This window comes from Chiloscyllium punctatum, chromosome 12 (assembly GCF_047496795.1).
Source record: "Chiloscyllium punctatum isolate Juve2018m chromosome 12, sChiPun1.3, whole genome shotgun sequence".
Classification (NCBI taxonomy): Eukaryota; Metazoa; Chordata; class Chondrichthyes; order Orectolobiformes; family Hemiscylliidae; genus Chiloscyllium; species Chiloscyllium punctatum.
In genome coordinates, this window is record NC_092750.1 from 63,329,359 (window position 1) to 63,473,537 (window position 144,179).

Here is a 144,179-nt window from a genome sequence, read left to right on the forward strand (position 1 = left end):
AAAATGGGACATAAAATCATAGTGCTGGATATTAGAGAAATACACTGTGGGAAAAGATGTGGTACAAGATGCTAAACCATTGGGATTAGTGAAAGTAATAAAGAAAACCCCAAGAAAAATCAAGGAACTACAGGAGAGTGCACTGCCTAGGCAGGGGCTGGGTATGGATTAATGTCCAATCTCTATAAAGACTTCACTTTGGTGGGTAAAGTTACTCAGGTAGAACAGGGGAGCTGACAAAGAAGTAACAATTTTGAGAGATACGGGATCTAATAGTAAGAGATGAATGTTTGTGCGCACTTTCTGACCTGTTACCCGAGAGAGTGGTAATATGTGGAATAGATGGACAGAAATCTACCGCCCTGTGTAAGATCAGGTTGGCGAGTCAAATCAAGACTGGGGAAATAACAGTGGGAGAGATTGACAGAGTGTCAGTTCCAGGAATACAGTTATTTCTTGAGAACATTTTAGCAGGATCCAAGGTCCTTGAAAGTGGACTTACAGGTAGATAGATAGTGAAGAAGGCATTTAGTATGTTCTTCTTCTTTGGTCAGAGCTTTGAGTACAGGAGTTGGGATGTCATGTTGTGGCTGTACAGGACATTGGTTATGCTACTTTTGGAATATAGTGTACAATTCTGGTGCCCCTCCTATAGGAAGGATATTGTGAAACTTGAAAGGGTTCAGAAAAGATTTACAAGGATGTTGCCAGGGTTGAAGGATTTGAGTTAAAGGGACAGGCTGAATAGGCTTGAGCTGTTTTCTCTGGAGCATTGGAGGCTGAGGGATATAAACCTCATAGGAGTTTATAAAATCATGAGGGGCATGAATAGGGTAAACAGACAAAGTCTTTTCCTTGGGGTGGGGGAATCCAGAACTAGAGTGCATAGGTTGAGGGTGAGAGGAGAAAAATTTAAAAGGGACCTAAGGGGCAATTTTTTTCACGCAGAGGGTGGTGCGTGCATGGAATGAGCTGCCAGAGGAAGTGTGGAGGCTGGTACAACTACAACATTTAAGAGGCATTTGGATGGGTATATGAATAGGAAGGGTTGAGAGAGATATGGGCCAAGTGCTGGCAAATGGGAATAGATTAGCTAGAATATCTAGTCGGCATGGACGAGTTGGACCGAACAGTCTGTTTCTGTGCTATACACCTCTATGACTCTATCAATATAAGTCCCTTTGCAATAATGTTTAATAAAAGTTCCAGAAGTGAGCTGAAAATGATTGCCGTTAACTTCAGTAATGGAGGTGACCAAATACGCATTATGGAGCCCTAGAAAAGCTAAAGTCAATGAGAATAATGAAAGACAGGCAGAAATGAAATAAAGCCGAGTTTGCAATTCTTTTTATTTGATGTGACATGGATAAAATTATTGTAGGAAGTTTTGATTTTTATTGCAGGTTTTTGACCAAGGGAACACTGTTGGATTGTTGCGGGTGGATGGAAAGATGGGGAACCTCGGTTGGGAAGTAATAACCTACAGAAGGAAACAGAATTTTAACAGGTTCTTTCAGATGGCTCTCCCAAGCAAAGGGATCCAAGATATTTCCTCACTTCCTCTTCCTCCATCTCTGGAGGTGGCCCCTCACTACTTACTGACATTGATTGCACCTCATGAGGGTGATGCTGTGGAGGAGGTAATGAACCACAGCAAACTTACAGACAAGCTGTTGGAGTATCATGGGCATATCTTTGACTGAGGGTCAAAACGTGTTGCGCTGGAAAAGCACAACAGGTCAGGCAGCAACCACTGAGCAGGAAAATCAACATTTGAGGCATAAGGAATGAGTGTGTGGGGTGATGAAGGGAGCTGAAAGATAAATTGGAGGTGGGGTTGCAGGGGAAGGTTGATGGTGTTTAGTCAGAGCGGAAGGTGAAGCAAATAGGTTGGAAGGAAGATGGACAGGTAGTAGGACAGCTCAAGACGGCGGTGCTGAGTGGCAGGGTTGGATTTTGGATGAGGTGGGGGGAGGGCATAAGGAAACTGGTGAAATCTATGTTGATGCCGTGTGCTTGGAGGGTCCTAAGGTGGAATCCGGGCAAAGGAAGCATGTGAAAACCTATAATCTCCTCCAGTATTCTTTGGTGACAGCACAGCTTTCATTATCCACCAGTCACTCAAGAAGATTTTCCATCTTTCCATCCACCCGCAACAATCCAACAGTGTTCCCTTGGTCAAAAACCTGCAATAAAAATCAAGATGCTCAAGAAGAGGCATCAGCCATGGTTTGTGGGAGTATCCCTGGCCTCCAAGCATTCACTCTGTGGTTCTTATTGATAGCACAAAGATGGCAGGAAGAGCCTCTCAAGCGCTTCATGATGAAGGCATCATGGCTGCTACCAGAATAATGGGCACTGACTAATATCACAGTATTCACCAACATTGTAGTTCATGCAGTGGTTGCATGTCAATTACATGGTGAAATGGAACCCTTCGCAAGTTTTTGCACCTTTCCCTATTGACACAGGAGAACCCACAGAGCCACTTGACGTCAGTGATGGGAAAGCTGCTGGAGAAGGTAGTGACGGATAAAATCTACTTATATTTGCAAAAGAATGGGCTTATCAGTGAGAGGCAACATGGTTTTGTTTGGGGGAAGATCACGGCTTACAACTTAATAATGTTCTTTGAAGGAGTGACCAAGTTGATAGATGAAGGAAGGGCTGTAGATGTCATATACATGGACTTTATTAAGGTGTTTGATAAGGTTCCCCATGGTAAACTATTGGAGAAAGTGAAGTCACATGGTGAGCAGGATGTTCTAGCTAGGTGGATAAAGAACTGGTTGAGCAACAGGAGACAGAGTAGTAGTAGTTGAAGGGAGTCATTCAAAATGGAGAAAGGTGACCAGTGGTGTTCCACAGGGATCAGTGCTGCGGCCACCATTATTTGTGATATACATAATGATCTGGAAGAGGGCACTGTTGATATGATCAGCAAGTTTGCAGATGACACGAAGATTGGTGGAGTAACAGAAAGCATAGGGGACTGTCAAAGAATACAGGAGGATATAGATAGACTGGAGAGTTGGGCGGAAAAGTGGCAGATGGAGTTCAATCCAAGCAAATGTGAGGTGATGCATTTTGGGAAGTCTAATTCGAGAGTGAATTATACTGTAAACAGAAGAACCTTGAGAAAAGTTATGAGCAAAGAGATCTGGGAGTTCAGGTCCATTGTACTCTGAAGGTTGCTGCACAGGTGGATAGTGTGGTCAAGACGGCATACGGTATGCTTGCCTTCATCGCATAGGGTATTAAGTATAAAAGCTGGCAGGTCATGTTAAATTGTACAAGACATTGGTTTGGCTGCATTTAGAATACGGTGTACAGTTCTGGTCATCACATTACCAAAAGGACATGGACACTTTGGACAGGGTGCAGAGAAGGTTTACAAGAATGTTGGTATGGAAAGTACTAGCTATGAAGAGAGGTTAGTAGTTAGGATTGTTTTCATTAGAAAAAAAAAGGAGATTGAGGGGGTAACCCTGATTGAGGTCTATAAAATCACGGAGGGTATAGACAGAGTAGAAAGCTTTATCCCCAGGGTGAAGGATTCAATAATGAGAGGTCACACTTTCAAGGTGAGAGGTGAAATGTTTAAGGGGGATACACGCAGCAAGTACTTTACACAGAGGGTGGTAGGTGCCTGGAACACATTGCCAGCAGAGGTAGTAGAGGTACAGTCGATTCATTTAAGATGCGTCCAGACAGATGCAGGAGTAGTGGGGAGCAGAGGGATACAGATGCTTAGGAATTGAGCGACAGGTGTAGAGAGTGGATTTGGATCGACTCAGGCTTGGAGGGCTGAAGGGCCTGTTCCTGGGCTGTAAGTTTCTTTATTCTTTGTATTGCAATCATCTCTTTAGGTAAATTTCTGGCATTGGTTTTGGTTAAGATGGAGGAAGGAGAAGCAAGAACTGAAAATTCCTCATGGATAGTCCTTTCTGCAGAAGGCCTTCTTCACGGAGAACTTCTTCACTCTGCATAACTACTCTGTGCAAGTTGTGTCAAGTTAGTTTCTGGGATAAGCTGGTAGCTTGATGGCATTTCCTCAGATTCAGAAACACACTTCAGAGGCACCTGCAACTTACATCCTGAAAATTGGTCGAAACTTCTGCTAAACCTAGAGCTACCATAATAGCTCCAGTAGCTGAAACAGTCAACTGTTATCCAGATTAATTACAAATCAGGAATCTTGCATCCACATATTGGCAGTGATAAGGAGGAACTGTAAGGATTTCACAAACTGTATAGTGTTTGAAGGATCCATAAGGATCAAGTAATGATACATGTAACAACAACGGACTGTTTATTCATCTAAAGACAGGAGATCGTGGTGGATTTTAAGAAAGCTATGTTAAGGTATCCATTCAGGTTGAATTGGGACTTAGTTTGTGTTCAACACCTTCGCTTTTTATTTTAGATTAGATTAGATTACCTACAGTGTGGAAACAGGCCCTTCAGCCCAACAAGTCCATACCACCCCACCGAAGCGCAACCCACCCATACCCTTACATCTACCCCTTACCTAACACTATGGACAATTTAGCATGGCCAATTCACCTGACCTGCACATCTTTTGGACTGTGGGAGGAAACCGGAGCACCCGGAGGAAACCCACGCAGACACGGGGAGAACGTGCAAACTCCACACAGTCAGATTCAAAGTTAAATGGTATCATAAACTTTCAAAATTCTGTGCAGTATATGGATATATAGCTTAATGAGAAAATTTTAAATATGCAGGAAACTCTCCAGAGATGCTGTTTACAATTAATTCTGCAGTATTAGCTGTCACATAGATTTAAAAAACATATTTGAAGTGGTCTATATTAACATAACATACAGAAGGAATACACAATTGTTTTAAAGCATTGAAGCACAGTTATCTTGATCAAAATTTATTATAAAGATATATACGAGGAGAAAAGAAGGGCTCTGGATTGGAAGGTGACACCACTCTGGACAGAGTGCAGAGATTTACTAGAATGCTGCCAGGGCTGGAGAATTGTTGCTACAAGGAGAAACTGGAGAGCTTGGAGCTAGTGATCTCCAATCAAAGAAGGTTGACGGTTGGTATGACTAAGGGATACAAACAGGAGAAATCAGTTTCTCTTGGTAAAGAACAGAACTCAGGTTCAATCGAAGTGGCAGAAAGATTGGAAGTGACATGAGGAAAAACATTTTTATGCTGAGGGTGGTGGAGGCTCTAAACTATTTTGGTGAGTACCTGGATCTGCACCTTAAAGGGCTATAAGCTACAGATCTATGGGTCACGTGTAGGAAGATGGGATTGTAATGATCTCTCCGGTTCTATAGGATTGTGGTGTACTGGAGAACTCACTGTCAGTATGTGGCTTCATTACGATAAATAACTCGATTGCCCCATACAGATTGATCGAGGGAACAGAAAAATAAAACTGAAAAACACGTCAGCCAGTAGACCATAAAATAATACACAACATTGTCTTACCCCAATAAAAAAAAATTAAATTTTCAGATGAAATATTGGCACCAATAAAAGCTCGTCTAGATTACAGACAATACTTTGCAGGTATTTGTGAATTTTGATCACAAGATAACTACTGCAACACTCAACCCATGAAGTGGAAAGTTTATTGTTCAAAATGTATTTCAGGTAGTGCGAAGGTTGCTATTTATTGCCTCTCCCTAGTTGCCCTGGAGAAGTTCTCTTCTTGAATCACTGCTCCATATGGTGGAGGTACACCCATGGTGTAGTCCGGGAGCTTCATTTGAACCAAGCAACAGAAAAGGATTAGTGCCAAGTCAGAATGGCACATGGCTTGGAAATAACTGTTCACTTAGTGGTGTCCCCGTTTACCTATATCCCATAAAGTTCCATAGCCTAGATGTAAAGTGTGCGAAAGATTTGCTATGTTAATTACAAACAGTATCACGAGGGATACCAGTCAACATTAATGGAAAAATAATTCAAGAGAAGTTAGATAGATAGACTGGATAAATACAGCGTAGAACAGGCCCTTCGGCCCTCAATATCGCACCAACCTGTGAACTAATCTCAGCCCATCCCCCTACACTATCCCATCATCATCCATGTGCTTATCCAAGGATTGTTTAAATTTCCCTAAATCTGTTAACTACATTGGCAAGCAGGGCATTCCACGCCCTTACCACTCTGAATAAAGAGCCTGTCTCTGACATCTGTCTTAAAGCTATTACCCCATAATTTGTAGCTATGCCCCTCATACAAGCTGACGTTATCATCCTAGCAAAAAACTTTCACTGTTTATCCTATCTAATCTTCTGATCATCTTGTATGACTCTATCAAATCCCCCCTTAGCCGCCTTCTTTCCAATGAGAACAAACCCAAGTCCCTCTGCCTTTCCTCATAAGGCCTTCCCTCCAGACCAGGCAACATCCTGGTAAATCTCCTCTGCACCTTTTCCAATGCTTCCACACCCTTCCTGTAATGGGGCGACCAGAACTGTACACAATATTCCAAGTGCAGCCGCACTAGTGTTTTGTATAGTTGCAGCATGACATCACTACTCCGCAACACAATCCCTCTACCAATAAAACCCTAACATACCGTATGCCTTCCTAACAGCACTATCAACCTGGGTAGCAACTTTCAGGAATCTATGTACATGGACAAAGATCCCTCTGCACATCTGCACTACCAAGAATCTTTCCATTGACCCAGTATTCCACTTTCTTGTTATTCTTCCCAAAGTGAATCACCTCACATTTGTCTGCAGTGAACTCCATTTGCCCCCTCTCAACTCAATTCTGCAGTTTATCCAAGTCGCCCTGCAACATTCTTTCACAATGTCCACTCCTCCACTGACTTTAGTGCCATTTGGGCGAGATCACTCAACCAAATGGTAGCAAGTATAGTTGTTAAGTTTGAAAGATTGTGAGAAATTTAAAAGTGTAATACAAACAATTAAAGGTGGTGGGTTTTTGAATTAAGATCAAAAATGATTTTAGTATAATGATGCATAGAGATCTCAGATTCTTTTATTCTCACGATTAAGATTCTTAGCTTTTTACTTAAAATCACTCCATTACAGCTAAATAAAATGAAATGGTTAAAGTTGTCAGTTGAGCTGACAGTAAAAGTAGAGGTCCAATTCATGGCTGTTGAATACTTTGTCAAGGCTTTGTGAAATGGGCAAAAGTGAGGACTGATTATGCTGGAGATTAGAGTCTAGAGTGTGGTGCTGGAAAAGCACAGCAGGTCAGGAGCAGAGAAGCAGGAGAGTCAATGTTTCCGGCAAAAGCCCTTCTTCAGGAATCCTGATGAAAGGCTTTTGCCCAAAATGTCAACGATTCCTGATGAAAGGCTTTTGCCTGAAATGTAGACTCTCCTGCTCCTCGGATGCTACCTGACCTACTGTGCCTGTCCATCACCAATCACCACACTCTCAATAGGAAGCATTAGGGCAAGATAATTCTAAATGATGAACAAGTCATCACCTGATAGCAGGAACCACTTTTTTGGGGGGTAGTATACACCCTTGCTCACAGTAGCATATAAACATATCAAGAAGCCTCATAAGATACATAAACATACACTTGTACAAACTGGATGGATGTATCCAAATTTCAGAATTAGTTTGAAAGGATTGATGGAAGTTATACTTTCACCCAGAATAAAGCGGAGAACTTATATTATTGCTGTATGTAGATTGTTTACAAAGGCTGAAGTCTTCACCATACAGAATAAATAAGTTTGTAGAGCAGAGCATTTTCAAGTCAAACTTTCTTAAATTTGAAGATAATGGACAGAAGGATTTCAAAAATATGAAACTTCGATTTTAAGCAAGATTTTTTTGTGCACCGAATAGAAGACTGGGTCAGTAGTCCAGTTATGTTGGGCAGGGGTTAATTAATTAAGGAAGATTCTGAATTGGTTTAAATTTTGAATAGCCGCCAGGAACAAAAACAAAATCCAAGGCACCTCCTATAGCCTTTTTGCTTGCAAATGTACATAAATGGGTTGGAAATGGTACACAAGTGAAGCGTGACTTAATAGCAATGAAAACTTGGGGGAAAATGTAGCAAGAAAGAAAGACCTATCATGCACATCGTTATTCATTCTGAGGGCAAGGGCATTACTGGCTCGGCCAACATTTACTGCCCAGTACCAGCTGCCTTTAATTTGGTGGCAGGTTGTCGTCTTTAACCACAGTAGCCCAGTTGCTGCATGCATACCCACAATGTTGTTCGGGAGGGAATTCTGGGATTTTGATCTCTAAACAAAACAGCACTACATTTTCAAGTCAGGTTGACAAGTGACTAGGACGATAACTTGCAAGAAGTGTTGTCATTTATCACCTGCCCCCATCCTTCGAGATCAAAGTGGTCATTGGTTTGGAAGGTGTTGACGACCTCAATGAATTTCTACAGTGCTGCTGAGTGTCAGTGGTTAGAAGAGAAAGTGGTTACAGATCTAGTGTTAATCAGTGTCCTGGATCATGTCGAGTCTCGAGTGTCGTTGACGAGCACTAACCCAGGGAAGTCAGTCGGCGAGTCAGCAGGTGCAAATTCCCAGCCTCTGATCGGCCCTTGTATCGCCACATCTCATATTCACTAGCCCAATTCAGTTTCTAGCAATAATGAGAGACAATTGAATAGATTGCAGAAATAAGAGGAAGAGGGGAAAAAAAAAGAGATGAGAACAGAGTTTAAAATATCGTGTACCAAAAATCTGAGGTATTAACTTATATTTAAACAGGGAGGTATGACAGTTTGTAGGCACCATAAATACCAACATAAGCAGGAAAGGTCACAGAAATAAAGGATGATATTAGGGACATCTTTCCAGGAATGTGCCTTGTGAGCAAAGCATACTTCAATCCTCTGCCTTTACTCATCAGTTACACCAAACCAACTGGTTATGGAAGAAACCCTGTCATTTTTACCAAGTCTTATGAGTAGAGCTTAGTGGAGATAGAGTTATGCACTTTGGAACGGACATTTGCAAATACGAGCAGCAAATAAAAACAATGGCACTGCATTTATTTTATTGACATTTGTTTGGTCCTTTCACAATTTCAATACCACTGCTCATTTCTGGGAAAATAAAAATTTATACAATTTTCCTTTTATATAAGTGTATTGCACATTGATTTTGGTAAACTTTAATGGTTCAACATTATCCTGCATATTAAACATTCAGGTTTTAGGTAAATACTTTTATTCATAAGAAACAAAGTTTGACAATTAACCTTACCTTCGTTTTTTAAAACAAAGTCAGATCAAATGTGCTTATATCCTCTCTGCCGCTACACGCAGATTGGTCAATTATATAAAAAGGTGTGATATAAATAGAAAATGTTAAAACCTTCAACATTTGGCACCTTCATTGCACATTTAACCAAAGGAAGATCCCACTATGATAGCTCCTGTTGCCTGATCAGGTTCATTCTTTCTGCATCTACACAAAAAAATCAGACCACTCAAAATCTATAGGAAACTCGAAATTAAAGGTTGAATTGTAGGTAACCTCTGCACAAACAAAAGAAAACTTCAAATACTGTTGGGACAAAAAAAAAAGATACAGCCAAATACAGCAATACGCAGTTTCAGAAGGATACAGGCAATCCAATACCTTCCTTCTAATAAATGAATACACAAATCTGCTCAATTTCTAGGTCTCACAATTCATCAAGGAAACCATGAATAACTAGGATTTTTTTCCAGCTGGAAGTAGAGATATTTCAGATGTACAGTAGGAAAAACTGAAGGTCTTTAGATGAGACATGCACTACTGAGAAGCTATCATTTCTGAGCCATGATTTCACTATTTTTAGTTCAGTCTTATTTCACTTAAGATATTGCACAGAGCTGCCTTATTAGGAGATTAGATAGAGAGAAAGAGTTACTGAAATGCAACCCACTATTGCACAGCTGGAATTACAGTGGATTAAATGAAGCACGAGCAGCTCCTTAAACACTTGGTGTCAGAAAATACTGTCACAAAATGTCAATGCATAGCATCACCAAAATTCACTTTTGCTTATAAAATGATAAAGATGTGAAAGGTGCTATATAAAATTGTCTTTAAAAATTGTCATATTCCCTTTGACCAATCTCTGCACCACATCGCAACTTCATGCACAGTCATTTTGGAACTATGAAACTGTTCTTCACTTGAAATCTCAATTGCCAGCTTATGAAACATAGGCAGGCAGATTAGGGAATACAGAATCAGCTTCCCTCTTCCTTCATCTCTTCCCTTCTGCCTGGAAAATTAAGAGTCCAAGCCAGTAGTCTACGCAGAAGATCAAAGCTGAAAGTTCCACAACATTAAACCCATGCTGAAATTTTATATCAGAGAACAAAAATGCATGCACCAAGAAAAAGGGTGCCCTAACTGACATATACAAAATAGACTTAATCACTTACTTTCTGGTCTAAGTCCGGGAAGCAGTATTAAACACTGCTTCACACTTTGCTGAAAAGATTTAGATATTTCATCTTAATAGCCTAACTTGTTCATTGTCACCCAATGCCAGTTCATCAGATACAAAAACATAAAATGCAATTCAATAACTGCCCATCTGAAGATTCATTTATATTATATAATTCAGAAACAGATGCTCTGAAAACATTGATAGAATTCAGTGGTCATGCATGCACAAGATTATGAAGCTGAAATTGCTGAAGTCTCAACTGAAGGCAACCACATTAAGATGACACACTAGAACAATTATGCAGTACCAGGGAACGTAAGAATGCCGATTAGTGCCCCAAACAGAGCTGTACTAATATGGAGAAGGTACTGAACAAAGTTCAACACACATTGCTCCCTTTGTGTGGTTTTGGGACCATTAATACAATATCAGAGTGATTTTTACATTTACAGAAGTCAGGTCATAAGGAATCCTTCAAAAAAACGTAACAAAGTGTGGTTGATGAATAGATCTCAACCAAGGCACACTTGACCATAATAGTGTTGCAGTCCATAACAGCCAACCATATAATGGGCAAAGCATGTACAGTCAGTTCTGCTATAACCAATATTTCTGCAATGCTAATTGGCTTTAAAGTAATTAAAGAATTTAGATCGTTGTTTGCAGAATGTGATCTTTCCTTACATGTATTGGCTATAACACGATTCTGGCCACATTGGTTTACATGGTGTAGCTACTGTGCCGTTTTCCTATAATACGAGATCACACGAGAATAGAACTATTGGGGTATACCAACTGTACATCAGACAACTTGCATGTCAAGGCAGATTTAATGCTCAGACAAGATGCCATGATCTACTTTTGTTCAAAGTACAAGGCACATTAGGCAAATCTAGAGAAAATACTTTCACCCTGATATTTGGATCCCCTGCACCCAAGAGCGTGTGAACGATCTTCCATATGCCAGATTATCACCATTTCATGGTTTTCCCATGCAAGTGCAGCACTTACATTAGTATAACTATGCATTCTGAAACTTAGTTATTTCAAATCATTAAACATTTAAGGGGAAATTACACAAATATTCAAACTCATTTAATTACCTACTGTAAGCCATCTTGCATTTTATACTTTCTGGAAGAACCCTGTAGTCAAACAATTAATCGCACGCCTTCACAGAAGACACTATGCATCAAAAATTACATATTCAAACAAACAAAAAAACACTCCTGCATAAAAGCAGGAGTATAAAATGTATTATCACTATTAGAAATGACTTGTTTAGAAATCTTTTTGAAAAGTTGTAAAAATCTTAATAAATAAACGTCAATATATTTGTACACAAAATAAAAAGTTGCATAGTTGAAGATTAAGTCCCTGCCAATTCTTCGATGAGTTCTTTTGAGGTTGGTTTAAAGAAGTCCCACCATTTGGTCAATCTGCTGCATGTAAACTCCTTTTAAGGGAAGTGCATATCTCCTCTCACTGGGGACTCTGTTGCACTGTGGAAAGATTTTTAAAAGCAATAAATTATACTACAACAATAACCAAGGAAAGCATTCTCATGTAATACCAAGGTGGTGGTGGGAGAGGAGGAGAAGGAAACTTGCATGTTCACAACCACCATCCATTCCTGAGCTGGGGTACACTAATAAACCCCTGTTCACTAATCCATGCCAACATTCCTCACCTGGAACAGTAAAGTAACTCAGAACAGCAAATACGCCACAAATAATTCTGTGCCATATATTTTATACATTTTGTGCAATGCCATTTCTGATTAACTCAGAATCCAGACAAAAAAGGTTACATTTCACAAAATGGGTTAACTTCAGCCGCTCACTTTATTCTTCACTTTGCTGAAGTTAGCAACACTGAAACCAATGGATAAGATTCAGAACTGTGACCCATGACAATAATAAAACACCAAACCCCTTTGGGAACAGACAGAAATTTAGGTCTATGAAACAAAATGTCAAATCATGAACCAAACAGAAAAATAACACTGGCTATTTTAAGACCTATTCAAGATGTTTTATCACAGCACATTACCCGAGATCAGGTAGGTGACCATCACAATGTCAGTCTGAAAAATACTGTTCACTATATAGAAAAATGTTCATTTTAATTTGCAAATCGTGCGCAAACTCCAGGCTTTTATTTTACTTACATTAATGCTCGAGTTGGCAGGTTTGTGGTCCAGTACTCCAGAGTTATCCACAGTACTTTCTTCTTTAGAAGACACATCTGCCCAAGGCTTTTCTCTGAAAAGCTTGTCTACTGGCAAAATATGGCCCTCTGTTGTGAAAATATATTTGCTCCCAGATCTGTGCAATGGATTGTCTTCATCAAATAGCTGATTGTACAGTCAAAAGGAAAAACAGATTAAAAATTGGTTCCTACTACAAAACAATCACTAAAAGCAACTTGAACAGAATCTTATTTGGATTGCATGTCAGAAATGGCTGAATTAAAAATCTTGATTTATTACAATGAAGTCTAATATAGGTCAAATATAAGCTTGTGGAAAAAACTGCCTGATACCAGAAGGACCTCTTTTACCCATGGAGTGAGTACATATAGATTAAATTTCCAAGCTAAAATGTGCAGACATATGCGGTTATTAAGGGTTGGAGTAAACAGAGATGAAAACAGTTGGTTGAAGTTATTTGAATATTGGAGAAATGAACATTGATGGATCAAATTGTCAATTTTCATTATTGGCTTCTTATGGTAAGACTGATTTTTTTTAATGTATACTTGAAAGTTCATAACGTAGTGATGCAACTTGGAACAGAGAGACATACAATCAAAGTTTGCAAATGAAAAGTGCCCTGGAATGTTTTAGGTTAAAGGTGCCACCAAAATTAAATATCTGCTTTGGGTTTCATTTATTCACATTTAAATGCCACACATATGTTTTCATACCCTCTGATTCCTTTCGCCCCAAGCTTCAAATTTAGCTCAGAGCACGAAAACTATCTAGGTTATTAGTGTAGTTCTGAACTCGAGGCACTACATGCAAAAATGTTTCCATCCTCACATTGAGGGGTCACCCTTCTAGCCTTCTGACACATAGCCCTTCAGCTAAGTTAGCACGATTTAACATGAGAAAGTTTGAACAGAGGTATCGAAAAAGCAGTGGACGGTGGCATAATTTGTCTCTCAATCCCAACTGACATACTTCAACAGAGGTGGGGGAATGGTTGTAGAGCTCAGTAAACTACCTGGTGTGGCTCTTAGAAGGAAAGACAGTAGATTGGGAGCCCACGTATCAGCAAAGATTCTAATGCTGTTTATCCACTTCATAAACTTCAGAATTATGAAATTTTGTAGCACATTGGAAGACACTTCGCTGGTCTATTCTTAGAGTTAAACGTCACTAATTAGTCCCTGCCCTTTTCTGATAACCTTGCGATCATTTTCCATTTATTCATCTGATCCCCTTTTGAATCAGATGCCAGATCACAACTCGAACTATTTCTTCAAAAGGTGGAAGCAGAGTACTTAATATTTTTAAGACACAGCTCGATGGATGCTTGATCAGAAAGAGGGTAGGTGAAAACATGGAAAAATCAGATGAGTCATGTCCATATTGAATGGCAGACCAGGCTGGAGTGGCCTATTCCTGCTCTTTATTTGTACGTTCATATTAAAAAGACATTGTCAGGTAAATAAAATATTGACTTTGGTACACTTGCCAACTACCTTCAAGATGGTTCTAATTATCAGCTGCTAAAACTGTTGCTTACTTACTTAACCAAAATGCAATTTTTGAGAACCTGTTACTTCCAAGACTTTCACTTTATCTAGTCTCTCTACCCTTCTTTTTATTCTATTAATTCATCCTCTTCACTCTCTCCAGTTGACATTCTTTGCAAGTATGATACCCAGAATTAAACTTAAGCCATCAGCAGGAGCCTCGCTAATGATTTAATATAAATTCTTGCTCGAAGATTCTTTCATTCTCTTAATAAAGAGAAGGACCCTGCATTTCAAAACAAAACTGAGCTTGTCCTTCCACTTTCAAAAGTTGTCACTGTTCCTGCACCTCTTAAAACTTGACCATTTAGGTAATATTGCCTACAATCCTTGCTACTACAATGAATTACTCTACACAGTATTAAACTACATCTCCCATCTGTTATTTATAATTAAAAAATTCAAAATACAGCTGAACACCTTGTACCCTATTCCAGTTAATTCCCCCATCCATGACCGGGGTTTATCTTAAGACCCCACCTGGCCCTGGTTCCCGAAATACAGTGCAAATTAGCAAGCAATGAACATAAAGAGGGAGAACATGCAAACCACCAAAGCTCAAATAATTTCCTTTTCTCCTTCAGGATGTACCTTTTGAGTCCTAGGTAAATCATTATTCAGCACAGTTATACATTAAGATGCATCCTGAAAAATCATACTGATATTAACAACTTGATAAATGATAAATTTCCCTCAAATATTTGAGTAACATACCAAATATAAATATTTACAGGTTTCACTGAGAAAGAAGCTCTCCATTCGATCCTCCTTTGACTTGTCTATCACATGGTGAAGTGTGGCATAACCACATCTGTTTGCAAAGAAAACAAACAATTATAACTGCAGCAACAGAGCTTTGCATGAGTTTTTACCAAGACAACAAGGTTTCTCATTAAAGTCAGTCTTTTGGGGAGACAATCATATTGGTTATAACTTCTGATAATTTCTTGTATTGAAACTAATTTTTTTTTAAAATATTGACTATCTTTAGTAACAACTAAGCTTTGGCCAGGAGTAAACAGGGGACTGAAGATGCCCCTGCAGTTTCTATGCTCTTAACATATTGAATAGGTACTTAAAATTAGATGCCTGCCAACACCCAGATGACCCTGGCCCCATGGCAAGCGTAAAGGCCTACCTAAAAGGGAGTTGACAGGAAATAGCTTATCTTCAAAGTAAGCAAAGTTACCAAGCATGTACCTGCATCAATAATCATTTTGACAGATGTCAAGATAGAAATTCTCCCTGGTACTTAAAAGAGAGTTATATTTTTCCATATATAATTATAGCTACTCATGAATGACTATGCAGCACCTTTAGTTTTTATATTTAGATTAGATTAGATTACTTACAATGTGGAAACAGGCCCTTCGGCCCAACAAGTCCACACCAATCCGCCGAAGCGCAACCCACCCACACCCATTCCCCTATATTTACCCCTTCGCCTAACACTATGGGCAATTTAACATGGTCAATTCACCTGACCTGCACATCTTTGTACTGTGGGAGGAAACCGGAGCATCCAGAGGAAACCCAGGTAGACACTGAGAGAATGTGCAAACTCCACACAGACAGTCACCCGAGGCAGGAATTGAACCCGGGTCTCTGGCGCTGTGAGGCAGCAGTGTTAACCTGTCTACATGCACTGTGAAGGGCAGTTTCTGGCCGACAGTGGTTGACTTGGTGCAAGCTGGGAATTAAATATGGCACTAGCAGAGGGAGTTAGTACTTTGGATGTTGGTGAGGCCTGAAGTGCTTTTGCCTGAAACATCGATTTTCCTGCTCCTCGGATGCTGCCTGACCTGCTGTGCTTTTCCAGCACCACTGTAACCTTGATTCTAATCTCCAGCATTTGCAGTACCCACTTTCACCTGTACAACAATACCAGCAGGGTGCCATAGAGGTATGGTGCATAGACAATGAGATTAGCTGTGAAGAATTGTATGAAAACACTCACTAAAGCTCTTGGGGAGAAACTCTTCATGAAACTCACCAAAACTGTGTAGGTTTTTGATAAAATTCAATCCTGTATTCCTTGAGACATAAAACAGACTGCCAACTCATAGCTGTTGTGTTTTTAGCTTCTTCATACAAATGAACCAATCACACACAGGATTGGTGAACTATAAGTAGATTTCTATCTATGTGAAGGCTACAACTCTCGTGCCTACATTTCAATGGAGAGCTCAACTAACAGGTCTATTCTTGGGATTCAACACACAACTAACACCTACAGCAACACAGCCAAATGGTCACATGCTTTTTTATATCTGGTTCTGTGATGAAAAGTAAGTATTTGCATATTCTCTTGAAGTGATATCACAAGTTATCACCCATATGACATGAAATCAAAATGACCCCCATGAACTCTTTGGCAGTGGTCACCAGACTACAGTCATAAGCACTGGTTAACTGTCTCATCTTTGGCCTACAAACCAAATAGAGGATTGGCTGAAATCAGGAAACAGTACAGACTGGTTGATGATGGAACGTAGAACCATCCTGAATGTACTTTTAGACTCAAACCAACTGGGATGACAAGGGGACACTTACATCTGATTCAGAAATATCTTTCTGGTAATACCTCCATCATGGATTTCACAACCTCTATATCTGAACAAATTCCCTTTAGTGGAGTTTCTAAGTTCATATGCACACAAAATAAAGTATGATGTTTGTTTTATTTAACCAACTGAAAATAATTCAACTTACCACTTAGCCCCAAATTCAAACTTAATTACAGTAAAAATCTGTATTAAAAAGTTAATTGGATTGAAAGTGAAAAATTGTAGAAGGCTCAGGTGACTGGGAAGGAGAGTGTACAGCTATAAAAATGTTAAAAGACAGGAAGCATGCGAAAGGACCGAAAGATGTGTTACACTCAAGGTCAGCACAAAGTTCATGCCTTCTCAACCTCGCTTGAGTGGTGATGATCCTCAGATAAAACTCACTAGCAGCTGTCTCTCTCTAATGAGAGCGCAGTCTATGGGTCCTCTGTGACTATGCTGGCTTTATCTTATATAAAACTAGGCAAAGGGATGAGCCAGGAATTTATAGGCTGGTTAATCTTACCACATTAGTGGATAGCACCATAATGATAAGAGTGAGTCTCTGGTTCTCGTAGTTCGAGGCTTGTCATTCGACAGATTTGACACAAGGAACCTATTAATAACTTTGTGTGACCCATTCCTTGAGCCAAAGGACATCTACTGATAGATGCTGCTCAGTAAGGTTGCTCCATTTGGGGTGCCAAGATGGAAGATGAGCAGCAGGTGTTTTACTGTATTATTATTTTGTTGAAATGTTTCATTGAACTTTAATGATCCAATACTGCAGTACCCAAAAGTCATTTAATCAAGGCATGATAATGTTACTACATCAAACTTCCTAACGCTCAATAAGTGTGACATTTGGTTAGTACTTCAAATTTACTGGGAGATCGGTAGTATCCAGTGATTTAAAAACCTGGTAAACATATATTGTTGATATACAACACAAAAATAAGGGTGAAATTCACAGAGACAGGAGAGGTACAGAGAGAGCTTCACAGGAGGGAACTACACAGGGTTAGGAGAGATGCAGGAGAACCTCACAGATAGAAAGCAAAGTCAATTTTGGTGCAATGGCAGCAATATATGACCACTTACCCATTATAGCCACTGCCTCAATATGACCATTGCCCCAGTACAACCAGAACCCCAGATCAAAGTTTACATTACCATACATCAGGAGCATTTCCGAACTGACAGCCAGATTACTGCGACCACTAGGACTCATAACAGCACACAAACCAACAGCCACTCTCAGACAACAACTCACCAGAACGAAGGACCCGATACCCAACATGAGCAAAACCAAAGTAGTGTACAAAATCCCATGCAAGGACTGCACAAAACACTACATAGGACAAACAGGAAGACAGCTAACGATCCGTATCCATGAACACTAACTAGCCATGAAACGACACAACCAGCTATCCTTAGTAGCTACACACACAGATGACAAGCAACATGAATTCGACTGGGACAACATTACCATTATAGGGCAAGCCAAACAGAGAACAGCCAGGGAATTCCTAGAGGCATGGCACTCATCCACAGATTCTAGCAACAAACACATCGGCCTGGACCCAATATACCGGCCACTACAGCGGACAGCTGAAACTGACAACCGGAAGCGGCAGAGACAGGCCACTATAAATACCGGAGGAAACTGCACAGAAGCGCTTCACAGGAGGCTCCCAAGCACTGAGGAAGTCACCTAAACAGGGGACGAAACGTTTGCAAGACAAATTCCCAGCTCGGCGAACAGAACCACAACAGAACCCCAGTCTCACAAAATAGTATTTATGTTATTGCTTTATGTCTTAGCAGAAAAGTGACATCACAGGTTTTCAACAGTGGTAACACATATACAATTTCTGGTCCATTAAAGGCAACAGGATCTCATTGAGGGCCAAGTTGAATGCCATCTGAAAACAACACCTTTTTCAGGGTCAACTCTGCAGTTATAGTTAATCTAAATGGCCCCCAAATGAAGGTCACAGCTATTTCTTTTTCTCAGCACTTGTTTGTAATGTGTGCTGAACAACTGGGTGGGATTCTCAAAATATTACTCACAGTTAGGGAGAACCTTCCAGCCCAGCAAGCAAAGCTAACATGTGAATGATAGCAAAATTAAGCTAACTACCTGGGATATCAACTCTAGACAGGCATACAATGCTCTTCTCCCCAACTCAATTTGTGCCCAAGTACAAAATTTACTTGCAACACCTACATACACTTATAATAGGGCAATTCAAACAAAAATCAAACAAATTGAAAAATGCTCCTAAACAGCGCCATCACAATGCAGATCAGCATTTGTTTTCTGATTCTTTAAGTGAAAAATAGAGACATTTTGGAAATATAGCCATTGGTTTAGACGTGCTGCAAATTACATAAAACAAATAGATCCAAAGTAGCAACTTTGTTAAGGGAACAACAGTGAGGTATATCAAGTTGAAACATGAAGGTGCAACCATGATTTATATCATTCAAGATAATGAATCAATTCTTATATTGCCATTATGTGGCCTAATCCTTGTTAGCTGTTGGATGGAATTTGCATGCCCTCAACTTCATTAACTGCCAATAACTTGACAGCTCACTCTTTTTTTTTTAAAAGTTAACTGGGAGGGAGGCCAAAACTAACCTGGACAAGCAAAGACACAGCTGTGTATAGGATCATGACTAGTTAACATTATGCAGGGAACAACCACCAGGCAGGATGCATGATCTCACTGTGTAACAACCAGGAAAGGAAGGCTGAAACACATTCTCCTCTTTGCAACCTCCTCTGAAGGGTGTAAAAGTTATGCGCCTTTTAGCACAAGGCCATAAGCATCTCGAATGAAAACGTACTCTATTGCAACAAGCTAAATACAAGGTTCCCTGAATTGAAAGAAAGAACAATATTCTCTGACCTCAAAACAAAACCAATGTCAAGCATATATACACAAAGACACAAAGTTAGAAGGGTATAGGGTACAGTACAAAAGGAAGATTAAAGATTTAGTTTCTAGTCCTTTGTGTGCCCTTGACCTGTATGGTTTCAATGTCAGAATTACTTTATTCTCAGAAGTGGCAATTATTTCAGTTGACCTTTGAGGTCTCTGTTTTTGTATTTATACTTCATCACTTCTGCCAATGGATACTTTTCTTTTGTGGCTATATGAGCACTTCCTCCAGCTGATTCTAGTTACAAATCCATCTCCTCAGCTCTGCCAAACGTAGTTGCCTGAAATACAGGTAGTTTATGTACATCAATATTGGGTTCCTTGTTTCCAAGCTTGATAATGGCACACTAGCATTCATTGCCAATAAGCAAAGCAGGTGGAAATCAAAATAGGAGAGGAGGGTTTCTTCATGGCTGACAGAGTTCCAGTTTTAACACCTTTTAATAAAATGTTAGTTTCAATTCAGATTATTTTTATTAAACCAGGGTGGTGAGCTGATTGTTGCAGCTGTTTTAAGAGTAAGTGTTTTCTTTTTAGTCTCTGAACAACCCAGATGTTCAAATCAGATGATAGAATTCAAAAATCAATAGTCCATATTGTAGCACCATCTTGAAAATTGTCCAAATGGCTTTAATCCTTTTAACTATTAACATGCATAACTGCATTGTGTTAGAGACAAAAAAAACCTGCAGGTTCTGTCATCCAAAGTAGACAAGCAGGACACTGGTAGAACACAGTGAACCAGGCAGCAGGAGGTAGAGAAGTCGACGTTTCGGAATGTAACAGTCAGACTGGAGGATGGTCATAATCGTTTGAGTAGGTGGCAACATTGTTTGACACAGGCCACTATCGTGCACTGAAACTAAAGTGAGGACACGGAGTTTGTGTGCACAACACAACAAGAACATAAATGAAACAGCACTTACAGAACAAACTATGGGAGATCTTGGCCAAGATCTGCCGTGCTGCGCTGCTATCTAGAGACTAGGATGCAAAATGCCAACCTTAATTCTATTAATGTTTGCTTGAATGCTGCGTATGGTTGATTCTGTTGAAGTCCAAAAAGCTTTTCCATGCAATTGGCATTGCTGGGTTAAATCAATCTGATAGACTTGAGGTAGAGCATCTCTGACATAAGGTGCCCACAGAAACGCCACTTTTTTCCTTCCAGTTTTCCATATTTTGAATAGCTGCCATTTTTCCACTCTGCACAATCATACAGCCAAGCAAACTCCCCCTTCCCCCAAGGCCAACTGCTTCAAAGAATCCAGCAAGAAATACAATGGTAAGTTACTTTGTCAATTTCAGTAAGCCTTTTTACCCCTGACTTAAAGATTCTAGATACAAAATTCATCAGTTTTAAAAAGAAAGCCTATATCCAAAGACGCCAGTACGCAGAACTTTGTAAATGGAATCAGAGCAACTCTGGACTTTTAATTTTTATGAAGAACCAATGCGGCCATGTCACATGGACAGAGAAAGAAAAAATCAGACTTATTCCAGTTCTGACCTGACTTTGGTGTATTTCTCCAAACTCTGGAGAATATCCATTCCCACATGCAAGTAGAAAGGGTTTTTTGTTGCCTGATATTAAACAAAAAAAAAGGAAGTGGTTAGTAATTGAGAACATCAGGTTAAACAATTAATGCTGATACTCCACATAAAATCGTCTGAATGTTTAAATACAGCGTTTATAGAATAGTTTAAGAAATAACACACATTTCATGAAGAGTGCTCTGTGCCTAATTTACAATCCTTTGGTAAAACAATAATGGACACTACAATTGACTAAATTCAGTACCCTCAAGCTCAGTCATAAATATGTAGAATAGTCACAGTATGAGTTGAAGTGTTGGGAGGACAAGGAAGAACCTAAGAAATTTGTAGCTGCCTGTACTTGGCTTCAAAACAGGGGAAAAATAAACTAATTTCTCCTACATACAGGTACATGGAACCAGTTTAATTAAACTCAGCTGAAAGGTAGCCATAAACAGACATCTGTGAGAACAAAGGGATGAAGTCTATCATAATCTTTAGTTGAACCTGAACCATGAGATAGATACCGTCCTCCACAGGGATGCAATTAGGCTCCTCTGCACTACAAATCTATCCCATGCAGAACATTCCATGTCTGACTGTACAGAACTGTAGAAACCATATCCTGTAAGGGATCCAGTCACGACTTCTTATGACTGACCAAAAGCCCAATTTCTAGGGTCCAGCCTGGAAGTTCAGACTAACCATTCATCCAGACACATCTACACATTAAAATCCTGTAACATAGGTATGCAGCCATTACTGAAAGACTCTCTGCTAAGACACCGGAAGCCTGGAAAAGTCAGCACTGAAGAACTGTTATTTATTGTCCCACAAAATATGTCTGTTAAGTTTAACTACTAAAAACCATTGGTCCCATTAACATCCAGCCATGGGTGTTACTATCTGTCAATCTATGCCACAGTCTAAAGAAAATGTTTCCCCTAGCACCTTCCAAAATAGAGGTAAATATGGAGGCATGCAACAGAGTTAAACAAAGGATTCACAATCAACTCACATGTCCATTATAAATTGCCTAGCTGAGAGACTGGAGTTACACTCCATTAAAGAACGCTTGCTCTGTAAGGCAGGGAGTGGAAATTCCAAACCAAAAAACACACAACTGACCCTAAACACTGTGCTGCGTAGGGGTACATGCTGAAATTGCCATGTTGGTTTTAAATGACCTTATTGTGTTCACCACCTGAGCAAAAGTGAGATAACAATATAGAATTTCGGAAGAAATCAAACATGTCAATGGAACCTAAAGATTCAGGTTAAATGCCATAGAGAAACATTTAATGCCAGTCAAATGAGTCAGAAAGGGATTTATAGCCATGACAGAAGAGCTGGATCCTTGAGTGAACCAACAGTGCAAACCCATGGAGGAAATGTTCAGCTTAGTGTGTTCAGTCTGTCTTGTTCAAAATTCTTGCACCTAATAAATCCTCAACTAAAAGAACAATCTGTGAGAGTTGTAAATGTTGTGCCACTACTTTCACCCATCCAGAAGTAGCACAGGATAAAATCTGCCGTAATAAAAGGAAGGTTTGAAAAATAGCCTGCAAGTTCAGCACTTCACCTGATCAGGTGTGGCAGAGTATACCCTATATTGTGTCAACTTTAGTGAAATATAACCCTGTAACAATTACCCAAACCCAAGGCTCCAGTGAAGCCAAAGGGACGTTAACTGGAATTGCTTATACTGATAATTTAAGCGGGCTGGAAGAGAGTTGTTTTGAATGGATAAGATCAGAGATACACTAAGTGGAGGTACTGTTCACAAATATATTTCTCATGTCATACCTGATAAAGCAGGTAAGTGGATTCAACTAATTCAGGCCTCAGTGGATAAAACATCACATCAGGTGCTTGGAGTTGCCAGTTATACCGCTCTGGAAGAGCTCCAAAGCGTTTCCATATCGCATAGTAAAAGGCATGAAGACAAATGGCATCTTCTATATCACCTGTTAAAACCTGAAGCAAATAAATACTTGTTCACACTCTAGAAACATCGCCACACTTTGGAAGCCTATTAAATAACCTAGAAAAATCACTATTTTAAAATCAATGAATATACCTGAAGACCAGGGAAAAATGCCTGGAGTGAATCAATCCAGGTGTTCATGAGTTGGCCATTAAACATATTCACATTAACGTACAGCGGAGGATCTCCCTCTCCCTCATTACAAGCTTCGCGCCTACATGTTAAGAAATAATACAAATTTACAATTAGACTTTAGTAGCAAATCCCAACTGACAATAAACCTTCAAGCTGGAAGAGTACATTGGCTCCACCACCCCAAATACAAGGATGAGTAGTCCATCAGTATATTCATTGTGGCAGCATCTCAATTCATCACAACTGCAAATCTCCAATACTGTACCAAACCATGTTGTAAATGATTACAGGTTTGTTTAAAAAAGTTTAGACAACAATTCTCATGGACTGTTACCAAGCTGTGGAGTATTCTGATTTGGAGACCCAAATGTATTTGTACCAACATAGCGTGGTGAGTAAGACAGATAATGAAATTGAAGAAGTGCCAGAATTTCAGGCATAATCTATCAATCCATTCCAATGACCCTCTATTTGACAACCGTCATTCCCTAAAATACATTTAACTATCTGTCCTGGAAGAGTGAAGTCCCATGCACTCAAGATTCAACATTCAACATTCAAGAACAGATAGTCTTCAGACCAAATATGCTCAGGTATTTCTGACTCCCTGCCACGATAAGGTATTTAGTACAACGTTGATTGCAGTACAACTCGGAAAAACATGACAACGGGAAATGGTTTTCCATGTCAAAATCCAATAAACTTTATATCAAGTCTATTTAGCAAACAACGTTTTCGAGTTTGCAAAAGGTGCATAAGCTTTTTATTTTATAAAGTGGTCACATTGCTGAGGAAATTACAGATGGACATCTTGATTACAAAAAGCAGATTAATTGCTGTTGCCTTGGAAAAACGTTGGAGTGCATGCACTTCTGCAGCTTTAAAAATTACTGCTCTCTCATAGCAGGAAACATATTTTGCAAACATTAAACCACAACCGTTGTCTGGAAACGTAACCAACGATCCCCATTACCCTTTGAAACCACAGACAGTTTAATTCAAATCAGCAAGCTGAGCTTTGTATTTGACAATGTAGAACCTTTGTCAAAGGCACTGAAAACATAACGACCCTCTTAATAGAATCTGCTTTAGGCTGTTAACACTTGCTCAATTTCCCCATAATATTAAGTTATGAAAATTTAAAAAAAGTTGGCCTTGAATTAAACAAACAGCCTAACCCTCCCACTCCAGGTAGCAGTAGTTTCAGTCATTCAAGCTTTTCAAAATTTTTTCAGTGTAGGATTAAGCAAAATCCATAGGTTAAAGATGACTTTGAGCTACAAGAGTTTGTCGTACACGTTAACATTAACAGTTGAAGGATGGGGCTCTCAATTAAAAGTTTAAGTTAATTTCCATAACCAATTTTCCTCCTTTAATCCTTATATTTCAAATAAGGTTCAACGCTTCAAAAACATTGAACAAAAATGACAGAAATGACTGCTTGCTGAATTTTCAGTGAATTTACAACTGCAGGAACATCGAATACGGTGCCATTGAAATAAATATTAAAATAGTTGAAGAAAGGCTAGCAGTTTCTGGCGCTGAAGAGAGTACTTATCCAAGAGCTTAAAATTCACAGTACAAGGATATCATACCCTCTTCTCAGATGATTCTGAATGCTTTCATAAGCAGCATTAAACATCTCCAGATCTTCACTTTCTCCAAACACTATGTAGGATTTCAGAAGATACTCATAAAAAGAGTCCATTCCTGCTCCTAATCCACTTTGTTTTCCAACCCATTGTCCAGTCTGAATGTTTACCACATTCCCTGTGGTTAAAGAAAAAAAAAGAGACAATTCTCAATGTCTCAGAGCTCAAACAGTTCAAACTCTTCAATTAAAATCTCAGTAAAATTTTAATTCTAAATATTGAGTAGAGATGTAGCAATTTGACAATTAGATCTGGTAAAGTAACAAACTCTAAACAGGAGGAAATATGTCCAAACTGCAGAAATCCTACTGGCTGCTAACAAAAAGGTCCCAAACAAATAGTTAAAGTCAGTCATTAGAAATGGAACACCTGCCTATATTTCAACATTGATATAAATTCATGACACGATGGAAACTGAAATACTCCCACAAGAGTCTGTGATACCCGCACAACTAGATTTCAAAGCGCACTAAAGCCGCAGACTCCTCAGAAGTAGAAAGTGTGTTTTAATATATTCCTTGCTATTTTTAAAATAATCACCACACTATTGTTTATGGATGAAGAGTTAGCTTTGCTATCCATCAAGGACTTTTAAAAAAAATTAATAAAAGTAGTATCCACTTGCTCTAATTGGGTCTCTATTCAACTGTCACAGATGAGGGACAGAGGTGAACCCATTCATAACAGAACTCCATTGAGTTTTGACCATTTCTGTAGAAAAACTTATCAAGTTCCAAATATCAAGTAGGGAAACCGTGGTCCACAAAAAAAACCAACCAGCTGTGAATAGTCTCGATGCGCTGCCTCATTGCGTCAACACAAACTATTGATAAAGAACATATAACAATCCCAAAGTTAAGTAAAAATGGTTACACTGACTGTAAGCTGTGATGGAAAGAGAAATCCAATGGCCTTGACGTTACACTTTGTTGGGACTTAACACTATAGTAATACCAGGGGAATCAATTTAGCTCAGCTGGCTGTATTGTTGGTTTACAGAGCAATGTGATGCCAACAGCATGGGTTCAATTCCCATTACCAGTTTGAGGTTACGATGAAGGACTCTCCTGCTCAACCTCTTCCCTTGCCTGAAGTCTGGAGGCCCTCAGATTAAATCACCACCAGTTGCCTCATCCTCTAATGAAGACAACAGCCCCTATGGCCTGGTAAAACTACGAAAATAATACTGCTTGGTATTGTGTAAGTGTGAGAGATCGACCAGCTGGGTTGAACGGGAGCAAGGTTTGGTTCAGATGGACAAGTATAATATAGCTGATGAGGGAAATTCTGATCAGAACAGATAGAGGGGTTTGGGAGGGGCTCATGGTTATCAATAGGGAGTAGAACTTCACGAAATAAAACAAGCCCCATTTAAGAGAGAAACAGAGGCTTATTCCCCATATGCATCAACTAAATTAAATTTAGCAGCCCTCAAATTTGCCATGCAAATCAAAAACTTGAGCTTGTGCCTAAGATCAAATATGAGAAACACTTCAGCCAAAGCAGCTCAAACCTTTTGAGCTGGGATGCATTAAAGGAGAAGGAAATTTACCTGGATTATTTGTACCAAGAGGCAGTCACACCTCTTAGGGTTGAGTAATCTGACTTGATCAGTGGTCAAGGAGAAAAATGAGACTCTGTGACAGGCAGGTAAATGGACCTAGAAAAGAGGGCAGAGCCTCAGTATTCATAATTGCCCCAAATGGTTTGAGGTTCTTGCTGCCTGTCTACTTGAGAACAATGTCCTCAGGGTGGATGTACTAACAGACCATGCCATCATGGCACAAGCCATTCAAGAGATGGAAGGTCAATGGAAGAAAACAGTGCTAGTGTAGGACAGTGTACTGAAGGAGATAACAAAATTCGGAGCAGCTAAACATAGCAAATCCAGGTGGTGGTGTTGCTTGTCTGGTGCTAGGGCTGGAGAGGAGAATCCAGTAGTCCTGATTAGTGTGGGTACCAACATCAACATAAACAAGAAGTTTCTGCAAGGTCAGTAAGAGGAGCCGAAAACCATACTAAGGAGGAGAATCTCAAATGTCAATCTGTGACACAACCTAAGCCACATGCAAATTTGTATGAAGCAAATCAGATTAGAGTTTTAATTGCATGGCTTGAAGATTTGTGCGCGAGAAGTAGGATCCAGTTCATGGGACATGGACATCAGTCTTGAAGAAAATGGGACTTATATGTGACAGAAGTGGGTACTGCAGATGCTGGAGATTAGAGTGATGCTGGAAAAGCACAGCAGATCAGGCAGCAGCTGAGGAGCAGGAAAAAAAATTGATGTTTTGGGCAAAAGCCCTTCATCAGGAATATACTGTCCTTGTTAACTGCACAGCTGGAAGGTAGAGAGGATGGAAATCTAAATAGAGGGGGCAAGGGACCAAATTTGGGATGATATGGTAAATAAAGTTGAGTTTAGATCAAAAAGATACTAAAAAGTAAAATGATATACAGGCAATGACAGGAAGAGATAAAGTACTTAATCAGAGTCAAATAACTGGAGACTAGAATTTATAACTATAGTGTCTGTATCTGAACACATACAGCATTGAAAATAAAGAGAAAACTGAGAAGGTGGATAAACAGGAAGTACGTTCGGGCTAGATGATGACATGGATTGCGACCTGAAGCTTGAGGAACGTGAGATATTTCAAATGATAGGGAGCTAATAAAAATGTGGAGAGGTGACTTTGTTAATGATGTTATTAGACAGGAATGACTAAGCTCAGGAAATCAAATGTAGAAACAGCTTGATAAAAGCAAGGAGTAACTTGTTAGTGTGGTGCACAGGTCTCGTAATATTAACTACATAGTAAGGTTCTGCACAAAGGAAGAAATGAGAGCTTATCAGAAAGGCATGGGAAATTTAAGACTACATACCCACTGGAAATACACAATAAAAGTGGGCAAGGTAGCCTGGATAACAAATTCATAGAAAGCTTTCAGCATATTTCCATCAAACGTGGTAGTCTGAAGCTGAACAGAAAACAGGCCAAACTAGATCTGTTTGTTCAAGAAAACAGGATTAATTACCTCATAACAAAAGGACATCATCCCAAGTAGCAGTGATCATATTACAACTGAATTTTACAGAAGGGAGGGGAGAGACCTGATATTTACAGAATAGGAAAATTACAAGTGCAAGAAAGCTGAATTTAAAAAACAAGGTTAAAAGATAGGTCAACAGTGATGCAGTTGCAAACACTTAAGGGGATATTTCAGAAGACACAGAACAAATACATTCCAACAAAAAACAAAACAAAATATGTAAGGAATGGACTCACCATCCATGGTTAACTGAAAAATAAAGGTTAAAGGTTTCAACTTAAAAGAAAAAGCACAATTTTATCAAGACAAGGGCAGAGGGCAGGTTCGATGATTACTCAGAATATTTTTAAAAATTACCAAACCTTCAGTATGATACTTTTTTGAACAATTAGAATCCCCAGAGTGTGGAAAAAGGCCCTTTGACCCAACAGTTCCACAATGACCCTCTGAAGAGTAACCCACACAGATCTATTCCCCTACCCTATATTTACTCCAGACTAATGCACCTAAACTACACATTCCTGGATACTCTGGGCAATTTCCCTAACCTGCACACCTTTGGACTGTGGAAGTAAGCCGGAGCACCCGGAGGAAACCCACGCAGACATGGGGAGCATGTGCAAACTCCACACGGACAGGTGCCAGAGGCTGGAATCGAACCCGGGTCCCCGGTGCTGTGAGGCTAACTACTGAGCCACTGTGCCGCCCATAAAGTGAGGAGGGAAATGTTAGAATAAAAGAGAAAGTCAGGAGTTAGTAAACGCCTCTAGAAATATTAAGAAAAGCTTTAAAAGAAGTGTTGGTCCTATAGAAAGCAAGTTCGATAGGAATTGAATAGGAATTTTGCATTCTTCATGAGAGGACACAAGTGACATCCCAAAATCAATGAAAATGAACAGTAAACAGAAGAAAGAAAACCAAAAGGAGTGATACTGAGTAAATTTTATTTTTAGGCAGCCAAATGTCTGGATCCTGATGGTCTTCACTCTAGGTGTTAAAAATGAAATTAGATCATTTTAAGTGGCTTGGCATTTGTTTCACTGCCCAAAATTCCTCTTCTTTCCAATGGACAAGATGGCGGCAAATATAACTCCTTCAAAGAGAGAGTCAGAAAGCAAGAAACTTCAGGCCAGTTAGTTTAACATCTGTACTAGGGAAAATGTTAGAAGCCCTGATTAAAGTAGCCGTAGCAGTGCAATTGGAGAGTTTAAGGTTTTATGAAATGATAAACGTTTGGTCATTCTATTGGAGTTCTTTGAGAAGATATCCTGTTGATATGGGCTAAAGGCAGGTATATGGAGTTAAACCAAACATCAGCCACAATGGCACCGAATGGCGGAACAGGCTCAAGGAGCTAAATGGCCTACTGCTCAGAGGATAAAAAGGAAACATTGGATGTATTGTAGTTAGATACCAGATACGTTGCCACAAAAGACATTGCAGAAAATCAAAGCTTAGTGTAGAGGGCAGCATACTGGTAGAGGCAGAAAGACTGGTTGACTAACAGGAAGTAGAAGGTAGACAAAAATGGATCTTTTTCAGGTTGGTAAGGTATAAGGGGGTGGTGCACTACAGAGATCAGTGCTATTACCCCAACTGTTCACAATTTATACGAGTGACTTCAATGAAGGGTCAACAGTTATGGTTCTAAATTTGCGGATGACAACAGTACAGAGGTTTGGACAGTTGGCCACAAAAATACACAGATAAGTTACTCAGTGAGCAAAGATCTGGCAAATGTGGTAAAAATGTCAAATTGTTCAATTTAGTTGGAAGAATAAAAAAAAGTTACCAAAATGTCAAGAAATTGCAGTGATCTCATGCCATTTGTATGCTCATGCAGCATGAGCTGAAACAAAGCCAATCCCACAATTAAGAATTCAGTTACTTCCACAATCTGAACACAAACGTGGAATAAAGTATTTCTGAACACTTTATTGTACATTATAGCCTATTTCACATCACAAGCTAGAAGTTGAGTTTTATAAGTATTCTTATTGTTAACAGGTCAAAATGTTCAATTTTGGACACTTTACTTCACATTTTTACACCAAGAACTTTAACATTAAAATTAAGATTTTGTAAAGTTCGACAAACAATTCAGAAACACAGATAACTACATTTAAGTACCTAGAAGTCCAGTCTCATCACTTCTGAGTTTCCAAAGGGCTCTTACAGCTTGGCGAGCTACCCACTCAAACGTAGAATCCCCAATGAGACGGCTCAGGATTCCAAACTCCACAAGCAGAGAGCCAGCTCCAGCAGTACAGGTTTCATTAAGGCAAGTAGAAGGCACCCCTTTCTTTAGATTTACCTGCAAGGTTTTGTTTTAAACAACGGGATTTCTTTAGTTAATTACTTTCTGCTGTGCCACACTGCAAAATAAACTCAAAATCAGCAGGGGAATTAAGCTGTCATAATATATTCCAAGACAGTTTGGCTGAGTTCGAATACCCTTTCCTCCAACATACCATGCGCTACTTAAATAAGCAATTGCATCTGTGACAACCTCTCGATATCTTCTGCCCATACCACAATCTCACACCATTGTAAAAGTGCAATTACTAGTGTACTGCAAATACTAAACATTTTTCAATACAAGAGCAATGTTAATTTACTTTTAGAAGATAATGCAACTTTAGCATGTATCTAAAGAGCTGAAAATCAATGAATGATTAGGTGTAGCATTAACAGTTGAAATCCTACATAGCGATATTTAACTCAAGATATAATACAGGTTGTTCCTTCCTAATCCAGCACTTGAAGTACCACCAATTTTCCCTGCAGTAGGTTTGCATTGATCTTTTATTCCTTTTTGTTACATTTTTTCTAGTTTGGATACCCAAAGTCTTGCTTTTAGCGTTTCATTAGAAAATCATTAATTCATTTGGCATAGGATTGTTACAAGTTAAGGTGCAGCCCTGACTTTTAAAACTGTGCATGCAATAAATTTACTTAGATATAAAATGACCTTCCATGGTCTGGCAAAGGCTGCCAAATTAGAAGGGAACAGCCAGCATGAAAACAGAAATGACAGCAATGGGATAGAGATGACCCAGAAACCAGGATAATGTTTTCAGCCGAATTGTGGTAAAACATTGCTTGCCAATCCAGATTGGAGGATAATCACTTCCTCTATCCCAGGAATAATAAAAAAAAATTTAGCAGTTCATGCTGAGTACCAAATTGCGCGGTAAATCTTTGATGCCTTTAAGGAGTTGAAACTGCTGACAATTGAAGTGGACCTGGGCACTCTTAAGTCCCAAGATATGTGGATACAATTTTGGTAACATTCAGAAGTTAATGAGTGACTCTTTTTAAAAAAAAGAAAATTAACTGCAACTTAAGTTATCACACAGAAGTCGCCGTACAGCAGCGTTCACACAGCTAGTTTCTGATCACCATGTTTCACAATTATCACAGACCGAGGTTCAAATTAATAGCAAGCAAAGCTGGCCAGTGCAGAGTGAAGTTGCTGCAAGTAATAACGCTTTGGAAGCAGAAATTTTATTAACTGAATAGCAAAGTCAATGTAAAAGCAGCTACAAAAACACTGCTTGGATGTCTTCAGACAAATAACTGTGGGCTGGTATTCCAAAAATCTGGAAGTATTCAATGCCGGTCTGCTTTCATAGAATCCCTACAGTGTGGAAACAGGCCCTTCGGTCCAACAAGTCCACATCAACCCTCCAAAGAGTTTCCCACCCAGACCCATTCCCCTATTACTCTACATTTTCCCCTGACTTAATGTACCTAACCTGCACATCCTTCAACACTATGGACAATTTAGTATGGCCAATTCACCTAACCTGCGCATCTCTGGATGGTGGGAAGAAGCCAGAGCACCCGGAGGAAACTCACACAGACACTGGTTCATTTGTTCTTTCTCAAACACAGACCCCTCTGTGCATCAGCATGTCAAAGTCAAGTTGGTTGCTCCCTAACTTGCGCAAATGTAATTTATGAGATTTCCCAATTTTATCTCTGTTCAGGAAATCACATCTCTGCTCAATCATACCAATCATGGCACAAGTAACACTAAGTGTCATTTATGGATTTAAATAAAAAGGATGCACAAGTCCACAGGAAAATCAGTGTCATTCAAATTTTGTAACCAAATTTATCATGCTTAAAAGCAGGAAATTATCTAAATCGAATATTAAGATTATGCACTTGAAGTTGTTCTGGTTTCCTCAAACTTTACAAAATGACAATTTTATAGGCATGAGCGGGTATGAAAAATTCACCAGCTTACAACTCGAACACTACATGCCACATACCCTAGGATGAGGAATGCCAGTTTTGGTGTTTTCAAATGCTGGCAGCAATCTCACAGCTAGGTCACGAGCTAAGTGAAGCAATTCATCATCATAACCATCCGGGGTCATATTTCCAAAGGGTTGAGCAGGGTCCATTATTATCATATGTGCAGATAGCAAACTCCCCAAAATCCTACAGAAGAACAAGACAAGCTGTTAAAATACAATTAGGAATAGTTCTGTCAAGGGAACATTACCATTACTGAACACCTGCCTCCAAAACTAACATTGCAGGGGCTGCCATTGACCATTAGTGAACTCGACTAGCCATATTAATACCACAGTTACAACAGCAAATCAGAGACTAGAATTGCTGCAGTGAGTAACTCACTTCCTGACTGCCCAGAACCTGTCCATTATCTATAAAGACACAGTCAGGAGTGGTCAAATACTTGGCACTTGCCTGGATGAGTAAAATTCCAACATCCAAGATATTCAACATCATTCAGTACATAACCGCAATCTGATTGACACCCCATCTAATACCACCAACACTGACTCCCTCCAACACCGACACCCAATGACAAGAATGTGTACCACTAGCAAAACATACTGTAACACCACAGCACTGGTCCTTGGACACCATGTTCCAAACCTGCTTCGACTGCTTAGAAAGTCAAAGACATCAGGCATTCCAACCTGCAAGCTCTCAACCAAGCAACACACATGCAGCAAAGTCAACGATATAATGAGCTTGAGGGCTGACTGAGCGACCTCTGTTCCCACATTTTTTTTAAAAAGACTTTACAGACAAGCTTGACCCTGTCTTCACATAACACAATCACATAACACAAAAACTCCTAAGAGTTGATGCTGGACAAAAACAGAAAATAAAATATCAGGTACAAAAATTAAATCTGTGGTTTACCTGATAGTTGCCTCAAAGACTTGCACGGTTGAATCTTTATTAAAAGAGACTGTGGTAGTCACCAGCTTCACTGCTCTCTTAAACTCAGAAGCATTGCCCAAAATCTACAAAGCAAAGAAAAAGGAATTTTATTTTATATAAAAGAATACATCCTCATACTATTAGGTGTAAAATCAAAATATGTCGCAAAGTGCTTCCCTAATAAACCATCAGATAGGTGGTGCAAAATAATAGTGGAATAACAGCCAAGGATATCATGACTATTTAAGTGAGAAAAGCAAGTACAAACCTGAACAAACTGAACAAAAATCCTAACAAATGTACCCATATTCAGAGGGAGCTAGAGAACGGGGAGAGGGAAAGAGAAGTATTCACCTGGAGGAACCAAATATTGGACATGGTACAAGTCAAAGTCTGGCATCAAGGACATATGTTTACACTTACTTGTTTCTAACAGTGGAAGATAACAATCTTGGGCATACTGTCAAAAGGAAAACCAACCATAGCCAGGCAATCCAAGAACAGGCCTCTATTAATCTCCAGTGAGCAGGCAAACAATGACACCAAGGGGCCTTGCTCCAAATTTCCAAACTGTGTTTTTTGGATAATCCTGCAGACATTGCACTGGACATACACGCATACAAAGTGACTGAAACTTATTAATATTTCTTTGGGTAAAAATTAGATAGCTTGCAGCTTATTGTTTTACCTTAGAAAACAATGTTCAAAATCACCTTTATCACTCTTCTGTTTTTGACAATAATGGCCAATGAACCAATTTTAAACTGTTGCATCCATTGTGCACATTGACCTTTTCCACTTTCCTTAGTTCAACCCCAGCAGTCAAATTCACAACGTTATTAATTCAATCTACTCCAAGTCATAAAATCCATTTCAATCATCTAATTGCAGACCTATAGCGCATATACCAACAAAAGCTCAGTTTGTTAAGGGAAAAACCCAACTTGTCATAGTTCTGGGAATGTTCACCGAGCTGGGAAGTTGATTTGCAGACGTTTTGTCCGCTGTCTAGGTGACATCTTCAGTGCTTTGGAGTCTCCTGTGAAGCACTGCGAGACAGTGTTGGAATTTGATTGGTTCCATTTCTGTTGCTTTGCATTGCCGTGGCAGTTATATTGGGCCTACGTCAAGGTGCATGTTGATGGAATCTGTGGCTGAGTGCCATGCTTCCAGAAATTCCCTGATTGCCCTCTGTTTAGCTTGTCTTATGACCATTGTGTTGTCCCAGTCACATTTGTGGTCCTTGTCATCTGTGTGTGGGGCTACTGAGGACAGCTGGTCATGCGTTTAGTGGCTAGGTTAGATTTCAGATTAGATTACTTAGTGTGGAAACAGGCCCTTCGGCCCAACAAGTCCACACCGACCCGTCGAAGCGCAACCCACCCAGACCCCTTCACCTAACACTACGGGCAATTTAGCATGTCCAATTCACCTAACCAGCACATTTTTGGACTGTGGGAGGAAACCGAAGCAGGCACGGGGAGAATGTGCAAACTAAACACAGACAGACAGTCGCCTGAGGCAGGAATTGAACCCAGGTCTCTAACATGGAACCCTGCAAATTATGTTAGTCTTGCACATGATGGGTATAGAGTATTTTGACCTGGTGAGTTGTTGTCCGAGAGTGGCTGTCGGTATATGGGCTGTCATGAATCCAAGTGGTCGGAGATGTCTGGCTGTCAGTTCCGAGATTTTTTTTGTGTTAAGGTATCGGGGCTACTGAGTTAGATCATGGCATGTCCTCATCGCGTTGTCTGTCTGTTACCATGTCCTGAAACAAACTCGCTACCACAGCCACATTTGCTTCCTCAGTGCCTGCCTCCATAACCAACTCATCCCACACGGACTCCGGACCACCTTTAAACCTGCAGAGTTCGGACCCGAACAGGACAAACAGTACAGACTACAGATTCAAAAACACCAGCAACGGTTCTCCTTCGAGATCCTCCGCTCCACGCTTGCAGCAATGCACCGGCACCTAACCTCTCTACAGTCAGCCCTGCCTCAGCTGAGGGCCACACTCTCTCAGAATTGCAAAGGACCCACTCTGTACTACATCCTCAAGAGAATTCATACTCTCAACAAACAGTATTTCAATTCCATCTCAAACATCAAAAACTGTAAGTACAACAAACTTTTATCCACCCACCTCCATAACCAGCGCTCCTCAAACATTCCAGAAGACTCCCCCAGCCTCTGGAACTACCTAGACTCCATTAGCAATGCGGCTGGTACAGCTGCTACCCCCACGCTGATCTATGATGTCACTTCCGACCCATCATAGCCACTCCCACAGTCACTTTTGCCCCTCACAATTCCTCATACATCAAACGTGACATCATTTCCGCCCCTCACATCATCACTGATGTCACACGCTCAGTGACTTCCACCACCCCTACTGCCATGTCTGCTACCACTTCCGCTCCCACCGCCACTCACCTGCATTTTGCTGACACGCCCCCCCCCACAGATCCCACTGTCACCATTCCCGGCCCCCAGAGCCCTGAGGGGAGCACCACCCCTGCTCATGACTCCACCCCCATTCCCTCCACCATCACACCCACTCCAGTGACTGGCTCCGCCCCCACTCCCAGCTCTACTCCCACAGCAGATCCCAGCTCTGCTGAGTTTTCACCATCCCTCCAGACCTTCCCCTCGCTGAGGACAAACAATCAGTCCTCAGCAAAGGACTAATCTTGATCCCCCTCCGTCTACGCATCAATGAATTTAATACACGCCATGACGTTGAACATTTCTTCTGCTGCCTCAGCTTCTCCAGGAGGTTGATTATTGTCTCTCTGGCTAGAGTTTTGTCAACTGAAGTGAGCAATACTGTTATGTCAAATGAGATCATTGCCTTGCCCTTGTCTATGTTTATGCTCTTGATGTTATCTCTCAATTCTTTTGATGTTTATACGGACTGCAGATAAGATGCAGACTGCACTGCACATCCACTAATAAGATGTTTTAGTTTTTGGTGAAGTTCTTTTGCCAGTTTATGAGATGGCGTTCCCGGGAGTGCCACAACAGGTCTAAGTGGTATATCTGGCTTGTGTACTTTAGGTAATCTGTAAAATCTTGGAGTTGCTGCTTTCTGGTTTCATTGTAGGTCAATCCTGACTCATATCTCGGCCACTACAATGAACAACCGGAACTGGCAAATGCAAGCAGCAGGAACAGAACCAAATAAATTCCAGAACAGACAGTACAGCACCGCTTCACAGGGAGGCTCCAAAACACTGAAGATGTCACCCGGACAGGGGACCCAATGTCTGCAAATCGACTTCCCAGTTCGGCGATCATACCCAGAACACGGCAACCAGCACCCGAGCGACAAGTCTTTACACAAACCTTGAAAACCCAACTTGCTAACAATTCGTAATCAATGAAACAGGGTTTCCAGCTAATGTGGTTGACACCTTGAGTAATTCTATTTTCCCAAAAACATTATCCATTAAATTCTATAAAGTTGTGTTGAACAGCCATGTACATTACAAAACAACTATTTTCCAATATTACATTTAAAATAACAACATCCATTACATCAAACATACAGTCCAAGGGATTTTTCAATTTCCAGCCCACAGCCTACACCAGCTGAAGGGCCTAGACATTGGTCTCTCCTCTTTCCCTATGTGCAGTTCTCCCAAGCTTCGAATGCATCCCACAGCACATCATCTTAGACTTTGGAAAGTCCAGTATCGGGATATGGACAGCTGTTAACTGGAAGGCCAAAGTAAATCATTTAACAAGTTGATGAGTACTCCAACCGTCTTGGCAGTGCTACCCACTGGCCACGAATGAAATGAAATGTTTACTATAGAACCAAGTTCCTGCTAAGGGTGGACCTTTATGCCAAATCATTGCAGCCACAAATTTTGCATATTCAGCTGTGATAGAAACGTAGGCGTAATTACACAGGAGCACAAACGATCAGGCTTTCATCACTATGATTAGACCCTCTGATCTAGCTGACTTCAAAAGAGTCATACTGTATTTGTAACAACTCAGCTAGAAATTTCTGTTGACACCCAAGCTGACTGCAAAAACAAGATAGTAATTTTAATCAAGTCAAATAGGAAAGAAACTGCTCAGTCTAATCAGGAATTGTAAAGTGGCATTCAAACAAAAAGAAAAGTGTGGATAAGGTAGCCATCGTTTATCTCCAAACTGCCCCAGCACAACAACTAAATGACAATTTAAAATAATTACAATTAAGTATCGGTCTTCATCTACATTCCTGAACAAACTCGCATTTTTGTGCAACAGGAATTAACTTCAATGCTGCAAAATTCAAACAACACTGAAAATTCATTGTTTCGATCTAACAAGTCAAAAAGTACCCTCTAATACTGTCACATTTTTCTGTTGCAAGTATTAGTATTTGATTCATGTCAACATTTCAGAACTAGTGTTTAGTTCTGGAAAGATTATTTGGCAATGGAAAAATATTTAAACTATTTGGCTTTTATGAATATCACATGAACTAAAAGGTAGTTCAGGAAGTTACTCATGTTTGGAAAGTAGTATCAGAATAGAGATGGAGCTATAAAAACAGGTGAGATTACCATACTGAAGGCTTAGTGCCTGAGGAGCTTGTAGAAATGGTAGTCCAGAGGAGGTAGGAGCTAAATTAGTTTAAACTCTAAAGGTCCAGTTAAAGATGGCACAGGATTGGCTACATTATATGTTGAGCTTAGGAAGGCTCTCTGGCTTCAATTTGCCAAGGTGCGTGTTTGATACAAGAAATTAGGTGCAGTTTGGAGTTGAAAGAGTACTGAAGCACAAGTAGTTTCAGATAGCACAAGTGCTGTGGTAGCAAACCCCAAGTAGGGCTGAGGAAAATTCCCACAGAATGGTGGCTCTGTCCCAAAAAAGATTATCAATGTTAAGGAAGCCCTTAGACCATAGCGTTCAATACAGCTGGGAGTGACGTGTACGAAGCCCACAAGCAATGTTTGCTTGATCTAGTTGTGAAAGATTCGAACTTTTTGAAGTTCAGTATCAACTCTACAAAGTTAGCTGTCTGGTAAAAGAGGAAGTTTTGTTACGCTTTCTGGGGAATTCCATCTCGGAAGAGACTGAATGGGGATGATAAAAGCAGTCATTGAGGTAGGTGAACTCCAAGGACAGGTCTTCATAAGCGAACAATGGGAATTTATTGCAAATAAGACAGTTTTAATGGGTTTTTGAAGAACAGTCTTGATCTAGCATGAGTGCTATATGTCTTGTCTGAATCACCCATATAATCAAGTGAGTTTTCCACCATAGTTTCTTTATTAAACTCATTTTAATCCTGAATATTAGTGTCCTAAATCGTACATAGTGCGTGTAGTTCAGAAACACCTTAGTTAATTGATGTATGTAGTCATTTTTGCTAATAGTTGTTCCATTCTACATTTAAACAAAAATTTAACATTCAAAAATTAAAATTATTGCTTTTCCACACATTCCATTATTTTAAAAAATAACACTAAGTCAGCCCTGTCTTTGTCTCGTAGTCTTGAAATTTAGGATAACTGGGAACTCTGAACTACTCAAATCACAAAACCACAAATATTTGTACTATTAAACAATAAAATTCTGTGAATTAATCCTAAAGCTTTTTTTTAATTTGTGAAGAACTTTGAACAACCAGCATCTTGTTTAAATCAGGCATGCTAAACCAACATTTTTACTAGAAAGCCAAAAGAGCTTTATCAGAGGAAAAACATAATCCTTTTATTAATATTCCAGTTCCTAAAATCAATACTTCCAAGAATCCTTTAACTGCTCAAATCATTGCAAACTTCCTTCAAAAAATATAGGGCGCTGGGAAGTGCTAATCAATGTGAGAGGATGTTACAGATGTTAGAACTGCAGAGACAAACCTCAACAAGAACCTGTACTTTTACAACCTGAAGCTTCATTAATGTATATTTGTTCAAGGGATGGGGCCATCACTGGCTCAGCCAGCACTTATCGCTTATTCCTAATTAAGCAGTACATTGCTAAGATCTGAAGTCACATGTCAACCAGGCTTCAGATTTCTCTCTCTAAATGACATTTAACTTGATAAAGGATATATCATAGAATCCCTACAGTGCACACAAGCCATTCAGCCCACTAGATCCGCAACAACTTGGGAGTGCATCCCATCTACCCCACATTTGCCATAGTTAACCCACCAAGCTCAACACATCCCTGGATACTATGGGGCAATTTAGCACGGGTAATCCACCTAACCTGCATATCTTTGCACTGTGAGAAGTAAGCCACACAGACAAAGAGTGAACATGCACACTTCACAGACAGCCAAGTCTGAAAGTGAACCTGGGTCCTTGACATTGAGGTAGCCGTGCTAAACACTGACCTCCGTGACATCTTTTCTGGCCCCTTTTTCTCAACAGCCAGTTGGGAATGTCACAACCATGTTCTTGCCTGCAAGAATTAATTTTTTTTAAAATCAACTACTCATGTTCTTAACTGACCTTGATGTAATTTTGACAAGTAGAGATAGTTGATAAATTATCTATTTTCCCATTCTATACAAGCAAAGCTGGAGACACCCTGCTCTCAATTGTACATTCAATTTGAACGCTAAACTTTTCTATTGCCACAATATTAAACGTATTGCTTCATCAAGATCAGACTCCAATCAATGTTGATTACCCACTGCTGCATAAAAATAAGCACTGCACTCTACACCGTTTGCAGATGTCAAATGTAGTACAGCTAACATTGGAGAAGATTCACTCCACTCCACCTGTGCGACACTACCAACTAGAGAAGCTCCAGCTGAATTATCACTGCATGCGAAGTTTTATTCCACACTGATGCAGTGTTATCTTATTTTTCTCAACACATGCATAACGTATTGAAGTTGCTTTTATCATTAGATCTTTACAGAATCGACTCAGAGCTTGACATACTTCCAACTTCTGAATCAGACACTTGCCCAGGAGTGCTCGGTACTTTTTACTAATGTGTAAAACTTGAATTACTTCACAGCACACCGGAGAAACGCAGGGGCTGTTCTCTGAAAATAAGAAATTAGATTACATCATGCATCTAACCCAATTACTTAAAAACTCCATCTTGCTGGTGGCTCAATCACAACTCTCAACAGGCACCAGTCTGTTTCAAGACAGCAGCATCATGCTGACTTCTGACCAGTGTCAAGACAACAACCAAACACGGCTGCAGATGTAAAAGCAGCCACCATATGGAAAGAAATATCCATGGAATGCCATTCCTAAAAGTGTAACAGGGAACTTGAAGCAACACTTCTAATAGAGTCATAAAGTCATAGAGATGTACAGCATGGAAACAGACGCTGTGGTCCAACCCGTCCATGCCGACCAGATATCCCAACACAATCTAGTCCCACCTGCCACATCTGGCCCATCCCTCTCCAAACCCTTCCTATTCATATACCCATCCAAAACCTTTATAAATGTTGCAGTTGTACCAGCCTCCACCACTTCCTCTGGCAGCTCATTCCATGCATGTACCACCCTCTGCATGAAAACGCTGCCCCTTAGTCCCTTGTATATCTTTCCCCTCTCACCCTAAACCTATGCCCTCTAGTTCTGGACTCCCCAACCCCAGGGAAAAGACTTTGTCTATTTATCCTATCCATGCATCTCATGATTTTATAAACCTCTGTAAGGACACCCCTCAGCCCCTGAGGCTCCAGGGAAAACAGCCCCAGCCTGTTCATCCTCTCCCTATAGCTCAAATCCTCCAACCCTGGCAAATCTTTTCTGAACCCTTTCAAGTTTCACAACATCTTTCCGATAGGAAGGAGACCAGAATTGCACGCAACATTCGAACAGTGGCCTAACCAATGTCCTGGACAGCTGCAACGTGACCTCCCAACTCCTGCACTCAATTAAAGAAAACATACCAAACACCTTTTTCATTATCCTATCTACCTGTGACTCCACTTTCAAGGAGCTATGAACCTGCACTCCAAGGTCTCTTTGTTCAGCAACACTCCCTAGGTCCTTACCATTAAGTGTATCAGTCCTGCTAAGATTTGCTTTCCCAAAATGCAGCGCCTCACGTTTATCTGAATTAAACTCCATCTGCCACTTCTCTGGCCCATCTGATCAAGATCCTGTTGTAATCTGAGGTAACCTTCTTCGCTGTCCACTACACCTCCAATTTTGGTGTCATCTGCAAACATACTAACTGTACCTCTTATGCTCACCTTTGTCGAACGCCTTACTGAAGCCCATGTAGATCACATCCACCGCTCTGCCCTCATCAATCCTCTTTGTTACTTCTTCAAAAAACTCAATCAAGTTTGTGAGACATGACTTCCCACGCACAAAGCCATGTTAACTATCCCGAATCAGTCCTTGCCTTTCCAAATACATGTACATCTTGTCCCTCAGGATTCCTTCCAACAACTTGCACACCATTGATGTCAGGCTCACTGGTCTATAGTTCCCTGGCTCGTCCTTACTACCCTTCATAAAGAGTGACACCACGTTAGCCAACCTCCAATCTTCCGACACCTCACCTGTGACTATCGATGATACAAATATCTCACCAAGAGGCCCAGCAATCACTTCTCTAGCTTCCTAGTGTTCTCGGGTACACCTGATCAGGTCCTGGGGATTTGTCCGCCTTTATGCGTTTCATGACATTCAGCACTTCCTCCTCTGTAATATGGACATTTTGCAAGGTGTCACCATCTATTTCCCTACAATCTATATCTTCCATATTCTTTTCCAAAGTACGTACTGATGCAACATACTAGTTTAGGTTTCTGCGGCTCCACACAATAGCCTCCTTGCTGATCTTTGAGGGGTCCTACTCTCTCCCTAGTTATCCTTTTGTCCTTAATGTATTAGTCAAAACCCTTCGGATTCTCCTTAATTCTATTTGCCAAAGCCGTCTCATGTCCCCTTTTTGGCCTCCTGATTTCCCTCTTATGTATACTCAATCTATCCTGTCAATACCTTAGATATGCTTCCTCCTTTTTCTTAACCAAACCCTCAATTACTTTAGTCATCCAGCATTCCCTATACCTACCTTTCACCCTAACAGGAATGTACTTTCGCTGGATTCTCGTTATCTCATTTCTGAAGGCTTCCCATTTTCCAGCCGTCCCTTTACATGTGATCAGCTGCCTCCAATCAGCTTTTCAAAATTCTTGCCTAATACCATCAAAATTGACCTTTCTCCAATTTAGAACTTCAACTTTTAGATCTGGTCTATCCTTTTCCATCACTATTTTAAATCTAATAGAATTATGGTTGCTGGCCCCAAAGTGCTCCCCCACTGCCACCTCAGTCACCTGCCCTGCCTTATTTCCCAAGAGTAGGTCAAGTTTTGCACCTTCTCTAGTAGGTACATCCACATAATGAATTAGGAAGTTTTCTTGTACACACTTAAATTCCTCTCCATCTAAACCCTTAATACTATGTCAGTCCCAGTCTATGTTTGGAAAATTAAAATCCCCTACCATAACCACCCTATGATTTTTTACAGATCTCCTTACAAGCTTGTTTCTCAATTTCCCTCTGATTATTTGGGGGTCTATAATACAACCCCAATAAGGCAATCATCTCTTTCTTATTTCTCCGTTTCACCCAAACACCTTCCCTGGATATATTTGCAGGAATATCCTCCCTCAGCACAGCTGTAATCAAAAACACCACTCCCCTTCCTCTTTTGCCTCCCTTTCTATCCTTCCTGTAGCATTTGTATTCAGGAACATTAAGCTGTCAGTCCTGCCCATCCCTGAGCCATGTTGCGGTAATTGCTATGACATCCCAGTCCCATGTTCCTAACCATGTCCTGAGTTCATCTGCCTTCCCTGTTAGGCCCCTTGCATTGAAATAAATGCAGTTTAATTTATTAGTCCTACCTTGACCCTGCCTGCCCTGACTCTTTGACTCACTTCTGTTCTCAACTGTACCAGTCTCAGATTGATCTCTTTCCTCACTATTTCCCTGGGCTCCACAATAAACTCCTGCACTAGCTGCCTACCTCTCTTACCTTTCCTGGAGTTAACCCATCTATGTGACTGTATCTGTGACTTTCCCCTCTTCCTATAACTGCCATTCATCACATACTGCTGCTGTTGCAAATTCCTCATTGCTTCTGTCTCTCCAACCAATTCATTCAATCTGATAAGATTCGCAACCAACAGCATTTATTGCAGATATAATCCACAGTAACCCTTAAACTCTCTTTAAACTCCCACATCTGACAAGAAGTACATATCACTCTACTAAAAGCCATTTATGCTCCTTCACAATCTACAGACCCAGCAAATAACACTGTCTTATTCCTCTACAAAACACTGGCCAGGTTAAATTAATAGTTATGGCTTACATTTTAATTTGAATCAAGAAACATATCTCCAAATACATATAATCAAGAACCCACTCTACTCACTACTGCAGACTTTCTGTAGGTCACTTAAAAACAATACACTTCTCTGCTTCTGTGCTGTGATCTTCGCCCAAACAGTTCCTCCAAGATCAGCTGTGATTTTCACTGTTAATTTTCCCAGACGCACTATGTCCAGCGATACATGAATTCAAAACAGCAAAGGCAGTAACTGTGCAGGTTCACTGCTGTGTCAGTTTCTTTCTCTCCCTCTCCTGCACTGACCTCACCATGTGCTTCCTTTGTCTGTTCTTCTGCCTTTTAAAACTGCTGTCGTTGGACTTTTTTTTGCCAAAAGTTCCAAAACAACACAACAGCATATAAAACAGTAACTGCTGCTCCTGGAATTCGAGGAAATCACCTCCAACACCTAAAATACTTCAATAAAGGAGCAGCTGATACAGTCAGAAAATTTTCCCGCCTTCATCTTAGAATGCCCAGAATCCTCATTCATAAAGACGCAAGTCAGAACAGCCTGGACTATAATCTCAAGACTACAAAGATAACAAGGGGCTGCTGACCCTTGCTCGATAGCAAGCCAATCCCTGGGGATGTGTCCCAATCTGCAGCTATAGCACACAAAGACAGGGGTAAAAGCCTGTTTTAGCTTTAATGGAATGTGCTAATGGCAGTGAGGTTCTTGCACGAGCCAGCGGATGGAGTATCTGTGCATACCACCCTGGATAGTAGTCTGTTGCTAGACTTGCAAAGGGATTACATGTAGCCAAGATCTGAAACTACAGCCAATGAGGCAACAGGGCAATTAAATTGTCACCTTGATACCTCATGATACAGCATGTATGCCACAGTGTCAACTCGTAACAAGCTTCTCAAAGCAGACGGGTTTCATTGTCTCTGCTTCAATAAGGCAAGGGTGGGGAGGAAAGGGGTTGTGGGAGAACGTCAGGTAAGCATTAAGTCAGACCTGCATACTCAGACAGCATTCACTGCCAAACGTCTGCAAGGATTTATGATTGCATTAGAAGTTAAAAAGTTATCACAGTCTCACCAAACTATAAGACTGCTTCGTTAATTGATGCAAACAGTGAGAATACATTCTACATCACAAACCAGGCACCCAGCCCACGAACTAACTGAGCTAACCAAACCCTACAACAGCTTGATAAACAGCAGTAAGTTGCACAGTAGAAAATTAGATCAGCTTCTACTCTGGCTTCATTATCAAAAAGGTGGCTTAAGCTTAATCACTGTTTGGCCCATCTAATTTGGACCTTCTTGGGGAAAAAGATTTATCTGCCCAAAAACTTCTGGAACAGGACTTAAAACAAGAAACATCACAAACTGGGACTTTACCTCATCATGAGTAGACTAATTTTTGTGCCATAAATAAGAAACTAAATAGTGCCTCAATGTCAATGTTGTCGCTGGGATCTCATAACAGTCTGGTCCAAATTAGCATCTCCTTCGCCAATGGAATTTAACAACAGAGAAAGAATGGACTGAAAGAAGAGAAGCAGAAAGGGAAGGCAAAACGGAACAAAAAAGCAGCCTAACAACCAGGTGTTGTTAAAAATTATCATATTGATCAAGAGGACATTAATAAGTAAACGGAAGGGCAACTTGTGAAATGCATGAACATTCTTTGTCATGCACTTTAACCGAAAGTTTTCTGAAATAAATCTAATTGGCATTTGAGTCACAAAACAGCCTTGCATCTTAAATACAAGAACTTAAGACCCGCAAGGAACATAGCAAAATCTAACATAAAAATACAGGCAAATAATGGTAAAACCAGGAGCAAATCACCAGTTAAGATGACAAGCACAGATGCATTCACTCCTTGTCCACACTTCCAAGTTTGACTGAATAAGCAGCCTGTTAATTGTGTGATTTATAACATGAGTTACCAACCTTTAAATGAGACCTTTCTTATTAAGTGCAAATCCAGCAATTACATGACATTTTACACAGTTAAGAATCAATGGAAGTCAACAGGGTTGTGATCCAAATCATGCAACATTTCACAGGGAGTAGGAACTTGATTTCTCTCTCCTTCACTTGTTAGTAAATCACCCAGTAAAATCATGCTATTGGCATGAACGCACAAGTATTTTGCATCAAGTTCAGGTTCACTGTAAATTGTAAACACCTGTTTCATGTTTCATTTGTGCAAAATTTCACAATCCAAGCAATCTTGATTGTTGTTTGCATAAAATGACCATGTTAAAATCACCAGAAATACTTAGAACTCGATCTTCCTTGGTGAAGGAAATAAAAAGAATCTTAATGAATTTTAGAGGATTAACACCCAAAGTACATACGTTCAAGTTACTTCATAGCTCAAACACAGATGAACATTTTTATTCAAAATAAGCTTTAAGGCTCCAAACAAATGCCTTGGGAAAACAAGAAATTTACTCAACTGAAATTAACAGAATAAAAAGATTGCAAAGTCCCACTGAGAAACGTAGTTATGTCACTAAACATCTGTTACTCACCGCTAATGTATCAAGTGCATCGATCAGAGTTAAAGAATAGTTCCCAAGGACATCATTAATGTTTATGTTTGAACTAGAAGGAAAACAAAATCAATTAACAGTTCCAAAAGCAAGATTTACCCCAAGTAATTCATGATTGGGATATTAACAGAGTTTTTCACCTATAACAAGAAAACTGTCAAAGCTTTTCCTTATGGAGGGAATGTCATTGATGATGTGGCTGCCTAAAGAACTGGGGGGGGGGACTCGTGATGCAATGGTAGGGTGCCTCTGAGCCAGAAAGCCTGGATTCAATCCCCACTTGCTCCAGAGGTGTGCAGCAGCATTTTTAAACATGACTAGAATTCCTGACTTCACATGACTAATCAGTCATGGCCCAGTCACATACAGCTTTGATGCACTCTTGCTATCACCTCTGGAATTCAGCTCTTTTATCCATGTTTGAAACAAGGCTGTAATGAGGTGAGAAACTGAATGGCAAATCAGGTGGGAATCAGTGCAAAAACTGCTGGAGCTCAGGAGGTCTGGTAACATCTGTAGAGAGAAAGCAGAACTGATGGTAGCTAGGAAAAGGTTGGCACTTATGCCAAAGATGTTGGGGTGGTAGAGTAATCAGTAAACGGAGATCAAACCCACAAAACAGCAACGGAGCAGACAAAGGATTGGGTAGTGGTTAGCCTTCTGCAGAGTTGGTTCCCTCTGGAACACCTCGGTCCACTCCTCCGCCACTCCCAACTTCCCTCAGCACCTTCCCATGCAACCACAGAAGGTGTAACACCAGCCCATTTATTTTGACCCTCACCTCAGTATTCAAGGCTCCAGACACACCTTCCAGGTGAAGCAGTGATTTACCTTTACTTCACTCAATATAGTTTGCTGTATTTGTTGCTCACAACGTGGTTTCCTCTACACTGGGAAATGAAACACTGACTGGGTGGCAACTTTGCAGAACACCCATGTTCTCTCAGCAAAAGTGACAGTTATCCCAATGCCTGCCACTTAATTCACCATGCTCCCCAGTCAACATCTGCCTCAGGCTTGCTGCAACGCACCAACGAAACAAACTGGAAGAAAAGCATCTCATTTTCCACTTGGAGACCCTACAGCCTTCGTGATTTTCATAACTTTAGAGCCTGAGCACCTTCTACCATGTCCTCCTCCAACTCCTACACACCAGGCTTTGTTGTCACATGGGCTGCTACCCAACCAACTCACTGTCAGATACAAATAGTCCCCATCAACAACTACTGATTCTCCCAGGCTGACTATTACCCACTCTTTTTCGGCCCAACTGCTGTTGTCTCGTTCGCTTTCTCTCTCTGGGCTCCGTATTGATGTATTGTTCACCGGCCTTTCGCCCCATTTTCGGTACATACACCAATCTTTCCCTAGCTACAATCAGTCCTGAAAGGTCACTGTACTCCAAACATTAACTCTGTTTTCTCTCCACAGATGCTGTCAGACTTGCTGAGCTTCTCCAGCAATTTCTATTTTTGCTTTGGATTCCCAGCACTGACAGCTCTTCGTTTCAATTCATTTTGCTGAGAATCACTGTGCAGGTAATTGCTAAGCAGGCATTGTTTAAGAGCACTGTTGATTACCTTTTCTAACAGTTTATTGATAGAGATTAGACTGATCGTGCAATAATTGGCTAGTTTTGATTTGGCCTGCAGTGAGCACGCACTCCTCCTCCATTCCAATAACTCATACACCTTCCCTTGCAAGAGCCCAAAGAGGTGCAGGTTAGATGGATTGGCCATGTTACATTGCCTATATAGTGTCCAAAGCTGTGCAGGCTAGATGGATCAGCAATGGGATATCTATGTTTACAGCCACAGGTTATGGAAATGGGTCTGGGTGGGCTGCTGTTCAGAGGGTCAGTGTGGATTCGATAGGCAGAATGGCCTGCTTCCGCACTGTAGGGATTCTACGATTCTGGATATACTGAGGCTATCTTTTACATTGCTAGGTAGATACCAGTGTTGTAGCTGTACTGGAACAGCTTGGCTCAACGTGTACCAAGTTCTGGACTACAAGTCTTCATAATGAGAAAGATTTGTTTCCTGTTCTGCAAACTGAGTGGAACTGGACTAAGTTTAGCTATTTGAATACTGCTTTCAAAACCTAAACGTTACCAGCATTAGCACAAATACTTGACAGGGGAGATGGGGCACTTTTTCAAGAGACTGCTGGTACTAGACCTCCAGTTGTCATCAAACTGAGAAGACTGAAGTCTGGAAGGTGGAGCTCAGCTGCACAAGTGTTGTTGACTAACAGCCAGCTTGAAAGGACAAGGGTATAGTTTTGCTCCAATTTCTTATATCTTTAGAGATGGCACGCACCTGCATAAAACCACAATTGATGATAAAAATCTAACAAATAGTTTTTCTTTCTAAGCGTCGTTGGTGCACACATCTGAAAAGCTACTCCAAAGCTACAATGAAGTCAAAGGCTAACTCTTATTTCTGCAGATCATTTAAACAGTCCAGTAGGGATTTTCATTGCAGCTGTAAGTAACCAAATACATATCATAAAAAAAGTGGCAATGAACGATTCACCAAAATACATTATCTGGTGCATAGCTATATTTATACTCTGTATCCGCGTTCTACCTTTACGACATACAAATGTAGGAAAATGTTGGTAAGATGCTGCTTCATCTGGAGGCCTGGCTAATGTTCTGGGTTTAAATCCCACAAGACCAGCTGGTGGAATTTGAATTCAATTAATATATCTGAAAGATAAAGCTGGCCATTAGCAATAGTGAGTATAACAACCATCATCACTTGTTGTAAAAACCCATGTGGCTCACTAATGTCCTTGAGGGAAAGGAAATCTGCCAACCTTAACTAGTCTAGCCTGCTTTGCTGACCATCCAAAGTGGTTGATTCTTAAGAGTACCCTGAAATGGCCGGCCAAACCATTTCAAGCAAGGAAAATTAGGGATGGGCAACAAATGTTAGCCCTGTCAACGACACCCATATTCCATAAAAATACAAAGAATCACAAGAAAGCTTACATGCAGGCACAGCAAGTAATTCAAGGTAAGTGAAACGTTAATCTTCCACGGAGGAGGAGGTGGAGTATAAAAGTCACAATGCTGAGAACAGTGTACAGAGCTTTGGACTCCTTGAGGGATATAGGTGCACTGGAGTCAGTTTAGCAAAAGTTCACTTGGTTGAATCTTGGACAAGGGTTTTTTTCCAAATGAAAAGCTTAAGCAAAACTTTCAAGTCTCGAACTGGGGCAACTTTAAAAACAAGGAGCCTTCCCTTTAAACCAGGAATTACGGTGCTTTCTCCTCAGAAATTAGCATTTGGAATCCTCTTCGACAGAGAGCAGAGTGATTAAGTCAATAGGTACATCCAAGGGCAAGGTAGAAGGTTTCTGATCCTGTATGGAGACTTAATTGGGTTAGTGTAGGCACAGAGGTGAAGTTAGATCAATGAAATCAACTAAGATCCTAATGAATAGCAAAGACTACTTGAGACCTGGGCTGCAAGGAAGGAGACTGCTGGACCCTGGCCAATATATCTAATACTTCACTGATAAAGTGCTAGATGAATGGAGGACAGTTAATGTGGTTCTTTTGTTCAAGGAGGGCAGCAGGAAAGGTCACAGAGATGTACAGCATGGAAACAGACCCTTTGGTCCAACCCATTCATGCCGACTGATATCCCAACCTAATCTAACCCCATCTGCCAGCACACGGCCCATATACCTCCAAACCCTTCCTATTCATATACCCATCCATTACAGACCAGTTATTCTGACATTGGTGGTAGGCAAAGTGTTGGAAAAAATTCTGAGTTACAGGATTAATCAACATTTGGAAAATCAGGGATGGATCGAGGATAGTCAGCATAAATGTGTTACCAGGAGATCTTACCTGACAAGTCTGGGTTTTTATTTTGAAAAGGTCACTAAATACATCGAAGGTAATGTAATCGAAGGATTACATGGACTTCAGTAAGGCCTTTGAGAATGTCCCACACCAAAGACTGGTCTGAAAGACAAGAATCTATGGGATCCAAGGCAAGTTGGCAAACCAGATCCAAAACTGTCTTACAAATTGGAGGCAAAGGGTGATGGTAGAGGGTTGGTTTCATAACTGAAAGCTTATGACTAGTGGTGTACCACAGAGTTTGGTACTAGACGCCTTGCTGTTCGTGATGTGAATGGAGAACGTATAATTAGTTTGCAAGAGGAAAGTTGGTGTTGTTGATAGTGAGGAAGATGGTCTCAGGCCAGCCTGATATTAATCAGGCAGTAAAATAGGCAGAGCAATGACAGATGGAATTTAATCATATTATGTGCAAGGTAATATATTTTGGGAGGTCTCATAAGGGAAGAATATGCACAATGGATGGGAGTACTGAGGAACAAAGAGATCTTGATGCAGAAGACCATAGATTCCTGAAAGTGTCAGCACAAGTAGACAGCAGTGAAGGTAACATACAGGAATGCTTGCCTTCATTAGCTGGGACAAAACAAGAAGGCTGAATACAGTTCTGATTGTCACCCTGTGGGAAGGACGTTATTGCACTAGAGTGGGTGCAGAGGAGATTCACCATGTGTTGCCTGGAACAGAGGAATTTGAATTCAATTAAAATATGGAATTAAGAGTCTAATGATGATTGGGAAACCACTGTCAATTGTCCAAAACAAAAACATTTGGTTCACTTGATGTCCTTCAGGGAAGGAAACATCAATCCTTATCTGGTCTGGTCTGCATGTGAGTCAGGGTGGCTGACTTTTAACTGCCCTCTGGGCAATAAATGTTGGCCCTGACAGCCTTTGTCCCGTGAATGAATAAAATAAAAGATAGATATATCTCACGTGCTGCTTCAGAAGATGGCGGAGGCAAATATTGCTGCAACATTTAAGAAGCAACTGATCAGTACTTAAAATGCCAGGACATGAACCAAGTGCACATAAATGGGATTGGTGTAATTTAGTATTTGTTGGAAGGCATAAAAATGGTGAACCAAAGGGACTGTTCTGTGCTGTATGACTCTATAATTTACTCTCATATATGATCTTTCTCCGTAAATTAAAGTGGTTTATCCATGATACCAGACATAAGTGTTCCAGGTGTTCACATAAAGCCTAGAATATTCAGCCTTACTGGTTTATATTCAACAGCAACTTCCTCGACTCATTGATCAAACTCCTATTCCTTTCTCCATCATGTTTAAAGGTATTTATATTAAGCTATTTGCCTATTATATGTTAGCAATTATCATTTGCTAACTACTTTTGGCTCCTTTCAGTTAAACCAAGAAAATGTCATCTGTCAGTCATTCGCAATAACTTTGGACAGAGATAGTGGCATTTTCAGGGCAGGTTAAACAATTGCTCAATGCCAACTGAATGAAAGCAGCTGAAAACAGATTCTGCATCGCATTCAGTTTCACCAATTGAAAAATTATCAGCAGGTCAAATGCCCATATGAAAAAAATGACATGAAATTTGCTTCTTGTATGGCATGGCACAAAATTTCTCCCCATTTCAGCAGTTTAGCAAAAGACATGACTTACAATAAACTTCTATACTGCAAGTTAAATGTTAAAAAATAAGATTTTCAATTATTTAAAAATTTCAAATGTGGCAAAATTAAATTCTCTTCACATTAAAAGCTCAAACATAACAGAAAGAATTTAACATGTTCAAAATAAAGTTTATGACTAAACAATGAATGTTGTGCCCATTTGTGACATTCAATTTTGTGGGTTCCATTTCAATTTTCCACTAAAAAGGTTTTGCTGTTTAGATTTTTTTAAAAGCATAGCGACATTCCTCAATGAGAATAGATACAAGGAAGAAAGTTACAGAAAGCAGATTCACAAAGAAACAGGTACAAGGAAGTCCAAAGAAAACTAGGACTGCCTAGTTGATTTCAACTATTCAAAGCATTCCTTTTGTAATTCAGAAATGCTTAGGTTTTAGCAAAGTGGTTTGTGAAAACCCTGGTTTAAAAAAAAGGTCTGAAATACCTATATGCCAACACAAAAACCACTGCTCAAAATTTGTCCTTACTTCACCTTTGCAATTAAGTCACAACTCTTCATATACATTAAAAATGTATTGGGATCTCAGTTAACTATAATGAGTATCATTTGCATTTATCGGTTTCAATTCACACAACAAGCACCTGAAGTGTTCATGCAAATAAAAACAGTGATTATTTGCCACAAAACAGACTACCAGCATTAGCTGTTCACTAAATAGTTATATTGCCTAGCACAACACAAACAACTTGGACATTTTCTACTAATCTGCAGTTGAAATAAACTACAGCAGTGTTGAAATAATAAAAAACAAATTGGTGCGAAAGCTCTTTCTTTAACGTTGAAACTAGCGCTGGACAAGTGTGTCGGAAATATATGTCAGAAACAAATATATTAAAATAAATGCTACATGTATTTTGATTATCCCTTTCCAAAGAGAGTACAATTCAGTGAAAAGTTTCACAAAGTTAAAAGGTTGGAGTAAACTGGCACTCATTCACTCATACAGCAGTCGTGAAACCCATTCCAAAGTCCACCTAATGGACACAGAGTTGCAGAAATCACAGGGATTGATCTCCCTGGAACCTGGACTCCTCAATCACACCAAGTGCAATTTACTTTTAAAAGTATTAGGGAGAAAAAGAGCGATGCAACTGACCACCTCCCCCCCCCCTCACACTCTACCCCGCTTCAAACAATCTCCCTCATGCTCCCCGTGCCCCCCCACGCCCCTCCGTCCCCGTGCGCCCCCTTACCCCCCCGCCGTCCCCGTGCGCCCCCTTACCCCCCCCACGCCCCTCCGTGCCCGTGCCACACCCCCCACGCCCCTCCGTCCCCGTGCCACCCCCCCTTACCCCCCCAGCCCCTCCGTCCCCGTGCGCCCCCTTACCCCGCCACGCCCCTCCGTCCCCGTGCCACCTCCCCTTGCCCCCCCCACGCCCCTCCGTCCCCGTGCCACCCCCCTTGCCCCCCCCACGCCCCACCGTCCCCGTGCCACCCCCCTTACCCCCCCACGCCCCTCCGTCCCCGTGCCACCCCCCCACGCCCCTCCGTCCCCCTGCCACCCCCCCACACCCCTCCGTCCCCCTGCCACCCCCCCACGCCCCACCGTCCCCGTGCCACCCCCCCTTACCCCCCCACGCCACTCCATCCCCGTGCCACCCCCCCACGCCCCTCCGTCCCCGTGCCACCCCCCCACGCCCCACCGTCCCCGTGCCACCCCCCCACGCCCCACCGTCCCCGTGCCACCCCCCCACGCCACTCCATCCCCGTGCCACCCCCCCACGCCCCTCCATCCCCGTGCCACCCCCCCTTACCCCGCCCACACCCCACTATCCCTGTGCCACCACCCTTACCCCCCCACGCCACTCCATCCCCGTGCCACCCCCCCACGCCCCTCCGTCCCCGTGCCGCCCCCCCTTACCCCCCCCCACGCCCCTCCGTCCCCGTGCCGCCCCCCCTTACCCCCCCACGCCCCTCCATCCCCGTGCCAGCCCCCCCTACGCCCCTCCGTCCCCGTGCCAGCCCCCCCTTACCCCCCCCACGCCCCTCCGTCCCAGCCCCCCTTACCCCCCCCACGCCCCTCCGTCCCCGTGCCAGCCCCCCCTTACCCCCCCCACGCCCCTCCGTCCCCGTGCCAGCCCCCCCTTACCCCCCCGACGCCCCTCCGTCCCCGTGCCACCCCCCCTTACCCCCCCCCACGCCCCTCCGTCCCCGTGCCACCCCCCCCTTACCCCCCCCACGCCCCTCCGTCCCCGTGCCCCCCCCACGCCCCTCCGTCCCCGTGCCACCCCCCCCACGCCCCTCCGTCCCCGTGCCACCCCCCCCTTACCCCCCCCACGCCCCTCCGTCCCCGTGCCACCCCCCCCTTATCCCCCCCACGCCCCTCCGTCCCCGTGCCACCCCCCCTACCCCCCCCACGCCCCTCCGTCCCCGTGCCAGCCCCCCCTTACCCCCCCCACGCCCCTCCGTCCCCGTGCCAGCCCCCCCTTACCCCCCCCACGCCCCTCCGTCCCCGTGCCGCCCCCCCCTTACCCCCCCACGCCCCTCTGTCCCCGTGCCGCCCCCCCCTTACCCCCCCACGCCCCTCCGTCCCCCTTTACCCCCCCCACGCCCCTCCGTCCCCGTGCCGCCCCCACGCCCCTCCGTCCCCGTGCCGCCCCCCCTTACGCCCCTCCGTCCCCGTGCCGCCCCCCCTTACCCCCCCCACGCCCCTCCGTCCCCGTGCCGCCCCCCCCTTACCCCCCCACGCCCCTCCGTCCCCGTGCCGCCCCCCCCTTACCCCCCCACGCCCCTCCGTCCCCGTGCCAGCCCCCCCTACGCCCCTCCGTCCCCGTGCCAGCCCCCCCTTACCCCCCCCACGCCCCTCCGTCCCAGCCCCCCTTACCCCCCCACGCCCCTCCGTCCCCGTGCCAGCCCCCCCTTACCCCCCCCACGCCCCTCCGTCCCCGTGCCAGCCCCTCCGTCCCCATGCCGCCCCCCCTTACCCCCTCCGTCCCCGTGCCAGCCCCCCGTCCCCGTGCCAGCCCCCCCTTACCCCCCCACGCCCCTCCGTCCCCGTGCCAGCCCCCCCGTCCCCGTGCCAGCCCCCCCTTACCCCCCCCACGCCCCTCCGTCCCCGTGCCAGCCCCCCCGTCCCCGTGACAGCCCCCCCTTACCCCCCCCACGCCCCTCCGTCCCCGTGCCAGCCCCTCCGTCCCCGTGCCGCCCCCCCTTACCCCCTCCGTCCCCGTGCCAGCCCCCCCTTACCCCCCCACGCCCCTCCGTCCCCGTGCCAGCCCCCCCTTACCCCCCCACGCCCCTCCGTCCCCGTGCCAGCCCCCCCTTACCCCCCCCACGCCCCTCCGTCCCCGTGCCAGCCCCCCCTTACCCCCCCACGCCCCTCCGTCCCCGTGCCAGCCCCTCCGTCCCCGTGCCTTCCTTCCCCTCACGACCCATCTCCATGCCTTCTCAACCTCCCCCTCACAGCTCCCCTCCCCCTCACGCCCCCCTCCCCGTGCCCCCCATCCCCCGCCCCCTCCTCCTCCAGGCCGGACTCACGGGTTATCCCGGTCGGGCCCTCGGCCCCGGCAGTCGATGGGGTTTAGCTCGTCCTGGGGGAAGGCGTGCTCCATGTAGTTCTCGTAGCCGAAGTAGAACATCCGGAGGGCGGCCTCCTTCATGCGGCGGCGCTGCGGCTCGGGGAAGGCGCTGTACTTGCGGCTGTACTCGCCGAAGCCGTCCAGGAAGTTGTAGCCGGGCCCGGCGGGGCTCGAGGCCGCGGGCCGCCGCCTCCGGCACACCATCGGCTCGCCGCCCGCCGCCTCTCGCTTCGCCCAGGTCTGGTCGAACCAGGAAGGCTTACCGCTGGCCCGAGGCCGCGCCGGGGCCTCGGACTGTCGTACCATGCTCAGGCCGAGCCGGAAGGGCACCAGGTTCTGGTAAAAGCCCAGGCTGGGTCCGAAGCCGAACAGAAGCCAGAGGCTCAGGTGGAGGCCTAGCCGCAGCAGCAGGAGGCCCAACACTATCGAGCGCCATTGCATTCTCAGACTGCGGCGGCCACATCGCCTCAGCGGGCTCTCCGGCGGTGGGGCGGGGTCGACACTCAACCCCCGCCCGCCATTGGACCAGCTATCCCAACGCCCCGCTTGCCCATTGGCCTGGCCGTGTGTCAAACATAGACATCATCGCCGCCTTCCGGCCGCCCCTCACCCATTCCCTCCATTTAAAGGACAGGGGTTTGACACACCGCTCTCCCATTGGTCAGTCTGTGCATCAATCACCTACACTTACCCCGCCCGCCGCTCCAACTCCATATGGCCAATGGGGTGGCAATTCTCTCACGTGCTACCTACGTATTGGCCTGAACCCGTCTATTCTAAATAGGGGCGGGTCAGTAAGGGGAAACCCTTTGTCGTGTTGCTCGTTCATTGGTTCATTGATGTGACAATTTCAACGTTCGTGAACATATGGTGTGGAGCAGTAAGTGTTGTAGTGTGGTGAAAATCACACACCAGGTTATAGTCCAATAGGTTTACAGCATTTGGAGGCACTAGCTTTCCTAGCGTTGCTCGTCACGACATAGCTGTAGAGCAGGACTGCAACAGACAGAACTTTAGTCAAGTGCTATAAGTATCATGCAACTGAAATGATATGTTGAACAAACCTGGACTACTGTAACGTCTTTCATCTTTTAGAATGGGTTGCAGGTTTCGTTCATTAATACATAAAGCCAGAACATGTTTTAAGACTCATTCTCAAGATAGGTTAAGGTTTTATATAAAAAAAGACATTAAAGGTTCAAAATCTAGCGAATTTTGGCAAGTGTAACTAATGTAACCATTGCCTTTACAGTCACTTCCTTTAAAAACCAAGAATGCAGACTGTCAGGTCCAGAGGAACTTGTCAGACTTCAGGCCTGTTAGTTTTGCACGTACGTACTTATTTTAAGTCTGGCTGTATCCTTATCCTGAGTCAGACTGATTCTATTTCGACAAGAGAAAATGCTGGAAAATCTCAGCATGTGTAAGGAGAGAAAAGAGCTGACGTTCCGAAGGTAACTGACCCTTTGGAAATATAATGTTATAAATTCCACTGTCAAATTCTATCTATGGACTTAGGTTTGCTCGCTGAGGTGAAAGGTTCAGCTTAGCGAGCAAACCTACATCCAAAACCTCAACCTGAGCTACAAATCTTCTCAAAACTCGCTATTATACCTATGTGAACGGTCAGTCAATGAGAAGGAAGCTGAATGAACACAGCAAGCCGTTTGAGGTGTAACCCCTTCAGGAGTATGGGTAGAGATTAGGGGTGCTTCAGATAAATGGAGTGGAGAGGGGCAAAGTGGTGAAGTAGGGATAGGTGAACACAGGTAGAGGGTACAGCCTAGCAGGTCAATGGGAGGGATGAATGTGGTTGGTAGCTGAAAGGAAGGGGTAGTCAGAGGAATAGAAGCAGTGTTGATGCCGGTTTGGACTACGATAGACAGAGTTAGAAATCACACAGCACCAGGTTTATTTGGAAATACAAGCTGCTCCTTTGGCAGGTAGCTAGTGGGGCAGATTCATAGGACACAATTTACAGTAAAAGATCGAAGTGTCAGACAAGTGAATCGATGTCTTGAACAAACCTAGATTGCTGTTAAGTCTTTAACACTTAGAATGGGTTGCAGCTTCATGTCACATTTCACTTAAGGCTTTATATTAAAAAGGAGACATCTCAGCTCAGACAATGCATTAAAAGTGTGAGGTTAGAGTCTGTATGTATTCCAATCTTGAGTCAGACTAGTTCTATTTCCAAAGTAGGAATTCCAAAGACATGGATCGACTGCCTACATATTGTGCACTTTTGGAACAAAATAGTATGTCCTGCAAATATAAACCTGCAACTACAAATTCACCCAATCGACTCGTGTGTACATGCATGTGTGAGGGAGGGAGAGAGAAGTGAGGAGGGGGGGACTCGAAGGGGAGTCAGGGGGATGGGAACAGAGGTTGTTTGAAATTTGAGAACACAGTGTTGAGTCCTCAGGTTATAGTCTGCCCAGACAAAACATATGGGGTTGTTCCTCCAATTTGCAGTCTGACTTACTGTGACCAAGGATGGTCATGTTGGAAAGGGAGTGGGAGGCGGAGTTGAAATGGGTGGTAACCAGGAGGGCCCTGCTTGGCAAAACATGCCCAGAGTTTACATTGTACATCAGTGAGAACAGAAGACCACATCAGGACCACTGGATACAGTAAACTAGATTGGAGGAGAGGCAGGTGAATGTGTCTTGAGCTGTTCCAATGTTTTCCTCACACCCCATCTCTCCATCAAAATCTAACCAATAGAAAGGAACGCAGGGCAACCCCTCCAACCATCATGCTGGACTGAAATTGAACAACCAACTGGCGGCCAGCACATCTGCAATCTGTCCAACCATTGTCTGACTCACCAAAATGAGGCTGGTCCTAGCTCAGAGGCTACTGATGCTCAGACAGTGGGAGTGCTGCACAAATTGATATTTTGATCATATTGAATGCAAACCTTCAATAATAACAAGGTAAAGCAATACATTTAACTACAATTAAAACTGATGATAAAAATAAACAGAAAGATCACCCCTCCCCCATTCTTTCAGAATATCAATCGTCCCTCCCATCAACATTCAGAATCCCTATTAACTGGAAACCCAGCTGGAGCATCTACATAACTCTCCGCTTTTAAACTCAGCCCCTTTAGCAATGAAAGACAAAATTCCATTTGCCTTCCTAATTACTTGTTGTACCTGCAGACCAACCTTCTCAGATTCATGCACAAGGTCATCCAGGTCCCTCTGTTAAATCAGCATGCTGCAACTTCTTACCATTCAAGTAATAATCTATTTTAATGTTACTCCTACCAAAATGTACAACTTCACATTTACTAACATTGTATTCGATCACCAATTCCTGAGGCACACCACTAGTCACTGATTGACAGGAAGCAAGCTGTGGGGATAAATGAGTACTGTTCTGGATGGCAGTCAACCAATTCTCTATCTACACTAATACTTTCCCTAACACCATGCATCCTTATCTTATGTAGCAGCCTCACATACAGCACCCTGTCAAAGGCCTTTGGAAATCTAAGTACACCATATCTACTGGGTCCCCATTGTCTACCTTGCTTGAAATGTTTTCATCGAATTCCAAAAGATTTGTGAAGTATGACCCGCCCTTCATTAACCCATGCCGCATCTGTACAATAGGACAATTTCTGTTCAAATACCCTGCTATTTCTTCCTTGATAATAGACTCAAGCATCTTCCCCACTAGAGAGGTTAAGCTCACTGGTCTAAAAATCCCCACCTTTTGTCTACTTCCCTTTTTAAACAGTGGCGTCACATTTGCTATTTTCCAATCTGCTGAGACTGCCCCAGAATTTTGGAAAATTACCGCCAGTCCACCTGCTGTTTCTCCCACCATATCTTTTCGTACCCTGGGGTGCATTCCATCAGGGCCACGAGACTGACCGACCCTTAGCTCCATTAGCTTACCCAACACTAGCTCTTCTGTAATAATAATTGTTTTCAGGTCCTCACCTACCTTCATCTCTTTGTCGTTTACTGACACGTTATTAGTGAAGATCGATGCAAAGTACCTGATCAATGCCTCAGCCATTTCATCATATCCCATAACTAACTGCCCCTTAACATTTACTTTATTCACTCTTCATTTTTTATATTTACAGAAACATTTACTCACTCTCTTTATATTCTGTGCTAGTTTTTTTTTCTCATGTTCTATCTTACTTTTCTTTATAGCTCTTTTTGTGGCTCTGTTGACCTTTAAAGTTTTCCCAATCTTCTAGTTTCGCATGCCTTCTCTTTTGCTCGGATAGCCTGCCTTATTTCCTCAGACACCCATGACAGATTACCCCTCCTCTTACAGTCCTTCCATCTCATCAGAATATATTTTTGCTGAACACTTTGAAAAATTTCTTTGAAGGTCTTGCACTGCTCGTCAACTGTCGCACCATAAAGTCTCTGTTTCCAGTCTACTTTAGCCAGGTCCTCCCTCATTCTATCGTAGTCCCCTTTATTCAAGCATAGGACTCTGGTATTGGATTTTTATCTTCACACTCTCCATCTGTATTCTAAATTCTGCAATCACTCCTTCCAAGAGGATCCCTGACTATGAGGTCATTAATTATTCCTGTCTCATTACACAGGGCCAGATGTAGGATAGCTTGCTCCCTCATCGGTTCCATTACATACTGTTCAAGAAAACTAACATAGATACCCTCAACAAACTCCACCTCTAGGCCACCCTGAGTTGGTTCAGCTAATGTACATACAGATTAAAATCCATGATAATAGCCATACCAATTTTGTAGGCATTAGTTATATCCATGTTTATTGCCCACCGCAATGCAATGTTATTATTTGCCTACTACACCTAAGCGACTTTTTCTTTTGGAATTCCTCACTTCCACCCAAATGGATTCAACCTCATGCTAGAATCTATATCATCTCTCAGCACTGCCCTGACGTCATCCTTTAATATCAGAGCTACACCACCTCCCTTGCACCCAGTCTGTCCTTCAGAATAGTCTGATACTCCTGGATATTTATTTTCATGTCATGACCATCCTGGAACCATGTCTCCGTGATCGCTACCAAATCATATTCATTTCCAATGATTTGTGCCATTAACTCATCAACCTTGTTATGAATCTGGATGCAGGTTTGCTCACTGAGCTGGAAGGTTAGTTTTCAGACATTTTCTTACCATACTAGGTAACATCAGTGATCCTCCAGTTGAAGCACTGATGGCATAGCCTGCCTTTTATTTATGCATTTAGGTTTCCTTGGTTTGGAGATGTCATTTCCTCTTCTTTTTCTCAGTGTGTGGTAAACAGGATCCAAGTCAACGTGTTTGTTGATTCAAAAGGAACATGTCCCAATGAACAGTCCACCAACTTCTCAGCAACACACTCCAACAAGCAGACAAAACATGTCCAGAAACCCTAGCCACTCTCCACTTTATCAAAGACATCTCGGAAATTATTGCCAGACTACTGAGACCCCTTGTCATGGTAGCCCACAAACCCACCAACACACAAACAGCAGCTAATGAACTTGAAAGACCCTACACAGACAACAAGCAAAACTAATGACATGTACAAAATACTTGCAAGAACTGTAACAAACACTACATTGAACAAACAGGCAGAAAACGAGCCACCAGGATACATGAACATCAACTAGCCACAAAAAGACATGACCCACTCTCACTAATATCCTTACACATAGATGAGGAAGGACACCACTTCGACTGGGACAGCACGTCCATCCTAGGACAAGCCAAACAGAGACATGCACAAGAATTCCTCGAAGCATGGCATTCCAACTGGAACTCTATCAACAAGCGCATTGACTTGGATCCCATTTACCACCCCTAAGAAAAACAACAGGAAATGATACTACAAGAAGTGACATCACCAACCCAAGGAAACCGAAACAAATAAAAAGTGGGTCACGCCACCAGTGCTTCATCCAGAGGCTCACTGATGGTGTTACCTGGTATGGTGATGAAAAATGAATCTTCCAGCTCAGCAAGCAAATCTACATCCAGAACCTCAACCTGAGCTATAAATCTGCTCAAAACTCACCGAGCATTCAGGTAAAGTGCCTTTATGCTAGCTTTCTTACTGTCATGATTCACAACATCTCTAATATCTCCTGAGTTATACTTCATTTTTGCTTCTTTCATTGTTTGTCTTGAATTTAAATCCTCCTTCATACATGCTAACCTGCTGCTTACCTTTTCATTTATCACTATACTTGTGGCTTTCCCTCCCAATCCCCCAAAATCACGAGTTTCAAGTCCTAGCGACCACCCTATTTATTCTTTTCCGCTAGAACACTGGTTCCAGATTGGTTCAGTTGGAGACTGTCCTATTGGTGCAGATCCCTCCAGTTCCAAACTTGATGCCAATGCCCCTTGAAACGGAACCCCTCTTTCCCACACCATTCCCTAATGTTCTTGTCCCTAAGCCAATCTGCACAACTCTGGCAGTAATCCGGAGATTATAACCCTTGAAGACCTGTTCCTTAATTTTGTCCCTAGTGCTCGATAATCCCCAAACAGGCCCTCCATCCTACCCTCGCCTATACTGTTAGTCCCAACATGGACAACTGGATCCTTCCCCCTCCCGCTCCAATATCCTTTCAAGCCAGAGATATCCTGATCCCTGGCACCAGGAAGGCAACACACCACACAGGACTCCCGGTCTGGCTTGCAAATGATACTATCTGTCCCCATAAATTATAGAATCCCCAATAACTACCACTTGTCTTTTTGCTCCCCTCTCATGAATGGCCTTCTGCACCATAGCCAGCTGGCTTACCCTCCCCGCAGGCCTTTTCTTTATCTACACAAGGAGCAAGAATGTAACACCTTTGGATAAGTTCAAAAGCTGAGGCTCCCCTACTCCTGAATTCAGGATCCCCCTACCTGCCTCACTTGCAAACACACCCTGATGTCTCTGATCACTAAGTGAATTTGAATTACTTAATCTACCAGGTGTGACTGCCTCCTGAAACAAAGCATCCAGGTAACTGTCCCCCTCCTGGATGTGCCACAGCGTTTGAAGCTCAGATTCCAGATCAACTTGGAGCCGGAGTTCTCCCAGCAACCAACACTTGCTGCAAATGTGATCACTACCGTTCACAATGAGATCAGCCAGCTCCCACATCCTACAGCTACAGCATATCACCTGACCAGCCGTCTCTGCCTAGTTAATACATACAAATTGGTGTTAAATAATTTCTAGTACTTCTCTGCACTGGTCTTATTCAATTAACCAATTAATAGAAGATAAAAATGTAAATTTTTAACAATCAGCTTACCTTAGCAACCCACCACAGAGTCCTTTTTTTCAGTTAGAGAAGGACGACGGGTGGGAGACACTGCACGTGTAGTGTCTTGGGTTCAGGGCTGCCCAAATATATTGCCAACAGGCTCCAGTGTTCACCTCTGCTCCTGTAAAAAGGCAGGCCCCGACACTAGAGGCGAGTTTTGAAATTTTTTTGCTCACCTTCCCGACAGCCTCCTGCTTGACACTCCCGCACCTCCTGCTGCTGGAACAATGGCCATTCGGCCACTCAAGTCTGTTCTGCCTTTCAAATGTCAAGGTTGATCTCGTTGTGGCTTAATGCCACTTTCGCACCTATATCCCATAACCAGGAGCCCTTTCGATCGAAATGAATGAGTATCTTGTAGCTTTCAATCTCTAATAACTTAACCTCCACTGCTGAGGGAACTCAAAAGGTCAGCAAGCTTGTGATAAAATAAATATCACAGCTCATCTCCTTTCTAAAACGGGAGCCCAGTAATTTCCAAACTGAGTGCCTGAAAGGAAGCATCCGCCCAGTATCTGCTTTGTCAAGCCCCCTCAGGATCTAAAGGTTCAATAAGATCACATCTTTATTTAAAACTACAAATATAGGCCTAACCTGCTCAAAACTTTATACAAGAATCTCTTCATTCCAGGAATCAGTAAACTTTCCCTGTGTGTTTCCAATGTTATCATAAAAAAAAAACCAAGGGCCAAATTTGACAATAAGTGGTGATCACATGCAGTCACTCTGCAATTTCTTTTTAAAATGTGAAGAGTATTTCAAAGCCAACAGGAAATTGGTTTAATTCTCCTTTAGAAAGATACAGGTCTCTCGTAGAGCAGGACAGACAGGGAGACAATAGACCACAAAACCCTTTCTCACACCAGTTCTACTATATTGTGATTTAAAGCTCCAGCATTAGAACCAGCCAGCTTGACAATTCCTACATTTGCAGATACATTCTACTTTGCTCAAAAAGCACAATCTGCAGGCAGTCAACCCATGTAATATTTTATAAGTTCCTATTTTGGAAATAGAACCAGTCTGACTCAAGCCTGGGATTCAGGCAGACTCTAACCTCACACCTTAATACACTGACTGAGCTGAGATGTCTTTTTTAATATTAAACCTTGTTATCCAAAACGTGACTTAAAAGTAGTTCTGGGATTTACATATTAATGAACCAAAACCTGCAACCCATTCTAAAAGATGAGAGACTTAACAGCAATCTAGGTTTGTTCATTATATCCTCTCAGTTGCATGACACTGATCTTTTGCTATAAATTTTGTGTCTTATGATCCTGCTCCATAGCTTCCTGGAGGAGCAACGCTCTGAAAGCTAGTACTTCCAAACAAACCTGGTATTTTGTGATTTTTACCTACATAAAGAGAGAGAGAGAATCAGTTGCTGAGGTTGAGTAAGCATAGCAAGGAAATTGAGGGTCAAGTCGGTCATTGAGAAATGAGGGGTCAGGAGTGTAAGTGGTCTGGGGGAGGATGTACTTGGAGTGTAGGATAAGCCAGCCCTAAGTTTAATACTTACTCAGGAGTTAAAGGTGTTTCTTTTTTAAAAAACAGTCCAACTTTTCCCAAAGTATTTATTTGAATTACTATAGGAGAATCTTATGATTTCTCAGATTTAAATGAAGACTTTGAAGGTTCCAGACATACAAGAATTGCCCACAGAACCTCCCATCATGAATTCTGCAGGGTTTCCATGCACAACTCCAATCTAGGCTGCAAAAAATGCTTATCTGGCCATTGGAAATTCCAGATCATCTGCACGTAAGGTCCAAGGTGCAGTTCTGAACAATGCTCTGTTAACCGTAGTAAGACTTAACTATTATATTCTATCCCCTTTAAAATAAACGCACTCTATTTGCCTTCCTAATGGCATGTAGCTGCACATTAACACTTGCTTACAAGAACATCCAAATCCCACTGTACAACAAGTTAAATAATATTCTGATTGGTAGCTTATAAGACTGGGCGATTATGAAACAATGACACAACTGAAGGTTTTGCCCGTCTTCACTGCGGATAACACAAACCACCCTAAGAATAATAGAAAATCAAGTCGTGAAAGGGAAGAACTTAAAACAAGTACATACGAGCCAAACTAATAGGCCTGAAGTCTGACAAGTACCTCTGGACCTGACAGTCTGCATTCTTGGTTTTTAAAGGAAGTGACTGCAAAAGTAATGGACATATTAGTTATAATTTCCAAAATTCTCTAGATTTAGAACAAAGTGGGGCTGGTAATAAGGCCAAACTAGACAGCAGGCATGCCCACAAATAGAAAAATGAACTTTGTACACAAAATCTTTGAATGATTGCAAACATGACAACAATATGCTCTCATTAACTCCATTTATTTCAACAGAAGTGAGAGGAGAGCACAATTATTCACAAGTCAACTAAATAGAAAAAGTAAACCAATTCAACATATATTATTTACAAATCTTGTAACTGGAAGTTTTGCATGCATGGTTACAGAAAGGTCACATGTTGCCCAATAGTGTCAAGACTCTAATGTTGAAGCAGTGGATTCAACCAGCACACCCAACGCATAAATTTCAGTTAAAGCATGTTAAATAAACTTCAGTGATGGTCCCCCAACTACAACATACATATTCAATTTGTATGCAAAAGCTCATGACTAAATTAAATACTGTACCAACTGTGAACATTTAAAAAATTCTAGTGACATTGAAATATCTACAGCACCAACACAAAAATGGGGTGCAATGTAACATGCTCTATAACCCCACTTGTAAGGACATTAATGGTGAGAGATTGATAAAAGCTATAAAAGATTACTTGATACTGCAGATTTAAACACATTTGAGGCTAAGAAATAAGCATGATTATTTTCATGGGCTCTTCCTTGTGCTTTTCTATCACTGACTTCAACATTTGTCTCAATCATGATTTTATATAATGGCATTGGTAAAGCAAGTTTGTCTCACAACGAGAACATACTTTTCAGCAGATGTGTCATGAGGGACTTAAAAGTATTTCAATATATTCAGAATAGTGTATTTCTGCAGGTTATCCCATGAAGAATGAAGTAAACTGAGTGCAGAGAGGACTGTGGCCAATCACACATGGATTTTCACCATTAAATTTCAGCTTCTTCTGGACTTTGAGTGCTGAATAAGCCATTGCAGAGTAATATCTAAATAAAATAAAAATACAAAGTTAATGCCAATGTAAAGATGTCCAGATTTTTGATAACCAACAACACAATGTCAAAGTAATCTGATTCTCACCTGTGCATTAGGAAGAGAACATACAAAAAAAAACTGTGTATTTAATTTCAAATATTAAGCACCATACTCAAACTAAACTGCTCCAAATTTAGTACTGACATGGCTACTTGTATAACAGTTACAGAAATGGTAGAATGAAATATTCACGCAACTGTAATCATACACCCAAAAAATACATGCAATTCAAACTTAACTTGACAAACTTCGAAAACAAGTTCAAACTGGATTAGTCAATTTTACAACACTGCATTTGCTTAGAGGTCTTGTTGGATGCTCATTTGCAAATATAGCATTTTCCATATCTGCAGGAGACCCACGTTACCTTGAAAAACATTTAACTGCAAACTGTTTTTTTCCGCATAGTCAGAGAAAGGATGCAATGAAATACCATATATACAGTTTAAATTTGAGAGAGATCTTTCTCTGCACTAAACTGAGAGAAGGAGAATTATTTTCTCCGCAAAGGTGTTAGCTTGGAATTCTCTTTCCCAGATGGAGGCCATTTCTTTAAGCTCATTCAAGTCAGAAGATTTCTGATGGATGTGTGTATGGAATGCAAGCAAAGTTATGGAGCTGAAACAACTAGATTAGCCATAATTTTACTGAATGGCGGAGCAGGTTTGAAGGGCCAATGGCTTACTCCTGTGCCCCAGACCCATGTTCAACACAATATAATTCAACCATGACAACAAGTAATCTTATATACAAACAAAAACTGGATACATCCTTTTCAGAACATGACCTTGTTTCTTCACAGTGTCTTCATTCCAGATTTCTGTCTTTAATGGCTTTGTTGAGGATATAACGTTTTCAGCCAAACAATCTTAACTTTTGCTGAAGAGATAGATATGCTGCCAAAGCAGGTAGGGTTGCACTCTGCCTTGTAAGAATCAAATAGCATGTTCCTTTTGTTTCATCAGCCTATTACTGGGATGGACAACCACATTCCTGGCATCACCACTGAAATCAAGATATCGCTCACTTGGAAAATGGAAAAGCAAGAATCTGTTAGTTCCGATTCCATAGCTGGGCAGAACTTGCTGTATAACCTGGAGTGCATTCACAGTACAATAACTAATTCACCATAACCAATCAAACTCAATTGGCTCAATTACATTTGCCAAAAGTTACTTTCAGATGCATCACTGCAAGTAACATTTCTTACGTTCAAATCTTGTACATCAGTGAATTTCTTGAGTTTGGGGAATCCTTTAGTTCCTCACTAATTTGCGGTAATGTCTCAGTCATAGTACACATGCCAACTACTCAGCACCCTTTTCTTCTATATGAATTTGGTATTCCTGCGTTTATCCCGATAATTGCAAAAACAAAGCATCGGTCACATATCTTTTCAACAATATTCAAATTTTGTACTATCAACGGATTCACAGTTTTAATCAGACGTGACTAACCCTTCACAACATTACACTGACTTGTCATACAAGTTAGTCACTGTATCCAATGGGTTCCACTTACAGGTGCCCATTACAGGAAGAGATAAGTTCTATGCTTTGCCTAACTTCATTTCTGATATCAATGACATTGCCAAAGGAAATCTTGCAAATTTTGCATACCTATGTTATCTTTCTCTTTGCATGAAATTGAATAGCAGCAGATTTCTCTATCCTGGATAGCAGCCAAATTCCTATAACAGAAAAAACAATTAAATACATAAAACCAAATTCATCCCCAAGAAAAACGACAGATATTCTGATCATATAAACAATTCATGATTGAAACACCGACACAATTGACTACAAATATTTTGGATTGCTACTTCTACACTTTAAAAATTCACTTTTATTATAGCTACCAAATAACCAAAGCAATGTGTCATGTAATATCTTAAAACACACTTGAAATGCTTTCGAAGATAGCTATTTTGAAGTGAAATGTAATATTTCTTGGTTAAATTTGCCAGTTAGGTCTGCCTGCTATACATGACTGGCTGAACAAGAGATTCCAATGTACATTGACTTTCTCATGAACAAATTTAAATCAGTGTTGCTGTTTCTTCAATCAACCAATTGCTCAACGTTCGAGAATTAGAGGCACATAAGAGCCTTTGCATGACCAACTTAAAATCTGAACGGCAGTGGCATGAGAATAACAAAACAAGTGCTTGCCAAAAGGAGCTGACAGTAACCAACTGACCAACCAGTAGAATTTACAATTGATTTATCTATCTGCGTTGCACATCATTTCCTCAATTTTAAGTAGTCTAAATGAGATAGGATAATATAGCAAACTTGTCCAGGCTTTCTACAGGATCAATAGTGAGGCTTCAGACAGGGCCTGAAACAGATTGCCTTTGAAACATGTATAATTTATAAACAAGCAACATTTGAAAGCAGTGCTTCCTCTATGTTGCACAACCAGCCAAAAGCTCCAGCACCAATTCCACTCAACTTGGTCCTTGTAAGTTACCTTAAGCAGGGCCATGTAAAAACATAAAAAGGCTGTGCACTAAAACAAATTGCCCAAAAAAAAGTTAGAGGATATGGCTATTGGAAATATGCCCAATCATGCATTATACAATTCCATTTTGAAAACTTCCTTTTTTCAATTTAAAAGGTATAGTAAAAACGCAAGTTGTGATGAAATCATGAACAGAATGTCACCCGTATACCTCTGTCTAAATCTTCTGTTCTGTACATCCATGTCTTACCATGATCTGCCTGTATGACTCAAACAAAACTTTTCACTGTACTTAGGTACAAATGACAATAAAATCTATAAATAAGGAGTTGCAACACAAAGCATTTCAATCAGATATACTAAAAGGATCAGTACATTCAAATAAAGCAAACGTTAACAATACGAAACCAGTGCCCACTATATTTAAATATTAAGACAAAATATGTTTGCTTCAATTCTTCAATATAATTCATACTACAATACAGGCAAGAACTTCCTAAAGACGAAGAAGTGCACAGTTCTAGAAAAATTACTTACATTTTTTCAATGAGCTGTTTTTCATCCAAAGCATTTGGAAGATCTCTCTTATTCCCAAGAACTAGCACCTGTAAGGATTTTTTAAACAACTGTTATAACTAATGTGTCAAAGGACACTTGTTTTTCTCTGAAAGGGTCACTTTCATTAAAAGGAGCACAAAACTCTTGGTTAATGAATTTGCCCAGCATTACAGGCCTTTCAGACACAGCAAAGGAACACTTAAGTTGCCTGCACAAGGACACAAAGTATTTCAAGTGACATTTGGCCAGTTAATTTTCTCCAACCCTCAGAGCATAGCAAATCTTAACTACACGCCCCCGAGCAACATTGTTCCTTTTCTAAAAAAAGGATTGTACATCTATAAAAAGAACAAAATTAAAACATTGAGCATTAATTCAAAGCTGTTGTGCAGTGTGTTGAATATTCAAAATTGCTTCCATTTCAATGAACAGCTGTGCTATGGGTTTTCCCCAGATAACAGTAGCTGCATCTACTCAGCATTATAACACACCATTCCTGAATCTGGGTTTCATCAGTATAGTTTACAGGATTTCACTTGATTTTAAAGCAAATGGCGCATAAAGCATGGAATCACACAAGTGCCTGCCCAATGACCTTACATCATAACTCAATGCTGTCAGTGCCTTCTGTACACTGCCTTATGTCATCCTCTCAAAAGCCCAAGTCCATGTAACATTTCTATTTCTCACGTGATTTGTAGCGAGGCATAGCTTGTGTGTTAGAAACTAGTTTGACACCAACAATTTAATTGATTACAGACAACTAATTCCCAGTCCACAAAAATGATCAAGTCTGCCAATATGACATGGGCTCCTATTGGAGGATGACTAAGGTATGGGCAGGGCCATAGAACTCACAACAAAGTTACAACCACTGCCAGAGTAATGTTCACAGCTATGGTGCACATTTGTCAGTACTGTTTTGGGAGTTGGCAATTAGATTCTAGAGCACGAGTATTGAAAATGGCAGCGCAGGGTAACCAGACCTTGTCACCCTGGTCTCCAAAAAACGCACAAGGCAAAATATTTGTAACTTAATATTCTCCTTCCTGACCTTGAAAGTGGAATTTAAAATTGATGTTGCTTATCCCCCAAATCAGCAGAATAGGCAATTTAAAAGTGGCACATCCACTGAAGGACAGGACTTTCACTCGTGGTCTTGCTAAGTTATCAAGAATTTCAGCTTACAACAAGCAGCCTTGGGTTCAAATTAATCTAGCATACGTTTGTGAAGGATGTAGATAAATCTGTTAATTATGAGGCAGAATGCTGTCATTTCAGATATCCTCTAAACCCTTGGAGGTACTACAGCGATTAAAATTGCAAAATAATGTGACTGGAAAGCAGCATGCAAGTTTATAGTTGTTGCAATCTGCTTAGGGACTGATGTTTAAGCAAAATCCAAACACTCAACTACACAAGATTTCACATTTTTAAACTGAAAAATTTGAATATCAGAAATAATTAAACAAAGCAAACAGGATCATTCATCACTATAGTTTATAAATTCCTTCTGCTATAAACTGTGTTGCTGCTTACTCAACCAAAGTTTCCTTAGCTTGAAATCTTACACGCTTATTCACTTCTCCTAGGTTTACCCAAAAGGCACATAACAGCCCTTCAGAATTTGCTTTAATTCTTGGTTCTCCAACTATTTCTCAAGCTTTAGATTTCATGGGATCCTTCCATAAGGTGCTGGTTAAGCAATCCTACTTTTTCCTTTACTGACCTCATTACTGTGGACTTTGAAGCTCATTGTTCTGACTTTGGGCATACACAGACATCCTCCAGTTTCTATATTTTCTTCCCAGTTTAATTATTCAAGGTGCCTGCTTTCAGCCATAATGCTGAGGACCACTAACTTACTTCCATCACCTTATTTTAAGAAATTGTAAAGTATCTTGCACTTCATAAATGCAACTGTACTTCACTGGAACCTAGCAGTGACTCTTCAGAGGCTTCATTAGTCTCTCCCATGTGTTTCAAGTGGACAATGGCATCTGAGACACTGAAGTCCAATGCTCACACTGCCCAGGTATTAACTGTCAAACTTCATAGTGCACATTACAACTACTACTGAAATAAATTTAAACTAAATAGTTACAACAGGCAGCTTAACAGAATTGAAAGCGTTTGTTCACAATCAAAACAATTTACACACATCATGGAATTCCTGAAATGAGTAAACTGAAAATTCTCAGCAGTGCCCTAAACAAATAATCAGCCACTGCAATGATATTGTTTGAACAGAACAGAAACCAGCGCTGTACTCTTATTAAAACCCTGAGACATTGCACCCTCTGCTGTCCTAGATGAGTACAACAGTAATTTAAAATTAAATGCAAGACTTGAGCAGTTCATTCAAATTTTCCATGTACCTGATAAAACTACACCTTAAGTTACCACAGAAAAAAACTTTACATACCACTAGAGATAATACACATGCAGTAATGCAGGAGCATAACAACACAAAACAAAAAATCAGCAAAACCAAACCACCCATGTGTTTGTAATGTTTTCTCCACAGAGATAATTGGCAGGCTATAATTCCAAAGTTACTGGCTATTAGCAACTAGCAAGCCCATATACAAGCTTTAGAATTACCACAAGCAATACATTGAACTCAACACTTGCAATAAGTGTTCACTGCCACTGCAAGGAATGGAAGTAGATGAACATAAAATGCTGGCTAAACACAGCAGGTCTGGCAACATCGCTGCTTCAGAAGTTAACATTGAGTTCAATGACTCCTCTTCAGTGATGCTTTGAAGAAGTCATATCAGACTCAAAACTTGAATACTTCCTCTCTCCACAGATGCTGTCAGACCTGAGTTTCTCCAGCCTGGTTTTAGATTTCCAGCATCTGCAATATTTTATCTTCAGTGGGCTAACTTATCCAGGTTGCCACTTCAGTGCAGTACAGGGGGAGTACTACAAGGTCAGAAGTCTTTCGGATGAAACATTAAAGCAAGACTTCACCTGGCAAAAAAAAAACAACCGAAAGAATGGTGGATGCTAGAAGTCAGAAACAAAAACAAAATTACTGGGAAACTTCAGCAGGTCTGACAGCATCTGTAGAGAAAAAGCAGAGTTAACATTTTGGGTCCAGAGTTCTTCAGGATCACTGAAGCCAAAACATTAACTCTGCTTTCTCTCCTTAGATGCCACCCAACCAGCTGAGTTTTTCCAACAATTTTGTATTTTGTTATCATCTGGAAAGTTTAATCCTACTATTTTGAAAATTCCCTTTTTGTTTCAATTGTGCTTGGTCATAATCCACGTTGACACAAGTGCAGCATGAAATTATCTAAAAGTCACCGACTGAAAAAGGACATTACGTGAAAATTTCGGCTGACATTATAAACGATCCTGTGAAACCTGTCCAGGAGATGAGAAGTTCTCTTAAGATTTCTGTCCATTGTTGCCACTCGAACACCAATACACAGTGGTATAGAGTGGACAAATACCTTGTAAAATAGGAGAAACTCAACATTTTAAATTTAAAGGAGTGACTCCAGTGTCTCCAACCAGAAGGGGAAATTCCGAGGTATACTTTACTGAGGAAAGTAAATCTGAAATATCAATGACCACATCTTTAAAACAAATATGATCTGCATTAATGTTGAATAACCTTGTATTTAGATTGCATTAAGCACAACTTTGACAGTTCTAATTGCAATTCAATGTTTGAGCAGATTTTAAAATTAAGTGAGTGCTTTCTTGCAAAGCTACAAATTTATACTTGAATAAGAAGTGGAATAATCAAAGCTTAAAAATAAAAAATGCAAAATACAGAATGAAAATAAATTGAAAATCATTTGTAAATACAGAAATAAGTACTCACAGGGATTCCTTGGAGTTGTGGTTTGTCTAACAGATTGTGAAGTTCATTTCTAGAAGCCTCAATTTTATCACGGTCTGCAGCATCCACCATATACCTTTAAAGTAAAGAGAGTAATTATGCTACAAAACAAAAAGTAATGACAAATTTTGTTAGTTGCGTATGTACTGATTGCACAAACCATTTTCCTATTTCTAAAGCTAGGAGGTCCATGGCAGTAGTGATATCTTTGGTTTTCTTTGGAAATGATATAAATTTTTGCCAATTTTGCTAAGTGCCAATATCTTTTCCTTAGCCAATATCTCAAAAACTGGATTATCTAGTAATTATCACATTATTAATTACATTAATAAACACTTGCAGAATGTAGATGCTCCTTTGTGATGCCAACACTATCAAAGTAGATCCAAAAACTCTTTTGGAAACTACCTTAAGCAGAAGTGAAGCTTCCAAACTATGTGGTTTAGTGGCTACAAGTTTCTTTAGAATAGCTTTATCCACTGCAACAGCCACTATTCTCACAGATTGGAAATCCAGATATATCTAATTAATTTTATGAACAGTTAACTGAAATGAAAAATAGTCAAATGTGAGCTCAATGCTCATTCGCATAGCATATGATTTTATAATTTCATGCAATAATGACCTTTCATCAGGACTGGAAAATTAGAGATGCAATAGGTTTGAAGCAAGAACAGAGGCACAGAAAGGAGAAATAAAAATAAGGAAGGATTGGGGTAGAATGGAAGTCAGGAGAAATTGAATGACATATACGTCATGGCGCAAGCAAAACCAAAACCAAACCACAACAGGCCAAGTAAACCACTAAAAAAAGGCCCACAGGAGGTGTATGTAGAAAAGCAGAATCATCAGAGTTGTCTGAAATAACTTGGGCAAAAATAATCCTAAATTGCTGAACTGTTGAACCTGGAAGACTCCAAGGTAAAGTTAAGGTGCCATTCCAAGCTAACTTGAGGGTTCAGTGGAATATTGCAGGTGAAAGGCAGATGTCAGGTGACAGCTGGTCTAGGTGACTAAGTTCAGGGTCATGCCTTCAAATGTACTGAAGGTGTTTAGCAAAGTGGATATAATTTGCATTACGTTCACCCAATGCAAAGAGACTGCATTGTGATCACAGGACATGTCAGAGTTGCTGTTCATCTTTTGTTATGTAAAGCTCACTCAAAAAAGTGACACCTTTTCAGTGGCTTTAACAGCGGTGTTAGGATGGTACCTGACAATGCATTTTTGACAGGCATCATTCTCCCTCATTATTTAACCTCTTACCTCAACCCTTTTCACAGGCCTTCCCTTTTGCTTTTTCCTCCCCAATTTTGTACTTGCTCAAAACCTAGCACATCTCTCAACCTTCCATCAGAGTTAATTTACCCATGTTGTCAAAGTGTAATGTACTTTCTACTAAGTGCATGTGATTTAATGATGTCATTGCACCCAGACCCTGTTTAGGACAGCAAGTGAAAATGCATTCTGTCCTGACTATATTAATGTAGTGGATTGTTCAGCAAATAAACTGTGTACATCTCCCATCGCTGCTTGAGAGCATTTCCTCAAAGGATCTCCAATTCTTTGGAAATAATTAAATTTATCATTTGCATCAGTAGCATTGGCACAAAAATGCAGAACCAACCTTTGCACTATGGGGAAGTACTTAAAATTTCAGTTCTCACCCAAAACCTAAACACAAAGACAAACTGGCACATGTTCTCCCATTCTACATTTATCATGCCCTTGTGAGGCACCTTGGGAAATATTAACTCAGCATAAGAGCAATGGAAGTCATTGCTGACAATACAAAGCTCATTTTAAAAGCAGATCAAAGGCATATAAATAATGACGGTTATGAAACCCACAGCACCTGAACTGCTGGCAGTTAACTCGTCAGAAAGGCCTCTCATTAAATCCATGAACTGTGCTGTAAGTCAATCTCAGCTGGTCATCACCCAAGTTCGCTACTGGATCAATCATTTGCCCTAAATCACAGTAGGCCATTTGCACTCAAATTGTATCATAACACATCACTACATTCTGAAGAATGGAGACAACAGCAAATAAACTGGAGGGATAAAACCTCCTCTCGTGTTACTTTTATTCTTCAAATTTAAAATGGTACTCTAAAGAATTCTGTTAACCTAATGCATTGCTGCGGAGGGAGCTACCAAAATCAATTATTTTTGTGCAAGTTTACACAGAACGTAAGAAATGTATGGTAAAGGTCACAGGTTTGTTCACTGTTTTCTACAAATGACCTAATCCCTGTTGAGAATACACAATTGTGATATGAAGAAGCTACAGGTAAGACATGAGGGTGCAATGCCTTCAGTGTTGACTGGTCGAGAAAATGCTCCACTATATTTTCCCAATTTAAGACAAAAATCAAGTTTTGATGTAGCCAGACCAAGAAGACTGCATGTTACCAAAAGTCATGTAAACTGGAGACCCATAATTCTTCAGGCCCTACTCACTGAAGGTCAAGTATTAGTCCTGTAAAACTATAAAGTTGGTTCATAATTTTATTATTTCTCACAGTGAACAATGCAAGCAACTTACTGCCAGCTTAAAATTATGGGTAACTTATACTCTGAATTCTGCACTTAGATCCTAACTGAATGGACACATTACAAACCCTTTCCTTTAGGTCCATGCAGGAAATAGCTGAGGAACTGAATTCGTACTTTGTGGAAGACAAGTTATATCTCAACAGTGCATGGTAAAATGGGGAAAAGTCAGCATTGTTTCATTCAGGGGAGGTCATGCCTGACAAATCTGCGAGGATTCTTTGAGGTGGTAGCAAGCAGGTTAGACCAAGGTTATCGAAGAGTTCCAAAAAGCTTTTGAGAAGGTGCCACGCAGGAGGCTGCTGAGTAAGATAAGGGCCCATGGTGCTAGAGGCAAAGTACTAGCATAGATAGAAGCCTGGCTGTCTCGTAGATGCAGAGAGTGGGGATACACGGGCCCTTCTCAGGAAGAAAGCCAGTGACTAGTGGTGCTCCAAAAAGGTCAGTGTTGGGATCACAACTTTTTACTTTATATATTATGATCTGGATAGAGGAACAGAGGGTGTTCTGGCTAAGTTCGAGATGATACAAAGGTAAGTGGAGGGGCAGGTGGTATTGAAGTAGTGAGGAGGCTGCAGAAAGAATTAGACAGGTTAGGAGAGTTGGCAAAGAATTGGCAGATGTAAAGTCATGCACTTTGGTAGGAAGAGGAGGTGTGGATTATTTTCTGAATGAGGAGAAAATTTGTAAATCTGAAGTGCAAAGCAACTTAGGGGGCCTAGTCTAGGTGCCTGTTAAGGTAAACTTCCAGGTTGAGTAGGTAGCTAGGAAAGCAATTACAATGCTGTAATTCCTTTCAAAAGGACTAGAATAAAAAAGCAGGGGATGCACTTGAGGCTTTATAATGGTCTGCTCAGACCACATTTAGAGTGTTATGAGCAATTTTGAGCTCCATACCTCAGGAAGGATGTACTGGCCTGAGGTGGGTCCAGAGGAGATTCACAAGAACAATCCCAGAAATGAAAGGCTTAACATATGAGGAACGTTTGAGGTCTTTGGGAATCGACTCAATGGAGTGTAGAAGGATGAGGGGGTGATCTGATTGAAAAGTAAAATACTGAAAGGCTGGACAGGGAGGATGTTGAGAGGATGTTTCCATTGACAGGACTGAGGGCACAGTCTTAGAGTAAGGGGAAGACCCTTTAGAACGAACGTAGAGAAGGAGAAACTTCTTCAGCCAGAGAGTAGCAAATCTGTGGAATTCACTGCCATAGGGCTGTGGAGGCTAGATCATTGAGTTTATTTAAAACAAGAGATAGATAAGTTCTTGATTGCCAAGGGATCAAAGGTTATAGGGAAAAAACAGGTTTTTCAGCCTTATGTTCCTATCAGCCACGATTGAATGGCGAAACAGACTCAATAGGCTGAATGGCCTAATTTCTGTTCCTATGCATTAGTCTTAAAATTAAGTTTAGAGCAGTTGAATTAGATGTAAAACTAATTATCTACCTTAATTAATGTAAAACATCAGCAATCAGCATCTCATCAAATATGGAACAAGAAACAGGATTAAATGTTTCAGTTCACTGACTTTCTGCAAACAGTGATGAAAGTAGTTCAAGTGCATAGTGAATATCAAGAACTCAGGTACATTGAAAGAAGGTCAGAACCCCTGCTGAAACAACATCATGATTTGTGAGCAAGATCTCAATGTTAACTAGAGTCAGATGTTCACAGAAGACTATGGGTATCCAGCATTCTATGCAACACAGCGTTTTATGTGCAGAGAGAGAGAATATAAGGGACTTCAGAAACAGCTTTGCTGACTAAGAAGCTGGGATGCTCAATATTTTATAGTTTTCTGACAGGGTGTCAGTGAATATATCAAAATTCACGCTACTGCTCTTTACAGTAACAGTAATAAACTGCAAGTCATACTTACACAACAGCATTGACCCCTCTGCAATAACGTTCCCACATACTTCGAAACCTTGGCTGTCCACCAATATCCCAAATCTTTAAAAAATAAAACAGCAATTACAGAGAGCAAAATTTGACAACACAGGATTACCATGTTTAATCTTATATACATTTGAAAGCTTATAACTTTCAAAAGGAGCTGCAGGCCAACTCTATATGCAAAAACATCCAAAGACTAAAATTTCTGCTCCCAATGTAATTATAACTAAAAAAAATGAAAACAGTCTCACTATTTTCACTCTTCGAAAGAGTCCCTCTTTCTCTTTTCAATTTTCTGGGCAACAGCAGTGCTAACTTTTTTATCTGTGAAGGCCTATATTTATTACTATCATAGCCCTCCCCACCATCAATAGATTCTTCATAGCTTCCCTTCTCCCCACCTCTTCAGCTCATTTGTTTACCCCTCTGCTTCTTGCTATCCTTTCTTGCCTTCTCCCTGCAGCTTGGTGGCAGAAGTTCCAACAGGTAGATTCCTGGGCAGGAGACATAAACATAGGAACTTGATTGATTCTGGAAGTTACTACCAGAGCAACTAATTGTACAGGAATTTAAACCCCTTGCTAGCTAAGCACTTTTGGTATTAACAAGCTGGCAGCCCGGAAGAGCATGCAATCTGAATCCAAAGCATTCAGCAGCTCCACAAGGTCTTAATGAAATTTGGTAGGAGTAAGCAGGTGGAAGAAACCATCAGAGGAAGGTTTATGGGCATGTTTAACTTTTCTTAAACACTTTGTGCAGGCAATATTTTCATTAGGATTTACAGGATTTTTTTCTGCTCAAGTGGTATATTTGACAGATGCTCAATTACTCAAAGTGATGCTGGAAGTTCTGTTAAAGTCAGGTCAGAAATGACAATGAAACAGAACATACTGTTATGCATCAAAACTTGCATCAATACCCTGGACATATTTAGGCTCATCCAATCCACCATCAATATTCTGAGACTCACCACTGATCATAAATTGTCGCGTTTCATCAAGACTAAATATTTTGCAAGCAATTCATCTACTGACACCCCACACTTTTTAGTGCCAAAACATCAATCAGGAATGCAATAAATGAAATATCAACAGTCAAAGCCAGGTAAAAATAATCAACTTGTAGAGGTTTGAGTTAATTCAGGAGAACCAGTACGGATTTATAAAGGTTTATCACCCTTGATTAATTTAAGTGAACCTTTTGATGAAGTTAAGGTCAACAAAAGGAAACAGATCTTAAGAAAATGTTTGACAAAGAATCACATGAAAGGCAAGTTAATAAAACTGAGGCTCATGGAGTTAATGTCAGTTTGGTTTTTAAAAAATGGTTTGAGGACAGAAAACTGAATTGTGCTAAATAGTAGTTTTTTTCAGCAATAGATGGGTGGTGGTAAGTGGTGTTCCCCAAGATTCAATGTTTGGACCAGTGCTTTTGATAAAATGGCTTGCATATTGGAATGGAGAGCAAAATTTCAAACTTTGCCAGTGATTCCAATTGTGTTTGTGTGTCAAGCAGTGGGATATGATCAATCAACTGCAAGAGGACACAATCTAAAAGCACAAGCAGACAAGTGGCACATGGAATTTAATACAGAAATGTGAAGGGTGATGCAGTTTGGCAGAAGGGATAGAGAGGCACAATTAATAATTGTTCTAAAGCATGTGATGGGACATTGAGGCCTTGAGGTCCAGGTTCATTGATTCATGAAAGTGGCAAGAAATTTCTGGCATCATTAGCAAGACTAATTAAATCTTGGGTTTTATAAATATAGTACAAAAGCCGGAAGGTTATGCTGAACCTTTCATTTAAATATAGAGTACTGTACCTGCTCCCTACTTTAGGTGGATTGAGGGTCCTTGAAGCAGATGTTGAAGAAATGTTTGTAAGAATGAAGGAAATTAGCTTCAAATTTGAATTGGAGAAGCTGGGATTGCTTTCCTCAGAATGAGAGAGATTGGGGATGGTTTATAACAGGTTTACATAAGTTGGACAAAGTAAAGCCATTCCCATTAGTTGGGCAAGAGAACACAGCTTATAATTCTGGGCAAGAAACAAAGAGGAATGTGAAAAAGAACAATTTTCATACAGCATTCGATAACCAGCTGGAACTCACTGTGAAGGTAGTGAGACCAAAGATAATGAAAACTGGATGAATGCATAAGGGAAATAAACTTGCAGGTCTCCAGGAACTGAGTGGGGAAATGGGCTGATTGGACTGGTCAGCTGGTAGTAAGGGACTTAATGGCATCCTCCCATGTCATTAAAAGGTAAAGTTGCCAAAATTCCAAAGGACCAAAATCTGCTCTCTCATTTGATATACACAATCAGTGGTGAGTTTAAACAGAGTCACCATATCTCAGGTAAGGGGAGAGACAATAGACAATAGGTGCAGGAGTAGGCCATTCTGCCCTTCGAGTCTGCACCACCATTCATTATGGTCGGGATAACTCTAAGCTGAAGCTATCCAGTACAAAGCAGCTGTCTTGTTTAATTTAGTGGATGGTTGCCACTGTCCACCACCTTGTAAATGATGTAATATAGCTATAGTGTGCACCATTTACAAGTTGCACTATAGCAATTCAGCAAGGCCTCAACTAGACCTCCCAAACTTTCCATCTATAAAAAAAGATAATAACAGCATGTATGTAAAAATACCAGCACTTCAGTTCCCAAATTACTCACCACCCCAACTTGGAAATATCGCATCTTTCTTTCGCGGATGTGTGATCACATATCAGCAGCTCTAACAACAGCATTATGGGAATATCAGTGTATGACGGCAGTTCAAGAAAACAGCTCACCACCTTTTCACGGGCGAAAGTGAGGACTGTAGATGCTGGAGATTAGGGACAAGATTAGTGTGGTGCTGGAAAAGCACAGGTCAGGCAGCATCCGATGAGCAGGAAAATTGACGTTTCGGGCAAGGGCTCCTGCCTGAAACATCGATTTTCCTGCTCCTCAGATGCCGCCTGACCTGCTGTGCTTTTCCAGCACCACTCTAATCTTGACCTTTTCAAGGGCGTTTACATATGAGGGCTAACTGATGGTTTTGAAATACTTTTAATCACAGAGAAAAAAAATGTTTCAGGTCAGCAATCTTTCCTCAGACTTGAAAAAATATTACAAACGTGAAAGATTTTAGGCAAGTACAGTCAGGGAAAGAAGGAACGAATTTGATTGGATGGAAGGAGATATTATGTAACACAGAGGACTGGTAATCAGACAAGAAAGTAGTTTTTTTGCCAGGAACAAACAAGACAGAGCCATTAGCAACAACTGCTTTCTAAAAACAATTAAAACAGAAGTTGTGATCTGAGATTCAGTGTCAAGTTTGGAGGTTATAAAGAACCAAATTAGAGTATGGTAGATATACTGTTTCTCAAACTTAATTGAAACAGTACCAGAAGCCAAGAGCAAAAAAGTTAGAGTGAGGAGTTAAAATGAGCAGCAGCTAGATGCTCAAGATAAAATTGAGGTATTAGCAAAGAAATCATCTAATCTATGTTTGATTTCTCCAAAGTACAGCAGTAAATATGGTACACTGAATTTCAAGTTCAAGACAGACGGTACTTCATTTGCAACTCATGGGAGTGCTAGGATGGCAGGAAGGGAGGAGTTAAAAGGATTAGATGCTGTACCTCATGGGCTTGGGATGAGAAGCTGAGCAAATGCGAGGAAGGGTTGGGCGATTGAAGAGCATTTCAGAATATCCAGGAGGCAAGAGTCACTTCAGAATGCTAAAAGGCGAGAGGGGAGAATGGTGATGGCATCTCAGTTTCTGCTGAATGTGGAAACTGGCTCTTTGCTGAGGTAATCTATAATTCAATTTAAAGTTTCAGTTCAGCAACTGGCAATTGTTTTATAAATTACATCTGCAAGGACCAATGTTCTTGGACGTTGTGCAGCCTCAACAACCTAAAAGCCTTCTAACAAACCACATACGTCAGCCTCAAGTTATGACATGCACATGGTCCCATCGTTAAATCATCCATGTACTCCTAGATAAAGCTAATAACTTTTCATAAAACCAAATGTGTATTAAAACACACTGATTGTATTCCACAATTTATCTTTGGATCTAAATTAATGCTGAAGAGAAATAATTAAGTCAAAGCAGACCATACACAGGATTTTTACTTGTAGGTAACATGATATCAGAAATATAATTTAGAAGGTTCTGACAATTTTAAGTAGCGAATTACGAGAATTTCTCATGAACCAAGGCCTGCCCAATGAATTTCTGACTGCTGCAAAGTCACATATTCATATAGTTTAAGGAAAATGAACAGGCATTCAAGTCTAAAAATTGGAAACGGTTGGGTGAGAATTGGCTTGTTCCACCATTCAACTCGGCCACAGCTGATTTGCACAGAGTACTCAATCCTCCTCGGTTCAGTAACCCTTGCTATCCCTCTTTGCAATATCTAGTGATCTAACATTTTTAAGTGATCATGCAGACATTCTACTAATGACTACATTTTCAAAATGTACTTAATTGGCTATTAAGTTATTTTTGGACATCCTAAGATTGTGAAAGGGAATATTTTAAATACAGGTTATTTCTACCCCGGCAGAGGGTAGGTATAGCCCCCTTGTTCTGAATGCCCCCAAATGAAATTGTAATTCTCTATCCCAACAAACCTTTTAATCTTCAGCACCTCGAAAAGATCATCCTTTTACCTATACTCAAGGGAATTCAAGCTGAGGCAATGCTTATCTAATGCTTTTAGCCTCAGTATAATTCTGGTGAATCTGTATTGCACTCCTTTAAAAACTAACCAATCCATCCTGAAGTGCAGTGCACAGAACTGAATGTTGTACTTAAGATCTAACCCGAGCTTTATAACTAACTTTCACTCCTCTTTCAATCCTCTTGCAAGGCCAATATTCAACTTACCTTGAATGTTTTGAGCACATCCACCAACACCTACTGACCCAAAATCTCGGTTCAACGGAGGATGCAACTTTCCGCATTGCGATTCTGATCTCGTTCTGGTTTTTGTTGGTGACTAAGTATTATATCGTGATGTATTATATCCCAGTGTTGACTCTGTACATACAAGAAACTATTAACCATACCACCTGCTGGATTCCAAAATGCACAGAAACCCCAATATCAATAATTATACTTTGCAGTCTTAAAAATCAATTTGCACCACTATTCATTGGTGAATTTACTTAACAGTATGTTGCAACTGTGCAAGGCATTTGAATAATGTGCTCGCTTTGAAGAAGAGTGTTTTATGAGCAGTGTTGAACATGCAAACAACTGGGTGAGGTGTAAAGTGTTGATAAATCAGACTGAACAGCATAACCGTACTTTACTGGATAACCCATTTCATTACATACCTTTATTGTTACATTGCCTTTGGTGACCTTTCTCATATTGAAGCCAACAGTTGGAATCATATCTTCACTGAACTGACCACACTAGAATTTAAAGGAAATAATGAAAATTAATAACAGACATTTCACATCTTTTCCCACCTCAAGACAACTAATGTAATAGAAAGAACGGTGTTATCCTGTACGGTGTCCCAAAATTTTTGAAATTTGACTGACTGTTACAAACAGAACAGCCAATTTGCACACTGCTGTGAAATGAACAGCTCGACCTTCTGCTTATAAACAATTAATTGAGATTTTCGTCAGAGCATCCAGAGAATGGCCCTGTGAAATAAACACTGCACCCAACTCTTCAAACCCAAATTGTGCAGTTAGAGACTCGCTTTAGTAAATTATATTAAATAAAGCGCAATAATCCCAAAATTTTTGAAATTTGACTGACTGTTACAAACAGAACAGCCAATTTGCACACTGCTGTGAAATGAACAGCTCGACCTTCTGCTTATAAACAATTAATTGAGATTTTCGTCAGAGCATCCAGAGAATGGCCCTGTGAAATAAACACTGCACCCAACTCTTCAAACCCAAATTGTGCAGTTAGAGACTCGCTTTAGTAAATTATATTAAATAAAGCGCAGCATAGAAGGGTGTCAGTTTAGATTTCATCCTTAATGTCCAATCAGTTTGAAAACCAAAACATCCCAACAGGCCATTTGAATCAGATTTCCTTTGAGCACATGGATTGATCAGGACTGCTGGCAGAATGCAGCCTAATCATTACTGCAGCAGCTCGATTACAAGAGTGGGAAATCCAGAAGGGTACAAATCAACACGGAGAAAAGTATCGCCTGATGCTATCAATTAATACACCATTCAGGCTGGAGTATACACGACTCACTTGAAGAGATAAAACTTTCAATGTTTCAATTAAGTTACAAGAATACTGCAATTCATCTAGTCCTAATACACGTTTCTCCTCACTACAAAATACTGGGTATTGAAATGACTTTTTTTTAAAAAATGAGGTGAGGCACAGAGATTTACAAAGAGATGTCCTTGATTTCAAATTTGCAGTGAACATGACTTTTTTTTAAATAAATATTTTTATTGAAAAAAGGTTTTCAGCTTTTTTTTTTACAAAATTACAAAACCAGTACAAAATAGTGTAACTTTATAATATGACAACAACAATGGAAAGAAACTACAACACTACTCCGCAAGCTACCGAAACATGAAAAAAAAGCAAAAAAACCTCGACAAAAACCACAATTCAAAAAATAACCAAGGAAAAAGAAAAATAAATAAACAAAATAAAATTAAACCAAATTATAGCAAGGCAACAAATTATATTCAATTAAATTACTACACTCAGCGCAATCTCACCGAAGCACCCCACCACTGGGAGCAATAGTAAGCAAACCCGCACTTGTTCAGGATTCTATCTCTCAGGGGCTCATGGTCTGCCAGGCACCACCCTCACGGCTACACAAAGGCCCTGATCAGTATAGCCTGCCATATAATTCAAAAAGGACTGCCATGTTCTGTATTTTCTGGTGCACCATACTCGTAAGGAAGTCCAGGGAGATGTGTTCCATGACTAATCTACACCAGCTCGAGTGTCCCGGGGGACTCTCTGACACCCAACTCATTAGAATGTCCTTCCTCACACAGAATGAAAGAATATTAAACAATTTCTTCCCATCCAAATCCTCCCTCTTTGAATGTGTAAGACCCAAAAAGAGGGAGACTAGATTTAACTTAACCTCAGTTCCCAAAACCACTTCCAAAACACCCGCTATGGCATCCCAATACCTGTGAAGCTTGTGGCATGACCACAAGCAATGAGTAAGAGTGCCAACCTCCATTTTACATTTGGGGCACAGAGGGGACACTCCTGTCTTGAATTTCACAAGCCATTCCAGTGCCAAGTGAGCCCTGTGGAGCACCTTCAGTTGAATACCCTGGGTCCTATTGCAAATCGAGAACTTCCTACTGTTTTCCCAGATATCCTCCCACATCTCTGATGAGATTTGCACTGCCAATTCTTGAATCCAGGTTCTACATAGCTGCTCAATGTTCTCTGAAACATTACTTCCGAACAAGTGATAGACAGTGCTAACCGAGAGGGCCCCCGTAGACCGGTGCACTCTCCTCTCCATATCCAACTTGTAGGGACTAACCAATGTAGTCTTTTTTTTGTATGACGTCTCTAACCTTCAAGTAACAAAAGAGATCTCTCCTAGGTAGCTCAAATTTCTAACTCAGCTGCTCAAAGGACATTGTGACCTCCCTGTCAAATAGATTTCCAAAACAGGAGATTCCTCTGGATTCCCAGAGTCCATCAACCCAGGCTAGAATCCCAACATTTCCACTATGGGAGTGAAGGGGAAGTTTTTTTGTAAATTGCCCTCGCCCTGCCACATCATTCTCCATGCTTTAACTGTGTTTAGGACAATTTCTGCAGTGGTCCATAACAGTTCTCATCTTGTACATAAACAACAAATTCATGAGGGAGCATTTTGTTTGGGAGGCCTCAATACCCAACCAGATGGATCACAGGTTTTGACAGGCCCATTCAGCCACATTGGATAGTGAAGAACTCAATTGGTATTTCTTAAAGTCTGGAAAATCCGCATGGGAGACTGGTTAGCAAGGTTAGATCTCATGGAATACAGGTTAAAAACTAGCCATGTGGATACAAAACTGGCTCAAAGGTAAAAGACAGAGGGTGGTGGTGGAGGGTTGTTTTTCAGACTGGAGGCCTATGACCAGTGGAGTGCCGTAAGGATCGGTGGGGATCCTACACTTTTTGTCATTATAAATGATTTGGATGTGAGCATAAGAGGTACAGTTAGTAAGTTTGCAGATGACACCAAAATTGGAGGTGCAGTGGACAGCGAAGGTTACCTCAGATTACAACAGGATCTTGATCAGATGGGCCAATGGGCTGAGAAGTGGCAGATGGAGTTTATTTTAGATAAATGCAAGGTGCTGCATTTTGGGAAAGCAAATCTTAGCAGGACTTATACACTTAATGGTAAGGTCCTAGGGAGTGTTGCTGAACAAAGAAACCTTGGAGTGCAGGTGCATAGCTCCACGAAAGAGGAGTCACAGGTAGATAGGATAGTAAAGGCGGCGTTGGGTATGCTTTCTTTTATTGGTCAGAGTATTGAGTACAGGAGTTGGAACGTCATGTTGTGGCTGTCCAGGACATTGGTTAGACAACTGCTGGAATATTGTGTGCACTTAGACCAGAAGGCCTATCGGAAAGATGGTGTGAAACTCGAAAGGGTTCAGAAAAGATTTACAAGGGTGTTGCCAGGGTTGAGGGATTTGAGCTATAGGGAGAGGCTGAATAGGCTGGGGCTGTTTTCCCTGGAGCATCAGAGGCTGAGGTTTACAAACCTTATAGAGGTTTACAAAATCATGAGAGGCATGGATAGGATAAATAGACAAAGTCTTTTCCCTGGGGTGGGGGAGTCCAGAACTAGAGGGCATAGGTTTAGGGTGAGAGGGGAAAGATATAAAAGGGACTTAAAGGGGCAACTTTTTCATGCAGAGGGTGGTACGTGTACGGAATGAGCTCCCAGAGGAAGTGTGGAGACTGGTACAATTGCAACATTTAAAAGGGCATATGAATAGGAAGGGTATGGAGGGATATGGGTCGGATGCTGGCAGGTGGGACTAGATTGGGTTGGACCAAAGGGTCTGTTTCCATGCTGTACCTCTCTATGACTCTATAAGTAAGAATACCAGCACTCTCTCCGATGGATGTAATAGGTTGGGGGCATTCTTCTTTCTGGCCAAGTACACTAGACATCTACCTGATTTATCATTGTACTCAAAAAATCTGTTTCACAAAAGAGATTTCCCTCCTTGCTGTTTGGGTGAGTGCAGCATTCAAAGTAGCCCTTAGGGCTGTAATCTACTACAATTTAGTTAGAGACAATCTGTCAAAATATGTTAACTCAGCTGCCTTCAGGCAAGCCTCAAGCAAGCATTACTGTCCTCCGTTCTTGTCTCTTCTGGGTCGCAGAGTAAGAAATAATCAAACCCCGTGCACAGGCCTTGGCAGTCGCCCACAGCATCGAGGGATTACTGGCCGTACCAGAATTAATATCGCAAAAGATTTTAAATAGTCTATAAACTTGCTATCTGTCAGGAGGAAGGGTCCATGCACCAGTGCCAGGAGCCAGTTCCGCTTCCACTGGCCTGCACCTCCATGTTCACTGCCGCATGGTCAGAAACAGCTATGTTTCCTATGTTGCAAGACAGCACAGAGTTCAAAAACGTCAATGCAACAAAAACATGTCAATTCCAGTATAGCACTTATGTGGGTTAGAAAAAGGGTAAAATCCCTACCTTCGGGGTGAAGACATCTCCACACATCCAACCACCCCAACATCTTGTTCAGGTCCACCAACTGCCTGGATTGCAGAGACAGACCCTAGGCATCCTGTCCACCTTGGGGTCAATAATAATTGTATGACATGCCCCAAGGGCCATCAATCTAGAAAGCACATCCTTTAAGACTTAAAGGGGGTGTGCCATGGGGCAATATACATTCAGAATCCCATATTCCTCTCCATTTATTAAAGGTTTAAGAACTTGGAGGTTGTCGACCTGCTCCTCCAAGGCCCACATTTGCCATTTCAGGGTCTGGACCCAACCCGTTGAGGATTCCACCACAGTCTCTGAAGCCGCGGCCTGTCGCTCTGCCTCCCCAACAGCTGCCCGAGGTGCTCAATCTCCTGGTCATGCTTATGTAGCATGATTGAGATCGGATCGTGCCTGGCTCGGGTCTCCTCCATCAACAAAATCAACCTGAGTTTCGTGAACTCAGATCAGGCTCTGCTCCATAGGTGAGTCTCCTAGGGTGGTCGCAGACACCAACTCTGCAGCCACGGGTGTGTCCGTTGCTGCAGAGGGGGTGGGAGGGGGAGGTTTAGAGGTTCCTGCCTGACTAGCTTGTGGAGAAAACATTATAAACACATAGGCAGTTTGTTTTTGCTGATTTTTGTGTGTGTCAGGTCCCTGTCTGATGTGATTCTCATGCTCACTTCCTTTTGGTCATTTTCTTAACAATTTCAGACTAATACTGGATAGTTCTAGGGGTCAAGAAATGGTTATTTCCAGCACATTAAGTAGTAAAGCTCCACTTTGTCTGGGTTCTCGTGCAGAGCTCAGCAAAGCAGACCTACTGGGTCGCTGCCACCTTGAATCCCCCGTGAACACTATTCTTAAAAAGTTGACAGGTAACTGATACATAAACTTAAGCAATTGTTGATTAGATCAGAAATTCCCAAAGTTCAACCTTCTCCACTGAAATGAAACATGGAACATAGTATGTATCATGACACATCTGCGATCCCTTCTAGCTGATAACTAAACAATTCCTAGTAACTCAATATTTCAAATCTCTTTAATAACAAGTATTGGTTGCCTTTACAGAATCTAAAATGAACATTTGAGGGAAAGAACAGCTGAAAGAAAGTTGAGGATTCAAGTTCAGCTTTGATTATGACAACAGCTCACTCAGCAATAGATGTTTCCATATCATGGTATCAGTGACAATCAAAACACTGACTTGGCTTCTAAACCACACTTCTGATGTCTAGTTGGGCTACAAAACTTTGAAGACCAAAATAAAAAACCAAGCAGCCCATGTGTTGATCAGATCAGACAGCAAGATCTCCCCATTAGAGTACTGCACTCATTCTGACATTTAACAATCAATATAAACTATATCTTAGGAAGGATCAGGCTTCCATGCATTGGAATTTAGAAGTAGGAGAAAAAAATCCTAATTTATTTGGATAAAGTGAAGTGGCCAGGGTAGATGTTTGGAGGATATTTACCCTTTATGGGAAATCTAGAACTAGTGGGCACATTTCAAAAATCAATATATTTCCCAATCAAGACAGATCATAAGGAATATTTTCTGAGTCGTTAAAGTTTGAAATGGTTTTCTCCCATCCCACCCAACTTATTAGTTAAATGTTTTGTACTAGTTACACAAATATTAATAGCGTCTTGTGGTTATTTCCAGATTTGCCTTCTCAAGGAGGAGCAGCGATCCCAAGTCTTTCCAAAGACAATGGAACTGTCCTTAAATGAGCTGGACAGAGACTTCTGGAAAACTTGCATTTCAGCACGTAAATGAAGTGTTCAAGATTTAACCCATAACTTTTTAAATCACAATTCTCACTGCATCTACATTAGACTGAGCAATGTAGTATTTTGTCTAAATTATTGACATTTTAAAACTGGGCATTTTAACAGCACAGACATTTTTATATTCAAGTAAGTAGTGGCTTGAATGGATATCAATTTCTGTTCACATGCTACAGTTTACTGGTACACAGTTTAAAAATAGAAAGTGGTTGATGTGCCAAGATAAAGCAACTCATTAGATATATCTTAGGTGGGAGACATCTCCATGCAATCAATTTGCAACAGTTCTCTCAACTTATTACACAAATTGGTTCAACGCATTTTGAAATTTAGGATTAATGTTAGCGATCTTTAATTGACCACAACCGCGAATTCCCACAAAAGCTGCACACACTGCAGCTGTATTTCCTCTTCCTTTGCTTCTAAATTAAAATTAATCACATGAAGAGCAAGATTTTATGCTACAGCAATAAACCAATAAACCTATTTCATAACACATATCTAAAATGCAATGGCCTGAACTGGATGGAGTGAAAATGAAATGCGCTTCATACTTCAACTATTTGAGAATGACCCAACATGTTCAATTCTCCAGGCATTAGCTCCTGATCTTAGCTAGCAACACAAGAAGTGTTGCATGCATGTCTGTTGTTCCACTTCTTGCCTATCAGTAGTACTTTCATCTAATGTCATGGAAACGATTTCTCATCTTTCATAAAGCAAAGCTACTTTCTTGCAAAGTTTATGCTCGGGCAGGTGGTTAAGTTCCTACATTAAATTAAGTTGCATTATTCAAAACAATCCCACAGAAACCCTTATAAATGCTTGGGTTATTTTCCCAGAATATCAAACTAATTTAAAACACCAAAACAGACATGAAAATGTTAAAAAAAACTTTATGCTTTCTTGAATCATACACAAAATTGCTTAGCTGAAGGCAGAGGGCTGTGGATCTTCATCCGAATCACCTGCATCTCTACGTTGTAGGTTGAGTACTGTTAAGACTCTTCAGCTCCTTTGGACGCGGAGGGTTGAGTACTGTTCGCAATAGTTTTGATAAATGTATCTTACCTTAATTGAGGCACAGGCAAAAGTCAAAATGAATACGAATTGCTCAGGAATGCTGAGTTTTGGTGCACATTCATTCTTACACAGAGTACTGGCAAGATGAAGCAATTTGTGGGAATGACAGTGAAATCTCCTGGTATGAATGACTATTGTCCTATAGAAATGGTTCTGAAGAACAGGAAAACATTTCAAAACTAAATAAATTTGCATTTGGAGTAGTAATATTTGCCACTACAAAATTACGAAGTTAAATAGTGTGGGTGGGGGCTGCAGTGGTTTGAAATAAATATTCCCACCTCAAAGCATGTCAGTTTGCTCCTTCATAAATCCAAACACTTCCCAACTGCAAGCTGTGGAGTTAAGTGCACTGATGCGGAATCAATGTCTTCAGTCACAATTTCTAACTTGAGCAAGAAAGTAATCCTCTTTCCATGGTTTCAGATTATTCGGAGGATTCCAGATGACACAACAAGTCACCACTCTTGGGTCCCATCCCCACTTCAGCTTCGCATCTGCCATACCAAACATGAGGGACTTTATGATTTGTCCCAAAAGTCATTGAGCACCATCTGTCCAATATGGCTAACCTAGCTTTTGCACAACCCAATCTAAAAACTTACTCTCATCATGCCCTTTAATCCCTATCAACTCCAGTCCTTCACCAAATAACCACCCTCCCTACCATATGATTAGCACAGGGGTTCATTTTCTTCAGAATTCATCCGCCCCAACCTCAACGTTGCAATTATCATGAATTTTCAAAAGCTATCTGCTCTATCACCTTCACTAAATCACCAACCTCTCCAATTTGCAAGGTCTTGAAACATGACGTCACAATGCAACTTCAAGTTTATCTCATTAATTATTCTTTAAATAATTTTTCAGATTTTCCCCAAGAACAGAGCAGAAGTTATCTAGTTTAAATCAAAACAACTTGCTCAGACCTTCCAATGGAAAGATAAGCATGGCAGTGCAGACAGTTGTGGAATGAAACCATGTGGAACTATTGATGCAGCTGACTTGCAGGCATTGCCCTGGAAGTGAAAACTTTTGATAGGCAATTACATAGTGCCTGGAACCCTGCAAGAAAGTCACCGATTCTGGGTTAGAGTTGCAGACTTCAGAGGAAGGATCAAGACATGTCTCAACTTCTTGGTAACTATTAAACCAATGTCCCCTGACTCATTGACCTCCACCCCCAACCTTTATGGTCAGACCTCCCATTACGCTGACTTCCAACAAATTGTAACCCCTCCCCAAAACTCAGATTCAACCCAACCCAACTCTAAACCAAACCTCCCTGCTGGCCGACATCCCTGGAAATAACCTGATCCATCTCAACCCTCCCCTACCAAATCTAACCTGACCCCAACACCTCCATTCCACTCCTGAAGCCAGCAGGGAGTGTGGTGAAAGGGATGCCGAATCCTGGGCTAGGTTAGTCTGGTCCCGAGAAAGGTCCCGACACTGAAGTTTGTATTAACTCCTCAAAAAGGTAAACATGTCTTATTTTGTCTGATCAAAATTGAAAAAAGTATTTCTGACCCGGATGAGAAAATATATTCCAATGCGGCAAATTATGGTAAACTATTGTAATTGCATACGCCACAAGCATCAAAACTAGTTTGCTTAAAATCCTTGGCATCTTCTTTCAGCCCTCCTTCAAATCCATGTGTTTAGCCAGCCTTTGGGTCACCTTAACTGCTTGATGACCATTAGTGGCCTCTGCAACATCTTATCTTAGTCACTGCGCAGGACTGCTGCTTTAGAGGAAATGGTTAAGCAAAGTGTCTTCAGTTCACACAGCACGGGCACATTGCAACAACCTCCGGTTACTGTTGTGCAGCACCACAACAGATTGAAGCAATAGGCAAAAATGTCAGATTAGAACAGAAACTGCAAGCCAAAAAAAAAATGTACACTTAGAAGAAATTAGTGCAAGCAGTTCCAGTGAAAATGGATATTTGAAGACAACATTCTATAAATCGAGACTTTAAAATAATTTTAAAATCAAACTTTTAATAACTATGTTAATCATGCACAGTTAAGAGATAGGTTCTGAGTTGAAGAGATGTTGGCAGCAAAATGATAAAATCATAAGCATGAGACAATCAGCTGACTTTGGTTTGTGCAAGTAACAGATCTTGTGACTTTACACTGTGGCTACTCAGGTTAGTCTAGATATGTTGCGGGCTCACAAAGAAATCAATCCTACTTAGCTACAAGCAAAATACTATGAATTCTGAAATATAAGGAAAGTACTGGAGAAATTCAGCAAGTTGGAGATATAAGTAACTTAGTCTGGTAGGACTTTTTCAGAACACAGAAGCAGCAAAAACTTGCCACACTAATGAAAGGTCAGGGACAGGTCAAATTAGACAGGTTTGTCAAAGAGCCACCACAAGCATGATGCAATAAATGGCATCCTGCACAATTTCATTCCATGATTAAATATACGGTCCAATTGGAAATTGCAAATCAAATGACAACAGAAGAACAAAAGAAATCCTTTGTCCTCTCTAAATTTAATTAACTCTATATTCTGATTTTATTAAGGCAGGATAAAGGATTTCTATATCAAAGCAATCTCAGATAAGCACCTCTGACCAGTCACCACAAACTAAACAGACAGAAGTGACTCCAGGTTTAAATTTTGCTACCATGTATACACCAAGCTCAGAGAGAAAGGGATGATTGCAAGAAAGGGGGATACAAAGCTGACCATCCTCACTACTTTGCCCTCCTCATACTAAAGCACAAACACTCGATGGAGACTGTGACACTGAAAGATAAAGCTTGAAATAGAGGCCTTATTGTTGGGAGACTTCTGCAAGTGTCCTCGTCAGTATTTAAAATTATATTTAGGTAGCATGATTTGTTTCATATTATTTTCATTTCTTTTCAACAAACAATCTTCAGCCCGATGTGCTTAAGTTTTGATGAAAGATCATGAAACAATAAATAAGACCTATCAAGCCAGATTTCATTCTGGGATCTGATTTGCCCAGTAGGCAAAGTCAAAAATCATAACACCAGGTTACAGTCCAATAGGTTTAGTTGGAAGCACTAGCTTTCGGAGCACTGCTCCTTCATCAGGTGGTTGTGAAGCAGGACCATAGGGCACAATTTATCGCAAAAGATTAAAGTGCCTTGCAACAACACTTGATTGTTGTTAAATCTTATAGAATGGGTCGCTGGCTTTGTTTCATTAATATGCAAATTCCAGAACTTCTAAGTCACATTCTCAAGATAACTTGTAGTTTTATAAAAAAAAGGTGACATCTCAGCTCAGACAATGCATTAAAGGTTTGAGGTTACAGTCTGTGTGTATCCCAACTTTGAGTTGGGCTGATTCTACTTCCAAAGTGGAATTTATAAATTTATTGCATGGATTGACTGTATTGCAGGTTGTGCATTTTTTGAACAAACTAGAATGTATTGTTTGCGTGAGCAAAGTGAGAGTGAATATGAGGGGTATAAGCCTGCGAGGGGGCACCTGCATGAGTGAGAGTGTTGGGGGTGTATGCGTGTGTGTGTATATGAGAGAGGGCATGTGTATGAGAGGAGGTCTGCGTGAGTGTAAGTATGTAAAAATGTGCCGCTTGTGTATGAGAGTGTATAATGTAGTTGGGGTCACATGTGTGACATTAACCCAAGGGCCCAGTTGAGGCCATCCCCATAGGTACTGAACTTGGCTATCAGCCTCTACTCAACCACTCTGTGTTATTGCCTGTACCGAAGTCCGCCTTAGGAGGTAGGAACAGCAGATGGGGGTCATAACATGACAAGACTCAACTTGCTTTTCCGACCCAATTCCATACTTGCATGATTGACACGGTTTAACAATCAATCTGATTCATCTGTTCTGAAACTCGTCAACTAAATATACTATCCTATTCCTCTGCACAAGTCGGCAAATTTGTGTTTTTCACATTATAATCTGCTAATTTATTTGACCACTCAATCTATATCCCTTCAAAGTCTCCACCTTTCCACTACAGAACAAACTTCTTCACCTATTATTTTCTCATCAAATTTAGCTACCATGCACTCAGTCCTTTCAAGTCATTGGTATAAATTATAAACAATTGAGACCCCAGCACTGATCCTAAGGCATTCTACATTCAGCTTTTCAATTTGAACATGACCTAGTCATGCCTTGCTAGCTGAACAATTCTCCATGATAATCTTTTACTCCTTACACCATGAGTTTGTTTTGGACAGCAAGCTTTGATGGTAAATGTCAAATGACTTTTGGAAATCTAAAGTTTCCCTTTTTCCACATGGCTTTCTAATTTCCTTAAAGAACTTAAATAAAACTGAGTCAAACAATTCCTCTTTCAAAACATATGCTGGCTGTGTCTGACTGCATCAAAGTTTTCTAATGCCCTGCTAAATATCTCATCATAACGGATTCCAATACTTCCCTAATGACTGATGTTAAGGTCATTCACCTGCATTTCCTTAACTTGTTGAATTCCTTCCTTGAATAGAGTTGCATTCTAAATTCTCCAGTTTGACAAGATCATCCAGACATTTGTAACATTAATTCCAATACGTCTGTAGTCATATTATTCTAAGAGGATTAATCTTTCAAACTTAACACATGGTAAATTATATTTAAGATAGAATTATAATAATTACACCCAGGAAAATTATAAAATGTCCTAATGAACTCAAGATTTTTGCTGCTTTCATCAAAATACTGAGTAATTTTGAAACATGCATCATAAGTACAAAAAATCAATCACAACAGCATTCACACTTTCTTCCCAGTTTTTGAACTTCCCAAGACTTTTTCAAATATTACACATGGCAGTAATTGGCAGATGAATGGATGACAATGTTTTAATTGAACCAATTCTCAAATTCTGATTAAGACAACCTCTGAAGTGGTTTCCTTTGGCCTGTTAAATTCATTTTAAAAGGTAAATTTTGCTGATGCCACAAATCTGAATGCAATTTCTTCAAGTCTGGGGAAAAAAATAATATATTATTATATGTGGACTACAAGTCTCTTTTGTTTATACATGTGATATCATCAATCAGGCTAGCATACAGCAATATGTTTCCAAGTCAGGATGGTGTATGATTTGAAGGAGTTTAAGTGGTGTTCCTCCCATACATTTGTCACCCTTGTTCTGCTTGACAGTGGACATCACAGCTTTGGAGTTCTGGATTACTAGCCCATTAACATTACCATTATGCTGCCACCAACACCTTTCCACATCATAAAATAGGAGTTTCACTTACATTCAGACAGTGATGCACACAAAACAGCAAGTATTTCAAAGAAAACTAAATGCTTGAATACTTATTCCCTGCAAGAGCAGCAAAGGTCTCTGCAATTTACAATTGATTAGATTCCCGACAGTATGGAAACAGGCCCTTTGGCACAACAAGTCCACACCGACCTTCCGAATAGCAACCCACCCAGACCCATTCCCCAACCATATATTTACCCCTGACTAATGCACCTAACACTATGGGCAATTTAGCATGCCCAATTCACCTGACCGACACATCTTTGGATCGTGGGAAGAAAACAGAGCATCCGGAGGCAACCCACGCAGACACGGGGAAGAATGTGCAAACTCCACACAGACAGTCGTCCGAGGCAGGAATTGAACCTGGGTCCCTAGTGCTATGAGGCAGCCATTCTAACCAGTGAGCCACTGTGCCCCAAGGTTTCCTTCAAACATGGTTCACAAACATCCAGTGCCGAAAAGAATTACCTTACTGGCTTACATTGACTTATACAAATGAACTGAAGGTCAAACTGCATAATAAATCTACATTAGAAATAAGGTACTGCCCCTTTATTGTATCTCTATTCTTGGATAAATTCAAAGTATTTTAAAGCCTTCAAATGTTGATGAGGTTTTTTAATGTGTACACTGAAAACATTAGAGGAAGTTCACAAACTAATACTTCCATAAAACTGATATAAACTTTTTTTAAAAAGCAAAAATGGTGCTAAGAGGCAGAACAAACTTACAAAGCACCTCACCCAAGTTATTACCTGGCTTTTATTCTACATCATCTGAATTTTAAGGGAAGAAAATACTTATTTATAAAGAGGTCAGAATGATGCATAGTGGGAGACCATTTGGTCCCTTGTGTCTGAAACCACTTCTCAAATCCCACATCCCTGTTCTATCCATACTCTGTTCAACAAGCAATCTTGTTACCATTTTGAATGATGGAATCCTGTCCAGATCCCAAACTACAACTTGCTGCAAAATCCTTCTCACACAAATTGCACCTGTTTTTTTCATAATTACCTAAAATCTGCTAACTAATCTTTTCAGGGGAAACAGTTCTACCAATTTCATGCCAAATCATAAAAGTACACAAAGCATATACTGTACATAAAACCTCAAATACCAGGATCAAGTCAAGGTTAAACACTTTTCTTACTAAGTGTAACTTTTTGAAGTCAACAAATCAACAGGCATACTGCCCTGATTATTAATATACTTGGCCCAAAAGATTAAGCAAGCCACAACTTAAATCACTATCTTGGAATAAAAAGCCGAATCATTGAATTTCAGGGGCATTTATGTTGGATCAGTACAGAGGCTTTAAAGAATCCATATTTCACTCTTCATTATCACAAGTTTGACTTGATTCCACTTTTATTCCAACAAAGCAATTGGTTAAACTCCATGAAGTTGGTCAGAATGTTGGTTGTAATGTAAAAATTGTAACAACTAATTGCACGTAAATTAGGGCCAAGATCAGGTGGAATAGGTAAAAAGTAATCCAGGAGACCAGAAATGCTAAATTATTTGATGGTAATGGAAACCATATCAGGACAAAAATTAACAATGACTCCAGTGAAAGTTTATCAAGCAGCATCAACATGGATTTACTAACTCAAATCCCAGAGTAACTCAATTGATTTTACTAAATAGCTAAGCAGAGAATGTTAATTTAGTAATGTAGATATTGTACATTTGGCTTTCAGAAGGCAGTTGAGAAAGTTATTAGGGGCTTGACTAGTTACTAACTCATGGAATTAAAATTAACTGCACAAATGTGAATCAAACAAAAATAAATTGGAGAAACTCAGATCAAACATGACCTGTGAAAAAACAGCACTGGATGTCACGTCAACAGTTCTCAATGAACAGGTCAAGAGCAGGTAAAAGGCCTGAGGGATGAGTCCAGGTGGACGGAGAGTATTGGAGAAGGCGGCATCTGTGGGACAGAGGACCAAAGAAAAGGGCACCAAGGCAAAGGAAAGAGTTCAAAAATCATGTTGTGCCTGAAACTCATTAAGGTGGGGTCACAAAGGCACAAAACTAAATCGGAAGGAATACCGATTACTGAAAGAGATGGGATTAAGAGAAGGGAAACAGTCAGAAGGAAGGGGAAGGAAGACGATTCCAGAAATGTTGCAGCTCACATTCTTTGATGATGAATAAGACACTACTTTAAAATGGAGATCCTGTGGACAGGAGCAGAACCTTTTCAAGGTGAGCATACCTAGAACACCAAAATAAAACTAAGAATCGAGGATGTTGGAGTTCTGAGACAAAAATTGGAGAAATTATATAGTCCCTTCACAGATGCTGCCAGACCTGCTCAGTTTTTCCAGGAATTTCTGTTTTCATTGGTATTAGATCTCCAGCACCCATTGTTCTATGTTTGATTTTAGTGAGGCTCAGCGACAGGACACAGAGGGGAGCAGTGGATTGATTTTTTTTTCTCCAGACTGCAAGGTGGTTTACAGTGGTGCTGACCAAGCATTCAGGTCTATTCTTCTCCCTTTTTTTAAATGACTCAAGAGTATTAACAGCATTATAACATTTGCAGACGATACAAAACATAAAATGAGATGACAGTTAAAGATGATAAACTGGTTGATCAAATGGGCACAGAGGTTAAAGTGAAGTGTAAAGACCATGCCTTTTTTTCACCCTGTGTTTTTGCTTATGGGAGAATGGGCAAAGAAAAATCTTAAAAATCAAGGATTGCTGACAGACTGCTGAACTTTTGGAGAGAAAGCTACCAGACACTCAGTGCAAGTGCTGTTTACGCAGTTGCTAGTTCCACAGTAGTGGGAGGTTTGCAGACAAACTGCAGCCAATGGCTATGTCAAAGCAGAGTTCCAGTCGGCAACAAATAGCTGATTGACAACCGGCAACTTGTCAAAAGACCAATGTCAAAGGTCTTCAACCTGCCAAAACAATACAAATGCTTCCCAGGTTGGAGGTGTGAACTGGATCGTGCAAAGGTTTCGGATCTCTGCAAGCACAGGACCTGTCTCCTTTCTCTGTTGAAAAATCATTTTAAGCCTTAAAAAGTTTATTTTTCCTTCAGCATTTACTACAAATGTGAATCAATGTCTTCTGCAAATCAGTGAAAGCATTTAGGCAAGGACAATCAGTACCTGGCCCATGCCTTCTGTCAATTTAAAAAGACAGGCAAAACAGGGAATTCTGCATACTTTTTAAATGCTCGGTGTTGCAATGATCAGGGGAAAGGGGCTTTAAATTTCTAGCCTGCTACCGTGGTGATATGCAAGAAAATAAAATCCAAAGTGATGGACATGTAAATGATTAATGAACAAGGATTTATTATAAATGGCAAATGAAATCAATTTGAAATATGCAAATGAACAGAGACAGGTTAGTCTTTACATCCACAAATCTGTAAAGGAGACCGCAAGGTGAAAAGGTAAATATTAAAGCAGCATGTTTTATAAACAGAGAAATGGAACATATAAGCAGAGATCATCCTAAAACTGCCTGAGGTCAGGCCTCAGCTGCAGTACTGTGGACGATTCTAGGCATTACATTTTAGGAAAATGCAAAGGCCTTAGGGTAGGAAGGAGATTTAACAGGATGAGGGGCTTCAGTTATGGGAAGCAATTGGATAAGTTAGGACTGTTCTCATTGGAACATGGACCATTGGTCACCCTGGGATTTTCCAAGATGAGTGGCTTTGAGAATGGAAATAAAGGAAAATTACTCCATCTGGGGTATTTAGCATCTCCAAGCCAGTCAACAATCAGAGACTGCAGATTTAAAATCACAAGTAAAAGATCTTGCAGAGAGACTAGACTTTTTTCACTCAGTTATCAAGATCTGGAACCTTCCGAAAAAGCGACAGTAGCAGATTCAATACTTAATTCTGAAACTGGTTAAGACAGTATTCAATGATGAAGAGATTTAGACAAATATGATTCGGATGTGAACACAGGAAGTATAGTTAGTAAGTTTGCAGATGACATCAAAATTGGCAGTGCAGTGGACAGCAAAGAAGGTTACCTCAAAGTTCAACAGAATCTTGATCAGATGGGGCAATGGGCTGACTGGTAGATGAAGTTTAATTTAGATAGATTTGAGGTTCAGCATTTTGGAAGCGTAAATCAGAGCAGGACTTATACACTTAATGGTCAGGCCCTGGGAAGTGTTGCTGAACAAAATGACCTTGGAGTGCAGGTTCATACTTCCTTGAAAGTGGAGCTGCAGGTAGATGGGGTAGTGAAGACTACAGTCTGTATGATGTCCTTTATTTGACAGAACACGGTGTATAGGAATTGGGAGGCCATGTTGTGGCTGTGCAAGACATCAGTTAGACCACTTTTGAAATACTGTGCAATTCTGGTTTCCCTGCTATTGGTAAGATGTTATGAAAAGGATTCAGAAAAGATTTACAAGCAATGTTGCTAGGATTGGAGGATGAGAGCTATAGGGAGAGGCTGAATAGGCTGGGACTGTTTTCCCTGGAGTTTCGGAGGCTGAGGGGTGATCTTATAGAGGTGTATAAAATTATATGGAGCATGGATAGAGTAAATAGGCAAGGCCTTGTCCCTGGGGTTGGGGAATCCAGAACGAGAGGGCATAGAGGGAAAATTTAAAAGGTACCTAAGGGGCAACTCTTTCTAAAGGTGCATATATGGAAGAAGGAAGGAAGTGGTGGAAGCTGGTACAATTACAGCATTTAAAAGGCATCTGGACAGGTATATGAATAGGAAGCGTTTAGAGGGATATGGGCCAAGTGCTGGCATATAAGACTAGTTTAGGTTAGGATATCTGGTCAGCTTGGATGAGTTGGACCTAAGGGTCTGTTTCAATGCTGTACATCTCTATGATTCTATTTGCAATACCGACAAAACGGATGTATGGGATTAAACATAACACTCAGAGCTCATAACACCTTGACCAGCTAAGTATCTCCAGAAATTTCTGCTTTTGACCCAACGCTAGGAATGCATGACAGACAAATAGCTTTCTTACATATTACCCACAAGTTGACATAATTCTATATACATAAGTCAGTAAAATCCATCTCTTAGATCATGCCCCAAATTTCAAGCACTGCATAAAATCAAGCTTTCCATAAGCTTATTTGTACCTTGAAAGCTTCAAGCATTATTTTAAAGGCTTTGTCCAGAAGATTCTGTTCCTTTTATAGTTGCTTCAACATCTATTTAGTCATTAGCAAGTTCCAGTTTCAAAGTATATGACAGGAACTATGGTTTCTAGTAAATCATATTGACAATGTTGCAGAACCTCAGATCCCAGCTTCACTATTTGGAACATGACTCTTGTGGCTCAACTTCTTGACCTGATGACCAACATTATTAAGTCTCTTGGCTTCACAGCTCTCTGTTGAAACACCAGGAACTTGCAAACAACCAGTATTCATGTAGCACATTTGTAAGGTATAAACTGGTTCACTGAGGTCGAAAAAGTATTAAGAAAGTCAACAAGGTCAGGATAGTATGTACATGGATGATCAAAAACTTGTGCTTTGCAATTCAAAGTTTTGCTATAAAATAAAGGAAAAAAACAAAGGCTGGAGCTCAGACCAGAGTTAGAATGAAGAGCCTGAAAGGGACATCAAGTCTGGAAGAGAATATAGAGACTTATTCGGAAGCAACAGCATATACGTCTTTGAGGATGAGGATGTTAACGTGATATGAAGGGCTAATGAACAGATACATTACAAGGAATGGGGAAGGTATCTCTTGGGCAAGTTCAAATTGCTTGTCTGTATATTGAATACTCAAGAATTTAACAAATGCCACAGGTTTACAGGCTGGTGAAGGTGGCATTTGACACGATCGCCTTCATCAGAGCACTGATTACAGCAGTTGTGATGTCATGTTACAGCTGTACAAGACATTATTAAGGCCACATTTGAAGTATCGCATACAGTTCTGGTTGCTCTTTTATGGGAAGGGTGTTATTAAACTGGAAAGGGTGAAAGAGAGATTTACAAGAATGCTGCAGAGACTGGAAGGTTTCAGTTATAAGGAAAGGCTGGGACTTTTTTTTCCTTGAAGCATAAGAGGTGGCGAGATAACCTTAAAAAATTACGAGCAGCATTGATTAGGTGAATAGCAAAGATCTTGTCCCCAGGGTAAGTGTCCAAAATTAGAGGACATGGGTTTAAGATTTAAAAGGCACAACCTACAGCACAACTTTTTCTCAAGTGGGTGGTGTGTATATGAAATGAGCCGCCAAAGGAAGTGGTAGAGGCAGGTACAATTACAATATTTAAAAGACATTTCAACAGACATGGATAGGAAAAGTATACAGGGATAAAATGCAGGCAAATGGGCCTAGTTCAGTTTCAGAAAACAGGTCAGCATGGACACATTGGGCCAAAGGGCCTGTTTCCAATCTGTACCACTGACTCCACATGCACTGATTATAACAGCTTTCTGTACACACACAGTTCAGATTTACATAGGTTCCCAGGATTCCTCAGAAATATTGCATACATTTAGCAGCTTTTCAAGAATGGACTATTCTGCATTAGCGCAGAATTTATTTTGCGATTTGTTAATTCTGCTCAGAATTGCAATACATGTTCAGATGTTCGCTAGCAGTAATCTGTTTGATTCCACAGTTTTAAAATCCAATACCTTTAAATTTTACTCGTGATTTGCAATAAATCCACGTTGGAGGAAAAGAAACAATGCTGCATGATACAGCAAGGAAAAACTGCACTCCCATCTTTAATGTGAGCACGTAAACATAAATCACCTTCTCCCAGTTGCCTTGACAATATCTCAGAACATGACCAGCGTCTAGACCAATGAGTCAAATAAAAAGGTCACTAGGGAACACGGAAATGGTGATCATCGCAATCGAGTCCTGGCTTGCGTCAGATACCTAAAATCTTAAAAATTCAATTACCTTCTTTCCTTCACCCACTTGATAATTTAAATCAGACAATAATGCTGAAGTAACGTTTCATAATACTCATCAACTGTGTTAAGCAAGACATTTCTCAACTCATGATTCCAGATGCAGCACAGTGACAGTAAATCCTCAAGTGAATATGTTCTATAACTGCCAGCCACAAGGAAACAAGCTGCAAGAGCTGACCTTCCAATCACCAATGAGAAAGCAGAAATAATATTCACCGATTCATCTATTCTCCAAAAGTGACACCAGGATTCAATGTTTCAATGGTATTTCAAAGCAGACTCCTGATTTTCCCAAAACATGCGTCAATTAAAATTCAGAATTACAAGCCTTTTTGTACAGTGTGCACCTTGAGACCTTTTATTATATTACAAGCATAACATAACTGCAAATTAAAAAATGAAGTAGGTGATAATTTCTGAAAGGTACAACTCCCCACCTGCTCAAATTGGCAAGTCATACTGGGATAAAATCTGCAGACAGATGTCGTCAATTACCTTATTGAAATTCTGATTCTTTAATGAACCAAGAAACATGAAAGGTTTGAAAATTGGGCAATATTTAACAAGGGTCTCTGGACAGCAATCACAACATGAATCTCAGCTGCATTTTCCAATTCCTTGCTCGAATTGATGAAAATCAAAGACCACAATAAATCTGATTTTTTAGAGCTTCCCAAAGTAGGAGTCAGTTCCGAAAGCAGGATTGTGAAGTTTGGAATCACAAGCTCAGACAGCAATGGGTATTGCGAACAACCCTACCCTTCCACCAACCTTCTGTCCGAAATCTTACAGAACCCCGAAATCGCACTGAAAAATTACAACATTTAAGCCTGGAAATAAGGACACAGTAGCAGCAAGTTTTGGAAGCACTGCTTTATAGGTTAGCAGAATTTACCCCAGAGGTTTACTTCCCACTACACATAAACTGCAGCTTCATTTGTATTTATCATTGTCCTCCAAAATCAGATTTCAAATGGCCAGGTTCCACCATTGACTCTGGAAGTGAACTTGCTGTATTTGCAAAAAAACATATTCTGGCACATTTTTGAAACAGTGAGAAGACATCATGTACTAGAATGGTCAATGTCATACCATTAGTCAAGGAAACATAAGAAGGGGAGGTTGGCTGCTCAGCCCTTCAAACCTGCTCTGCCAGTCAATTAGATCAGGCTTGATCTACCTTAATCTGCCAACTTCACAACCCTTGGTGTCACTAGTTTCCAGAAATGTATGATTTCTGCTTTCAACATTCTTACCAACACCAGTCAAGGGACACATCCATCTACACCCACCCTATCACAGCTTGTAATTTGTAAATTTAAATGAAATCACCTTAACCTAGCTTAGTTGTAGAGATTTGTTATCCTCTATTTCCCCTCATAAGACAATCCCCATCAGGTGAACTTTTGCTGTATTCCCTCCACGGCAAGTACATCCGTCCTGATTTGAGGAGACCAAAATTGTACACAATACTCCAAATGCAGTCTAGCGAAGGCTCGACACCAATGTCTGATTTGAACTGAAGATGCACGAGAGATGTGTCAGGGCAGCAGACAGATCTCAGGGTTGTCAGTCCTAAGAGAACAGACACAAGGAGGGATGCGAGGCTATGGGGGATGAGTGGAAAGATAATTCTAAAATTGAGATTTCCCCAGAGTAGAAGCCAACAGACCCTGGGCAAACAGAACTTTTAGATTGCAAGTGTTCTAAACGAGATCACATTTCTGAAGGGTGGAAGATGGAGACTAGGTGAAAGTGAGGACTACAGATGCTGGAGATCAGAGTCTAGATTAGAGTGGTGCTGGAAAAACACAGGTCAGGCAGCAGCCGAGGAGCAGAAAAATTAACATGCCGGGCAAAAGCCCTTCATCAAGAATGCAATATTAATATTACATTACAGAAATGTAAAGTGTCTATTAATTATTGCCATTCACTGGCACATACAAAACAAACCACAGCATCTCTAAATTCTAAATTTTTTACTTGGATAAACCCAATATGGTCAACGCTGTATGCAGAATGGTGGCAGATACAGACCGTCTTCTGGTTATTTACTACCAGATATTGATACCTGGTGCCAACAAATTTGGATTCATACTCCAAAACATGGACTGAACTAATGGGTGGTTAAGTCACACTAAATAAACAAAGCATCAACAACGCAGATTTTGCTTCTGGTGCCCTTCTTACAATTCAAGTAAAAAACTGTCTAGTCTCAATTGCAATTGACAGATTGTTTGCACAATACCAACTTAATATTGTGGTAAAAAAAGTTACAATACCCAGGAAAGGAGCTCAATCGAGCCAACATGTGAGATCACTGAAAAACCACTCACTGACTAATTTAAGAGCTGAACTGTGCTAAAATCCCTCAGCAAAGCAAAAAACACACTTAGTTGGAAAATGCCAAAAATTACATTTGTATAACCTAGAGCACAAATTCAGGTAAGATGTTCTGCATTACAGTAATTCTGCGCTCAACTTACACTACAGATTACTGATTCAGGTAGAATGGAAGACCACACCCAACTACAATACCTATCGGTTTAGCATTGTGCAGTTTTATTCAGCAATATAATTACCTTGATCAAGAACTGCCAGTCAAACAGTAATGTTAGTCAGAACATGCTATAAAGATTAACCATACCATGGATTGCTTTTATTCTTCACATCAATGGGGTTGGTATGTGGAAACATGAAAGAGAATGTGCGTGTGGAGCGGGGAAAGAACAAAAACTTCTTGCCCTGGGCGTGCTCAAATTGCAAACTACTTTACACTATTTGGTAACAAGCATTTATCAACCCTAGACAAATGTGTACTTCACTGAATTATTGAAAAATACTTATCGTTTGTAAATAGGCTGAACTTGGAGCAGTGTTAACATCTCTTTCCCATCATTACACAGCTTAACATCTGGCCCTTCTGCAACCTGACAGCAAAAGTACTGCAGGAAGATGGTGCAGCACAAACAAAGATCAAAATAAGGAAATTACGTTCAAAATTACCTTGAGTTAAGGGGATGTTTCCTAGCAAAAACTTAAGCACAAAATTAAGTTCCCCTTAATCTGCATCAAGATGGAGTGGAAGAGGTTGGAGCCCTCAAATCTGCAGCCCATCATACCATTAAATAAACACACTGCTTATTTGACCAGTTCTAACAACAAGCAATGTTGAAGTTCTGAGACTTGACAGATTTGAGGCTTTTTTCCCTGGCTGACAGTCTGAATCAGGGCCATAATTTGAGGATAAAGTTTCAATAATTGACAATGTAGATGAGGGGAGAAAATGTTTCACTCAGAAGATTGGCGAACTACTGGAATTCTCTACTCCGCAAACTGTGTCTTCGACCTTATTCAAGACTGAATTGTTTAGATTTCTGGGTAATAAAGAAACTAAGGAGGATGGAGCAGGAAAATGGAAGTCAATGTAGAGCCTCTGCCACAATCTCGCTGAATGGCACAGCAGACTCAAGGGGCTTTATGATCCACTTCTCAGGTTATGAGATAACGACCCATTGGTATGGACAATGGAAAATGAACTGGGAATTTTAAAAAAAAGCTCCCATTCCCAAAGCTCTGCCCTTATAATAAATTATTGCATTCATATGGGTTTTCAGCATCTCAGTGCTTTGCTGGAGTATTTAAAGCAAGGTTTGATAACATGTCAAGCACGGTAATATTAGGGAAGTTACAAAAGCTTGAGGAAAAAGGTACAGAGATTTGAGTGTGTATTTCAGATTATAGCGCCTAAGCAACTGCACTAATTGAGCAACAATTAAATTGAGAAAGCAAGAGTTGCATGAACACAGCACAAAAATCTTAGATGGTGGTGGGCGAAATATGTTAGTGATGGACAGTTAAGGACAAGGCCTGATTTGAAAGGAAATATGAGATTTTAAAACATTCAGGAACTAGTATAGCTCTGAGAGCACAAGGATTATAGATGAACAAGACTTAAGAACACAGATAAAATTCTGAATAACAAATTTATCAAAGCAAGAAAGAAGGCAGTCAGTTCTTATTCATTTAGAGGTTGTGGGCATCAGCCAGCACTTTGTGTCTATTTGACAGGCCCAGGGAAATAGGGACTGTTGCAGCCTATTTTGTAGATTCACAAGGCTGTGACGGGAGAATGGGGGGATGGGGAATGGGGGCGGCAGAGGTGTGGGGGAATAGGGGTGTGTGGAAATAGGGGCATGGGAGTTGTGGGTGGGTAAATGGGAGCCAGAGGGTTATGGAGTGGAAATAGGAACAATGGGGGTGAGGTGAAAATAGGGACCGGGGGTGAGGTGAAAATAGGGACCGGGGGTGAGGTGAAAATAGGGACCGGGGATGAGGTGAAAATAGGGACCGGGGATGAGGTGAAAATAGGGACCGGGGATGAGGTGAAAATAGGGACCGGGGATGAGGTGAAAATAGGGACCGGGGATGAGGTGAAAATAGGGACCGGGGATGAGGTGAAAATAGGGACCGGGGATGAGGTGAAAATAGGGACCGGGGATGAGGTGAAAATAGGGACCGGGGATGAGGTGAAAATAGGGACCGGGGATGAGGTGAAAATAGGGACCGGGGATGAGGTGAAAATAGGGACCGGGGATGAGGTGAAAATAGGGACCGGGGATGAGGTGAAAATAGGGACCGGGGATGAGGTGAAAATAGGGACCGGGGATGAGGTGAAAATAGGGACCGGGGATGAGGTGAAAATAGGGACCGGGGATGAGGTGAAAATAGGGACCGGGGATGAGGTGAAAATAGGGACCGGGGATGAGGTGAAAATAGGGACCGGGGATGAGGTGAAAATAGGGACCGGGGATGAGGTGAAAATAGGGACCGGGGATGAGGTGAAAATAGGGACCGGGGATGAGGTGAAAATAGGGACCGGGGATGAGGTGAAAATAGGGACCGGGGATGAGGTGAAAATAGGGACCGGGGATGAGGTGAAAATAGGGACCGGGGATGAGGTGAAAATAGGGACCGGGGATGAGGTGAAAATAGGGACCGGGGATGAGGTGAAAATAGGGACCGGGGATGAGGTGAAAATAGGGACCGGGGATGAGGTGAAAATAGGGACCGGGGATGAGGTGAAAATAGGGACCGGGGATGAGGTGAAAATAGGGACCGGGGATGAGGTGAAAATAGGGACCGGGGATGAGGTGAAAATAGGGACCGGGGATGAGGTGAAAATAGGGACCGGGGATGAGGTGAAAATAGGGACCGGGGATGAGGTGAAAATAGGGACCGGGGATGAGGTGAAAATAGGGACCGGGGATGAGGTGAAAATAGGGACCGGGGATGAGGTGAAAATAGGGACCGGGGATGAGGTGAAAATAGGGACCGGGGATGAGGTGAAAATAGGGACCGGGGATGAGGTGAAAATAGGGACCGGGGATGAGGTGAAAATAGGGACCGGGGATGAGGTGAAAATAGGGACCGGGGATGAGGTGAAAATAGGGACCGGGGATGAGGTGAAAATAGGGACCGGGGATGAGGTGAAAATAGGGACCGGGGATGAGGTGAAAATAGGGACCGGGGATGAGGTGAAAATAGGGACCGGGGATGAGGTGAAAATAGGGACCGGGGATGAGGTGAAAATAGGGACCGGGGATGAGGTGAAAATAGGGACCGGGGATGAGGTGAAAATAGGGACCGGGGATGAGGTGAAAATAGGGACCGGGGATGAGGTGAAAATAGGGACCGGGGATGAGGTGAAAATAGGGACCGGGGATGAGGTGAAAATAGGGACCGGGGATGAGGTGAAAATAGGGACCGGGGATGAGGTGAAAATAGGGACCGGGGATGAGGTGAAAATAGGGACCGGGGATGAGGTGAAAATAGGGACCGGGGATGAGGTGAAAATAGGGACCGGGGATGAGGTGAAAATAGGGACCGGGGATGAGGTGAAAATAGGGACCGGGGATGAGGTGAAAATAGGGACCGGGGATGAGGTGAAAATAGGGACCGGGGATGAGGTGAAAATAGGGACCGGGGATGAGGTGAAAATAGGGACCGGGGATGAGGTGAAAATAGGGACCGGGGATGAGGTGAAAATAGGGACCGGGGATGAGGTGAAAATAGGGACCGGGGATGAGGTGAAAATAGGGACCGGGGATGAGGTGAAAATAGGGACCGGGGATGAGGTGAAAATAGGGACCGGGGATGAGGTGAAAATAGGGACCGGGGATGAGGTGAAAATAGGGACCGGGGATGAGGTGAAAATAGGGACCGGGGATGAGGTGAAAATAGGGACCGGGGATGAGGTGAAAATAGGGACCGGGGATGAGGTGAAAATAGGGACCGGGGATGAGGTGAAAATAGGGACCGGGGATGAGGTGAAAATAGGGACCGGGGATGAGGTGAAAATAGGGACCGGGGATGAGGTGAAAATAGGGACCGGGGATGAGGTGAAAATAGGGACCGGGGATGAGGTGAAAATAGGGACCGGGGATGAGGTGAAAATAGGGACCGGGGATGAGGTGAAAATAGGGACCGGGGATGAGGTGAAAATAGGGACCGGGGATGAGGTGAAAATAGGGACCGGGGATGAGGTGAAAATAGGGACCGGGGATGAGGTGAAAATAGGGACCGGGGATGAGGTGAAAATAGGGACCGGGGATGAGGTGAAAATAGGGACCGGGGATGAGGTGAAAATAGGGACCGGGGATGAGGTGAAAATAGGGACCGGGGATGAGGTGAAAATAGGGACCGGGGATGAGGTGAAAATAGGGACCGGGGATGAGGTGAAAATAGGGACCGGGGATGAGGTGAAAATAGGGACCGGGGATGAGGTGAAAATAGGGACCGGGGATGAGGTGAAAATAGGGACCGGGGATGAGGTGAAAATAGGGACCGGGGATGAGGTGAAAATAGGGACCGGGGATGAGGTGAAAATAGGGACCGGGGATGAGGTGAAAATAGGGACCGGGGATGAGGTGAAAATAGGGACCGGGGATGAGGTGAAAATAGGGACCGGGGATGAGGTGAAAATAGGGACCGGGGATGAGGTGAAAATAGGGACCGGGGATGAGGTGAAAATAGGGACCGGGGATGAGGTGAAAATAGGGACCGGGGATGAGGTGAAAATAGGGACCGGGGATGAGGTGAAAATAGGGACCGGGGATGAGGTGAAAATAGGGACCGGGGATGAGGTGAAAATAGGGACCGGGGATGAGGTGAAAATAGGGACCGGGGATGAGGTGAAAATAGGGACCGGGGATGAGGTGAAAATAGGGACCGGGGATGAGGTGAAAATAGGGACCGGGGATGAGGTGAAAATAGGGACCGGGGATGAGGTGAAAATAGGGACCGGGGATGAGGTGAAAATAGGGACCGGGGATGAGGTGAAAATAGGGACCGGGGATGAGGTGAAAATAGGGACCGGGGATGAGGTGAAAATAGGGACCGGGGATGAGGTGAAAATAGGGACCGGGGATGAGGTGAAAATAGGGACCGGGGATGAGGTGAAAATAGGGACCGGGGATGAGGTGAAAATAGGGACCGGGGATGAGGTGAAAATAGGGACCGGGGATGAGGTGAAAATAGGGACCGGGGATGAGGTGAAAATAGGGACCGGGGATGAGGTGAAAATAGGGACCGGGGATGAGGTGAAAATAGGGACCGGGGATGAGGTGAAAATAGGGACCGGGGATGAGGTGAAAATAGGGACCGGGGATGAGGTGAAAATAGGGACCGGGGATGAGGTGAAAATAGGGACCGGGGATGAGGTGAAAATAGGGACCGGGGATGAGGTGAAAATAGGGACCGGGGATGAGGTGAAAATAGGGACCGGGGATGAGGTGGGGGCGGGGTGAAAATAGGGACCGGGGATGAGGGCGGGTGAAAATAGGGACTGGGGGGGGCCTGACAGTGACCTGGGGAGGTGAGGGGAGGGAGATAGAAACCAGGGGTGAGGGTGGGGGGAGCGAGATAAGGATCAGGGGTGAGGGGGGGCACGTGATAGGAACAGGGAGCGTGAGGATGGATGGAATAGGGACCCGGGGGGGGGGGGGGGAGAGGGAGGCGCCAGAGACGGGGCTGGTGGGGGGGGGGTGCCAGAGACGGGGCTGGTGGTGGTGGTGGGGGGGGTGCCAGAGACGGGGCTGGGGGGGGGGAAATAGGGAGAGAGGGGGAGGAAATAGGGACGGGGGGGGGGGGGGAGAAATAGGGACGGGGGGGGGAGAAATAGGGACGGGGGGGGGGGAGAAATAGGGACGGGGGGGGGGAGAAATAGGGACGGGGGGGGGGGGAGAAATAGGGACGGGGGGGGGGGGAGAAATAGGGACGGGGGGGGGGAGAAATAGGGACGGGGGGGGGGAGAAATAGGGACGGGGGGGGGGGGAGGGGAATAGGGACGGGGGGGGGGGGAGGGGAATAGGGACGGGGCTGTGGGGGGGGGGGGGGAATAGGGACGGGGGGGAGAGGGGGGGAATAGGGACGGGGGGGGGTAGGGAAGGGGGGGGGGGGGAGTGGGTAGGGACGGGGGGGGGGTAGGGACGGGGGGGGGGAGTGGGTAGGGACGGGGGGGGGGAGTAGGGACGGGGGGGGAGTGGGTAGGGACGGGGGGGGGGGAAGGGGGGGGAAGGGGGGGAGGGGGGGGAGTAGGGACATGGGGGGGGGGGAGAATAGGGACGGGGGGGAGGGGAGGGGGGGAATAGGGACGGGGGGGAGGGGAGGGGGGGGAATGGGGGAGGGGAGGGGGGGAATAGGGACGGGGAGGGGGGGAATAGGGACGGGGGGGAGGGGAGGGGGGGAATAGGGACGGGGGGGAGGGGAGGGGGGGAATAGGGACGGGGGGGAGGGGAGGGGGGGAATAGGGACGGAGGGGAGGGGGGGAATAGGGACGGAGGGGAGGGGGGGAATAGGGACGGAGGGGAGGGGGGGAATAGGGACGGGGGGGGGAGGGGGGGAATAGGGACGGGGGGGGGAGGGGGGGAATAGGGACGGGGGGGGGAGGGGGGGAATAGGGACGGGGGGGGGAGGGGGGGAATAGGGACGGGGGGGGAGGGGGGGAATAGGGACGGGGGGGAGGGGGGGAATAGGGACGGGGGGGAGGGGGGGAATAGGGACGGGGGGGGAGGGGGGGAATAGGGACGGGGGGGGGGGAGGGGGGGAATAGGGACGGGGGGGGAGGGGGGAATAGGGACGGGGAGGGGGGAATAGGGACGGGGGGGGGAGGGGGGAATAGGGACGGGGGGGGGGGGGGGAGGGGGGAATAGGGACGGGGGGGGGAGGGGGGGAATAGGGACGGGGGGGGGGGGGGGGAATAGGGACGGGGGGGGAGGGGGGAATAGGGACGGGGGGGGGGAGGGGGGGAATAGGGACGGGGGGGGAGGGGGGAGGGGGGGAATAGGGACGGGGGGGGAGGGGGGAGGGGGGGAATAGGGACGGGGGGGGAGGGGGGAGGGGGGGAATAGGGACGGGGGGGGAGGGGGGAGGGGGGAGGGGGGGAATAGGGACGGGGGGGGGGGAATAGGGACGGGGGGGAGGGGGGGAATAGGGACGGGGGGGATGGGGGGGAATAGGGACGGGGGGGAAGGGGGGCGGGGGGGAATAGGGACGGGGGAGGGGGGGAATTGGGACGGGGGAGGGGGGGGAGGGGGGGGAGGGGGGGGAGAGGGGGGAGAATAGGGACGGGGGAGGGGAGGGGGGGAGGGGGGGAGGGGGGGAGGGGGGGGGGAGGGGGGGAGGGGGGGAGGGGGGGAGGGGGGGAGGGGGGGGGGGGAGGGGAGGGTGAATTGGGGGAGGGGATGTTACTTGGACAGGATGCGTGTCTCCCTGACTCACCGCGATAACGTTGACGAAGGTGGTCTTCCCCGAGTACTGCAGCCCGACCAGCGTCAACTCCATCTCCTCCTTCCAGAAGAGCGACTTGATCCAGTCCAGCAGCCGGTTGAAGAGCGCCAACATCCTGGGGGCGGCTGTGTGCGAGAGTGAGTGCGCGGCAAGGAGAGGGGAAGGGCTTTCCGAGCCGGATGAGAAAGGGGCCTCCGTCGGTCTTTGCGGGCGACTGGGAGCTGGACACAGAAAAGACAGATGAGGGCGGGCGGCCGACCACAGCGCCGGAAACTCCCAGCCGTCAGCTGACTGTCCGCTGAGGAACGCTGGGATCGTGGAGGAACAGGTTCGGGAGGACCCTGCATCTCCCTGGGATCCTGGGATACTGGAGGACCCGCCGCCGCCACCCGCGTTGGAGTCCCCAGGAGCGGCTGGTTGCAGCAACCCCTCGTGGTCAGAGTGAGCTATAGCAGCTGTTCCCAAAGCAACACAGAACACGAACAAAACTCAGGAAGTCCTCAGATGAAATCATCATCATGTTACAGTGGCACCAAGGCACCCCAATTCTCAGTCACAGAATAACTACAGGAGAGGGGGCCACAATTTTTTCTCCTTAGATAAATATCCAATTTCTTTTTAAATGTCTTGCTTTGTAGCCGCCCAAAATAACCCTCAGGCAACAAATTCCAGATCCTAGCCATTTACTGTGAAAAGGTTTCCCTTCAAGTCACCTTTGGTTCTTTTGTCATGTACCTTAAATTGATGTCTTCTTAGTCTTGATCTTTCTGCCAGTGGGAATGGTTTCATCCAACTTCCTAGATTCATTCTCCTCAACATATATCTTTGGCACAGTGGCAAGCACTGCTGCTCCACAGTATCAGGGACCTGGGTTCAATTCCAACGTTGGGTGAATGCCTGTATGGAGTTTGCACATTCTCCTCATATCTGCATGAATTGCTCTGGTTTCCTCCCAGGTGCAGGTTACATGAATTGGCCATGCTAAATCCTGATAAAGGGCTTTTGCCCGAAACGTTGATTTTGCTGCTCGTTGGATGCTGCCTGAACTGCTGTGCTCTTCCAGCACCACTAATCCAGTATTTGGTTTCCAGCATCTGCAGTTATTGTTTTTATCTTGCACATAGTGTTAGTTAGGGGTAAATATAGGGCAGGGGAATGGGTCTGGGTGAGTTATTCTTCAGAAGATCGGTGTGGACTTGTTGGGCCAAAGTGCCTGTATCCACACTGTTGAGATTCTATTATCTTTAAACAGAACAATCTCAGTGACTCCATCCTATTCTCTGAAGGCTGTATCCCCTAGACACATTCTCATTAATCTTTGCTGTGCTGTCCCTCTGTCATCATTTAAAGTATTAACTGTGCAAATACTGCAAGGTTTGTAGCTCAGGTTGAGATTTAGGGTGTAGGTTTGCTCGCTGAGCTGTAGGTTTGATATCCAGACGTTTCATTACCTGGCTAGGTAACATCATCAGTGGCGACCTGCAAGTGTGCAAATACTGCAATGCAGATTGGAAACGAGGAAGGCCTCGTGCAGGCAAGAACCATGGTTACCAGCCAAACTGAATGATTCCCTCAACTGCGCACTGCCAAGAAATGTTAAATGACCAGGGAGCAGACCCAAGAAGAGGCCCTTGAAATTTACCACCCACTTAGGTGGCAAGGATCAGGAACATGGGACTGAAGTGCAGCCAGAGATTGAGGCACAGCCTCTGCAATTAAAAGAGGAAGGTCTGCAGCCCCTCAAACTCCAGGTGGAGGTGAAACCACTGACATCTTGAGCCCAAAACAGAGATAAGCCGCACTCTGAAACGAAAGACCGTAAAACTGCACAAAAGCCAAACTCTCAATTTCTTTAGTCATCCAGCACTCCCAGCCTTTCCTTTCACCCTGACAGGAATGTACTGTCTCTGGATTAGGGTTCAGAAAAGATTGGCAAAGATGTGCCAGGGTTGGAGAATTTGAGCTATAGGGAGAGATTGAATATGCTGGGGCTATTTTCCCTGGATTGTCCGAGGCTGAGGGGTGAATCACGAAGGGCATGGATGGGATGAATAGCCAAAGTCTTTTTCCCAAGGTAGGGAAGTTCAAAACTAGAGGGCATAGGTTTAAGGTGAGACGGGAAAGATTTAAGGGTCAACATTTTCACGCAAGGGTGATGCCTATATGGAATGAGCTGCCAGAGGAAGTGGTGGAGGCTGGTACAATTACAGCACTCAAAAAGCATTTGGATGGATCCATGAATTGAGAAGGTCCAAGGGATATGGACCAAATGCTGGCAAATGGGACTAGTTTAATTGAGGATATCTGGTCAGCATGGACAAGTTGGATTGAAGGGTCTGTTTCTGTGTTGCACAACTCTATGACTCTATAACTCTATGTTGATCCTGTGATTGTAAAGAATGAGGATATGGTTCCATGACAAGATGGCGCATGGTTTTGAGGAGCATTGGTGGTGTTCCCATGTGTCTACTGTCCTTATTCAGCTAATTGGTGGTGGCAATGGGCTTGGTGCTTTCTTAGGAGTTTTAGTGAATTAATGAATGACTGAGACAGAAATTTCTTTTCGCAAGACAAATACTTTGCCCTAAGAGCTGATTACAGTGATGGCAACAAAAGGTGCACAGGAATTTATTTTTGTCTCAGTGTTACCCTGTTGGCTGGAAGCTGTGCCAGTTGTGCAGTGGTCTGGATTGAGTCACAAATACACTGAGTCAAATCACAATACCAAACAAGTTAGTTTACAGGCAGATCCTAAGTTATGTTTGCTAAAAGAGTCGAGCCAAATTTTCTGATGTCATTCTGAATGAAGTTAGCATGTGCCCACACATTACAATGTCAAAATAGGCAAGACTGAAAATGACCATTCCATTCTCAAAATTGTCATCAGATGATTTCTCAGCTACGTTGCACCAACTTGTTTTCGACAAAAAAGTCCTTTCCTGACCTTAAAAGTCAGCTTCATTTCTGAACAATCATCCATTTTGCAACATACAGATATTTTTCTACTTGCTTCATTTATCTATTTTGCATGAAAGCAAAGGAAATCAAAGGTCTGTGACAATCGAAAAACCTGAAAGACTACAAACAGTTCTTCAAACTCTGGGAAATTTGGCCAAATTACCACTTTTGCAAATCCATGTAAATGTCGTGTGAGTACCCAGCATTGTTCACTGTCAAAGATAGTAAAAGAAGAAGAATGTGACACTAAGATCAAATCCATCTCATCGGCTGCCTGTGCATCATTGCTCACTTTTATTAAATCCCATTGAATCAATTAATCTGAAGCTCTCTCTGCTCTAACCCTGAAGTCACTACTTTCTCCAGTTTCTCTCCTATGTCTGCTCATGCTGATCTAATCTTCTCAGTGAAACCCACCGTCTACTCCTGCCACCCTGTTCCCACTAAACTAGGGGCAGCACGGTGGCTCCGTCGTTAACAGTACAGCCTCACAGCACCAACAGCGCAGGTTTGAATCTACCCTCTGTGTGGGTTTTGCACATTCTCCCCCATGTCTGCGTGGGTTTCCACCAAGCACTCTGGTTTCCTTCCACAGTCTAAAGATGTACAGGTTAAGTAGATTGGCCATGCTAAATACAGGATTACAAGGATAGAGTGGGGGAACTGGGTTTGAGTGGGATGCACTTCAGAGGGTCATCAAAACCATAATGGGCCAAATGGCCTCTATCTGCACTATGGAGATTCTAATGATTCTACTCACTCCTCATTTTCCCCTCAAGGCCTTCGTGTCAGCTGTTCATTGTAAATGATCCTCTCTTTTAATACTTGTAATACTCATCAGTCCAGGCAGTATCACCACAGAGAAACAGTGTGAATGTTTAACGTTGACAATCATTTATCAGAATTCCACTGAAGGTTACTAACCTGAAACATTAACTATATTTCTCTTCACAGATGTTGCCTGACCCGTTGAGGTTTAATGAAGTTTTTTTGTTCTGAATAATTTTGCTTTTGTGTTGGACCTTCTTAAAAAGTAGTGCTTATCTTTTTTAAGTCTGACATCATCCAAATAGTGTTCTTTTCCAAAAAACACACTTGATTCTGTGTCCTTGGAAATGACCATTTCCTCACGAATGTCCATCACTAAGAGTGGCTCAGTAGCACAATACTGACTGAGCAGGCCTAGTCCAAAAGATATAACTACAGACGGCAAGGGATCCAGCAAGAAGGGAAGACTTACCACATCCTCACCAAGTTACCTCTGTCACGGACATCTGTCCAGTGACTAATGCACAGTCTTTATGGCGATAACGTCCCATTGAGGCAATAGTCCATCATGGTGTGTGACACGAATGAGATAGATTTTGAACAGATCCAGAAACTCTAAACTGGGAATTCAGGAGATGCTGTGGGATCATCAACACCACCTACAGAACTATATTCAACTGCAATTTATAACCAGCAAATACCCCACTCTCTCTATCCTTACCATATTTCACATACCAGCCATGGATAAAGATGAAGTGTCAACTATTGAAGCTACATAAGCAACTATTTCTGTGTTGCACAACACAATATGACAATACTATAGCTTTAAGAGGTGTATTTTGTCCTGGTGTCTTTTTTTCTGAGACAGAGGTGCCAAGTGGTCTATTCTAAGCCAATAAAATAAACAGCTTGTGAGACCTTGGGTTTTTTTTAAATGTTCGAACAATAGAAGCAGCGTAAGTGGGAACAGTCAGGCTTTCACAGAACCAAGGATTGAGTTTGGCTTTCTGTCGGTGCTAGTGTTTTGAAGTCAGCTGTGGGCACTGCTACATCTCTCTGTTACAACTAAAAGCTGAAGTTCTCTCTGTTGCTAGAATTGAATGTGAGACAATCTATTTTACTGAATTTGCCTTTGGGATGTTACTATATTGGAACAGTTGCTATTTAGTGGTTTAATAATCTATTATTCTGCCAAGTTTTCCAATACAGTTAAGTTATTCTAATTCTTCTTTCCTTTGTTTGTATTTAAACAAACAGGTAAGAATAAAGTATGCTTTGCTTAAAGCCAAGTTCTGTAACCAATCGAATTACATTTGGAACTTAGCACCTTACACTTGCCTTTAATTAAGAGAAAACTTAGGGCCTAGGCTATTTTCTTGATATATTTGAAGGGGGTTTGGTCTGCTACATAACAAACAGCAAGTGATAGACAGGGCTAAGTCATTTCACAAACAACAGTTGGTACCTAAACTCCACAAGCCTGCCACATCCAGTTGGGTGAATAGTGGCTAAGCAAATAATCTCATCCTCAGTACTGGGGGAACAAAGCTCTCTTAGTGCAAAAGAAAGGCTGAAACATTCACAACCACCCGCAGCCAGCAGTGTCGATGGGATGATCCATCTCAGCCTCCTCCAGAGAAGTATTTCAAAAGCCAGTCTTCAGCCACTTCGATTTACTTCACATGATACCAAGAAACAGATGAAGGCACTGAATACCACAAATACAGTGCTAACAATAGTAATGAAGACTAGTGCTTCAGAACTACGTCAGCACCTAGCCAAGCTGTTCAAGTGCAGGTACAACACTGGCATCTACCTGACAATATGGAAAATTACCCAGATATGTTCTATCCACAAAAACATGGTTCAGTCCAACCTGACTGATTACTAGGAGAAAGTGAGGACTGCAGATGCTGGAGATCAGAGTCGAGAGTGTGGTGCTGGAAAAGCACAGCAGGTCAGGCAGCATCCAAGGAGCAGGAGAATAAATGTTTTGGGCAAAAGCCTTTGCCTGAAATGTCAATTTTCCTGCTCCTCGGATGCTGCCTGACCTGCTGTACTTTTCCAGCACCACGTTCTGATTGATTACTGCACTATCAGTCTCCTCTCAATGATCAGTGAAGTTATGGCAGGGTGAACAATAGTTCTATCAAGCAGGACTTACTTATAAATAACATGTTCATTGACACTCACTTGGGTTCCTCCAAGGTCACTTCAGCTCATGACGTCATTAAGGCTTTGGTTCAAACATGGGGAAAAAAAGAGCTGAATTCCAGAGGTGAGATGTGAGTAACTGTCCTCAACATCAAGGCAGCATTTACCTGAATCATAGCAAAACTGGAGTTAATGGAAATTGGGGGGAACTCTCCACTGGTTAAACATCATACCTAACAAGTTGGTTATGCTTGTTGGAGGTCAATCATCTCAACTACAGGATATTGCTGCAGGGGTTCCTCAAATCAGGACAAAGATGCCTGCTTGACTGGCATGCTAAACACCTCCTTCAGTATTCCCTTCCTTTACCATCATTGCTCAGTTGTAACAGTTTGCACCATCTCCAAGATGAATGGCAAGAACTCACAAAAATTGTGCATTCCACACCCATGACCTCCATCTCTCAGAAAGGACAAGAACAGCAGATATATTGGAACACCACCACCCATCCTGACTCTTTTAATCTGTGGCTTTAGGCCAAGCTCCATGAGTTTGGGTTCAAGACATAATGATCAAAGAGAAGGCAAGACCAATAATTGTCTTGAGGATTGGGATTTCTTCTAACACTGTTTATTGCAAACTAATATGACAATACATGATATTCAGAGGTAAAGCAGAATCCAATTTTAATGTTACATAAACACTGTTGTGTAATGCTAGTCGGTCTATTCCACATGCTTTTCTCTTCCTTTCTAACTCCACCCACATTGTGTTATTTATACCCAATGAGGAACAGCTCTGTGACATGAGCACAAAGTTGTTCCAGTGTCCCAAAGCCCCTAGACACCCTTTCTAACCAGACTGTGATTCTACCTACACCACTCAGTTCAAGTAGGCTATTCACCACCATCTTCTCCAGTGCAATTAGAAATGGACAATAAATAATGGCCTAGCCATTGATATCCAGGTCTGTGCACAAATTTTAAATGTAGCTTCACCAGCTTCAGGTACAATCCTCAGAAAACCATGTACAGTCTCAACGCTGGCCTTTTGGGTATCTGTCATTTTAATTATTCCACCAGTTAGAACAGTGGCATCAGCTGCCCAGACCCTAAGCTCTTATATTTCCACATATCCTACCCCAACCTCTCTACCTATTTACCACATTTTATTCCTTTAAGACACTCCATTGACCAAGATGTTGGTCATCTGTCTTTAAAACCATTTAAGTGAATCTCTGTCTAATTTTGGTTGATTCACAGCCTGTACATTCAATGGCAGGTCAATAGCAATGATGTTAAAAGGTATTAAACCCCCATCACTTTAAAACAAGAGTATCACCCAATTTACTGTTACTAATACCATGGACGGTTTGGCCATCACCATTGTATGCTCCTTGAATTGAAAAACTTGTCTTTTCCAGAGTAAAAATGGCAATAACATAAGTAGTACGTTTACATAGCACCTTAATGTAATGAATTGTTTCACAGGAGCGTTATAAAGTAAAGTAAGATAACAAGCCACACAGTTAATGTTAGATCAGGTGACCAAAAGCTTGGTCAAAGATGGAGGTTTGGTGAAAAACCTCAGTTTTAAGGGATGTCTCAAAAGAGAAAAGTGAGATAAAGAGGCAAGAGAGGCGCAGGGAGGGAATTCCAGAGCTTGGACCTAGGCAACTGAAGGGATAAGGTCACAGAGTCATAGAGGCATGGCCCCAATGGTGGAGTGATTATAACTGGAAATGCATAACAGGCCAAAGTAAGAGGAGTATAGACATCTTGAAACGTTGTGGAGATGAAGTTGATTACAAAAAAAGAGAGGAGGAGAGGCAATGGAAGAATTCGAAAACAAGGATGAGAATTTTAACATCAAGACATTGTTTGACTGTGAGCCAGGGCAGGTTAGTGAGTACAAACAATGCATCTTCTAAGGAAACCAAAAGCAAGGAACATCAGAACATGAATAAGCCATTCAGCCCGCTCATCCATCCAGGATCTTGTTGAACACTTCAATGCTTTTTAATCATGGCATCCACTTTATTTTTAAATCACATCCCTCCCCAGGTTCAAGGCATCTCAAGTGAGGGAGAGCATCTTATCTGAATCTAAAGAGGCAAGAGAGGTGCAGGGATGATGGAAGTCAATTATCTCAACTACAGGACATTGCTGTACCTTGTCAATGCAATACCTCCCATAACATGTATTTTAATTCTACCAACCAACTCCTGTGGGTGATGTTATCAAGAGCCTTCTGAGAAATCCAAATATACCACATTAATCAGCTCCCTTCATCAATTTTGTTAATAATATCCTCAAAAATCCCCAATTTGTTGAACATAATTTTCCATTCACCAATCATGCCGTCTATGCTTAGTTAGATCATTTCTTTCCCAAGTATCCACCCATGCATTCATGTTGATTGTGATGCATTCATTTTTATAAAACTCAATTGGTGAGACTCGCATTTCAAGGTTCTGTTTGTGGTGCTGAGTGGCACATTCTGTTAAACACATTATCTCCGTGATCTAGAATTGAACTCAGCCCTAGTTTGTTTGCATTTTAAAGGGTATTGTGATTACTCCACACACATCTGTGTCAGTTGGTTTAACTGACAGTAATTTAGCTTCTGAATTCAGAAGTTGCAAGTTCAAGTCCCAGTCCAAGCCCAATGTAAGTTTTACCTCGGAAGAACTGCTGCACTACCACCATGTTGATAAAGTCCTAACGTGAATTTCCACTGCTCAGTCAGGATGTTAAGTGGCAGTTGAAGCTCAGTGATAGCACTCTTATCTGTGAACCAGAATGCTATGAGTTCAATTTCCTCCTTGAGCTCTAAATTAAATTTGAGTACTGTTTGGTGCAATTTCCCCATTAGTGTTTTTGATGAAACAGTAAGCGAGGCCTGGCCTGCCCTCTCTCTGCAGGTTGGGGTAAAGGATCCCAAGCCACAATTTCAAACAGTGAAGCAGCTCTCCTGTGCCCTAAAATCACGAAAGCAGATTTTCTCCCGTTGTTTGTTTTGTATGAGCAATTCTCATTGCAGACCACCCTGTTGTATCTGGCTGTCTGCACTATTGCTCACTGTGGGGTAGATTTGTTGTCACGATTATGTTTTTGGGTAGATATCTACAGAGCCCACATTGACCTGATGTGATAGAGGGAAACCACCCACTAGTCTATTGAGAAGAGGGATTTGTCTTAAACCAGCTGTTGTTATTGCATGTTAGGAAATACAGCTTACAATGATATGATAGACCAGATTTTCTGATAAGAAGATACTTAATGTAACAGTATAGACTGGATCTAGATATCAGGATCATGCAGATGTCCTGATGCAGCTAACACTGTGGAGGTTGCCTGGGAAGTCGCAACTTCCAATAGGCAACTAGCTGGCTTCTGGAAGTCCCAACTTTCCATCAGTGTCAGAGGTTTTGGAGGGTTGACGGTTACCATTGCCAAGATTAGAGTGGTGCTGGAAAAGCACAGCAGGTCAGGCAGCAATCGAGGAGCAGGAAAATTGACGTTTCAGGCAGGAGCCCTTCAGGACTTCCCTGATTAACCCCATCCCTGGATCCGTGACACACCAGGGCCCAAACCCCTGACCCAACACAACCCACTGATCCAATACCCCTTCCCTGCACTGACCCAAGACCCCTGACCTTGCCTGATTCCCCACCAACTCTTCTGGACCTGACAGATCCCTGATGTTAGACTCTGCCTCCCACACCCACTTGGCTCCTGTCCACCTTCATTCACCTGCCACACTGCTCTCCCACCACATTCCTAACCCTGTCACCTACTGGCCAACCCATCCCCCTCTCTCCCTGTCACTCCCCTCCACCCACCAATCCACCTCAATCCACCAATCACCTCAACTCCTTACTCACATTCCAACTAGGCCCCATACTTAGCTGAATCAGTATCTTTTGAATTGGCTACCTGACCCTTAAATCAGTGCAATAGAAATAGGAACCTTATGGGGCTATTAGATTTCATGAGAAAAAAAAAACTCCAACACTATTTGTAACTATAAAAATAAATCATACATCGCAGATCAAAGAAAGCAGATTTTGGAAGCTTGTAGCGAGAAAGAGAAGTATAGTAACTGAAGAGTCTTAGATCTTATAACAATAGAACTCAGGAGCACAGGAAGTAGGACATGGTGAATCTGCTCCCACTCATAGTTAATCATGGGTATCAACTTCACTTGCCTGCCCACTGTGCATATCCCTTGATTCTCTGAGAGATCTGTTTATCACAGCCTAAAATGTATTCAACGATCCAGCAACCACACCCCTATGAGGGTAAAGAATCCCAAAGCTTCAGAACACTTTGAGTGGGAAATAAAATGTCTCCTGATCTCAGCTTAACTCCAGTCTCTTTCCTTTTCCCCATAACCCAGCAAGAAGTTAAAGTCTGGAACACACTGCCTGGAAATATGGTGGAGGTAGGTTCAACCTAAGTGCATAAGAGGCCATGAGATAATTAAATGCATTGTAGCAACTCTGTGAACTTGCCATTAGCCTTTTAATTGATTGCTGAAGCCAAATGCGAGCTTCTTGCATGCACCATAAAAGTGCACCCAAGTGGTTTCAGAAACATTTAAGAGTTTCTCATCTTTAAAAAAGATGTGCTTTTCTATTCTTATGATCAAAGGGTCACAGTTCACACTTCCCCATATTAAAATCTATTTAACATCATGTTGAACACTCATTTAACCATCTGTCTATGTCTTTTTAACTATATCTCTGTGGCCTCTTTGAATGCTCTCCGAAGCATACTTTAACAGCTAGCTTTGTAGCATCAGCAACCTTTGATACCTTACTCTTTATCTCTTCATCTAAGTCATTAATTTAGATTATAAACAGCCATGTCTTCAGCACTGTTCTTTTCATGGCCTAGCAACTTGAAGATATCCTATTTATCTTTAATAGACGAAAAAACATAAATTGCTGAAGGAACTCAGCAGGCCTGGCAGCATCTATGGAGAGTAAAACAGTTTACATTTCGAGTCAAGTGATCGTTCTTCAGGAAAGGATATGTATCTTTACTCTTTGCTTACTTTCTGTTAATTAATCCTCATCCATGTTAATATATTGTTTCCAATTCCAAAAGCCCTTAACTTGTCTACTATTTTTGTGCTGCATCTTATTGTATGCTTTTTGGAGATTCACGTGTACTTGTTGTGAAGGTGTAGAAGTGGACTGTACCTTTAAGAGAGTAAAGGACTTGGCAAACACACCGAGTGCTGGCGACTTTACAATGTAACATTTGGTTCAGAACAGATAGCACTGGCTGAGTTGCTATCAGACAAAAACAAATTCGAACTCAGCCAATAGTTTAAATTATACCCCAAAAATACCAAATTCTAATCAAGTTTGAATTGAGTATATTGACGATCTTAAAAGCCAATGACACAATCCGATGCTTTGGGGAGTATAAGACCAGGGAAAATTGAACAGTTGAGAGGAGAACTGCCAAGCTACCAGCATGTAAAGGCTGCCTGAAAAATTGCTCTCTTAAAGGTACCTTTATCGATCAGTAACCTGTGAAGCAGAATCCCCAAGAAGAGAAAAAGAACATAGGAATACTGAGAAGTACCAAAAGCTGCCTGGTTTTGAGATAAGAAGTGCTGTTTTGTAAATCTTAATCAAGAGTTTTATCAGACCAGTATTATAGAAGGGAAGGTAAAAGATAGGTTAGAGGAAGGAATTGGAAATAGTTGTTAGTTAATCATACTCTATTATACTTTATGAAATAATGTTGTTAATCCTTACTTTAACTAGTCCTTGGCCTATGGAATTTTCACAGATTACCGCACGGGATAAATCTTTTCTGTGTTGCTGGGTTAAATTAAGCAGGAGGATTTAGCCTGTGTTGTAACATACTACGTCTACTGGCTCTCCTTTATCTACTTTACTAGTTATATACTGAAAAAACTCCAGTCAGTTTGTCAAACACAACTTCCCATCTGTAAAACCTTGATGACTTCTGATAATCATGTTTCTAAGTGCATTGATAAGAATTCCTTCATGTCAGATACCAGCATTTTCCTAACAACTAATGTTAGGTTAACTGACTATATGTGCCTACCTCCAAGTTCTCTCCTTTGTTGAAAAGTAGTGTAAAATCTGCCAGCTTCTAAACTGTTCCTCACTCTAATAATTTTGAAAAATTATAGCTAGCACATCCATTAATCTGCAGTTATTTCTTGGAAGCTCAAATGGAGGCCATGGGTCCTGAGAATTTGCCGGATCTTAATCCCTTAATTTTCTCCATAACTTTTTCTCTGACATTAATTTCCTTAATTTCTCCACTCTTTTTGACCCCTAGGTTGCTGTCTCTTTCTGGAATGAAACTTATGTCTTCCACTGTGAAGACACAAAATTGTGAAAAGTTTCTGTCTTTTCCTCACCCCCCCCCCATGATAATTTCTAAGGGGCAAACATTTACTTCAGTTATTCACTTCTTTTTTATATCCTTAGAAAAACTTTTAAAATATTATGTTTCTGACTAATTTACTTTTATATTTTAGTGTTTTTTTTAAATCAAATTTTGGTTTTCTAAAGCACTCCAAACTTCAGACTTGTTACTCTTTTTTGCAAAATTATAGCTTCAAATACTGTCCTGAGTGAGTCCCACTGATGGGTCTTTCGTGCTTTTAGTCCATTTATTTAATTAGTCACAATTGTTCTCCTCCCATACCTTTGTGATTAGCTTTTAAGTTTAAGATTATTTGCATTTGGACTATGTCACTTTCAAACTGAACAAATTTAAAAGAACCCCTGGAGCAGTGATGTCCCATTTCAAGAATCAAGAATTTCAACAAAAAATCTTTATAATTTAATAAAATCATTTTACCATTCAATATTCAAATCTGTTCTATATGTTTCAACCTATAGTAACCTTGGCCTGTCATACTATGCCATTATTAAATTGTTTCCTTTGCCAATAACAGCTGATATAGAATCCCACCTTCAGCATCATTAACCTTAATTTGTCCTTTCTTCTGTAGAAGATTAAAGCAGGAATGTCTGTTGGGAGAATACAAATCAAACACTAACTGGCATGAATTGTATTAACAGGAAGATAATATATGTCTGGCCATACACTGTGAACTGGAAAAATATTCGAGACACCACCCACGCCCTCCACCTCCTCCAAGACTTCTGTTTCCCCGGGCCCCAACGCCTCATCTTCACCATGGATATCCAATTCCTCTACACCTCCATCCGCCATGACCAGGGCTTCCAAGCCCTCCATTTTTCTCCTCTCCCGACGTCCCCAACAGTACCCTTCCACCGACACTTTCATTCGTTTGGCCGAATTGGTCCTCAACTTTAACAATTACTCCTTCGAATCCTCCCACTTCCTCCAGACCAAAAGGGTAGCCATGGGCACACGTATGGGCCCCAGCTATGCCTGTCTCTTTGTTGGCTACATAGAACAGTCGATCTTCTGTAATTACACTGGCACCACTCCCCACCTCTTCCTCCGCTACATTGATGACTGCATTGGCACCACCTCATGCTCCCGCGAGGAGGTTGAGCAATTCATCAACTTCACCAACACATTCCACCCTGACCCTAAATTTACCTGGACCATCTCTGACACCTCGCTCCCCTTCCTGGACCTCTCCGTCTCCATTAATGACGACCAACTTGACACTGACATTTTTTACAAACCCACCGACTCCCACAGCTACCTAGATTACACCTCTTCCCAGCCTACCTCTTGCAAAAATGCCAACCCCTATTCCCAATTCCTCCGCCTCCGCCGTATCTGCTCCCAGGAGGGCCAGTTCCACCACAGAACACACCAGATGGCCTCCTTCTTTAGAGACCACAATTTCCCTTCCCATGTGGTTAACGATGCCCTCCAATGCATCTTGTCCACATCCCGCCCCTCCGCCCTGAGATCCCACCCCTCCAAACGTAACAAGGACAGAACGCCCCTGGTGCTCACCTTCCACCCTACCAGCCTTCGCATAAACCAAATCATCTGTTGACATTTCCGCCATCTTCAAAAAGACCCCACCACCAGGGATATATTTCCCTCCCCACCCCTTTCTGCCTTCCGCAAGGACCGTTCCCTCCGTGACTACCTGGTCAGGTCCATGCCCCCCCCTACAACCCACCCTCCCATCCTGGTACCTTCCCCTGCCACCGCAGGAACTGCAAAACCTGCGCCCACACCTCCTCCCTCACCTCCATCCAAGGCCCTAAAGGAGCCTTCCACATCCATCAAAGGTTTACCTGCACATCCACTAATATCATTTATTGCATCCGTTGCTCCCGATGTGGTCTCCTCTACATTGGGGAGACTGGATGCCTCCTAGCAGAGCGCTTTAGGGAACATCTCCGGGACACCCGAACCAATCAACCACACCGCCCTGTGGCCCAACATTTCAACTCCTCCTCCCACTCTGCCGAGGACATGGAGGTCCTGGGCATCCTTCACCGCCACTCCCTCACCACCAGACGCCTGGAGGAAGAACGCCTCATCTTCCACCTCGGAAAACTTCAACCCCAGGGCATCAATGTGGACTTCAACAGTTTCCTCATTTCCCCTTCCCCCACCTCACCCCAGTTCCAAACTTCCAGCTCAGCAATGTCCCCTTGACTTGTCCTACCTGCCTATCTTCTTTTCCACCTATCTACTCCACCCTCCTCCCTGACCTATCACCTTCAACCCCTCCCCCACTCACCTATTGTACTCTATGCTACTTTCTCCCTACCCCCACCCTCCTCTAGCTTATCTCTCCACGCTTCAGGCTCTCTGCCTTTATTGCTGATGAAGGGCTTTTGCCCAAAACGTCAATTTTGCTGCTCCTTGGATGCTGCCTGAACTGCTGTGCTCTTCCAGCACCACTCTAATCCAAAAACTGTTAACTGGAAGGCAACTCAGTTGAACAAAACTGATATTAAGCAAACAACCCACAGATTAAATTACTATGCTCAACTCACTGATAGATGTTTTCTATTCTGATCGTTGATTTTTTTTTAAGACAAAGCTGCTGACGATTTTATCTTGTTGGAAAGAGATCTTAATTCTGGGTTGCTAAGGCTGTAATAGTAGAAGTGACTTTGGACAATTGAAAAGACCACTTCAGATGTAAAGGTTCATTTTAACTTCTTTTGGGAGTCCATAGGAAATGGTTAAGCTAAGTCAGGAAAGTGGGAAAGAATCTCAGTGCTGATGCACATGAGGATGTTGATCAACAATTGTAAAAACCCACCTGGTTCCCTAATGTCCTTAAGGGAAACAAATCTGCCATCCTTACTCATTCTGGCCTAAATGTGACTTCAGACCCACAATGATGTGATTTACTGTTAACTGTCCTTTGAAATGACCGAGCAAGTCATTTGATTCAAAGGCAATTAGGATTCAGCAATTAAAGCTGGCCTTGCCAGTGACACCTGCATAGCATGAAAGAAATAAGAGAAACTTCGACAGCCTGCACCTAATCCAGAAAGGTAGTTGGTGAAAGCAGGATAGGCACCGACCATCACGTACCTTCAGAAGCATTAATTGTTGGATCGATTAATCTTGACTGGGGAATTCTGCCTTTACCTTTAGGTTTATTGTATGTACCAGTGACAAAAGCTGAAAAGCAAATGGCTCAAGATGAGGCATCAGCAGACAATGCCTTAAGGACATACTTTTGCTTCAGTTTTCCTCTCAAACCTTTGCAGACAAGAGCTGTTTTTGTCATTCAATATGGTATGATGGCGTTGCTGGCTAGACCTAGCACTTATTGCTGATCCTTAATTGCCAGTAACAGTCAATCACATTGCTGTGGCTCTGGAGTCACATGTAGGCCAGACCAGGTCAGGATGGCAATTTCCTTTCCTGAAGGACATTAGTGAACCAAATGGGATTTTCCTTGAAAATCGACATTGATTCATGGTCATTACGACACTCTTAATTTTTTTAAATGCAAACCTCACCATTTGCCATGGTGAGATTTGAACCTGGGTCCCCAGAAGATTACGGACATCAGCCCTTCTTCAGGAATGATCATAGAGAGTAGATGGTTGGATTCAAATCAGCAGATTAAGAAGTGGAGTCATTCCGGCTAACTTTGGAAATTCCCTTGATTAAGCAGTTTGCTGGTCTCTTGCCTGCCCTCTGCATGGTATAGTATGGTATAGAGGTCATGTTACTGCACTAACAATTTAAAAACCTGCAGGAATAAACCAGAGACTGTGAATTACAATCCCACCATGGCAATTTGAGAATTTGATTTTTGTTTTTGAAAGAGTTGGGACGACTAAAAATCAGGTTCCTTCATGTTGGGATTAAGAGAATATTGTTAGCACTTAAACTGGTTTATGTGTGATTCATGGTTGATTCTTAACTCACCCAGAAAAGCCAACAGTGAGTAAATGTATTCCCAAATGTCTTATCACATGACATACCCCTACTGCTCAGCCATTAATTGGCCACTACATCCATACTTCATAGAGTCATAAAGAATGGAAACACCCTTCCACCCCACTTGTCCATACTTACCACATTTCCCAAGTTAAACAAGTTCCATTTGCCTAATTTTGTTTCCTACTCCACTAAACCTTTTCCCATTTGTGTACCTGTCCAAATGTCTTTTAAATGTTATAACTACCTGCATCTACCACTTCCTCTGGCAATTCATTCCACATACGAATCACCCTGAATGTGTGGAAATAGTTTTCCCTCAGGTCCCTTTTAAATCTTTCCCTCTCATGTTAAAAATATTCCCTGTGGTTTTGAATTCCCCAGTCTTCGGGAAAAGACCTTTGCTGTTCACCTTATCTATGGTCCTTATGATTTTGTAAACCTCTTAAGTTCACCCTTACCCCCACCCCTAACCTCCTAAGTTCCAGTGAAAAAAAGTCCCAGCCTATTCAGCCGCTCCTCAGAACATTTGTGACAAACAATCTTCCTATGGTAAGCTGAAAGTAAAAACTACCCAATTGGACAATGATTGTCAGTCAGAAGGTAAGAATGAGATTCTCAGCATCAAGAGAAAAAAATGTTGGTTTTCCGTTTAAGCTATTAATGGCTAGATGGTAATCTCCAGTGAGCAGCGAGGGGCCTGTTGTATGCATTAACATCTTATTATTGCCTATTCTAATTTCAGTGCAGCTTGCTACTTTCCCAGGTACTGATGAGAAATTAGATGGTGCTAATTTTTAAATTGAAAGTTAGTGAGGTTACCTGGTGATTGCAGCTCACTACTTGCAAGGCCTTTGGTTCCTCACCGTTGGATAATGATACAGTATCTCTTGTGTCTCCTGCTGGTACAAGAGGTGTTACCACAATCTCGATGGTTAAGATGACCACAAGACATCACCTCTTCCAAATTACAGGTACCTGTATAACTCCCACTATCCTTCTATGGCATAGCGGAATGGAGCCACAGGACTGACCAGGGCCCATTCCCTGGTCAGTAGATGTATGGACTCCTATTCATGGTGGGCGGCACGGTGGCACAGTGGTTAGCACTGTTGCCTCACAGCGCCAGAGACCCGGGTTCAATTCCCACCTCAGGTGACTCTCTGTGTGGAGTTTGCACATTCTCCCCGTGTCTGCGTGGGTTTCCTCCGGGTGCTCCGGTTTCCTCCCACACTCCAAAGATGTGCAGGTCAGGTGAATTGGCCATGCTAAATTGCCCGTAGTGTTAGGTAAGGGGTAGATGTAGGGGTATGGGTGGGTTGTGCTTCGGCGGGGCGGTGTGGACTTGTTGGGCCGAAGGGCCTATTTCCACACTGTAAGTAATCTAATCTAATCTCACACTGAGCAGTAGATTGACATGGCCAAGTCCCTGGACCACCTATCGAAGGCTGCACTTAAATTACTGCGTAGAGACTTCTGACCAGAATGGTGTCTCACTGGACTTGACTGAGGATTACTCGATTTAGACTTTGCAACAAATGTCACACTGAAATATCACAGTGTTGTACAGCAATATGTCCATCTCCCTGACCAAAAACTGCCATCAACCATAATAAACCACCCAACCTTGTGTGGGTATTGAAAGGCAAGACAAGACAGAAGTACTATGGGCCTATTAGCTCTGATTAAAGGTGAGATGAGATAAGACAGTGATTCTGTGAGAATCCAGAAAGAGACTGAGCACTAAGAGAGCAAATCATTATGAAGGTAAATGTAATGTTGGCCTTTGTTATGAGGGAAATAGTACAGGGCATTAATGAGACCACATCTAGAATGTTGTGTACAGTTTTCATCTTCTTATTTAAGAAAGAACATAACATAAGTGCATTAGAAACAGATCGAAGAATATTCACTCAACTAATTCCTGTGATTGAGGGGGTTATCTTATGGGGAAAGCTTGCACAGGGTTAGGCCAGTCATTGGAGTTTAGAAGAATGAAAGGTAATCTGAATCAGAAATATATCAGATTCTGAGGAGACTAGACAGAGGGAATGCCGAAAGAATATTTTACTTTATGAGGAAGACTCAAGCTAGGTGAAGACAATGTTGGAAATGATGGTTTCATTAAGAATGAACTGTACATATTTATCAAGACACTATTGTATTATTTGAAGGTGCAAAGGTTTCTGACATCTGAAAGTTAACCTGTTGATGAAGGAATTCATATTGTACAGTGAAGTCAGTTATTGATAGAACTGGGACAAGCACAGTTACTCAAATTATGACAGTGAGCAATGATCAGATGACAAGGAATTGGAACTGAAAGTAATCCTAAGTACTGAAATAAACAAAGAACCAATCAACACTTAATTTAATGATCCAGATGCCCTTTTTTTTAGATTAGATTACTTACAGTGTGGAAACAGGCCCTTCGGCCCAACAAGTCCACACCACCCCGCCGAAGCGCAACCCACCCATACCCCTACATCTACCCCTTACCTAACACGACGGGCAATTTAGCATGGCCAATTCACCTGACCTGCACATCTTTGGAGTGTGGGAGGAAACCGGAGCACCCGGAGGAAACCCACGCAGACACAGGGAGAACGTGCAAACTCCACACAGTCAGTCGCCTGAGGCGGGAATTGAACCCGGGTCTCTGGCGCTGTGAGGCAGCAGTGCTAACCACTGTGCCACCGTGCCACTCATACACTCTTCCTTTTACCCAAGGAAGATTTCTCAATTGCTGGCATTAGAACCCTCACAATACAGATTGGCATGGTGCCCAGAAACTAGATTGAGCTATAAGCATGCCTATTTTCAAATGATTTGATTAAAATGTTTTGAGCTCCCAAACTCAGGTACTGCCTCATAATGAGGCACCAAGCGTAGGTCAGGAAACTTCCGAGTGCAGTGAGGAGGACACTTGAACAGGAGGTACTGATGGAGTTGATCTTTCCTTGAATTCCAACTCGTAACTTATTGTCATTGCAAAACAGTAACGACTGACACAGAAACTCAGTTGAAGTCTGTGGTACAATAATTCTGTTGTCTGGTGTGTGCAGATGTTCTGATCCCAGTTGATGGTGATACTGGACAAATTAGATCCCAGCATGAGACTGGGTTTGATCGATCATATTTTTTGTGTGTTTAGTTACTTAACATGATTCCCAATCACTGAGACATTTCACATAAGATTGTCTTTGATGACAGAACAGAGGTTTATTACACAAAGAAAAATAAATAAATACCAAGCTATCTAAGTATAGACAAAAAACAAAAAATCTTAAAACTCGCAGCAAAACAAACCTATTTCCCGACTTACAGAAATTGAAATCAAGGAAGTGTAGCCCATCTCTCAACATTTAGCTGACAGTTGTCTTGCCCTGGACTGTGGAGACAAGCCCACAACAATGGGGTGAACCTTAAGGCTCAAGGGCACCTGGAAGGCCACTAATACCTCCTCAGTGAATATTAGCATTCTTCCATCTGCAGTGCTGCAGCCATAGCGTCATAGGGGCGTACAGCACAGAAAAAGGCCTTTCTGCCCATTGACTCTGTGCTGGTCAAAAACAACCACTAGCTATTCTCAGCTCATGTTCCAACACTTGGCTCATTGCCTTGGCAAGCAAGTCCTCATCTTAATGCTTCTTAAATGTTATGAGAGTTTCTGCCTCTACCACTCTTACAGTTCCAGATTCCTACCATTCTCTGCGTGAAAACAATTTTTCTCACATCTGTCTAAACCTTGTGCCATTAGCCTTAATATAATGTGCCCTGGTCATTGACCCATCTACCAAGGGCAAAGGTTCCTTCTTGGGTCTACCTTATCTCTGCCCCTCAGAATGGAGTCATAGAGTCATACAGCATAGCAACAGACCTTTTGATCCAACTCGCCCATGCTGACCACGTTTCCTAAACTAAACAAGTCCCACTTGCTTGTGATTGGCCCATATCCCTCTAAACATTTTCTATTCATGTCACTATCCAATTTCTTTTAAATGTTATAATCGTACCCACATTTATCTCTTCCTCTGGCAGTTTATTCCACACAAGTTGCCCTTCAGGTTCCTTTTAAATCTTTCCTCTCTCACCCAACTGCTATTCCCCTTATCTATGTCCCTTATGATTTTTAAAAAATCTGTTTGGTACTTAGTCTTAGAGCAAAGAGAGATAGAAATGCAGAGAGGTTTCTGGAGAGGATCTCAGAGGTTAGGGCACTATCTTATGCATCCCAATCAGGCCTCTGCTCCTAGAAAAACAACCCAAGTCTATCTAATCTTTCTTCATAACTAAATCTCCCCAGCCCAGGCAACATCCTTTTAAATCTCCTCCACACCCTCTCCAGTACTATCACATCCTTCCGAAAATGTGGATTCCAGAACTGCACACAATACTCAAGGTGTGGCCTAAACAAACATTTTCTAGCTCTTAACCTTTATACTTGCTATTGCTAATAAAGGCAATATCCCATTTACCTTTTTTATCTACCAGTCCTGCTAGCTTATGGGAGTGGTGTACATGCACATCACGGTCCTTCTGATTCTTGGTGCATCCCAGTTTCCTATCATTCATCACGTATCCCCTTGACTTATTTGTCCTACAAAAGTTCACCACCTCACATTTATTTAGTAGAATTCCATTTGCCACTGATCAGCCCATCTGACCAGTCCATCTATATCCTCCTGTAATCTATAGCAATGTTGCTTACTATTTAACACAAATTTTCATATAATCAAGAACTTACTGATCAACCCTCTTACATTCAAATCTAAATTATTTATATATCAATAGCAAGGGTCCCAACACTAATCCCTGCAGAGTGCCACTGGATATAGGCTTCTATCCCCTCAGCCATCACCCTCTTCTTTCTGCCACTCAACCAGTTCTGGATCCAATTAGCCAAATTTCCTTAGATCCCATGGGCTCTTACCTTCGCTGTCCATGTGGGATCTTATCAATTGGGACATAACCAAATCACAGAGCATTAGGACAGACAATGGAACTGAGATGGGAGGCACAAAGGAATGCACACAAGTGACTAATTTGTGTGCAACATGGTATGACCTCATTTAAAAATTCCATTCAGAATATTTGCATTCTGGTCATCCTTATTTCTGTATAGTTGACAAATAAATGCGGAGGTAGTCAGTGATACTAGGGAAGCTGAATGTCAGGGTTGTGGTAATGGTTTCTGGTATCTCATTCCCAGGCAGAAAGGGACTGTGGAGACTGCTTCCTTCCTTACTTCCCCTTTCTCCACTTCCTTCTCGTCTTCTTACTCATGTTCCTACTTCTTTGCTGCTTCAACTGTACAGCTCATTTTAAGTCATTCCTTGGGATGAGGATGTCACTGGCAAGACTAGTGGTTGTTGCCTGTCCTTAGTACCCTTGAAGGCAGTGGTGATCTACTTTCTTGAACCACTGTAACACATATAGTGAAAGTATCCCTACAGTGCTGTTAGGAAAAGGGGAAGTTCCAGGCTTTTGGTTTAGTGAAGGAATAGCGATATGATTCCAAGTCAGGATGGTGTGTGAGTTGGAGCAGAGCTTGCATCCGATGAGTATTGCCAGGCTATCTTATTGAAACAAGGAAGATTCGTAGACCACTTGTTAGGGTAGATGCTGAAAGGTTGTTGCCCCTAGTGGGACAGTCTGGAACCAGAGGGCATCATCTGAGAAAAAAGTGATTGCACATTTAAGACAGAAATGAGAAGGAATTTCTTCCCTCTCGTAAATCTGTGAAATTCTTGACCACCGAGGGCTGTTGAGGCTGTGGTTCGTTAAATAATACTCAAGGCTGAGGTAGACAAATTTTTAATTCAGTAAGGGAATCAAGGATTCAGTGGAAAAGGCAAAAGAATGGAGTTAAGGTTGATCAGATCAGCCATGACCTCATTGAATGATAGAGGAGACTCGATGGGCTGAGTGGCCGACTTTTCTTATTTCACTTGGTCCTATGCCCTTAACTGTGGCTCTTGGCGCAAAAACTGAATGCATCATGACTACTGCTAGATAGCAACTATTGATCTGTATGATTTGCCGCCTATAGTCAATGGGTATTAACTCTTTTCAGTTCTGGTAAATGGCAGCATTTACCAGAGAGTGTTGTGGTTACAGTCAGTGGCACTCTGCACCACCTGCAAACCCACAGAGGCCTACATTCATCATGAAGTTGTGTTGTTGTACTCATCCAGGCAAATGGGTGTATTCCATTACACTTCTGACTTGTGCCTTGTAGGCTTTGGGGAGTCAGGAAGTGAAGCACTTCCTGCAGGATCACCAGCCTCTGACCTGCTCTTGGCTAGACCATAGAATCATAGAATCATAGAGATGTACAATCCCAAACCCATCTAGTCCAACCTGCCAGCACCTGGTCCATATCCCTCCAAACCTTTCCTATTCAGGTGGTAGGCAGCAAAGGGAAATGGTCAACCAGTGTCTTTGTGACTTGAAGGCTGTTTACAATGGAGTTCTGCAGGAATTCAGTATGGTTCAGAGAACTGTTATCTACACAACATTCTATGGGCAATTATTTTCTCAAATTGCCCCTTTTGTAAGATTACCTTCATAATATCGGAAAACCCAGCCCCACTTCTATTGTTTCCACTCATGCCAGTGTTGTATCAGCCAAGATACCTTCAACAACCCTCTCTATTATCTTGGCTTCTAAGATCAATGGACACGTTGTTTACTCTCTCGCACCAAGAACATGATAAAATTTGCCACACAGGAGTAATGATCTGGAAGATTGCCATATGAAGAACTGCTAAAAATGACTAACTTTATATCTTTTGGATCATCCAAGACTGGAAACTTGGATACATAGTTCCCTAAACTTAACTTCTTTGGTATTTTATTTACTCTCAGAGCCTCCTCACCTGTGACATGTTTTAGCATGGTATTGAGTTCCACTAAACCATTATTGGCATTGGGTCAGTTCAGTTTCTGGTCAATAGCAATGCCCCAAAATGTTGATTGTGGGGTTTTCAGATTTGATAACACTATTGAATGTCATGTGAAAATGGTTAGATTTCCTTTTGTTGTAGATCGTCATTGACTGGCATTTGTCTGGCGTGAATGTTACTTGCTACCTAAGCCTGAATATTATCCAAGTCTTGCTGCATTTGGACATGGACTGATTCAGTATCTTTTAGGTCACAAATAGTGCTGGGCAATTTTTTTTTATTCACTCATGGGATGTGGGCATTGTCCATCCATAGTTACCCTTGAGAAGATAGCGATGAGTGCCTTCTTGAATCACTTCAATCTACTTGGTGTAGCTGCCCATAATGCTGCTATAGAAGGGAGTTTCAGAATTTTCACCCAATGACCCCGAAAGAACAGGATAGTGAATGGTTCAGAGGGAAACTTGCAAGAGGTTGTGTTCCCATATATCAGCTGCTCTTATCCTTCTAGGTGGTAGTTATCAGGAGTTTAGAAGGTGCTGTCTCAGCAGTCTTGGTGAATTTCTGCAGTGCATCTTGTTGATGGTGCACACTGCTACTAATGAACATCATTGGTGGAGGGAGGGAGTGTTTGTGGACATGGTGTCAGTCAAGTGGGCTGCTTTGTCCTGGATGGTATCAAGCTCCTGAGTGTTGTTGAAACTGCACCCATCCAGACCTGTGGGGAGTATTCCATCACACTCACGATTTGTGTCTTAGAGATAGTGAACGGGATATAGGGAGTAACTTGCTGCGGGATTCCTTCTCCTGTGGCCTGCACCTGTGGCCACGGTATTTATATGGTTATTCCAGTTCAATTTCTGTTCAATGGTAATGTTCAGGATCTTAATGGCAGAGGATTCAGTGATGCTGATGCCATTGAATGTCAAGGATTGATGCTTAGATTGCCTCTTGTTGTACGTATTCATTCCAGCACAGTTGGGCAGTTTGAATGTTCCTTTGAACGTGTCAGCTAAGGCCTGGAAAAAGGATTATTGTCAGTGTCTTCTACCCTCAGACATTACCACTAAGAGCAATAGACACATGGTGAGCCACTATTTGCATGTTCCTCTCCAAGTCACATAACATCCTAAACTTGGAACCATATTGCCATTTCTTCACTGGCACTGGGTGACCATTACCTTCTTCCGGACCCAACTACATGTTGGCCTACCCAGTGATGCCTTCATCCTGGAAAAGGATAAATTCAAGACAAGTATTGTTGGGATTCAAGAATACAAGAATAACACAAGAAGGCAGCATTTTCAGCAGTGTCAATGTAAGCATAACATTACAAAGAGATATGAATGGATTAAGTGAAGAAATAAAACTGTGGCAAATGGATTTCAAGAGACAATTGTGAGTTCATTCACTTTAGACCTAAAATGGATGGCTGAGAGTATTTTTCAAGTGTTCAAAAGTTAGAAATAGTGGCTGTCAAAAAGGGACTTAGGGGGACTATGTGCATAAATCATTAAAATGTCATGAACACTCAAGAAATGATCAAAAAAGCAATAAAAATCCTAACTTTTACCTCTAGAGGATTAGAATGTGAGAGGTTAGCTGTCATGCAACAGCTCATCAAAGTCCTGATGAAACCATTATTGGAGTTCTGTGAGTAGTTCTTAACATCAATCTGTAGAGAACTGCAGTGTAGAATTACTAAAGTGATTCAGGACTCCAGTTGTGAAGAATAAAATATACAATCTAGTCTGGCATCCTCTAAAATTTGAACGACTAAGGATGATTTGCTCAATGTTTCAAGAAATGGAGAGGAATTCATGAGGTAGATGGCAACGACTTCTGATAGTTTGGGAGCCCATGGCTGGGAGAACATAATCACAAGTGAGACCTCTCAGGATTGAAATTAGAAACAGATTAGGGAGGAGTTTGGAACTTCCTTTAATAAATCTGAGATCAATAGATTCCTGTTAATCAAAGGTGTGAGGAGATGTGGGGAAAGGTATTGTGTAGGTGACTGATGATCCTACTGAGTGGCAGGGTACAGACTTGGAAACAGGCCCTTTGGACCAACAAGTCCACACCGACCCCTCCAAAGAGTAACCCACCTGGACCCATTCCCCCTAGCCTATATTTAGCACTGACTAATGCACCTAACCCACACATCCCTGAACACTATAGATGATTTAGCATGGCCAATTCACCTGACCTACTCATCTTTGGACTGTGGGAGGAACCCACGCAGACATGGGGAAAATGTGCAAACTCCACACAGACAGTCATCCAAGGCTGGAATCGAACCCAGATCCCTGGTGTTGTGAGGCAGCAGCGCTAACCACTGAACCATGAGCCACCATGCCACCTTAACATGAGGTGCCAAATGGTCTTCAGCTGTTAGGTTTCCCACTAAATCAGTTACTGTGTTTTTGCATCAAACATTCAAATGGTCCACCTGGAAATGCAGCGATAACAGCAATTTGTAGTTCATATTGCATCAATTATGAAGAAAGAAAATGTCCCAACAGCCTTCCTAGGAGTATTATTGGACAAACTGTGGCTCCAAATGTAAAGACATATGAGAAGAGCTGGCAGGAGGATAGCTGAAATTGGCAGGTTTTAAGCAGCATCTTCAAGGAGGTGGAGAAGCAGAGTGATTTATGAAGGGCATTCCAGCCAGTGGAGGACATCAGGGGTGTACAAAAGGCCAGAATTACAGAAGTGCTGAATTCTCGGAGGGCTACGCAGCTGGAAGGGACAGGGAGGGCTGCGCCAGTGCAGCCAATGATTATTCAGTTGTATGTGAAAAAAGCCCTAACTCTCAGCCAAAATAAATACGTCAGACAAAGTTCTGCATTATGATTCTATTTGGGTAATACAGAGTGGGATGTACTGTACAGTCAGAATGAATGTGCAGTACCTCCAGGACATGTTACATTGGGGGCTTTCCTGCACCTAACTGCATCAGACTGAGAACTGGTGGTTTCACACTGTTTGACATTATCCTTCATTTGAATCCTCCTGTACTTTCACAATGATTCTGATTTGAAACTTCTTCAACTGACGCTCGAATGACCATACAATCCCAGCCACAAGTACTAAGTGTGCAAGAATGCTGATCCAAATTAGCACAATGAGTGAGCTACTACAACTGGGCTATGTAGCTACATCATCAATGTCTGCATGATTCAATGCAGTTTTGTTTCCCATGGAAATTAATTTTGCTGCTGCTGTTTCATTGAACTTGAATCCTATGTTCCAAAAAAACCTATTAATTAAAATTACTTCTGTCCATTTCAGCCTGTGGGTGAGCTGTGAGGAGGATACACGAAGGCTTCAAGATGATTTAGACAAGTTGAGTGTGTGAATAAACATAGCAGATATAGCGAGCTTTGAGAAGTTTTGTAGCTCAGGTTAAGGTTCTGCGTATAAGTTTGCTCGCTAAGCTGGAAGGTTCATTTTCAGATGTCTGGTGATGAAACGTCTGAAAATGAACCTCCCAGCTCAGCAAGCAAACTTACACCGAAAGCAGATATAGTACAACGTGGATAATTGTGAAGAAATACACTTTGATGTGAAAAACATGAAGAAAGAATATCATTTAAATGGTGATTATATGGCATTGTTGTACAAAGAGGTTTGGGTATCCTTGTACACTAGACAACAAAAGTAGATAGGTAGGTACGGCAATCAATTGGGAAGGCAGATAATATATTGACCTTCATTGCAACAGGATTTGAATTCAGAAGTAGGGATGTCTTATTGCAATTATATAAGGCCTTGATGAGATCATGTCTGGAATACTGAATGTTGTTTTGGTCTCCCCAGAGAGGGAGTGCAAAGGAGGTTCACTAGGCTGACACTGGGGTTGGCAGGACTGCCCTAAGATGAAAGGTTGCTTTGACTGGGCTTGTATTCATTGGAATTTAGAAGGATGATAATAGGTCTAACTGAAACACATAAAATTCTAACAGGGCTACACTGACGAGATGTGGTGAAGATGCTTTCCCTGGTTGGGGACACGAGAACCAGGGGAGATAGTCTCAGAAAATGGGGTAAACCATTAATCATGAAATAGGGAAATCCTTTCTTCACTCAAAGGGTAGTGAACTGCCGAATTCTCAACCACAGAAGGCTGTGAAGGCCAAGTCATTGAATACATTCAAGACAGACATAGTTTTTTTTAATATTAAAGGTGTCAAGGGGGACAGGGAGAAAGCAGGAATATGGCATTGGAATCGACAGTTAGCCATGATCAACCTGAAAGGCAGTACAGGCTCAAAGGGCTGAATGGGCTACCTATTGGTCCTGGTTTTTATGGGTCCTCAACTTGCCTATTACCGATTGGATGGACCACATTTTATTTTTAAATCGATATATCACGAAGCACCAAAAGATGGCGCCAATGTTCTCCGATGCTGTCAAAATTCAGAGACATTGAACAGAAGCAACTGAATTATGGATCTGTGGCAGTTGTGTGTATCCCTCATGGCCACAACCTAGAACGTCTTTAGCATAGCGAGGTGCTATGTTAGGCCTAATAAATTAGGCCAAGACCCAATCCAGATTTGGAGAAAAATAAAATGTAATCTGAAATATAAACGCACAATTACTCCACAGATCAGGTAGCATTTGTGAAGAGAGAAAAATAGAGTTGATATTTCACACGGTGATTTTTTTTTCCCTATAAGACCCTAGTAGAAGGTGGATAAATGTTAGGTTTTAGTAGTGTCTAAAAAGTAGAAAGAGATTTGAGGAATTTTCAGGAATTCTGTGGCAACACATGAAAATTCCCATTCAACCCTGATGTGCTGTTGCCACTTGGATCTTAAAACACTGAAAATTTTCACAAAAAAAAACTTCCTCCTCTCTTAGATTTTTAGAAGGTCTGTATTTTCCCCAGTTCTCTTGTTCCTCAGCCATGCTCACTGTCAGCTGCTTTCCTATGCAACCATAGTAGATATACCAAATGGCTTGACCATTTGCCCTTCACCACAGTGATGTCTCCAGGCCAAACCACTCTTTGTGTGCCATTTAACAACTTCAAGCAACTCCACACCAATGGTGCACTTCCTGTCTATTGATAAAAACTAACAAGAATTCAGTGATTGTTTTGCTGGTCATCTCTGTCCAACCTGAAAATGGTGTGACTGTATCAACTTCATATTCCCTTCACAGTTTTTATGGCCCTCAGATTCCTGGGGGATACTTTCAGGAAGAGGCAGTTACTCTTGGTCTCCACTAACTCCAATTGGATTTCTAAGGAAGGGTTTGACTTTACAGTGGGAAGTCAGTGTACTCAGTAAGGTCAGGTATACCAGCCCCATAACAGAGACTGATAAGCAGGATGAACCTTGTCAAGGAATTGACTTGAACAAAGAGTCCAGACTGCCCACTTCATTCAAGGCTAATTAGGACAGTTCTGCTATCTGCAGGCTCAGACAACTCCTCGTGCGCATATGCACCAAAGAGACATTTATACTCATATATCCCAAACAGCTGAAACGACCCCTCAATAATGTGAGATCAGTGTGAGGAACATGGTAGACATATCTTTAACCAGTGAGGAAGAAGCTGAAGCTTTAGAACACATGCATGTAAATTCAACAGGGGATGTATAGTGCTGGAATTTTAGGAAAGTGGAGCAGGAAGCATTTATTCAGCCCTTCAGCCTGCTCTATTAATTCAGCTAGATAATTACTGATCTTCCACCTCAACTCCACTTTACAGAGCTATGCTTATATCCCTTGATATAGAGTCACAGAGTCACAAAAATGTACAGCACAAAAAGAGGCCTTTCTGTCCAACTTGTCCATGCCAACCAGATATCCCAACCCAATCGAGTCCCTCCTACCAGCACCCGACCCATATCCCTCCAAACCCTTCCTATTAATATTCTCATCCAGATGCCTTTTAAATACAGCAATTGTACCAGCTTCCACCACTTCCTCTGGCAGCTCATTCCATATACTTACCACCCTCTAAATGAAAAGGTTTTCCCTTAGGTCTCTTTTATATCTTTCCCCACTCACCCTAAACCTAAGCCCTCTAGTTCTGAACTCCCCCACCCCAAGGAAAAGACTTTCTCTATTTATTCTATCCATGCCCCTCATGATTTTATAAACCTCTATAAGGTCACCCCTCAGCCTTCGACGCTCTAGGGAAACATCCCTAGCCTATTCAACCTCTCACTATAGCTCAATTCCTCCAACCCTGGCGACATCCTTGTAAATCTTTTCTGAACCCTTTCAAGTTTCACAACATGTTTCTGATAGGAAGGAGACCAGAATTGCACGCAATATTCCAAATGTGGCCTAACCAATGTCCTGTACATCCACAACATGACCTCCCAACTCCTGTACTCAATACTTTGACCAATAAAGGAAAGCATACCAAATACCTTCTTCACTATCCTATCTACCTGCGACTCCACTTTCAAGGAGCTATGAACCTGCACTCTAAGGTCTCTTTGTTCAGCAACACTCCCTAGGAACCTACCATTAAATGTATAAGTCCTGCTAAGATTTGCTTTCCCAAAATGCAGCATAGAGTCATAGAGTCATAGAGATGTACAGCATGGAAGCAGACCCTTCGGTCCAACCTGTCCATGCCGACCAGATATCCCAACCCAATCTAGTCCCACCTGCCAGCACCCAGCCCATATCCCTCCAAACTCTTCCTATTCATATACCCATCCAAATGCCTCTTAAATGTTGCAATTGTACCAGCCTCCACCACATCCTCTGGCAGCTCATTCCATACACATACCACCCACTGCGTGAAAATGTTGCCCCTTAGGTCTCTTTTATATCTTTCCCCTCTCACCCTAAACCTATGCCCTCTAGTTCTGGACTCCCCAACCCCAGGGAAAAGACTTTGTCTATTCATCCTATCCATGCCCCATATAATTTTGTAAACCTCTATAAGGTCACCCCTCAGCCTCCGACACTCCAGGGAAAACAGCCCCAGCCTGTTCAGCCTCTCCCTGTAACTCAAATCCTCCAACCCTGCCAACATCCTTGTAAATCTTTTCTGAACCCTTTCAAGTTTCACAACATCTTTCTGATAGGAAGGAGACCAGAATTGCACGCAATATTCCAACAGTGGTCTAACCAATATCCTGTCCAGCCGCAACATGACTTCCCATCTCCTGTACTATATACTCTGACCAAAAAAGGAAAGCATACCAAACACCTTCTTCACTATCCTATCTACCTGCAGCTCCACTTTCAAGGAGCTATGAACCTGCACTCCAAGGTCTCTTTGTTCAGCAACACTCCCTAGGACCTTACCATTAAGTGTATAAGTCCTGCTAAGATTTGCTTTCCCAAAATGCAGTAGCTCACGTTTATCTGAATTAAACTCCATCTTCCACTTCTCAGCCCATTGGCCCATCTGATCAAGATCCTGTTGTAATCCGGTTGAAATCTTCGCTGTCCACTACACCTCCAATTTTGGCATAATCTGCAAACTTACTAACTGTACCTCTTATGGGCACATCCAAATCATTTATATCTTTAATATCTAGATGTCTATCAATCTCAGTATTGACTATACTCAATTGCAGGGCCTCCAATGTCCTCTAGGGTAGGGAATTACAAAGATTTACCACCATCAGAGATTGCACCCCCTGGTTCTACGTCCCCCAGCCAGGGGAAACATCCTTTGTCCAGATACTATTTCTAGCACTTTAAGGTCAATGTGATCACCTCATATTCCTCTGAACTGTAGAAAATTGTAAGCCCAGTCTCCTCCCTTTCTCCTCATGGGATAATCCCAATATCCCAGGAATTAGTCTGGTCAATCTTTGTGCCACTCCCTCTGGCAAAAGTATTCTAATTTCACTAAAGAGGTTCACAGTGTACACAATATTTCTGACGTGGTTTCATCACTAATCTATACAACAGCAGCTAGACATCTTTACTGCTGTTTTCAAATCCTCTTCCAGTAAAGGCCCACATACGATTTGCCTTTCTGTATGCTTGCTCCACCTTCCAGTAAATTATCAAAAGGATACCCAGCTCCCTTTGCACTTTCCAATCTCTCACAGAATAAGAAACACTCTGCATTTCTGTTTATCCTTCCAAGGTGAACTTGCAAATGTAACTCACTTCATCAAAAAGGAGATGGTGCTAATCTAGCCAACTATAGGCACTGGAGTTTTGTGTCAGTGATAAGAAACAAACCAGAACTAAACGATCATGAAAAAAACGAGAGGCAAAGAATACAATAGAACATTACCAGCTTGGCTTTCTGAAAGGAAAGTCTTGTTTAATCAAGTACACTGAGTTACTTGGAGTTAGGGCAGCACGGTGGCTCAGTGGTTAGCACTACTGCCTCACAGCACGAGGGTCCCAGGTTCGATTCCAGCCTCAGCTGACTGCCACTGTGTGGAGGTGGCACATTCTCCCCGTGTCTGCGGGGGTTTCCTCCGGGTGCTCCGGTTTCCTCCCACAGTCACAAAGATGTGCAGGCCAGGTGAATTGACCATGCTAGATTGCCTATAGTGTTAGGTGCATTAGTCAGAGAGAAATGGGTCTGGGTTGGGTTACTCTTCAGAGGGTTGGCATGGACTGGAAGGGCCATAATCTAATAATCTAAGCTAATGGCAAGAGTGGAAAAGAGCAATATAATAGATGTGGTGAATTTGGACTTTCAGAAGATCTAAGATAAGGTGGTATTTAAGGGTTAGAAGGTGTGAGAGTTGGAGTCAGACATTGAGCACAATGGATTGAAAAATGACAAAAAAACCGTTGAGACTTAAAGGAAGTTGCTCGGACTACAAGGAAGTGAGAAGTGAGAAAGGATTCATGCTGGGTCCACATATTGTTCAACATATGCGTGAATAATTTGGTTTCCAAATTGTGGGGAGTTTGTAAGTTGATAGCGTGCAAACCTGAAATAGAGAAAGACGTGGACAGGCTTGAAGAGTGGGCCTGATAGCAAACAAATTAAATTCCATACATCGGAGAAGTTGTTTAATTCCGGTAGCAGGAAGAAGGAGGTCACTTCTTTTGTGGGGATGAGAATGAAATGATGGTGGAACAAAGAGATCTGGGAGCACAGAGGCATGAAGTGTTAATATACTAAGATCATGAAAAATACAGACAACTCGTTGGTTCATTTCCACAGAAGTGGCACCCAAAACAGGGAGAGTTAAACTTATACAGAAACATTTCAAGTATTATGTGGCGTCATTCTTCTAGCTTTGCTACAAGGAAACATTGAAGCACTGAAGCAAGTGTAGGTTACAAGCATATTGCCAGCATTAAACAGATGTATCTATGATAACAATAGTGAGCAGCCTGGAGTTCTTCACTTTAGAAAAGATGATGGCTTAAGTCTAGAGGGAGCTTGATAATGGGTTTGCTTGATTGAAAAGTAGATTAATCGGAGGACAGATCAATGGCAAGTAAATAGAATTATGTTGCAGACCAGTCATGGCTAAATTTAATAGCAGA

General features: G+C 42.1%; 2 protein-coding genes across 2 annotated transcripts; both read right to left on the reverse strand.

Annotated features, from left to right (window-relative positions):
- Positions 1-8,997: 8,997 nt before the first annotated feature.
- Positions 8,998-55,663, reverse strand: edem1 (ER degradation enhancer, mannosidase alpha-like 1). The gene is made up of 12 exons (XM_072582654.1): positions 55,136-55,663; positions 46,086-46,158; positions 33,217-33,320; positions 32,310-32,481; positions 30,160-30,343; positions 24,919-25,093; positions 23,282-23,402; positions 23,008-23,178; positions 21,176-21,249; positions 14,883-14,979; positions 12,577-12,762; positions 8,998-11,908 (listed from the first exon to the last, which is right to left on the reverse strand). The coding sequence occupies exons 1-12, from the start codon at positions 55,615-55,617 to the stop codon at positions 11,819-11,821; spliced, it is 1,929 nt and encodes a 642-aa protein (XP_072438755.1). The 5' UTR covers positions 55,618-55,663; the 3' UTR covers positions 8,998-11,818.
- A 9,131-nt stretch (positions 55,664-64,794) lies between these two features.
- On the reverse strand, positions 64,795-111,859 carry arl8ba (ADP-ribosylation factor-like 8Ba). The gene is made up of 7 exons (XM_072582655.1): positions 111,549-111,859; positions 82,355-82,435; positions 76,989-77,062; positions 72,534-72,627; positions 68,669-68,736; positions 67,288-67,358; positions 64,795-65,619 (listed from the first exon to the last, which is right to left on the reverse strand). The coding sequence occupies exons 1-7, from the start codon at positions 111,669-111,671 to the stop codon at positions 65,570-65,572; spliced, it is 561 nt and encodes a 186-aa protein (XP_072438756.1). The 5' UTR covers positions 111,672-111,859; the 3' UTR covers positions 64,795-65,569.
- Positions 111,860-144,179: the final 32,320 nt, after the last annotated feature.

Bases quoted from the DNA above. Each gene is read 5' to 3' on its own strand.
- edem1 (XM_072582654.1), bottom strand. From the start codon at position 55,617: ATGCAATGGCGCTCGATAGTGTTGGGCCTCCTGCTGCTGCGGCTAGGC. The intron at 46,159-55,135 runs GTGAGTCCGGCC...TTTTCCTTCTAG, and splicing joins GGGCCCGACCGGGATAACCC to TTCAAACATAAACATTAATG. The intron at 11,909-12,576 runs GTAAGTAAAATA...ATCTTTCCACAG, and splicing joins CTGCCAACTCGAGCATTAAT to TGCAACAGAGTCCCCAGTGA.
- arl8ba (XM_072582655.1), bottom strand. From the start codon at position 111,671: ATGTTGGCGCTCTTCAACCGGCTGCTGGACTGGATCAAGTCGCTCTTC. The intron at 72,628-76,988 runs GTAAGTATGACT...TTTACTTTAAAG, and splicing joins AGAGGGGTCAATGCTGTTGT to GTATATGGTGGATGCTGCAG. The intron at 68,737-72,533 runs GTGAGTACTTAT...AAATCCTTACAG, and splicing joins CACAACTCCAAGGAATCCCT to GTGCTAGTTCTTGGGAATAA.